The sequence below is a fragment of the Thalia democratica genome, chromosome 6, assembly GCF_965202585.1.
Source record: "Thalia democratica chromosome 6, ktThaDemo2.hap1.1, whole genome shotgun sequence".
Taxonomy (NCBI): Eukaryota; Metazoa; Chordata; class Thaliacea; order Salpida; family Salpidae; genus Thalia; species Thalia democratica.
The window spans coordinates 66,108,550-66,219,080 of NC_139170.1; the positions used below are offsets into that span (position 1 = coordinate 66,108,550).

The 110,531-nt window shown below is 23.5% G+C and overlaps 3 protein-coding genes and 1 pseudogene across 3 annotated transcripts; all 4 read left to right on the forward strand.

Annotated features, from left to right (window-relative positions):
• Positions 1-11,831: 11,831 nt before the first annotated feature.
• On the forward strand, positions 11,832-12,568 carry LOC145839364 (uncharacterized). The gene is made up of 2 exons (XM_082946942.1): positions 11,832-12,153; positions 12,336-12,568. The coding sequence occupies exons 1-2, from the start codon at positions 11,832-11,834 to the stop codon at positions 12,566-12,568; spliced, it is 555 nt and encodes a 184-aa protein (XP_082803068.1).
• Positions 12,569-25,954: 13,386 nt separating this feature from the next.
• Positions 25,955-45,089, forward strand: LOC145839365 (uncharacterized; annotated as a pseudogene).
• A 7,802-nt stretch (positions 45,090-52,891) lies between these two features.
• Positions 52,892-72,213, forward strand: LOC145839366 (uncharacterized). The gene is made up of 4 exons (XM_082946944.1): positions 52,892-53,544; positions 60,233-60,471; positions 60,682-60,876; positions 71,516-72,213. The coding sequence occupies exons 1-4, from the start codon at positions 52,892-52,894 to the stop codon at positions 72,211-72,213; spliced, it is 1,785 nt and encodes a 594-aa protein (XP_082803070.1).
• Positions 72,214-79,969: 7,756 nt separating this feature from the next.
• LOC145839367 (uncharacterized) lies at positions 79,970-96,644 on the forward strand. The gene is made up of 8 exons (XM_082946945.1): positions 79,970-80,007; positions 81,161-81,302; positions 82,143-82,730; positions 83,444-83,448; positions 88,759-89,186; positions 96,109-96,215; positions 96,407-96,564; positions 96,635-96,644. Exons 1-8 carry the CDS (start codon positions 79,970-79,972, stop codon positions 96,642-96,644), a joined length of 1,476 nt encoding a protein of 491 aa, XP_082803071.1.
• The last annotated feature ends 13,887 nt before the right edge of the window (positions 96,645-110,531 follow it).

Genomic DNA, 110,531 nt, shown 5'->3' on the forward strand with positions numbered 1-110,531 from the left:
CAAACTTAAGTGAAAAAATCAAAAAACAACTGTTTACGAGTATCTTTAAACAATATCTGAACACAAATCTAAATATCTATATTGTAAGCGGTTTGTTTTTCGTCTAATAAAATAATATTAGAAAACTTTGAATTTTTGTTAGTAACAAATAAAACTAAATGTTAGGTATTTTTAAAACACTAGTTACAATTTAATTTAAGAGAGTAATTCTTAACTAGTTTTTTAGTTTGTTAGGTTTTATAACTATAAGAACTTATAATACTAATAAAATAAAATATAAAATAAATAGAGATGTTTTAATAAAATTTAGCAAGGAAACTTTGCTTAAATTAAAATGTTTAAACACTTTATACTTTTATTCTTAATATTTTTTTAGTTTTAGAAAAAAAGTAAGTTATTAGTGAAGATCAATTATTTTTGCTTTCTGATATTGCGCAAAAAATTGTCCACTAAAATATTTTTTAACAAAATTCTAATAAATGTTTTTATATCTTTAATCAAACGTTTTAAAATGATGAAGCACTACTTTTTACAGTTTATTTATTAAAATATTTATAAAATGATGTCAATATATACTTATGTTCTTAAAAAATATTAACACCTATTTACCTTCTACATAATAGCTTACTAAAATACATACATTTCAAAACTTTACTCTTGAAAATCTTAGAGTAAGCAGTATATAAAAATTTTGTTTTTATACGGGATGATTTTTTTCTTTAATACTTATTAAGTTTATTAAGTTTATATTACTTTTTTTTGTATATCTGAAGTAGGAAAACTAATATTTGTACAAATTTGCTAAGGTATGAAATAATAAATTAGACAGAAGCATTTCTTAATTAATGACAACTTTTTTGTTTCACCTTAAGGGTGATTACAAGTCAATTTGTCAATTTGTGTTGAAACTAGATCAGTTGGCGTACTATGAATAATTGATAATGCTGTATTATCATTTATAAGAAAAGTAAAATTATACATTATTATATGATTTTTTAATTTAAATGTTTAACGATTTAGTTTTTTTTTTTCTGGCTGTCCTTTTTTATGATTTTTTTTTTAATATCGGAAAACCGAACGATAAGTTGTTTTAGCTTGTTTTGTAATATGTCGTATATATTACTTAATATTTATATTTTTTATTCTTGTTTTGTTTTTTGTGTTTTGAGTAGATTTTTTGAATATTAAATTTATTAAGCCTTTTTTATTTATATTATTGATTTTAATGAACTTTTAATTCTTATTTGATTATTATAGTCGAAATAGACATATACATTACAAACTTATCATAATATATATTTTGTGTATAAAATTATAAGGTACGTAGAATGTAAAGACAGTAGCTATCGAACTTTATGTATAAATCAATTATATATCTTTTAACTATATTTGTCGTTTAGTTGTCTTAGTTTGAACTAAACTACGTTTAAATTGCAAATTAAATTTTATATTTACGTTTTCTCAATAAAACAAAACTACTTTTGAGTTTTAGCCTGTGCTTGTTTTATTTTCATAAACAAATTTAACAGTTTATCAGACTGTCATTAACATGAAATGTATTAACTTGAGATTAAATTAAAATTAATTGAAAAATAATTTGTTTTAAAAAAGTATTTGTAATGTTAAAACTCAAAAATTAAATGTTTATTTTTTACCTAAACCATCAGTTTTCTACAAAGTTTCTCATTGTAACCTTTTGTGCAAAACCTAAACAAATAGAAGTAGATGAAATTATTGAATTAAATTTGTTTCAATAATAATATTTTAAGTTGATTTCAATAGTAAATTACTCAACAGTTTATTAAGGTAAAACTTTATACTACATTCGTGAACAACTAAATTGAACTTTAGTTAATACTATGCAAGCTTCAACTATATTACAAAAAGTTAAAATCAGCTTTTAGGACAGTAATGATCACTTTAAAACTCTTTTACCAAAAGAAATTTAGGTTTTTACTTAAACCTTAATAAATAAGTTAGTTTTATAAACAATTCGTTATCAATTAAAAACAACATTCTAAATTAAATTTAGCCCAAATGAAATTTATATCATACAAAAATCGCAGAATAACAGTTTATAATAACAAGAAGGGAAAACGTAACTTGATCTTAAAATCACTAAGTATAGTTTTAATTTTTAGCAATAGTTTCTGAGGCCTGATTAGCAATAAAATTAAGTATAGTTATAAATTGTTCAAAGTGTTGATATAATACACTGAGTAAAGTTGAAAATATATTATGTTAAGCTTTATTTTGGGTGTTGGCAGATATGTAAAAAGTTAATCTATGGCGTGCAAGAGAATTTTATTTATATTCAGAAAGTTACTGTGATTCATTTCGACAAAGTATTAGTTATACAAGAACATTTTTATTTGGTAGGAAGTTTTAATTTTTTTGTAAACATTACCTAATACTTTCTATCGCATTTATTTTAAATCACAAATTATTTATCAAATAGACTTTAAACTTTTAGCTTGGTTTAGCGGACCAATATTTGGTGAAAATTATTTAAAATAAAGCTAGCAAAAAACTTTATCAACGTTAAACTTAATATAAACTTCAACAGTGTATTTTGTTAAACACTCCAACTTATATGCACTTTATAAGTGTTTATATCATTGTTGTAAATAATTTGATTAGAAAAAAGTATATAAAAATAAGTTTTTGTTTTATTAGCCTTAAAAAAAAATTAGCAAGTTATCGTAGTAGTATTGTTTTTTTTATTCTTTTATTTCTAATTACATTAAATTAGTGAGAGATTTGTTAACTAAACGCGTCTACATTTGTGAATCCTTATCATAAAAGTACTTTATAGAAATGTTAATTAGGTTAGTAGAGAAATGAGAAGAAGTCTTTAAGGACTATATTTATACAAGATTTGTTTGGTTTTTATTTCTTTAATAAGTAGAAAAAAAATTAGAAATAAAAGGTCAAAAAACTATTAAAGTTGTAAGTAATATTAGAACGAAAATTTAAATATATTTATATTTAATTTAATTTATTATCATTATAAGAATCTTAACTTTTTGTTACAAAAATGTGGTTGATATTAGGCTTGTAAATAATAATTCAGTTGATAAAATGTGAAATATAAAACTTGTGGGAAAAATATTACCTTATAATCTAAAGATGCATAAAAGAATTCATTTAGATGTAAATCTAAAGTTATGCAAGTTTTACTCAAAAAGGCAGTTTAACAATACACATATTAATACATAATAGCAAATAGTAGCTTTAGTGTTTTGTTTAAAATTATTTGCACTAATATCTTACATTAAAAAACACATGGTTACTCATATGAAACATAAACAACTCCTGTGTGATATATTTGACAATAGTTTTTATAGAAAAAGTAGCGTTACAAAAAGTATGTTAGTTCATATTTAAAGAAAAATTTTCAATGAGTTTGTGAGATTAAGTCTGCACTAAGAGCTAATTTAAAAGCTTACACGTTTACTCATACAAGAGGAAAATCTCACCTATGTGATATTTGAAAATTATGTTCACTAGGAAAGGTCATTTAGTTCAGAACTTTCAAATTCACTTAAGAGAAAAGTCTCACGGATGTGCAGAATGTGAAAAACGGTTTACTGAAAGTTCTAAGCGAAATCTGCAAATACGTACATGTTATAAAAACTAAGTCTATAACAACAATCAGAACTGAAGTGTAAAATAAAAAGAATTATTGCTTACGATTACGATAAATTTTTTTCTGATTATTAAGTTTTAGGTAGATTAAATAAGCGTTTAATACTGGATAAAATGACTATCAAAAAATAAAAACAAAAAGCTTTAATCGTTTTTTACTCTAACTTGTTAACAGAAATAGATAAACCTCTATTATTAAGCATACTTGTTTATTTACTATCTAGTTTCTATGAAATTAAAGCTATCATTATAATAGATACTATCATTCGCAATTTAAATTAGTTACAACGGTTTCTTTTTTTTCAAGGTTTAATTTGTTTTATTTGTAGGTTGGTTCAAATCAACAAAAATTAAAATGGAAGCAAAAAATATTGTTTTCGATGTTTTTAATAAATCTTTAATAGTAAATACTATTTAAATGTTTACGACAGTATTCATACGGAAGAAAAGTCATACAAATGTGAGAGATGAAATAAAAAGTTTTTTAAGAGAAGTATATTGAAACGACACATGATGATACATAATGGTAATAAAGACTTTCAATGTAATATTTGTTTAAAATAATTTTCTCAGAAAGCTAACTTGACAACAAATTTAATAAGTCACACAAAAGAAAAACCATACAAATGTTATTTATGTGACAAACATTGCACACAAAAAAGTAATGTAAAAACACACATGTGTGACGTTCGTAAAGAAAATCTTGCATATAAACCTAGTTTGTAATATTATATATTCACGCAAACTAAAGTAAAAGATCATGAATTTGCATGAAAAAGTTTTCATTGAAAGGTAACGTAGTCAGACACTTTAGAATTCTCCTAGGTGAAAAACCATACGGGTGTGCAGAATGTGGAAAATGGTTTTTTCAAGCTTCTGGTCTAAATCAACACATACATACAGTTCATAAGGAACTAAGTAGGGAATAACAGTTAGAACTAAAGTAGAACATACAAAAAATTATTGTATATGACTATCTTCAGGCTATATTTGAATACAATTCTAATTATACTTTTTCTGAACACAATTTTAACTAGCTTCTACTTAATCTATTTATTTTTAAACTGAGTCAGTTGGCATAACATGAACAATTTATAATGCTGTATTATTATTTTTCAGAAAAATAAAATGATACATTTATATCAATTTTTTTATTATAAGTGTTTAATGATTTAGTTTTTCTTTATCAGAATTTTTCATTTAAAAAAACCGAACGATAAATTGTTTTCTGAGTTTGTAAAATGTCGTATATATTACACAATATATGTATATATATATATATAACTTATTTAAATGTCGATTTCAAAAAATGCTGGAACACATGTTTCATAAAGACAAAAAATATTGTCTCTAATACTCAGTCAGTTCAAGTTTAAAATAGAAAGCTTTCTATTTTAAATTTGAATTTCAATAACTTTAAACAATCATTAAATAAAAGTTAAATACAATTAAAGGAAAAGCATATTATTGTCTAATAAGAAAACTACATTTTTTTGTGATTTATAGTATTAATAATGTTATAAGTTTATGTTTTTTTTCAAGTTTATTAAAGAAGAAATTCAATCAGCTAAAATAGTGTTGTATTTTTTTATTGTTAATACTATCAAAACCTTAATTATTTCCTTGTTTAATAGTTAAATTATTTTGTAAGTTATTAATCAGGGCATTTTTTTTAAATTTTTTATATAATATGTAATATAAATAAAGTACATATTAAACTGACAGATCTTCTCGAATAATTCTTTGTACGAGGTTTTAGTAAACATAAGCAACAATTTTAAGCTTACAACTATTAGGTAGTGAATTATGGATTGGAATGCAAAATTGTTTACAAGATCAAGGCAATTTTAAAAACCACTTTGTTACTTAAGTATTTTTCTATAAAAATAATTTATTAGATAAATAAAACATTTACAAAAACACATTTACAAATTTTAACTTGTTTTAAAAGTATACTTGTATACATTATAAGTTTCCTTACTGAATATAAAAACTGTGTTTTTATAACTTTTATTCAGTCTATATTTCAGCAGTTACAGTTATAGTTTTAGTATACTTACAATAAATTTTCCTTTGATAACATGTTATTCGTTTCGAATAAGTTTATTTACTGAAGTGTTTTCATAAATTCTTAAAAAAAATAATTAGTTCAACTATTCACACTAAAATTGTCATTTAATAAGTAAATTTAAAAACACTCTCAGCTATTTTTCGTATTTATTTCTTTGTTACATAGTAAAAAGTTTTTGTGTGTTTCCTTAAGTTCTTTAAACGATTTATTATGTTATAAGCATTACATATACATAAGTTTAAATTTGAATTAGTATAACATACATTTTTAAAAACTTAAATTACTTATATTGTTTTTCTTGAGGCACTTGTGTCTTAACCTCAAATATCTTTAAACAATTCTAAAACTTTAAACAACTCAAAGAGCAAAAGCATATATTTTTTATAATTTAGCATTTACTTTTTAATTTTTTTACGTTAAGTTTTTCTAAAGTAAAAAATCATATCTTGTTTTGATATTTCATTAATCTCAGCTTTTTTTATACTTTTAAATAGTAAGAGTAACATTTCTAAATGTTGAAAGTTATGTTATTTTTCTAATTTTATAGGTAAAAATATTCAAAGTAAAAAATAGTGTGTAGCTCAATTTTTTGAACTTAATTTTGAGCTACATTTTCTTCATCGTTTTCCATATTTTTTAAATACTTATAAATATTCTTCACAAAAGTAGAATATTTTAAAACTTACTGTGCAAATTTAATGAGCTTGAAATTTTATTTTAAAATTTTTTGATTGTGATTTAGCCAAATAACGTTAAAAATAAAAATATGCTCAATCTTTGTTTTACTGTTTAGAACTTTTTTGACCCCAATTATACTAACTCTTGGTACTTACTGAATTATTAAACTAAATATTTTTAATTAAACGAAGTTTTATTAAACCTTTTAAAGAAGTTTTAACACCAGGTTTTTTTTTGACATTAAATCGTTAGACGAACTGTAGAAAAATAATTTTGCGTGACGAACAACTTAGCAATTAATAAAGTAAATAATTTAACTTTTTATATGGAAAGAACTAAAATCAATGTTAACAATACCTTTTAAGAAAATAAGTTATCTAGATTAGTCACTGAAATTAAAAACATGTTGATTAATAAAAATTTCATAGTTTTATAAAAATGCATAAAATTTGTTCTATGCAAGTTCTAATCTTAATTCATATTTAAAAGTAAAACGTAATTATTTTGTAGATAACCTATTCTTTTTATTTTCAATAAAAACTTATTGTCAACATTTTAAAACATATCCAATAAAAGACATTAAATTCTAATAAATTAATAAAGCTTTTAAAAGACTTTTTCTTTGAAGAAATCACTGAAAGAATAACATTAAACATAATAAGACCTAACTTCTATACAAAGACTCATCGAAAATGCACTTGCTAATACAAATAGATGTACTGTATAGTAATCATACTGTTAAGTATGTATTTTAAATTAACAAATAGCTGAACTGTATATTAATTTTACTATTATATATGCATTTTAAATTACAGAAGTGCGCACTGTAAAGGAACATTATAATGAACATAAAACTTTGTAATAAAATAATTTAAGTAGCAAAAATAACAAATCACAAACAATTTATTAAAAATACTATAATTTAAAATAGAAATTTTATATTTTAGTATTCAACAAAAGAAGATAGCGTAACTTTTATATGAAAGTTAATATAAGTTTTAAAGCTAATTACTGATAGCAGCTTTTAGTTTTTAAGTTGTTGTACATTGATTATAAAACAGTTCTAATTACTCATGTAATAAAATATATTTTTAACAATTAACCAACATTAAATAAATTGAATAAAGTATTTAACTTTTTAAATAATATAATTTTTGTTGTTGACTAACTTTAAAACGAATGCTTAGAAATTTATAACAAAGAAAAACCAATCCTGGTAATTTATACATGAAACGTGATAAGCTTAAGAAATTTTACCGCATCATGAAGTATACTTCTTGTTATTTATACTTTATTATTTTATGACATAAAATTAAGTTTTGAAAAACATTTCGCTTTAAAACAATAGGTTTTTCACAAATATTTATTTTTACTTTAAATATTTAAAAATATTTAATAACAAACAAATAATGAAACTAATTGTTAGCACTAACTATGTAAAACATAAACTGAACCAAAAATCATTGTTAATTAGTTGATATGTTCTGTACTCCACTAATGAGCTTAAAAATTTACAAAAATTAGTAGAATTTAGCAAAAAACAAGAATTCAATTATTTGAAAATTAAATATTAAAAAAAAGCCCTACTTACGTTAGATCCTAATCTATTATTAAAAATTTAGCATTTTCGTATTTAAGTAAATTACATAGATTGTTTGAAGTTAAAGTTGTATTTTTTAATTTTATACTTTATGTACAAAAATAAATAGCATTGTAAAGTTGTTTTTAAAATACAGATAAAAACTTGTTAGGTTTTAAAAAATAGTTTTATTACTTTATTTCTACAAAAAATTTATACCTTAATACGGACTGCTTAATAACTATTGTAATTATTCAACGACAAAGTTGTATAATACATAGTGTTTTTATATTTTACTTATCAACCTCAAAAAAAAATTTCTTTAGTTAGAATAAACAGCTTTGTTTACTCTTTTAAGCTAAACGTTTTAGTTTATGTACAATTAATTACAGTAAGGACATCGAAATGTAATCAACCTTAGGTGAAAAGTTTTCCTAAATAATATGCGTGCAATATACTTCGAAGTAACTTTTTATAATGTGACACTAAAAATCTAGTTTATTAAATAAAATATGACCTTTTCTATTAAATGTTTTAAAACTAAGAAAATTATTCAAACAAGAAATAAATTTGCATTAAATTGGTTGTTTTGTTTAAATTTAATATAACGTGTCAGTATTTTGAACTCATTAACTTTTGAGTAGTTTAATTTCAAAAACATTCAAACTAATTCATTTAAATAGAATGGTACTATTGTCTATAATACTAATTTTTTATGTAAAAATAAATTATAAAAAAGTATTCTCAAGAAAAGGTAAAAAAATTATACTTAACAACTATAAACTTCAAAACTTTTAAGAAAAATACAGTTTGTGTTTCGAATAGTTAAATTACAAAAAGTTACTAAAAATTACAAAACAAGCATTATGTTTATAAAACTTAACCTAAAATTTTTTATATTATATCTTTATAGTTTATTAAACCATAAATAGACGCTCAAAATTATAAGGTCCTAGGACATGGTGCACGAAGAAACCTTTTAGGTATCAAGTCTAGCAACACTTTGATACTTTTTAACGTCTCGTCTAGGAATGGCTCTCATTTTGTGTTTAAAAACAAACAAAAAGAGTAACAAATATGGAATTGAGAGTAAAGTTTTTTAGCATTTTACGATTTACCTAGATTATAAATACTTATATAAAGACTTTTATAAACTTTAAGTTATAGCTTTAAAGTATTACTTGATTAATAAATGCAAATGTTTGTACTGATCTATTGATCAATTGAAAGAAAGAAAAATATTAAAAGCCCTTTTTCTGTATAAAAAATTTACTAGTAAATATATTTTTACGACCTGAATTTGTTGGAATACTTTTGAGTAGAAGTCTTAAATTAATAAATTGTGATAATAATTTAAGAAACAAACTTCAAATTTAAAATTAGTCATTTGAAAATTGTACTTTTTTTATAAATCAATCTAACAGCACAGTAAAAAATATTTGAGGTAAAAACCTTAATTTTGTTTTTTGTAAGTAAGTTATTATAAATCATTTAAAAAGATGTTTAAAATAATAAAAATAAGTTTACGGTTGCGAGATTTCCTTCATACATGAATTAAAAAAAAAATTACTTAATTTAAATTTTCACACAACTGCAAGAAAATAAAAACAGTAGTATACTTTATAAACTTTTCAAAAATAACAAGGATCTACATATCAAAACTTTTATTTTTCTATTAAAATAAACTCACTAAAACAAACATTAAAAACACAGTTTTTTTTTTTGACATGAATTATAAAAAAAACTAAATTAAAAATAATATAAAAGTAAACTTCACAAAAAATGTGAAACTTGTAAGTAATAAAGTTAAAATTAGTACTATAAAAACTAATACTTTTGCTTTAAATATTTATTTATCAACACTTTCTACATACTTTAAAATAGTATATTGCTATAATAAAGCGTTGTGTTCAAACAATTATTTGAATAAATTTGATATTTCGTAAGATTTCAGGTTTAAATATATTTAAAAAGTAATAAAAATCATCGAAACTTGCCATTTAGATTCCTACTTAAAGCGGCTGTGATAAATAAAAAGAATTTGAATAAATTCTATTATATCAATATCATACAAATGTATGTAAAAAAAAAATAAAAATAAATTATAATTAATGAGTAATTTTAGTTTAACTTAAGCTTTTAGACTAGCTTTTCAAATTAAAATTTTTTAAATATAAAAAGTTATATTATTCTTTACTTGTTTCTTTAAAGTAGAGACATCTAATTGATTGTTTAACAATTAAACTTAGGGTAACAAAGTTATAAACAATGTCAAATCTTTAACCAAAACAATCACACTATTTTGGACTATAATAAACATTTATGACTAATTTTCAACTTGTTAAAAACTTCATGACAAAATTTTGAAATTTTAAAAATTAGTTACTTATATTTAACAATTATTGTCGATAGCTTAAACTAAAGGTTTTTTTTTTATATTATAAGTTTTATAAACACATTTTATATTAAGTATCGACAATAAAAAAAACATTTATAAAGAACACGACTTGACTTAAAATACAATTTAAAAAAAAGTTTGAGGTTTTAATTGTATGCGAAAAAATGTTTATTACGTAGAGTAACCTGCCAACTAGGTACACATATCCGGTATTTTACGCATATTTATGTATGATATTTGCAAGAAAAATCTCAAAAAAAGTCTTACCTGAAAATTCACAAAAAAGTTCATAGTGTTTATAGCCACACAAATGTACTGTTTGTTACAAAAGCATCTCTTAAAAAGATACTTTAACAACACACATGTCAGAATATAGTAGTGAAAACACTTTTAATATCCTAATTGCAAAAAAAATATTCAAAGCTGCGTTTAACTACTTACGTTAATATACTTTTTTAATGTGATATATGTGACAAATGCTTTGCTCAAAAAAATCATGTAAAAACACATATAATAGTTCATACCAGTGGTGTCGCGTGGTATTTTAGTAGGGGGTGAGCAAACTTTTATCTCAAAAATTTCCTTAACTTAAGACTTTTGCAATTACATATAACAAAGTAAAATAAATTGGAAGTTACTGTTTTTAAAAATACTTATATATTACAAAATTGAACAATGAAAAAAGATAGAAACTTCATTAGAATCACTTTTACTTGCACAAATGTAAACTTACTAAATAAAAATTGTTTTCACTACTAAGAGTAAACTTTAAATCTTTAAAAATAAATATAATCAAAATAACGAAAGTATCTGTTTTATTTACGAAAAATATATCAATCTCTTTAATATACAATACAACAGTGATAACAAACACCTCATTGCACACTATATATTAAACAAAAAATTTTTTTAGTAAAAGAATGTGAAATGTTATAAATAGGATAGATTGCTTGCTTATCTTATGTAAGTTAAGTTAAAGCAGGTTGAACTTAGCTTATTGTTTTTTTTTTTAATTTTAATAAAGTAAAAATTTAAAGTTGTCAAAAAAGAAACATTAAAAGAAAAATGTAGAACACAAGAAATAATGAAAACAAGTTTTGTTGCAAGTTTGAAACGTAAGACTTAATGACAGTAAAAGTTAGTTAAAAATTTTTAAACTTAATAACCTATTGTTATATATCACAAAAAACTTTATACAATTGTTTGATATTAATAAGTTTAATTAAACAGAATTTCTTAAACTTAAAGAACTTTATAAGTTATAAACATCATATAAAATTATGAACAATATAAAAAGATGAACATATGACTTGTTAAAAAGCTTATTATAGTTATATTTTATGTGATATACTTATACATGCTTCTTAAAAATTGATAACAAACTTGATAAACATTAGATTGTATTTATTTTTTAATTATTTTTAACAATAAGTAGCTATTGTGTAAGAAGTTTAACTATGGATACAAATGGATCTAAAAAAGATAGTCTAAATGATAAAAGTTTTGATTGTGATGTTTGTGAGAAAAGCTTTAAATATAGATCAAGTTTAATAAGGCACAAAAGAGTTCATTCAGAAGAATATCCGTACAAATGTGATGTTTGTTTAAAAAGTTTTACAACTGAATACAAGTTGATTGTTCACAAAACAGTTCATATAGGAGAAAAGCCATTTAAATGTGGGAGTTGTGACAAAAGTTTTGCAGCTAAACAAAGTTTCGTTGTTCACAAAAGAGTTCATACAGGAGAGAAGCCATTTAAATGTGGGAGTTGTGACGAAAGTTTTTTTCTAAAAGAAAGCTTAAAAAGACACATGCTGGTACACAGTGGCAAAAAAGACATTCAATGTTATGTTTGTCATAAGAATTTTAAACTTAAACATAACCTAAAGAACACATTGTTACTCACACTAAAGACAAACTTTTCAAATGTGATATATGTGACAAAAGTTTTACTCAAAAAGGTAGTGTAAAACAACATATGATAGTTCATACTAGTAAAAAAGAACATCAATGTCAAGTTTGTGAGAAGAAGTTTTCTCTGAAATATAGTTTGAAACAACATATGTTGACTCATACCAAAGTAAAAAATCATGAATGTGATATTTGCAAAATAAAATTCGGTCAGAAAAGTGATCTAGTCTCACACTTTAGAATTCACTTAGGAGGAAAGCCTTATGGTTGTGCAGAATGTTGAAAATGGTTTACTGCTAGTTCTACTCGATGTAAGCATATACGTACTTGCCATAAGGAACTAAGTAAGGAACAACAATCAGAACTGAAGTGTAAAATACAAAAAACTATTGTTTATGACTACCTTAAGACAATATCTGATTACAATTCTAAATAGGCTCTATTGATGGTGGTTAGTTATTTTACTTAAAGATTGTTAAAAAGGTACTTTTAACTCGTTTAAGCAGACTTTATTTATCTCACTTTTTTAATTTAATATTGTTATAACTTTGTTTATTTTATATTCTATGCGGTTTAATAGCTATTGATGAATTTAAGATTATAACCAACAGTTTTCCACTAACGCATGATGTTTTTTCATTGCTCTATAAGTTTTTGTTGTGAGGTGTTTTTTTTTGTTAAAACAGTTATTAAAAAACTAATAAAGAACGAAATTTTTGTAAATAGAATATTTTTAAACTATGTTTAAAAGCTATGCGAACTACAAACGAAGTATTTGCAAAATATTGTAAGGAAATCTTTCATATATTGGATTAATTTTAATGTGTTTGTTCTTCAAATACCAATAGCTTATTGTTTATCTAACTATTTTTTTATTTGAATGAAACTTTAAATATTTAAGTACAACTTAATGTTTTTGTTAAAAAAAAGTTGTTTGTAGATTCAGTTGATATGAAAAGTAGGGGATTTTTTTTTTACTTAGAGCGTCTTAGTAAAAAGTATCTCAGAAAAAAAATGCTACTTAAAAACTTTTACTTATTATGTCGTCATAATTAAAATTTTATTTAAAATCGTTTTCAGCTTGGCAAAAACGAGGATTTTCATTCACTGCAACTTATAGTCTATAAGTGTTATAAGTTCAACAATCATTATTCAAAGTTAGCAAAAAACAAAATGAAAGTCAATAAACAACGTTTTTAGTGATATACATAGAATCTTTTTTCTTATTTTTTCTTTTTATTCAAGGGGAGCACAGGAGACAGGAAACTAGTCAAAAAATACTTAAAAAATACTTAAAAAACTATTTATTTTAAATCTTATTTTTTAAATAGATTTAAACGTTAATGCTTTAGTGTAATCTAACCAATAGTTAAGTTAATTTTATAACAGTGATTTAATCATAACTACAGTTGATAAAACAAGGATATTATTATCTTTATGTTTACTACAACATTCATTGATAGGCTGACTTATTAGCTTCTGAATTTATTGCTTAATAGAAAATGATTTTTACGGTTTTTAGCATCAAACTTTAAACAACTCTGCCGAACAATTCAACAATAAAGAATTTAATAATTAAACCCCTAGTTTTTTAAATTTTTAGAAATCATTAAAATAAAGTATTTCACATGAACTAGCTGAACACAAGTTTTATAAGTCAACATAACTTTTGCATTAAATAAAATGTGTAAGTTATAGAACTAGTTATCTTAAAATATATTTTTTATCCAAAGATCGTAGTGAACTTAGTTACCAGGTATTTTTGTTTTAGCTGACTGCTGTTCCCTTACTTTCTTAGTTTCTTAATGAATATAACGATTTACTTATTATATTTTTTCAGTTATTATTTATATTTACATATATGTATACTGTATATTAAACGACAAAAATACGCTTAAAAATAGTCCATGGACCCCATGAAAGAAAGATCCTTTGGGTTATCGAGTTGTACAGAACATATTAAGAGTTTTCTTCGTTTTCTAAGTTTTAAACTCCAGTAGCTTAAATTTAGATAACATATTAACACCATACAGCAGTATAAGTTAAAAAAGTAATATAACAATTAGTGTAATGACCGCAAAACAAGCATGAACTTTTAACTATCTCGTGTACAAAATGTGTTTTAATCATCTGATAATACAGCACATACTTATATCAACTATCTACGGCTAAGAAAATATTTTTTCATAGCTTAAACTTATGAAGCTTAGAAAACATAACTGTATAGTTTAAACCCGCAAACGATCGCTTTAGTACTTTGTACTTAACCCGCTTAGTAAGAGCACAATATCGGTTTCTCGCAACTATGCCTACCTGGTGAGTCCTAATTAAGACTAAACCCGTCGTAGGTTGTCTCAGATTCCGTTGTTGTAAATCGTGCGGTAAAGATCATATTCATAGTTTATAGTAAGTAATCGTCTTATCTATAGGTTACATGGAATTTCAAGTTCCGACTAAAAATTTCTTTAAAAATACTTTAAGTACTATACTTCAAAAATTAATATAAACAAGAAAAAATACATATGAAAATTGTATTAAAACCTACATGCAACTTTTTCTTTTTTCGCAAAATATTAAGTATTTTTTAAGTTATTTTATAGTTACTAAATATAACTTTTTTTATACTTTATTTTAGCCATATCATAAACGATATTTAATTTTTAGCAAAAAGAAAAAAACAGCTTTTATATACTAATAGGACCTACATATATAATTTTTATAATTGACAAATATACATTATTTTTTTAGTTGTGACCCTTCCAATTTAAACATTCAGTGTTTGAATTATCCGATTTTAAATAGTCGTGCACCCGTATCAATATAACGCTACTACTTTCTACCTAAACTAAACATAAAGTTTACTATTAAAAAAAAATCGACTTTTCATTTTCAAGTAAGACACAAACAGATTTGCTTTTCTCACAAAGCTTTTATTTTTATTAAAAGATAAATAATAACTTACGACAACCATGAATTTAAGAACACCGCAAAACTACTAAAGTATCGACGTACAAAAGTATCTTAATCATCTAATCACATTCTTATATTATATAATATTAGCTTAATAATTAATAATAAGTAATCATCGTATCAATATAACACGACTAATTTTAACCTAAACAGTGCATAAAATTTACTATTAAAAAATAGATTTATGTTTTTTAATACGACACAAACTGTTTGCTTTCGTAAAAGCTTTTATTTGACATTTAAAATAAAATCATATATAAAATATTTTTAGTCATACAAGCAGATTAGGCTACAATTAAATAGAGGATTATTATTGTAAGATACATTAACCATACCTTTTTTTTACAAAATAACAAAAACACGAAGTTTCCTGAAAAGTATTCCAACTCAATTTTTTATCGAATGTTTTTAAAATAGTTTAGCTTTATTTGACTCTATCTGAATCTAAACTCCTCAATGTTTTGACTTAACGTCAAAATCTCTCAATTTAAACAAACTTTAATTTTGGTCAATCTAATAACGAAAATAAAAAGTTTTAATCATACTTCTTGTAATAAATTAAAAAATTGTAAGTAATTAAGAGTTGCTTTTCGTCGAGCTTATCATTTCATACCTTTAGCAAATTTGTACAAATATTAGTTTGTCAGATATACAAAGTTTTATTACGTCAAGTTTTTAGATGTATAAATCTTAGTGCAACTGATAAACATGAGGTAACTAAGTGCTAAATTTTTGATGAACAAAAGTATAATTGTTAAAATCGGTTTTAACGTTGTAAAATAAGTAGCTTTCAAACATGTTTATTTTTTTTTGTTTTTTAAAATTGAATATTCATCTTAGAATTTTAAAGTATAATAACTTTAGAAATGTAAACTTTGCTAATAATTGTTGCATCTGAAATAAAAATTACTGTACACAATTAATACATGCCTTTGTATATTTTAGTTTTTTAACTAATTTAGACCAAGTCAGGTAACTATAAGTCAACCGGTAATTTATAAGCTTGAAAAAAATTTTACAAAAAAAACAGTCTCGATACAATGTAATATAAGTTGTAATTTTATAAATATATAAAATATTGATTTAATACCATCTTTTAATAAATTACACCGTTTTTAGCCTTAATTTGTGAATTTTAACAAACTTAGATAAAAATTTCCTCAAAAAATATTTTTTTTTTTTTAAAGTATGTATTGATTGAAAGTTATCAATAAAAAACTAATTATTTTTAAATAAGTTTAATTATATCAACCTCTGTTTTGTTACACGTTGTTGAACATAACTTTTAGCACTTAAGTTTAAAATATGGATTATTCTGGTCACCACAAAAGTAATAAGGTTGTTAGAAGTGTTTCTTGTGATGTTTGCAAGAAAACTTTCAAAACTAAATCCTACTTGAAATTTCACAAAAGAGTACATACAGGAGAAAAACAATATAAATGTGATGTTTGTGACAAAAATTATATCTTTAAAGGCCTTTTAACAAGACATATGTCGGTACGCAGCGGTAAAAAAGAGTTTCAATGTTATATTTGTTAAAAGAAGTTTGCACTAAAACACAACCTAAAACAGCATACTGTTACTCACACAAAAAAAAAACTTTTCAAATGTGATATTTGCGACAAAAGTTTTTTTTCAAAAAGCGCATGAAAAAACACACATGTCAGTTCATACAGAAATAAAAGAACATCAGTGTGAAGTTTGCAAGAAGAAATTTTCAAGAAGTAGTAATTTGAAAATTCATATCTTGACTCATACTAAAGTAAAACATCATGAGTGTGATATTTGCAAGAAGAAGTTTACTCAGAAAAGTAATTTAGTTGATCACTTTAGAATTCATTTGGGAGAAAAACCATATGGATGTGTAGAATGTGAAAAATGGTTTATTAATAGTTCTACTCGATGTCAGCATATACGTACTTGTCATAAGGAACTAAGTATATAGCAACAATCAGAACTGAAGTGTAAAATACAAAAAACAATTGTTCATGACTATCTTAATACAATAGCTGAATACAATGCTAAGGAGACCTATTGTTAGCAGCTAGTTTGTTCTGAAACTTTGTTTAACTAAACATTATAAACAACATAATTTATAATATTACACTGAACTATGACAACCCAGTTTTGTTTTTAAAATAAAATTAGTTGTTTTAATTTTAACAAGTCTCCTTAAAAAATATTTTAAAAAAATTTTTAAATATTCAAATCTGTTGATTTTTATATGTAAACGTACATAAGCTAGGGAATTTAATTGTAATATATCATTTATTAATCTTTAATAAACAGTTATGAATTTTGAATTTGTTTCTTTGGTATACTATTATATAACTTTAAAGTTTAAGTATTGTCTGAGGATTGATAGATATAAAAAAAATAATTTAAATTTAAGAACTGATCTAAATACTACTGTTTATCATAACTAAATAATCTATTTTAAATTCTTATAAGTGCATAGGTTGATGACTTAATATTAACTTAAAAAACGAAAATAGTTTGAGGTTAAAAACTTTAGATTAGTAATTTTATAAAATATTATATCTTAAAAAAGTTGTTTGTCTTTATTAAAATCAAAAAATAATTATTTTTTGGTTTAATGGTTAGATTTTTCTGTCTACCCAATCAGTTTAAAAAAGATGTTTTGTAAAGATTATATTTTTTACTATCACTGACATCTTTGCTGTTAAATTGGTTTACAAAATAGAACTATGTTTTAGATTTTTTTTTAAAATGTTGCAACTGTTTATATGGTTCTTCCAAAAAAAAATAAGAAAATATTTTTAAAACTGATTTCTCTAGTACATATTTTAAACTTTCTAAGATGATAATTAGATTTTAAATCCGAAGAGCAATTTTACAAGTTTATGAGAACAAAATTAAAAATAAGTTGTCTAAAGAGGATTATGCATTTAAGAAACTAGTTTTTATTATTAAAAAAACTTATTTAGAAGAGCAGCAACACTACATTTAAATATTTATATACATTTTTATGTCATCAAAACTATTTGATGCAATAGTAGTTTATAAAATTAATTTTAGTATCAAGCTTTATGAATAAGCTTTCTCTTATATAACTCAAATTCGACGTAATTTAAAAAATATTTAAAGTAAAATGAAATTTTTAACATTTTTGGTTAACAGCTTTTTAAACTCGACAAAAATAACTGTTTAAAGTAAAACAAAGTTACAGAAAATAAAAAAGAAAACCTTTTGCTTCATGATTTTTCATTACAGCTTTTAACTATTTTTTAAAAACTATATTTTAATCTGATTATTAACTATAGTTAATTTTTGTAAAATTGAATTTATTTTAGTTATAGTTGATATAACAGCATATTTCTGATCATTATATATCTACTGCATTCATTGATAATTAAGTTTATAAGTTTTTTTAATGATTTTTATAATTTTAGTTTTAATAAGTATCTTCTGTAAATAAAGAACTTTCGATCATTAAATCATACTAGTACCAACTATCTAAGACTAAAATAAAATTTTCAACATTTGAAAATGGCTTCACTACTTTGTACTTAAACCCGCTTGGTTGGATCTCAATAGCGGTTTCTCGCAACTATGCCTGAATGATGGTCGTAGATTGTCTCGGATGCTGTTGTTGTTGATCGTTTGTCGAAGTTAACTCTTTATTAATATAAGTTTATTTTATGTTTACTTTAAGCAATCATCGTATTAATATAACGCTACTTCTTTTAACTTAAATTATACATAAAGTTTATTATTAAAAAAAATGTTTTTCACTTTTAAGTACGACACAAAACTATTTGCTTTTCTCACAAAAGCTTTTATTTAAAATTAAAGAAAAAAAAATTACTTATAAAATAATTTTAGTTCTACTTTTAACGCTAAATACGTTAAAAAACTGATTGAATTAGAGTACTTGATACAAAAGAGCTTAAATATTAAAACTTTGTTCAACGATTATTACTTTAGCTTGTTACTTAAAAATCTCTGATGATCTTTTTAGGAGAAACAGTGTTTAGCTAAATAAACAATCGTTGAATAATTTTTTAATACTTTTAACGTTGCTAAAAGCACATTAGACTACCTTTAAAATCTGGATAACTATTAAAAGATACACTTTAATCTATAAGAAACAAAAGTTTATTTTAAAGTATAGCAAAACTACAAAACTTTCGATAAATTATTGCAAATTAATATTAATAATTTTTTTTTATTTGTATATACTTAATGCATAAGTTAAATTAAGATAACTTATACCTAACAAAATGAAACATGTTTCACACAAAACTTGTAAGTGATGTTTCGTTATAAAAACTTTAACAAGTGAAAAGAGGAATCATATTGTATTTATTAAATAAATAATTCATAACATAAAATATGTGTCTTCTACAATAAAATATACTTTCATAGTCTAGTGTGTTGAGATAATTTTTCAGTAGTTTATTATGCCAATTATTTTTAATAATTGTAGATAACCGTTTGAGAATAATCTACGAGAATTTTTTTTTAGAATTGTTATATATTTACAAGTATGACAATCAAATTTTTGTTAAACTAATAGAATTTTATAGGTTAATAATTAAGCTGTTTTTTGACATAATATTTGTTATGTCTTGACTGAGGTATTAAGTTTTTTTTTACTATATTAAGGTGGTGTTTTATTCAGCTCTATACAAACCTAACATTTTTCAATGTCTTGAATAAACGAAAACAATCTCTCAAAGTAAATAAATTTGACATTTGATTATTTTTGCAATGAAGATAAAAAAGACATTTGTTTCCTTTTTAAGCTATTTTATTCTTTTAATCACACGTAAGGTGATTTAAATATTGCTTAGCTTAAGATTAAAAATAAAATTGAACATTTGTGTCTTAGTACAATTATAAACTAGAAGATAACTAAGTCCTGTAATTGTTAAAATCAGTTTTCTCTTTTAAGTTAAAACGTTTTCAAGTAAGTTTGAGAATTATAATTGTTTCTCTGCAACTAAATGTTCATTTTTAGTATTTAAAAAAAAATAACGATCAGAAATGTAAATTTTACTGTTAATTGCTTCTAACATAAAAATTAGTCTATTATTAATTTTAGTAGTATTTTACTAACAAAACAATGTTTCTCTCCTATATTTGCATATAGGATATCCTCAGTTGTTGTAAAAAATTTTATTCAAATAGAATTTTGTGTTATAAGATTTAAAAAAGATTCTTTAAACAACATCTGAGGATCTCCTGTATGCAAATATAGGAGTGAAATGTTGTTTTGTTAGTAATAAACTGTTAAAATAAACAATAGATATAATTCTCCTTAAAGATAAATAAGTCGAAAACTTTGAATTGTTTGATTTAAAACAAGTTATAATCTAAAATTTAAAGTCCACAACTTTTGTTATATATTATTGCTTGTTTTTAATATTAAGTTTTAGATATGATTTTGACTTAGTCATGTACCTTTTAGCCAACAGGTAATCTAAAAAATTAAAATAAATAAAAGTATTATAAAAATATAATCTTGATACGTTTTAAAATAAGTTGTTATTTAAAAAACATTTGAAATGTTCATTTAGTACCATCTTATAATAAAAAAACACAATTTTTAGCTTATAAACTTAAACAAACTTAGATGAAAATTTTCTAATAAATCATTTTTTTAATAAATAATTTCCGTTGATTAAAATTCATCATTAAAGCATTTAACTTTTATTTTCTCAAACAAAGTACATCAATCTGTGTTTATTATTTTAGTTATTAAACATAACTTTTATCACTTAAGTTTAAACTATGGTTGATTTCGGTCAAAACAAAAGAAATATGGTTGTTAAAAATGTTTCTTGTGATGTTTGCAAGAAGACTTTCAAAACTACATCCTACCTGAAATTTCACAAAAGAATACATACAGGAGAAAATCCATACAATGTGATATTTGTGACAAAAACATTATCATTAAAAGCCATTTAACAAGTTATATACTGGTACATAGTGGTAAAAACAGTTCGAGTGTTTTGTGTGTCATAAAGAGTTTGCTCGAAAAAGTGATATGAAACGTCACTTAGACAATAAAGACAAACTATTCAAATGTGGTGTTTGTGACAGAAGTTTCAGTCGACAAAGTAGTGTTAAAACATATATGGTAGTTCATATTGGAAAAAAAGAACATATGTGTGATATTTGTGAGAAAAAGTTTTCCCAGAAAGGTTATTTAAAAAGTCATATGCTAACGCATACTAAATTAAAAGCTCATGAATGTGATACTTGCAAGAAAAAAAATAGTCAGAAAGGTGATTTAGTCAAACACTTCAGAATTCACTTACTAGGTCTAAAGCAGGAGCACATGGATAGTCTGTCCACTTTATAATGGCTATTCCGAAATTTAAATTTTATCAATAAACTTCTTATGTATTAAACGTTCTAACTCAAACAGATTTCTAACTTATGTGTTAAATTAATTTTCTTTTTAGAAAAAAAGTATTTTTTTATTTTTATTGCGTAGCTAAACTTTAGTTAAGCTTGAATTTACTTTTTTGTTAATCTAAATTTAGTTTGAACGTGTCTTCAAGTAACGGGCCGAACTATACTAATTAGTACACAAAATAAGGTCAAATAAATTAACTTAAGAAATATAACCCATAGTTTATTAACTATATAAATAATACACTTCTTAATTGCAATAAAGTAGTATTTAGTTATCTTATTGACTTAAAATATATTTTTTTTTGCTTGACAGTCCACATTTAGCAGACGGAAAAAATTTTCCGTAGTTGTAAATCAAACTAAATCTTTAGATTTCGATGCACATAAAACTAAATAAAAATAAAATATGATAAATACCATTTAAGTTGTAGAAAAGTGACTTAACTACTCTACTTAAATTAAAAACTGTCTTAAAAAATTTTTATCTATTATGCTTTACTTCAACCAAAAGTTCGTTTTTAAAAAAACTAATATAACTTGTTTTGCACAGTAAGTTAACTGAAATGTAAAATTAAATTAACCATTGTTTATTACTAAATTTAGAAAACATTCGAATACTAATCGAATTTTTCAAAGCCTTGTTATTTAAAACAACACATAGCTAGTCGACTAAATAAAAGGAAATTCGAATTAGATTTATGTGACAAGCATTTTACTACCAAAAGTAATGTAAAGACGATTTTGTTTTATTTAAAAAAATCCTTTAAAAACTATAAATACTATTTGAAAATTTATACTTTTTTTGAGCTTATCTTGATTATGTTCGCTTTAAGTAAACGTTTTCTATAGCTTTAGTCGTACATAGTACAATGTTACAATGTATAAGTTATTTTTTTTAACTATTCGTAAGAAGTAGAATATTCAAAACGTTCAGTGTATAATTTAAAGATCTTAAAACATTATTTGTAATGGTTTGATCGGAATTCACTCAAATATTTTCTAAAAAAATTGAGTTTAAAAGATATAAAACACTTCTTTACGGTTTAAAACTTATTTGCCATTTTTATAACTATCAATAAAAGTTTAACTATTGAATAAGTATTTTTTATTTAAAATTTGTTTTGAAATTTTTTCAGTATTTGGTGTTTTTTTTTAATTCGATATTAATCTGCTAGACGAATTATACTTAAATAAATCCTTTTTTGTGTGACGAGTATTTTCGAAATTAATTAAAAAAAAAACTTTTTATACGCGAAAATTTGAATTCAATTTTCATATATACCTTCCGAGAAAAATAGGTTGTATATAAAAATCACTGAATTAAAAAAAAATATTAATAAAGTTTCTATGTATTTTAAAATTGAATATAATTTGTTCTGTGCAATTGATAAAATTCATTTTTATTTTTAAAACTTTTTAACACAAATTTTTTTCAGGTACCAATTTTTATTCATTTAGTATTACTTGTTGTCAATTTTTAAGACATTTCCAAAAAATAATTGAAATTCCAAAATTTTATAAAAGGTTTTAGTGGCCTTTTTAATATAAAAATCACTGAAAGAATAATATCAGATATAACATATTGTAATTTCTATACAAAGATGCTTCGAAAAAACATTTGCTAATACAAATAGTTGTACTGTATATTAATTTTACTATTATATATGCATTTTAAAATACAGAAGTGCGCACTCAAAAACAACATTCAAAAGGAACATTTTAATAAATATCAGTTTCTTGATAAAAATACTTTAAATAATATAGTAGCAAATAACAAATAATCTACTAAAAATGTTATACTCCTAATTAAAAGTTTAAGATTTTAATTTATAGCAAAAGATGTTAGAACAATTTTTAGTAGAAATATTAGTATAAGTTTTAACAACTAGTTACTAAAAGCAACTTTTTGTTTTTAAAGTTATAATACAAACATTAAGCTACATTATAAAACAGCAAAACAGTTCTAGTAACTAGTCTGATAAAATATTTTTTTAACAATAAAACAACATTTAATAACTTAATAAACTATTTAACTGAATAAATTAAATAACTTGATTGTTAATTAAATTTTTCAACAAAAAATTAAAAATATATGATAAGGAAAAACAAATCTTGGTAATTTAAACATCTAAAGTGATAAGTTTAACAATCTTAAAATTTACTTCTCATTAAATACACTTAACAGCATTTTTATTAATTTTATTTTTGAATTTTATGATATACTTTAAGTTTTGAAAAACTTTTCGCTTCAAAAAGTGGTTTTTTGACCAATAAATATTTTTTTTAAGTAAAATAAATCAAACTATTAAAAAACAAAGAGTTAAACTAACTAATTGTCTAAAGCATAATAATCTATACCAAAATATTATGTTAATTGATTGATATATTTATACTATATTAGTAAGCTAAAAAGTCTACTTAAAACAATAAAAAGTAAGCAAAAACTAAAAACTATACCAGTTGAAAACTAAGTTTGAAAAAAACCCTAGCTTAGTTTAGTTCCTAAATTGTTATATTAAACTTTCAATTTATGCATTGTATTTAAAAAATGATAGGTTTATGCAGTTAAACTTGTTTTTTTAACTTACTAAACTATATTCAAAAAATAGTATTGTGAAATTGTTTACAACAAAAAAAACATTGGTTAGGTTTATTTTTTAATAGTGTTTCTGATAAATTATGATATTTTAAATTATTTTTACTATTTTAATCCTACAAAACTTATATTGTAGTACGAAATGATTAATAATTATTCTAATTATTCAATGACAAAAGTGCATAATTTAAAAAGTATTTAAAGCTAGTATGAACTACAACTATTTTGTAAGATATTTTAATTTATCAATTAATTCTAAACTTCTATAAAACATTTGTTAATTAGACAGTTACAAATACTAACATAAATATACATATTTTTATAACTTGATAATATATTTTATTTTAATTAAAGGTTGAAGTCAAAGAAAGATTAAAAATATGTAATTTTTAAATTCTACTTTTATCTTTTAAGTTCTGAACTTGTTTTATTCCAGAATAGTTTTAAATTTTTTGTTATACAATATATATCATAAATTCCTACCGTATTTTTAAATAAAACTGTGTAAATAGATCAACAACTTTTTTTTTTACTAAAATGTGTCTTTTGTACTAATTTCCGGTTTTAGAACTACATAATATTCTTAAACTATGAACTTTTGTTTAAAATTTATAAACGCTTCAGAAATTTCAGAATTTTAGAAATAAATTAGTTTTGATTAACTGTTTTGTTTCTAACCAATATTTTATACTCTAAAATATTTAACTTACTTTATGACTATTTTTTTTTATTTTATTAGTTTTAAAATATATTTATTTAATTTATGTTTTAGTATGTAGGTTGAAAAAAAGCTAAATTTATTTGCACATATTTTTATACAAACTTAAAAGTACCATAACTTAAATCTAACGTTGTAAATATGTACTCATTTTACACGATACTTTTTTTGTGATATTTTGTTATAAAGCCATTAGCAAGTTGAAAAGGGAAGCCATATTGCATTTATTAAATAAACTAATCATAACACAACATTGGTGTATTTTATTATAAAATGTACTTTCATGGTTAAGTCTGTTGAGATAGTTTTCCGTAATTTATTTTGTCTATAGTTGTTTTGTCTATTATTTTATATAAAATATTTTGTCTATTGTTTTAAGTTAATAACAATTTGTGAATATATTACGAGCAACATTTATACAAAACTTTTATAATTACTAATTTAAATATCAAGAAATTTATAGGTTAATAATCATCATAAAGTATTAATGAACAAAGGACAAAAAAGTGGTTTAATAAAAATCTTTTAATAGTGTTATTTTGTGTGATATACTTATATGTGCCATTTATAATGGAAAGCAAATTTGATAAGTATTGTTTTTTATTTCTAAATATTTATTTTTATAATTAAATAGCTTCTGTCTAACAAGTATGACTATGGATAAGTATGGACATACCAGAGATAGTCTAAATGCTAAAAGTATTACCTGTGATTTTTGCGAGAAAAGCTTTAAATATAAATCAATTTTAATTAGACACAAAACAGTTCATTCCGAAGAAAAACCATACAAGTGTGATGTTTGTGATAAAAGTTTTACAGCTAAATATAATTTTATTGTTCACAAAAGAGTTCATTCAGGAGAAAAGCCATTCAAATGTGATGTTTGTGAAAAAAGTTTTGCTGGAAAAAGTCATTTAACAAAACACATGCTGGTGCACAGTGGTAAAAAGGAGTTTCAATGTTTTGTTTGTCATAAGAAATTTTCTCTAAAAGGTGATATGAAACGTCATTTAGTTACTCACACTAAAGACAAACTTTTCAAATGTGGTGTTTGTGACAAAAGTTTCACTCGACAAAATAGTGTTAAAACACATATGTTAGTTCATACTGGAATAAAAGAACATCAGTGTGAAGTTTGTGATAAGAAGTTTTCTCTAAAAGGTCATTTGAAACGACACATGTTGACTCACACCAAATTAAAAGCTCATGAATGTGATATTTGCAAGAAGAAGTTTTCACATAAAAGTAGTTTAGTAAGACATTTTAGAATTCACTTGGGAGAGAAACCATTTGGATGTGCAGAATGTGGAAAATAGTTTACTGCCTGTTCTAATCGAAATAATCATATATGTACTTATCATAAAGAACTAAGTAAAGAAAAGCAATCAGAACTGAAGTGTAAAATACAAAGAAGCATTGTTCATGAATATCTTAAGTCAATATCTGAATACAACTCTAAATATTGTTAGCAGTTTGTTATATAATTAAGAATGTCGGTAAACTTTAAATAACTCTTTATATATATATATATATATTATAAACTTTATTTTTTACACACAATTATTAATGCTCCGTTTTTGTTTGTAGTTTTATCTGATAGAGCTATTTGAATATTAAAAAAAATATATTCTTTAAAGCTATAAGTATATAAATATTTGTTATATATCTGTTCAAAAATATTTATGAAGTTATTTTTAAATAAACGTTAACTATATAGACTGTAATTTTGTATATGTTTTACGTATATAGTTTTTTTTATCAATTTAAATTTAATAAACTAGAAATATGTTTTGTGATACCGAAACTTAATATTAATATAGAAATTTTTCACTTTTCTGTAATGTTTTACAACGCAAAACTACTTATTGAATTTTCTTAAAATATTTATTATTGTGCTTAATTTAATAACCAACATATTGAAAACTTAAAAACCAGTTTTTAAACTGTTGTTTCATGATCGCAAATGACTAAAAAAAAGTTCTAATATTAAATATTTTTTGATCCCTTTTAAAATTAAGACATAAATATTTTCTGGTTTAATGTATAAACAATTTTTAATTATCTAATCAGCATTAAAAAAAAAGTAATAAGGGATTTAACTTTTACTTGTACTTTACTGCGTATGAGTTTTTTTTTTACATTTCTGGTATTACATTGGGCTATGAAGATTATAATTATTTGTTAAATTAGTTTATTAATTTACATAGCGCTAGTGTTCCAGTTACTGCAAAGTTTGAAATTTTTAATCTGATCGCATGGATTGTTGAGAGAGCGTATTAAATAATTAGCTTCTTTTTATAATAGTAAACAGACTCATGATGAATTTTTATGTAACAACGATTTTAAAAATAGTTTTTAAAGTGATAATTTCTAAAGAGTATTTTATCTTTAACAACTTAGTCTATTTCTTAGAATAAGCTTAGGCTTTAAACAACACTGTACCCTTATTCGGATATTGCTCAGTTATAACCCGTGCACAATTTTAACCTATATAATCTGAGAACTGCTAACCGACCAAGGTTAAGGGTTAGGAATGACATTGAGAGAAAAATATAAACAACATAAAAATATTTTAGTTAGAAAATCTCCAGGTTGAAATTGTGCATGGGTGGGGGTTGTAATAACCCATTTATTCGTAGTATAATAATTTTTTAAACTTGTAACTTAATGTTTTATAATGTACTTGTTTAGCCTGAAACTTGCATAGTGCATCTTAAAAAAGTTTTTAGTTGTTTTCACAGAATTAAGTTGTTGTTAAATAGTTTGATAAATTGTTATTTGAAGCTTTCTTCAACGATTGTTACTTTAGCTGACATTGTTTTTTAGTATTTTCAGAGCTTTTTAAGTAACAATAAAATAACACGAAGCACATATATATATGGAGCTAGATCAAGTAATGAGAAAGTAATTTATTAGTAATTAATTGGTCATTTTGACAATGCACTTAAGTAAATATAATGGAAGTTGATTAATAGAAAAATTAAAAATAAGAAAAAACACTCGTCAAAAGTCAAAATAATATTTACAAATAAACTGACAATAATTATAACAAATTAATAAAACTTAAGGTACTGTAATGAACATAAAACACTTTTAGAACAATAAATAAAAAAATAGAAATAGCTAGATCTAAGATGGGGGGACATGGACGTTAGGTTTTTTTTTTATTAAGTGATTTAACTTTATATGCTACAGCAACGGCCATTAAAAAATTCAAATTTTACTTTTTATATAGCTTGTTGCCATATATACCAAGTTTAATGCACGTTGAAAAAATTATGTTCGTTATGTAAAAACACATTTATACAGAGATACAACAATAACTAAATTCGGCTGCAATTTTTTAAGGTCGCTATGATTAGCTACTATTTTAAATATACATTTTTTGAATTATAAGTAAGAAAAATTTGTTTCGGTTTATTTTTCCTATATTTTGGTAAGGTTGTATAGGGATAAAGGTATAAATGTATGATATTCTATTGTATTATCAACTTACCTCTTTACTGTTTGCATAATGTTTTTTTTCATCTATTCAGAATACTTTAGTAGCGTTTGTCGTTGACTTGTACTATTTTCAGATTTTTCTTAAAACATATTAACACAAATTTAAGTAAAATTTGTTTTGATTATAGTTTTAAATATTTAAAAGTTTGTCAGATAAAGTTTTTTTTGAAACATTTGATTTTGTACCCTAAAACATTTTTGTTTTAATTGAGTATCAGATCTTCAATTTTATTTTTGACATTGGTTTTGAAACAAATATAATTCTACTATACTTTGACTTCAATAAAGTTTTTTTTTTCAAATACACGTTATACATCTTTATTGTATGATAGTTTTGAGACTACTTGGAACTCTTCAGGTCTGTATACCTTAGGTTTGTTAAGTTTATTATTGTGAAAAATTTGTTTTGACTTTCAAATTTAAAATATTTCTTTCAAAAACTCAGGAGTATAAATACTAATAAATTATTTTCGAAACCTAAAATAACATGACATGACTTAAATTTAGTACTTATTTTAAGGGAATTATTAAAATTAATAATGTATATTAATGTATGTATTTGAGAAGTTTAAATGAAATAGTTTTTTTTGTATAAGAGTCAATGCCACAGCGAATAAATAGAACAAATATTTAAAATAAAATAATATAGCAAAACAAAAAGCTAAAATTAAAAAAAAACATTATTCTCAAAACTTAAACAAATGTTTATTATAGAAATAGATTTTTTTTTTAATATAAATAATAGAACAACGTTTTAAATTAAGTAAAACAAAAGCTGCATTGTGTATTGTTTATTGAACGACAAAAATGTTCTAAAACATTTGATTCTGGGACCTGTTGTACAAAAGAACATTTCAGTCATCGAGTTGTACACCAAGTCGTATAGTTAAGAGCATATATTACTTAACATTTTTTTTTATAAACAGGTTTTTAATAAATATAAACTTTTAATACCATCAAAATCAAGTGCAAAGTTTTCAAAAATAACACAACCAAATCAATTAAAATAAGTGAGAATATATAATTAAACATAGTTTTTGTTTGATTTAGTTCTCCTAATATTTTACAGGAGTTGCATTAGAAACCAGCTTAAACGGTGTCCCTGTTTTTAATAAAAACGTATTTTTTTTAAATGATCAATGTAAATATCAATAATCAAAAAGTACCTAACAAGATTAAAAACATTTATAACAAGTGTTTATGTCTTATTCCAAAACTTCAACACAACACTATTAAGGTTTTAAAAACATCTATTATACAAGTAAATAACTAAGACACATGAGGGTTACTATTTACTAATTTGTAGTAGATTTAAAATGATTTGGTTATTTTTAGTTATATGATGATATACAGAAATTTTTCAGATTTATTTTGAACATTTTTTTTTATAGAAACATTTGCAAAAATTTTAAAGATACTTACTAAAGTATTCAATTTATTTTATTTTAATATGTGATGTCTAACAAACTTAGATGAAAATTTTCAAAACAAACAATTTTTTTTAATAGTTTTTATTAATGGTAAGTAATCATTCAAAAATTAAATATTTTTTAATTTAAATGAAGTACATCAATCTCAGTTATTTTACATTGATAAACATAACTTTTAGCATTTAAGATTAAACTATGTGAAATATTGATCAAAAAAAAAATTAATGAAATTGTTAAAGGTGTTTCTTATGATAATTGCAAGAAAACTTTTAAAACTAAATCTTGTCTGAGAGTTCACAAAAGAATTCATACTGGATAAAAACCATACAAATGTGAAATTTTTTATAAAAGTTTTAATCAAAAAAGTAATTTAACAAAACACATGCTGGTACATAGTGAAATAAAAGACTGAAAAATCTAACTTAAAAAGACACTTAGTTATTCACACTAAAGATAAGAATTTTTATAAAACTAAAAATTCGGTGATTTTTAAACACTAGTTAAAGTTTAGTTTAAGAGAGTTTTTCTAAACTAGTTTTATAGTTTGTTAGGTTTTATAACTATAAGAACTTATAAAACTAATAAAGTAAAATATTAGAGATGTTATAAATAAATGTAGCAAGGAAACTTTTTCATTTAAATTGAAATGTTCAAACTCTTTATACTTCTTTTCTTTAAAATTTTTATTCTTAGTTTTAGAAAAAAAGTAAGTTATTAAGGTAAATCAATTACGTTTGTTTTCGGTTATTATGCACAAAATTTACCAAGTAAGATATTTAAAAAAAAATCTATTAAATGTTTTCCTATTTTTAATCAAACGTTTTTAAATGGTGGAGCACTACTTTTTATAGTTTATTTAATAAAATATTTATTAAATGATGTTAATATTTACAATAATGCTTGATTATTATAAGTAAAAGTAGTTTTTATACAAATGTTATAAATAACCAATTAGTATAAATGTATAAAAAAAACATTCAGCTTTTTTCACTAGGAAATATTGTTAGTGTTAATTAAATTTAGCCAATAAATATAATTTGAAACTAAAACAAACAACTGTTTAAGTTATCGTTAGTAAATAGATACTATCTACCATATAATGAAAATAAAAATCTTTAATAATATTGAGTTTAAGTGATGTGCAAATAAGTAACAATTCATAATTTATTTTGTGAAATATTAATATATTCTATTACTTGTCGTCAGTAATTTATACTAGGAGCTAAACAAAACTATATAAACATTTTGCTTCAAAAACAAACGAGTAAAAAAACTAATTCATGTTAAATGAGAGTATGAATAAATATAAAGTAATCAATAATTAAATCTAAATTAAAATTAAAGGAAACAAAATAGTTGGTTAAACTAATTAGAGAACTTTAAATACAATTTTTTATTTTTGATAAACCTTCTAACTTGACAAGGTCAAATAATTATTGCAAAAAAAAATATTTTGAATCAAGGTATTATAAAATTTTTGCTTAATGATTATTATTTATTTAATTTTTCTGCTATTCAGAACTTTTTAGTTGCGATTGTCTTAACTTAAGGTTTCACTTTTTAAAATTTCAAAACACTTTAAGTAAAAAAATTATATCCTAGTTTTAAATTACTTGGAAGCTTGTCCGATATAGCTTTATTTATAGAAGCAGTTTAATTTGTTTATTATTTAAATTTTATTTAATTCTGGTATTAGGCCTTTTAACTGTACTTTTAATACTGATTTCAAAACAAATATAATTCTCAGAATTCTTCATTGTACGTTTACTTTGTTAAGAATTTTATTTTTTTCTCAAACACACGTGATATATCTGCAATACAGTAGTTTCAAATCTACCGTGAACTTCTCAGTCTATATACCTTAGTCTTGTTTAGGTCATTGCCATGTATAGTTTAATTTGATTATCAAAATTGGAATATTTATTTAAAAAAGTCATTAGTTTTAAAATTAATTACTAACAAATTAGATTTTAACCCTACAATAACATGAAACTATTTAGTTTTAATACCGATTTTTAGAAAATGTTTAAATATAATTAATTTTATTAAGTCCGTTATGAGTAGCTTAACTGATATGGTCAGTCTTTGTAAAATTAAAAATTCAAAGCCAAAAAGTTTAAACATAACAAATTTCTAAAATATGTGCTAGAATCTGTTTTAATGGAGCTCAATTTTTAATTATCAAAAAGTAATGTTTGTTATAGATGAAGTTTTTTCTTTTAATTAAAAAAAATAATGTTTTTAACTAAGTAATAACAATTAAAGCAACTATGTATAATCCAGATATAAAGCATAGATTTTTTAATAGTTACAAAATTTTTATGCCATCAAAATAAAATTTTAAATTTTTTAGCAAATGTTAGCGAAATACGTGATAATATCTTACTAATCATCGTTTTTTGTTGAAACTAATTTTATTAATATTTTACAAGGGTTGCTCGAGTCTAAACAGTTTCTTGTCTTACATATAAATGTATTTTTTTCCTAAACAAACAATTTTCTGCAAAAATTATACTCGGTTATCAACGTTCTGTTTAAACAGTTTGTTGCTTTGCTTTTAGCCAAAAAACTTAAAAATGTCATCCCTAGATTAATCAACCCTAGATTAATAGTAATAAAAAGAAGTGTCTATGTTTTTTTCCAAAATTAAACCACAAAATTAATAAAGTTTTTGAAACATCTTTATACAAGTTAATAACTAAAACACATGAGGGTTACTATTTACTAGTTTGTAGTGATTTAAAATAATTTGGTTATCTTTAGTTTTATGATGATATACATAACTTTTTAGCTTTCTTTTAAACAATAAATAACTTTAATTCGAGAATAAAATTTTAGCAAAGCTTCACACTGCTAACAGATTGGCTACTAAACTTGAATCTTGGAATTTGAGAAATCTAAAAGAAAGTTTAAAACCTGGAATTATGAGAAATATTACTAAAATACCTAAAATTTTATACTATTTTAGATCTTAAGTAATAGAATTTCAATTTAACACGATATATGTCTATAATATCGACAAAAACTTTTTATCTTTATCAAAACTTTTTATATCTAAAGGCATATTTAAAGTAACTTTACAGTATCTTTTAAATGTTGCGTTACCAATTAACACGGTCTTTTACTTTGAATTTAAAATTACACTAAAAGTAGACCTAATAACGTGTACTTTAAAAAACTTTAAATAAATTCTGAAATAAATTTATCAAAAACCGGTGGCCACCTTGGTTATATCAATGTATATTAAGTTTTAAAAAAATATATAAAGTTTATAATAAACCTTACTAAAATTAAACTTAAATTAGAATACTAAAAAAAACTTAGCCTATAGTTGACAAACAAATGATAGACAAAACTATATCCAGGTTTTTTATTTTTATTAAAATTCTTTGATTAAATAATGTTTTTGTTTAATTCATAACTATAATTAGTATTGAAAGGCACTTATAAAAATTTAACATAATTATTAACTTTTTGTTTAAAAAAATATTATTACATCTATGTTAGTTTAATTGTTTAAAAAATTTTATAAAGATTTTTATTAAGTCATTTTTGAAAAATAAGAGAACAAATTTTATTTTAATTACTTTACTTGTTATGTTTAGAAGCTATAAAATAAATTCATGATATAAAAAACAAGCAAACAGCAATATCTATAAAATATTTTCCATTACCCTATTGCTTCTAAAAAAACAACAGATATTAATTTATTACAAACTTTATATTTCACAATTTAAGTTTTAAGGTTAATTAATTTAACAAAAGTTCAGCTAGATTAGTTAAATCTATGGACAATTTTGGTCAACTGAATAGTAAAATAAAGGCTAAAAGTATCAATTGTGATATTTGCAAGAAATACTTCAAAAGTTAATACAATTTATATAGTCACAAAAGAACTCATAGTGAAGATATTCAATACAACTGTGATGTTTGTAATAAAACTTTAACTACAAAAGTAATTTTATAAGATACATGTTGGTACATAGTGATAAGAAAGAATTTAAATATATGGTTTGTTAGAAAGAATTTACATATAAGCAAGTATTAAAACAGCAAATTGTCACTAATGCTAAAGATAAAAACTTTAAATGTAACATTTTTTGACAGAAGTTTTACTCGAAAAGGATATGTTAAGACACATATGTTATATCATACTGGTAAAAAAAAACTCAAAGTGTAGTTTGTAAGAAGTTAATATAGTTATAGAATAAGTGATTTTAAAATTAGATAAATGACATGTTTACAAATCATCAAAAGATATTCATAAATCATAATTAGAGCAAAAAATATAAAACAGTTATAAAAGAATAAAACATCTTATTTTTTTAATGCTCAACTCTAAAAGGTTACAAAGTTAAAATGTAATTAGATTAATCTTTATGTTGACATTATCATATGTTATCAACTAAAAGTAAATATCAATAAATAAAAAAGAATATTTACCTTTAGTTCTTATAAGGATTTAATTACTAACTATGATTAATAATGGACCGTCTGGAAGTAACTTTAATGCTAAATGTTTCAGTTGTGATGTTTGCAAGAAAAATTTTAAATGTAAGTCAAAATTTACAGTTCACCAAAGAGTTCATACGGGAGAAAAGCCCTATAAGTGTGAAAAATGTGGGAAAAGTTTTGCTCAGAAAGGCAGTTTAACAAGACATATGCTGGTACATAGTGGTAGTAAAGAATTTCAATGTCATGTTTGTTTAAAAGAATTTGCACATAAACATCATTTGAAAAAGCACATGGTTACTCATACTAAAGAAAAAGCATTCAAATGTTATTTGTGTGACAAAAGTTTTATAGTAAGAAGTAGTGTAAAAACACACATGTTACTTCATACTGGAATAAAAGAACATCAGTGTGAAGTCTGTCAGAAGAAATTTTCAAAAAAAAGTAATTTGAATCGTCATATGTTGACCCATACTAAAGTAAAAGCTTATGAATGTGATATTTGCAAAAAAAAATTCAGTCAGAAAATTCATTTAGTTGAACACTTTAGAATTCACTTAGGAGAAAAACCTTATGGTTGTGCAGAATGTGGAAAATGGTTTACTTATCCTGCTAGTCGTAATCATCACATACGTACTCATCATAAGGAGTTAAGTAAAGAACAACAGTCAGAACTGAAGTGTAAAATACAAAAAAGTATTGTTCATGACTATCTAAACGCAATATTTGAATACAATTCTAAATACTATTGTTATTAGCATTTTGTACTCTTATAATGACTCCTTGTTCCTAAAAGCTAAATTGCGTTTTATAAAATCTTTAAATACAGTCTATAGTGTTATATACTGTTTACAGATTTGCATCATCCTACGTTGCACTAGCTTTTTTTATTCTTTTTTAATGTTTAATGAGTCAGTTATAAAAAAAGAAATCCATGAAAAAATATAAAAACTTTAAACTTTGTTTATATACACTTTTTTCATAACCTTTTTTGTTAAATAGAAGTATTCAAGTTAATACAAGCAATGAAGTCTCATAAATAGAAATTTTTTTTTTAATGTCTATATATTGTATGTGTTTTTGTGTTAAAGTTTGTTCCTTTTAGGTTAACAACTTTTTTGGTTTAACATATACGAACTAATCGTAAGGAGTTAAATAAAGAAACAGCAATAAAAACTCAAGCTCAAAACTCAAAGAACAATTGTTTATAAGTATCTTACAACAATATCTGAACACAATTCTAAATATATTTTTGAAAGCGGTTTTTTTTCATCTAATAATTTTATATAAAAAACTTAAAATTTTTGTTAAGTGATGTGTAAATAAGTATCAAAATATATATATATCATACTGATCTACAATGCTATACTTTTGTGTGTAAATTCATATGTTCCATGTTAGAGGTTCATATTCTAAAAAGAATCTTTGGAATCAATAAAAATTATTAATTTATATATTTGTTGTTATTTTTTAATTAAATTCAAAATGTACGTAAGCACTAGTGGCAGTAACTTTAACGTTTGTAAAATTTTTAGTTCTCGTTAATTATTGTTTGTTTAGTAATTTGAATTAATATACTTTTAATGTTTATAAAAAATTAATAAAACTAAAAATAAGGTAATTTTAAAACACTAGTTACAAAACTTACGAGAGTAATTCATAACTAGTTTTTTGTTTGACTATTGTAACTATAAGAACTTATAAATCTAATAAAGTAATAGTAAAAAATACATCGAGATTTTATAATTGAATATAGCAAGGATGCTTTTTGCTTAAATTAAAATGTATAAACAATTTATAGTTTGATATTTTATTTTCTTAGTTTTAGAAATTAAGTTAGTAATTAGTGTAACTTAATTATTTTGCTTTCGGTAACTGCGCAAAAAATTTTCCGACTAAAATAATTCTTAACTAAGTTAAACTAAATGTTTTCATATCTTTAATCAAACGTTTTAAAACGAAGGAGCACTACTTTTTATAATTATTTATTAAAATATTTATTAAATTAAGTAAGTATCTACGATAATGCTTGATTTTTATAAGGTAATAATTAACAAATTAGTATAAATGTAAAAAAAAACATTCAGCTATTTTAACTAGGAAATAATGTTAGTTTCAAATAGCTTTTAGCCAAAACGTATAGACAAAACATACAAGTTTGTAACAGGAACAAAAAACAATTTAAGTTATCGTTAATAAATAGATACTAAATTAAGAAAATAGAAACTTAAACAATATTGACTTTAAGTGATGTACAAATAAGTAACAAATCATAAATTTGTTTGTGAAATATTAATATATTATCTTACTTAGAGTCAATAATTTATACTAGAAGCTAAACAAAACATTATAAATATTTATTTTCCGAAACAAGAAATAAATAAACTTATTAAGTTATAAATGACAATAATAAAAAAATATAAAGTAAACAATAAATAAAATTGAAATAAAATTAAAGGAAACAAAATGGTTAGTTTAACTATAATAGAGAACTATGATATTTTTTTTTCAATTTTGATAAAGCTTTTAACTTGACAAGGTCAAAAAAAAATATTGTAAGAAGTATTAATTTTAAATCTAAATATTACTAATTATTTGCTTAATGTTTATTTTTTTATTATTTTAAAGCCATTCAGAATTTTAAAGAAGCGTTTGCCTTAATTTGAGGTTTCACTTTAAATAATTCGTAAAGAAAATTCGATCCCAGTTTTAAATTATTTGGAAGTTTGTCCGATACAGCTTCTTTTATAGAGGCGCTATTCTTTTTATAAATACAATGAATTCTTCATTGTACGTTGATCTCGTTAAGAATTTTATTTTTTTCTCAAACAAACGTGATATATCTGTAATAAAAGGTAGTTTCAAAATTACCGTGAACTTCTCAGGTCTATATACCTTAGTCTTGTTCAAGTTATTGCCATGTATAGTTTAATTTATTTACCAAACTTGAAATTTTTCATTGAAAAATTATTAGTCTTAAAATATATACTAACAAATTAGATTTAAAACTTTTAATACTGATTTGGAAACAAATATAATTCTCAGAATACTTCATTGTACGTTGATTTCGTTAAGAATTTATTTTCTCAAACACACGTGATATATCTGCAAAACTACCGTAAATCTTTCAGGTTTATATACCTTAGTCTTGTTTAAGTTATTGCCATGTATAATTAATTTGATTCTCAAGTTTGAAGTATTTCTTTGAAAAAACTATAGTTTTATGATTAATACGAACAAATTAGATTTTAAACCTAAAATAACATGAAAAATATTAAGTTTAGTACCAGTTTTAAGAAACTTTTTAAATATAATTATTTTCAAAAAGGTCGGTATGAGTATCTGAACTGACATGGTCAGTATTTGTAAAATTATAAATGCAAAAGCTGCAAAAATTAAAAATAACAAATATTTAAAAGAATGTGATTGCTAAAAGATGTGCTAGAATCTGTCTTATTAAAACTCAATTTTTAATGATCAAAACGTAATGTTTGATATGGTTAAAGTTTTGTTCTTTAAATAAATAAAAAACTAACAACGATTTTAATTAAGTAGTAAAAATTAAAGCAACAATGTGCAATCAGATATAAAACATAGATTACTTGGAAGTTTCTTTTAACAAACAGGCTCTTAATAGTTATAAACTTTTTGTGCCATCAAAATTAAGTGACAATATCTGAATAGTAATCGTTTTTGTTGATTTTTGTTTCTATATATTTTACAGGGGTCGCACTAGAAACCAGCCTAAGACGTCTTTTTTTTAATAAAAACATATTTTTTTCTCTAAATGATCAATTTTCTGCAAAACTAACACTCAGTTTTCAAAGTTGTGTTTAAACAGTTTGTTACTCTGCTATTAGCTAAAATACTTAAAAAAGAAGCCCCTAGATTAATAGTAATAAAAACAAGTGTCTATATTTTGTTTTACAATTATAAGACAACATTGTTAACGTTTTTTAACTATCTTAAAGTTAATAACTAAAACACACGAGGGTTACTACTAACTAGTTTTCAGTAGTTTTAAATAATTCGGTTATCTTTAGTTTTATGATGATATACAGAAATGTTTCAACTTTTTTTTTGAATATTTACATCTTTATTTTGAGAATAAAATTTAAGCAAGGCTTTAATTGCTAACAGAGTGGCTACTAAACCTGAATCTTGGAATTTGAGAAATCAAAAAAAAACTTTAAAATCTAAAATTTTGAAAAAAAATTACTTAACACCTCGAATTTTATACAGTTTTTGAATATTAAGTAGATATTTTCAATTAAAGAAAAATATTTATTATAAAGACAAGCTTTTTTTCGTCCTTTTTAAAAATTTACATACTAACTAAACACATTTAAAGTACCTTTACAGTATCTTTTTAATGTTGCTTTACCTATTAACACGGTTTTTTTACTTTACCTAGACTTTAAATTAAAACCACCTTAAAACTTGTACTTTCACAACCTTTGAAGAAATTCAAAAAACTTGTAAAACAAATGGCCATCTCGTTTATACCTGTTTATAATTTACCGTTTTCTTTGAACTACGTTTGCACAAATCTATATAACCATCTTACACAAATAAAAAGTATAAGTTAAAAAACATTATAACAACAAGTTTAATGACATAGTATAATATGAAATTTAGTTGTTTGTTTTCTTTCTTACAACTAGCCACTAAATAATTAAGCCAAACAAACAAGTCTTTTTATTTTAAATAACATTTAATACATAATTCTAATTTGTAAAGTTTTTTCATTAATTTTAAAATGATTTATTTTCTCTATAAAAAGTTTCTACATAATTAATACATACATTTAATATAGAAAGTCAATGTCAGTCAAATATTAAAAAAAAAATATTAAGCTACACTTAGTTTTGTTAGAGGAAAAGTACCAAACTACATTGTGTTTACCAAACATTTTCAAAACATCAATGTATGTACATTTAAATTAATTTATGACTTAACTATTTTGTATTTGTAGGTTTTTTTAACTTTGTCATCTATATTTATTTATTTTATAGCATTACAGCTCAAATATCATTATATTTTTTACTTTTCTGCAACCACTACATAGTATTTAGTTTATTAACATTTAAAAAAAGACTGTCACAATCTCAGGTTACTTTAGACTACTCAGGATTACTCACCCTAGTTAAAAAGTTGTGAAAGTCTCAGGCTAACTCAGCAGGTTGGCCATTCTACCTAGAAACATAAAATAATCTGAAAAAACTTGATGATTGATAATTTAGGAAAAAAAACTGGAATTTCTTATAAGTTCTAGTATAACATCCTTTACTTTGTCTTTCTGGATAAGTGCGTACTTAAGGCGTGATGCGTACCAAAAAAAGTCTGTACTTAAGCGGTAGTATACTGTATTAACAGTTGCATCTAAAATAAAATTTACTGTAAACAGTTTTTTTATTTATACATTTGTTTATTTACGATTTTTTTTAGGTGATTTTGACTAAGTCATGTAACCTTTAGTCAACAGGTAATCTAATTAATAATATCTTAAGAGTTATTATTACTAATAACCAGTGTTAATACATTAAACAATAAGCTATTATATAAAAAATTAAAGAATATTCATTTATTAATATTTTATTATAAAAATATTGTTGTTGACTACAGTTTGTGAAGTTTGTAAAAATTAGATGAAAATTTTTAAATTAAGCAAGTTTTTTATTAAAAAGTTTGCATTGATTGAAAGTTGTCATTAATAAAATAAGAAACTTTTTTATTAAAAAGCATTCAAAGATTGAAAGTCAAATTTTTTAAAAAATATTAGATAAATCAATCTTTTTCTGTTACACATCATAACTTTTAGCACTTAAGTTTAAACTATGGTTGATTCTGGTCAAAACAAATGTAATTTGGTTGTTAAAAGTATTACTTGTGATGTTTGTAAAAAAACTTTCAAATCTAAATCCTACCTGAAAATTCACAAAAGAATACGTACAGAAGAAAAACCATACAAGTGTGATATTTGTGACAAAAGATTCACAAAAAAAAGTAACTTAACAAGTCATATACTGGTGCATAGTGGTAAGAAAGAGTTTCAATGTCATGTTTGTCATGAGAAGTTTGCTCGAAAAAGTGATATGAAACATCACTTAGTTACTCACACTAAAGACAAGCTTTTCAAATGTGATGTTTGTAACAAAATTTTTACTCGACAGAGTAATGTGAAAACACATATGCTAGTTCATACTGGAATAAAAGAACATCAGTGTGAAGTTTGTGAAAATAAATTTTCTCTTAAAGGTAATTTGAAACAGCATATGTTGACCCATACTAAAGTAAAACTTCATGAGTGTGATATTTGCAAGAAGAAGTTTTCGCATAAAAGCAATTTAGTCAGACACTTTAGAATTTACTTAGGAGAAAAGCCTTACGGTTGTGCAAAATGTGGAAAATGGTTTACTCAAGCTTCAAATCAATACTATCATATCAATTCTCATCATAAGGAACTTAGTAAAGAAAAACAATCAGAACTGAAGTGTAAAATACAAAAAAGCATTGTACATGACTATCTTAAAACAATAGCTGAATACAATTCTAAGTATTGAAATCAAGTCGAAACAATTAAATAAATTAATTGATGTATAATTTGAAATAATATAATTTATTATGTCTTTTGTTTGCTTTACCATTTGATTTGATGCAGGTGTTTAACTATTTAAAAACTCTCTTTTTAACCTATAAAATATAAACTTTTAACACAAATTAATCTGTGTAAAAACCTTAAAGTGAATAAAAAGATTTCATATAAAAGTACGTAAGTTATATAATCTTTAGTTGTATATATTATAATAAACTCTAAAAACAGTTTAAATTGTTTTTTGTATGAATTAGCTGATTAAAGGTAATCTTTTGAAACAAGTAAAATAGATTCTATTTTAAGAAAAGTTAGTTTTATGAAATATATAAAAAAAAACAATTTTTAAAGAGTTAAGTTTTTGTTTAACTTAAAAAAGTTCTTTAATTATAATGAACTTGTAGAACAACACTTTAATAGATATTACAATTATTTTTAAATATAATGACTAATTGTTTTGTGTGATAATTGGTTATCTACAAGCTTCTACTGAGTGTGTTAATTTTTTAACTGTGATTGAAATGTTTACTTTTTATAAATGATTTTAAACATATATTTCACGCTATTGTCTTGTTAAATTTACTTAAGCTTTAACATTTTTTTCAAAATAAACTCCATCTTTGAGTAACGGATCGTACTTACCGAACAATTCTTATGCGGTAAATTTTCTGTAAAAAAATAAGCATAAGTTGGAACTAACAAAATAAACAACACATTATTGATACATTAAATTTAAAATTTGCGTCTTCTAACCTAAATATTTTAAAATAATGTTCAAAACAACAATTTTTTGCTAGATATTTTTCAAAGCACATTGCAGAACTTTTGCTTGACAAACTATATTTTGTTAGTGGAAAAAAATTTCTACAATTTTAAATTCCAACAAAATGTATAATATGTTTATAACAGTTAATAGATAGTAAAGAAGTTAAACTTATTAATAGTCTTGAGATAAATATTTCTTAGTTTGCAGAAGAGTGACTTAATTACTTTATTTTAATTTAAAAACTGTTCAAAAAAACCTTTACTTTTACTTAAGGTGCTTTACTTCAACTACAAGTTATCTTATAAAAAAAAAATAATAATTTATTTTTTACAGTAAATTAACTGAAGTGTAAAGTTCAAAAAAAAGTATAGTTTATGACTAACTTAATACAACATCCGAATACAAAATTTTTATATGATATGTTGTTGCAATTGAAAACAAAGTGTTAAGTTTGTTAGAATAACTTTTTTTTTTATAAATTGTAACTTGAGCGCCGTACACTAATGAAAGCCTACACAACTAAAGCATTTTACAAGTAATCCAATAGTATAATTTAATTATTTAAAACAATAGTTAAAATCCTACTAATGGGGATTTTTCAGCACTAAAAATAGTTTTTTTTTTCTCTAAATCTGAAGTACACGATCGTATGATGAAGTTAGTTCAAACCAGCAACAAATTTAAAACTGTTCAACTCGCAAGTAACTTTAAAATAATAGTTTTTTGACTTAGTTATTTTACAGTAGACTTTTCTAGTTGGTTGTAATAAAAATTAGATTCAAAGTAAATTATTTTTTAACAGTTTTCGTGTATTTAAAGAGAAATAAATATACTTAAGGTTAAGCGAAGTTTATAAATAAATTCAGTAGCTAATTAGAAAACTAACACTATTTAGTCAAAAATATCCCTCATTCAGATTGCTTAATGAGTGTTTTCACATTGTAATTTTATATTTACCAGAAAAGATAGTATTTAAGATAACATTTTTTAGAAACTACCATTTAATGTAATAATTACACAAATACAAGTTAGGTTTGTTCATTAGGGGTGAAAACTTATGTAGTTAGTCGGCCAAATTCACTCAAAATATCACTACTCGGGTATGTAGACAAAATTTTAAATAAGCCAATTAACAAAACAACAACACTAATCAACAACTACTTTAACAACTATAAGTAAAAATTAGAAACAGCTAAATCTAAAATGGGAGCCAGAGAATTTTATTTTGTTACATTAAGAGATTTAACTTTGTCCGCTTCGGCAATGGCAATTTAAAAATTCAATATTTTTAATATCTAAGCTTTTAAGTATTGAAGACTGTTACTTATCCAGCTTTCTATCTTAATTAACTTTGTAAATCATTTATTTATTTGTTTTAAAACATTTTCATTTAATTTTATTGCGTAGCTTAACTTTATTTAATCTCGAAGGTATTTTAAAATATTCTTAATAAAATCAGTTTGAATGCATCTTAAAGTAAAGGGCCAGACTAAAGTCAGCACTATGCAAAATAATGTTAAAAAAAAAACTTTAAAAACAAATGCAGAATTTATTAATAATACAAATAATTATTATTACTTCTAAATAGCGTTTAGTAACTCTTTTTGACTAACTTAAATTAGCTAAAAAGCTTATCGCTTGCAACGCAACTTTTTGCTGGTGGCAATAAGTTTTTAAAATTGTAAATCAAACAAATTATTTATATTTTCTATTTGAAAAATTCATAGATGTACAAAAGTTTAAAAAGTTATAAGATTAAGATAAATAAAAATCCTCAATTTCTTGATTAAAAAACAAAATCTCTCAAGTTTAATAACTTTAATTTAGTTCAAGATTTTGATGAAGATAAGATATTTTATTCTTTCTTCTGATAAAAAGTAAAAACAGATGTCAGCAATTAAGAAGTGCTTTCTGACTAGTTTATTACCTCATATCTTAAAACAAAAACCTGTATAAGTTACAGTTTGCCATTGTCAGATAAATGAAGTCTTTCAACTTAAATTGAACAAATATTTGACAACCAACATTTCATCCAGATGAAAATAAAATTTTATTTATTTATTTGATTTACATATACTAAAACAAGGTAATTATGGGCTAATTTTTTCATTAGAAAAAAGACAAATGTTAAAATCACTTTCAATGTAGTAAAATAAAAAGTTTTCAATTAAGTTCAAGAATTATTATTGTTTTACTTCAATTAGGTATTCTTTTTAAATTTGAAAGTTAAATAACCTTAGAAATGTAAGCTTTGTCAGTAGTTGTTGCATGTAAAAAAATATACTTTACTTACTTTTTAATACATAAATTTGTTTATTTTAAATTCTATACCTAATTTTGACTAGCTCATGTAATTTTTAGTCAATAGGTAATGTATTAATTAATTTAAAATATTCCAAAAAACCAGTCTTAATACGTTGTAAAAAAGTTGTTAGGTCATATAAAAACGTTGATTTTATACTTTCTTATAGTAAAACACGCTGTTTTCATCATCAACTTTTGAAGTTTAAGAACTTAAAAAAAAGTTTTCACTATAAGCAATTTTTTTTATCAAATAGTTTAGTTAAAATTATCATTAAAAAATAATTATTTATTCAATTAAATTAACTACATAACTCTCTGTTTTTTATATACTATTTAACATAACTTTTAGCACTTAAGTTTACACTATGGATGATTCTGGTCAAAATAAAAACAATATGGTTGTTAAAAGTGTTTCTTGTGATGTTTGCAAGAAGACTTTCAAAACTATATCCTACCTGAAAGTTCATAAAAGATTACATTCAGAAGAAAAATCATACAGATGTGATATTTGTGACAAAAAATTTGTCATAGAACGTTATTTAACAAATCACATGTTGGTACATAGTGGTAAAAAAGATTTTCAATGTCATGTTTGTCTTAAGAAGTATGCTCGAAAATTTCAAAAAAAACAACATATGGTTACTCACACCAAAGATAAATTTTTCAAATGTGATCTTTGTGACAAAAGTTTTACTGAAAAAGGTAGTGTCAAGAGACATATGTTAGTTCATACTGGTATAAAAGAGCATCAGTGTGAAGTTTGCAAGAAAAAGTTTTCTCGAAAATATAATTTGAAGCAACATATGTTGACTCACACTAAAGTAAAAGAACATGAATGTGATATCTGCAAGAAGAAGTTTTCACATAAAAGCAATTTAGTCAGACACTTTAGAATTCACTTGGGAGAAAAGCCTTATGGTTGTGCAAAATGTGGAAAATGGTATACTCAAGCTTCCAGTCATTATTATCATATTAATGCTCATCATAAGGAACTTAGTAAAGAAAAGCAATCATTACTAAAATGCAAAATACAAAGAAGCATTGTTCATGACTACCTTAAAACAATAGCTGAATACAATTCTTAGTATTGAAATTAAGACAAAACAATTAAATAAATCAATTGATGTATAATTAGAAATTATATATTTTATAATGTCTTTTGTTTGATAAACCATTTGATTTGATGGAGGTGTTTAACTATGTAAAAACTCTCTTTTAAAACTATAAAATATAAACTTATAACACTAATCAATCTGTGTATAAACTAAAAGTGAATAGAGAGATTTCATACAAAAGTACGTAAGTTATATAATCTTTAATTGTATCTAATATAATAAAGTTTAAAAATAGTGTAAATTGATCTTAATACTGAATTTGCTGATTAAATGTAATCTTTTGGAACAAGAAAATTAGATTTGATTTTAAGGAAAGTTAGTTTTATGAAACATATAAAAATAACAACTTATTAAAAACTTAAAAAAATTCTTTAAATATGATAAACTTAAAGAACAACACTTTAATAGATATTACAAAACTTTTAGAATATAGTGACTAAGTGTTTTGTGTGATAGCTGGTTATCGACAAGGTTCTACTGAGCGTATTAACTATTATCTGTTATTAGAGAAATTATAGTACTTTTTGTAATATTTATCCTATATTCTTACGCTATTGTCTGGTTAACTTTACTTAAGCTTTTGATAAAAAACCTTTTTTTCTAATTTTCTATAAAATTAAATCTTAAAGTAACGGGTCATACTTACTTAAAAAGTCATACGCCGTAAATAATCTAAAAACTTAAGTAAAAGTAAGAACTTACAAAAAAAATCACATATTAATTTTCAAAATAAAGATTAAATTTGCATCTTTTACTTTACTTAAGCTTTTAAGTCTTATCTTTTGTTTCAAAATAAACTGCACCTTTAAGTAACGGGTCATACTTACCGAATAATCCTTACGCGGTAAATATTCTAAAATAATATAAGTATTTGAAGGAATTGACAAAATAAACAATTTAATATTGATACAATAAATCTTAAATTTGCGTCTTCTAACCTGTTTATTTTAAAGTAAAATTTAAAACCATAATTTTTTGCTTGATATTTTTCAAAGCACATTGCAGAACCTTTGCTTGACAAGCTATGTTTTGTTAGTGGAAAAAATTTGCCAGATGTTTTAATTCCAACAAAATAATGCATTTTTACGTGTCTGATATTTACAAAAATTATTTGGAACACATGCTTATATTAAATATGGTTAGTCAAAAAATAATCATCAAAAGTTAAGCTTCTGAACCTTAAGAAAAAATAGTTGTTTAATTTTTAGTAAGTATCTAATACAAAGCTACTTTACATACTACTGTTTTTTAAAAAAACAATTTTTTATTTTTAAGTACGACACAAACTGATTCAAATTTCTCAAGAAAGCTCTTATTCCACATTCAACAAACGTGTATTCAATTTATAAAGTCTATAATTGTAATTTATTTTTTTCAAATTTACGTTGCTAAAAGCCGACTCGACAATTTTTAAAAATAGGATATTTATAAAAGATGCATTTTAACGTATGACAATCATATATTTAATTAAAATAATTACAAAACTACTAAATTTTAGATAAGTATTGAAACTCAATAGTTGTTAAATGTTTTTAGAATAGCTCAGCTGTCTTTTGACTTGATTTTCTAGCAAGCTTTTTTTAGTTACTGACTAAATTATTCAGTTTATTTAGGTTTAACTAGGTGGTGTTTTCTTCTGCCCTGTCTGAACCTTTTATTTAAAGTTTTACTTAACGTCTTAAATAAACGCTAACTACTTCTCTACTAAAATGATTTTAAACTTTTAGTTAAATTCTAATAATTTTAATTTTAACGAAAATAAAATCAAGATTTGTTTCCTTTCTAAACTACTTAGAACTTTTTATAACACTTAAGGTGTAACAAAAAAAAATGTTTGCAACTTGAAGTGCTTCCTGTCTAGTTTATTAGCTCATATCTTTGTTATTATATATTAGCGAATTCGCACAAATATTAGTTTGACTACGTACCATATACGAAAATTTTGAGAAAAAAAAACTCAATAAGTATTTGAAACTTTCATTCAAACTAAAACAAAAGTTTTATATATTGGCTTCTATAAGATTTTTAAAACATAAAGTTGTTAAATATATGTATCCTATTAAAATTATTAAAATAAGAAAAATAAGTGCTAAAAGTATTTAAGAACAAAATTAAACAAACAGTTTACTTATGTAAAATAAAGTGTTTTAAGTATGTTTTAGAACTATTATTGTTTCTCTGCATACCTATATTCATATTAGTGCTTAAAAATAAAATAAAGCTCAAAAATGTAAACTTCAATAATAGTAATTTCATGTAAAATAAAATTTATGGACACAACAATAGTTATTTATTATTACTTGTTTTTAATTTTTAATTTTATGATTGATTTTGACTAATTCATGTACTTTTTAGTCAACCGGCAATTAAATAAGTAGTATAAAAGTAATTATGACGAAAAAACTAGTCTTACTACATTGTAAAATGTTATTTGAAAAACAAATAAAATGTCAATTTAATACTGTCTTATAAAATAAATACTATGTTTTTAGCTTTAATTTATAAAGATAATAATGTTCAACTTAAATACTTTATTTACTACTAGGTTTCGGTGGCAAAAGAAGTTTAAACGTTTTTAAGTACAATAAATTAGTCTTTACATTTTAATAAATCAAGCAGTCAAATAGCTATGTAGCTTCAATTTATGAAATAAAGCAAACTCTCATAAAAATTTTCAAATTAAGCAATTTTTTTTTGTTTTTAGAATAGTTTCTGTTGATTAAAAGTTATCATTTATAGATTTATCTTTTTTATTATCTCATTTAAGTACACTAATGTTTGTTTTTTAACGCAGCTTTTTTTAATACGTACATAACTTTTAGAACTTTAGTTGAAATTATGGATAATTCTGGACAAAAAAAAAAGTAATAAAGTTGTTAAAAGTGTTTCTTGTGATGTTTGTAAAGAAAAATTTTAAAAGTAAATCCTACCTGTAATTTCACAAAAGAAACCATACAGAAAAAAAATTATACAAATGTGATATTTGTTACAATATATTTGTCATTAAAGGTAGGTTAACATAACACATGCTGGTACATAATAATAAAAAGAAGTTTTAATATTATGCTTGATATTATTATACATAATAATAAAAATTTTGCTCAAAAGTATATTTTAAAACAACATTTCGTTACTCATATCAAATATAAAGCTTTCAAATGTGATGTTTGTAACAAAAGTTTTAACAGAAAAATCTTGTAAAAACACATATGTTAGTTCATACTGGCAAAAAGGAACATCATTGTGAAGTTCGTGAAAATAAACTTACTCGAAAAAGTTATTTGAAACAACACATGTCGACTCATACCAAATTAAAACCTTATAAGTGTTATAAAATATTGAAGAAGAAATTTTCTCAGAGGGGTAGTTTAGTCAATCATTTTAGAATTCATTTAGGAAAAAAACCTTATGGTTAAGCAGAATGTGGAAAATGGTTTACTCAAAGCTCTGCTAGAACTAGGCATATACGAACTCATCATAAGGATTTGAGTAAAGAACAACAGTTAAAACTGAAGTGTAAAGTAGAAAGAAGTATTGTTCATGACTATTTTAAAACAATATCTGACTACAATTCTAAATAGCTTTACTCTTGGTAAACTGTATTTTATTTAACGAAATAACTTTGAGAAATTTAAATAACTTTTAGTGGTGTATATACTTTTGTTATACAAAATTTTAATTATACATATTCATTACTGATTTAAGATGATTTAGTTTGATTTATTATTTTATATGTTTTCTGTTTTTGCATATAGTATTAAAAAAATGTACTTTAAAGTTACTTTAAACTTTAGACATAAAACTTTTGAACCAAAAAGTACTTTTTAAATTTATCTTACTTGATTTATATCCAGATACGTAAACCATATAGGCGGTAAGTGTAATACATGATTATATATAAATTATTTATAAATTGTTTAATTTTTTTGCTATTTTCTGTTTAGTATATTGGCAGATTTATCTTAAACCGAGGAGCAGTTTACTTCGGATGAAACATTAATTTGTTTTACTGAATAAAATTATATATCTAACTGTACTTTTATTTGCTTTAGAAAATAAGAAGTTCTTAAATTTATATTAGGGTCTCTTGGTCTGAATAAATCGAAAACCAAAATTTTTATGAAATATTTTTTTTCGGAAAGCACTCTGTAGATATAAAGATTTGAATACAAAACTTAGACTAAAAATAACTGTAATACTTGGGACTTAAAACCTTTTTATTTAGATTAATGTTTTAGTTTTATTGAAGTTAATCAACTTTGATTATAAAACTTTTTTAAATTTTTGAAACTGTTTGACTTAACAATTTTTTTTTGTAACGCTTACCTGTAATATTTTAATTATTAGTTTTTTTAAACAGCAAACGCTTAGAGCATTTTGGTGCTGGAGGCCTGACCTACGTATCCCTAATCAATAGTTTAATTATTTTATGTCACGAAATACAAAATAGACAATTTGATTTCGAAACTTTTTTTTAAAATTTTAAACTAAGGTTAAAAGTTTGTAAATTCAAAACAACTAGTTTATAATGTAAAAGACAGTTTAATATTTTTGAAATACATCACTAAAATGAATAACTTCTTAAATTCAAATTCTAAAATGCAAAGTCTCAAGTTGAAACACATTAACAACTCTATAAACAATGTAAACTTAACAGCCAAATGACTAAATTGGCTAAAACTTAAATGTAAATTAATAACGTGGTCATTTGTTACACTTAAAGTTTAAAATAGTTAACAACAAAATATCAGCTAAATGTGTTTATAAAACTAAAATAGGAACTGTTTTAAACGCTTGTTTGATTATTGTTCAACTAAAATATTTCGTTATATTATTTATTGTAGTTTTTAATTAAACTTGTTTACCCAATTATTTAAGTACTAGCTAGTTTAAATTTTAATTTTATATTGTTTTTGAAGTAAATATTAATATTAAAATAATTTTTTAAAGTTTAATTGTTTTCTAGCATAAGTAAAAAGACATAAAATAGTAGAAACCTTTTGTTAGTTTAAACATGAATTTTAATATTTAATACCATTAAATTACTAATATTGCTAGAAACGATATGGTTGACTACTAATAAACTTAATGGTTTGTAATGACAGTGCAACATTCCTTGCATTGTCATTGTGTTAGAGAGTATATAGAGCTAGATACGGTTGAATGCACGAGCGAGACAACAAACGCCCAAATTTGTAAAATGACAAAATGTTTCAAACTAAATACTGGTGCAACAAAACATAAAGATATGACAGACATTGTCATATAGCAGTTAGTTAGTTAGTTTTGTGTGCAGCTGGAAGCAACAATTTCTTTTGAACTTATTTTGTGAATGTTAATTGTAAGTATTGCTTTGTTTTAAAAATCAATATTTAAACTGGTGTTTATTCGTTTAAATACTTGAGCCAGGTTTACATGCTTTATAGTTTATTAAGTCTTTTACAGTTTTAAAGTTTTGTTTAACTTTTAGTTTATTGTTTAATTTTTTTAAATAGATTGAAATAGCTATCAATTTATATTGAAAAAGTATTTATAAAGTTTATTTATAACTTTGTATATGCTAATATTTCTTGTTGTGTTTTATATAAAAAATTCATCACTTAAAACTGTCTTGTCTGATATAAAGTAGCTTAGATTAGCATTAAGTATTTTTTAGAAAGTTTCCAATAATATTTTACAAGATAGCATTTATAAGTAGTTTAAAATTATTAAGTCCAAATTAGACAGTATAAATGATAAATTGCCTGCTGCGGGTCCTGATCATAAGCCTGTTAGACCCCGCTTACAAGAAAACTCTAATCATAACGGTCAGGTTGATAATCTACCCATAGAGAGTCAACCTGCCCAACTTATGTTTTAGAATTTAGATGATGGCTCACCAACACCCCTAGTCCATAGTTTTAGAATATATTTGTGAAATGATATAAACATTTTTCTTAAAAAAACAGATAAGCTTGTAATTATATTTATTTATACGAAAATAGTTTAATTGACTACTGGACTTACTTTTACAACTAACTTAAAATACTACTTAACTTTTAGTTTAATATTGTTATTTAAATTTAAAAACTTAATCCTTAAAACTTCTAAAATCATATTTAAAACTTTATAAATTTGTTAGCAAAATGTTACAACATTTAATTTGATATAATCAAACAGCATACTATAACATACAAATGTTTTAGTTAAAAATTTTAAAATGTCAATGACAAAAATGACACGGTGCGTCAGTTTGGCACAGCGACAAAATGACACGGTGCGTCACCTTGACACGGAGGGTCACTTTGGCATGGCGACAAAATGACACGGTACGTCACTTAAGCACAGCTACAAAATGATACGGTGCGTCACTTTGGCACAGAGGGTCATTTTGGCACAGCGACAAAACGACACGGTGCGTCACTTTGGCACAGAGGGTCATTTTGGTACAGCGACAAAACGACTAGGTGGGTCACTTTGGAAAAGCGACAAAACGACACGGTGCGTCACTTTCACACGGAGGGTCACTTTGGCACAGCGACAAAATGACACGATACGTCACTTTGACACAGTGACAAAATGACACTATGGTTAATAAGGGAGTGAACGATTTGTTGTGAAACTTCAATCTTCATTGGTATGGACAACGATCTTACTTTTCTAGGAAACTCTTCCTCTTCGGTTTCCTGTCTTCTAACCGGTTTTGTAGAATTAGCAACAATCACAATGATTAACTTTAAAAACAAAGACTGCAGGGGTTTTTGATTGTGACTTCATAAAATAAAGTGAAATACGTATTGTTTATACCTTCTATTGTCCATCATCGTACTTATAAACAATATACTCGTTTTTAAGCTGTAGCAAGGTGTTAGGTGTGCCTAAAAGCTGTGCTTAATAAACGACAAATAATTATTTGTACCAAACAACGTTCACAAAGATGCAAACGCAGCAACTTTTTTAACAAAATACGACTGCCAAAATTAAAAGAAATTTATTTTTGATTTATTTCAAATGGAAAAACTTAAACACATTTTTATACTATAGCTTGAAACGAGTAAAGAAAATTAGAAAATGACTAGCCATTTTACGACTAAAAAAGGTAAAAACTCATATAAACATATTTTTAAAATTTCAGCAACGTTCTCATTTAAAAATACAATCTACATTTTAAATCAATCATTCAGCACATCAAAACAATAAACTAGTAGATGTAAACACAAAGAAAAATGTGTTTTATAAACTAAAACTCAGACGTAGTCGAAACTAAATAGACATTTACAAAAAAATTTTTGGTTACATAAGTCAGTTGATAACTTATACTTTAGTTAAAAATGATAAAAAAGACTTGTTTTTGAATAAATTTGATCGAATAGCTTAACACTATACAAAGCCACTTAAACTAATGTATAAAAGTTAAAATCTGTAATTTATTTGAATAAATAATATTAAGTAACTTTTACTCTAAAGTGTAGTTTAATAAGATGGATGTCTATACTTCACAAAATTTGAAAATCATGAAAACTATATTTTTTATTAAACATTTCTACAAAAACATTTTGTTAAATTGGTTTAGAACTAGTTTCTAAAATTTAAAGGTGATAATAATTATGTATCGAGCAAGACAATTTTTTCAATATAGTCTAAATATTTTTATTCATACTTAAACATTAGTCAATTTAAAATTTTAAAATAATAGTAAGAATATTGTATATTACGACATATGTTTTATGTTTTCAGTTCACGTGTATATGTTTAATAAAAAAATACAACAATTTAGGTTTATACAATTAAAAATGGATGAAACTTATTTTAATAAGTTTAAAAGAAGTTGCTTTGATTGTGATGTTTGCAACAAAATATTCAAGTGTAATTCACAATTGCTTGTTCACAAAAGAGTTCATACGGGAGAAAAGCCCTATAAATGTAAAAATTGTGGTAAAAGTTTTACTCAAAAAGGCAATTTAATAAAACATATGTTGGTCCATAGTGGTATAAAAGATTTCAAATGTCAAATTTGTCGTAAAAGTTTTACTCAAAAAATTAGTTTAACAAAACACATGTTGGTACATAGTGGTAGGAAAGAATTTCAATGTCATGTTTGTTTGACTGAATTTTCACATAAGTATGTTTTGAAACAGCACATGGTTACTCATACTAAAGAAAAAGCATTCAAATGTGAATTGTGTAGCAAATGTTTTACGCGGAAAAGTAATATAAAGATACACATGTTAGTTCATACTGGAAAGAAAGATTTCCAATGTGAAATATGTAAGAAAAAATTTTCTTGGATAAGTAGTTTGAAACGTCATATGTTGATTCACACCAAAGTAAAAGCTCATGAATGTGACATTTGCAAGAAGAAGTTTTCACAGAAAAGTCATTTAGTTGATCATTTTAGAATTCATTTAGGAGAAAAACCATTTGGTTGTGCAGAATGTGGAAAATGGTTTACACAAGCTACTGGTCGAAATAAACATATACGTGCTTATCATAAGGAATTAAGTAAGGAGCAACAATCGGAATTAAAGTGTAAAATACAAAAAAGTATTGTTTATGATTATCTCAAATCAATAGACGAATACAATTCGAATTATCCTTAATGGTAGCGGTGTGTTCTTTATGAATTGCATGGATATTAGAAAACTTGAAAATGTGTTAAATGATGTATAAATGTGTACTTAAAAACTATATCTGTATAATAATCTACAACGATTCGTTTTTATATATAATTATATATGTTTGATGTCGTAGTTGTACGTTTTAAAAAAATGTTAGAAATTTATAAAATTTATAAATGTTTATATTTGTTGTTAAACTTTTAATTAAAATCAATAGTACATAAGTACTATAGGCAGTAGTTATATCATAGAAGATTAATTAGTTTTTACTAAACATAAAACTAAAAAACAATAATTAAAAAAAACCTTAGTTACGTCTTTAATTAAAAAAGAATTGTAGCTAGTTTTGCCTTGTTAAGTTATTTTTACAATAATAATTGACGAACTTATTTGAGAATAATAAAAAATAAATTTAGATGTTGAAGATAAATAAAGCAAGGAAACTCCTTTATTTGTAGCACAAATTGAGTCTTTACTATTAAGCTAACTAGTATAAACTAAGATGAAAAATCAATTTAGTTTTATTATCATTTAATAAACTAAAACTATTGGTTTCAAAAACTATATATTTTTTAAATTTGTATCATTTTACATTTACTAAAATAATAATCTTATTTTGTTTGTTAAAACACTTTATATACCTCTAATGCAGGGGTTTACAACCAGGGGTGCGAGGCAGCATTCCATGGGGTGCGAGATAACTTTTCATTTTTGTAAAACAAATAAGGAGATTTTCACTCTCAGATAAAGTTTATAAAGTTAAAAAGTATATTTTGTTATAAAAAGAAGTTGTTGCTAATTTTCTGAATAAATTAGTTTTATTAATACGTTATAGAGCAAGAGCGCTTTTCTAGAAGTAAATTAATTTTACTAATTTCATTTAATAGCTGTTAGTTTAGAATTAACATTTCAGTAAAGCTTTTGTAGAGTTTTACACCTGTGAATTTTAACCATCTATTCTTTAGAAATTTTATTTCATTAAATGGCGATTAATTGTTTAAAACAGTTTATGAGCTAGCGTCTATTTTAATTGAAATACTTAAATAAAAATTAGTATCTTTAGCAGGTATTTTATTAGCTGTTAAGAACAGGTTCTGTTAAGTCTATAACATTTATAATGTAATCTTTTATTAAGCTTAGTTGTGCAGAAAGTGGTGCTTAAAGATTTAACATCAGTAAGTTGTAAAGTTCACAACAATTACTGTATGTTATACCATTTATAAAACCTTGTTTTCAGCTTAAGTGAAACAAATTTTTATAGATAAGCAAAAGTATCCAATGCATCAACTTTATTTCTATTCATTCCTTTTTTGAACTTAAACCGTTTACCTTTTTCAATCTACTTTTTTCTATTTATGTTGTAAGCCTACAAACTTTTTTTGTATTTTCTTTTATACATATCTTTTTGACAATTTAAGACTAAATATCTTTTAACTTTTCAAAATCTTAACTCAAAACTTTATAATTTTGAAACCTCCTAGCTGCTAATAGTTTTAAAAATAAAACATTACATAAGCTTAACTTAGAACAGCTTATTTTTATTTTCAAGTACATATATTCATAACAAAATGTATAAAAATTTTAGTTTTAAGTTGAAGCTTAAATATTTATTACTTTTCTAGTGCTTTTTCCTCACTTCTAATATTTTTTAAAATCTTATAAGATAAAATGAAAAAGTAATTGACTTTTTTTTATTTTTCTTAGAATACAGTTAATTTAATTAGTACTCAATCATGTCAAAGATAAGGAAGTGGAATGATAGTTATGTTCAGTTTGGATTTACTTGCACTGAAACAGTTAAATGCCTGCAAAAACCGCAATGCATGTTATGTGACATTGTATTTTCGAACTCAAATTTGAAGCCATCGAAGTTGCAAGAACATTTTAACAAACGACATGATGGAGCAGATATTTTAAGTCATGATTTTTAGTCATTGAAATCTAAAAGGATCCGCTATGAATCACGAGAAACACTTCCAAAGTTCGGTTTTGTAACTGCTGGCAAACCTCTTTTATTGGCTTCTTACCATGTGGCGTATAACGTAGATTAATCCAAAAATCCTCTACGATTGCTGAAGAGTTGATAAAGCCACGTGTGTTACAAATGACAGAAGATCTTCTGGGAAAAGAAGCTTCAAAAAACTTGAGTTGGTGCCGCTATCTAATAATATTATTCAAAGTCAAATTAAAAATTTAAGTTCATATGTTTTGGATCAAGTCATTGTTGAAATCAAAGCTAATTCTTTAAAAAAATCTCTCCGGTTGGACGAATCAACCTATGTTGAAAATTGAAGTCAATTGATTGTACTAGTGAGATATGTGCATGATGGTTCGATAAAAAAAAAATTTTTTATTTTGTGAACATCTGAATAGAACTACAAAAGCAAAAGATATCTTTCAACGTGTCAACTATCATAAAAATTAGATTACAAATTATTAAATAATGAAATTAATGGTTTTATAATCAAATTTTTAATAGATAACTTTAGCATATAGTGTTAGGGGTGCGAGATCAAATTAAGAGACTTAAGGGGTGCGGGGGATCAAAAAGGTTGGGAACCACTGCTCTAATGTATAGTAGTTTAAAAGCTACCAGAAACTTTTTAACTTTGCTTATTTACGTTATTAGAAGTGTTTTAATTGATTATCAAATTTAGAAAATATTTTATGAAAAACTCATAAATATCAGTATAATACTATGAAATTATTTTTGAAGGACTAAGAACTTGAAATAGCTTATATTTAGTGCTTGTTTAAAAAATTATTTAAATTTGATTATGTATAATAAACTTGTATTTGAGTAAATAAAATGAAATGGTCAGTTTTTTTTTAAATGTAAGAATGGTTAAAAAGATGTTGTAGAAGATGTGGTAGAGTTTGTTTAAATAGATATTAATTTTTACTATTAAAAAATTAAATTATTATTTGCTTTACATAATTTTATGTTATAATAAAAGAAAATTGAACATCTTATACCAAGTAAATAGAAATAAAGCTGCATTATAAAATTCTTAAATACAACAAATATTACTTAAAAGTGTTGTTTTAAAAACAGGTTCTCAACATGTTAAAACTTTTTATGATATCATTATTCGTACATAAAAGCTTAATTTAGTTTTATTTCATAAAAGTTTCATAAAAGTTTTCTTCATTTAGTTTATATGGGGTGGCCATTTGACATGGAGTTCCTGGAAATTGTCTAAAACAACTCGCAGTTTGAAAAATTTAGAAAAAAAAATATGGAATTTTCAACAATTTTTACATGTTAAGCAGCATTTTTATTTGAAAGGAAAAATTTATATAAAAATAAGCAGTTTTTTTCATTATCTAAAACTTTTTATATTAAAAAACACGTTAAAATTAGTTTACAGTATCTTTTCAGTGTTGTTGAGCCAATCAAGTCTGTTTTTTTATTAATTTTCACTCAGTTTTTAACTAAAAACATACCTAAAAACGTGTACTTTCAAAAAACTGGGAAATATTTCTCAAAAACCAGTGGCCATCCTGTAAACAACAACAATCTCTTAATTTATAACAGTTTTATTTTGTGATCAGATTTATAAAAACAACAAAACAAAGATTTGTTTTCTTTTTTAGTTTTTTGGCACTTTTTATCACAAATAAGTTTTAAAAAATGAAATTGTCAGCAATTAAGAAATGCTTTCTGTTTAGTTTTTTATCTCATATATTAGCAAACTTGTACATGTATAATTATGCCTACTTTAAATATACAAAAAAATTCTAAAAATAAAAAGTTAAAAAAATGTTTGAAAACCAAAGTTTTCATTTAGATGAAAGTAGTTTTTTAATATTTTACTTACTGTAAGATTAAAAAATATATGTATTTTAGTACAACTCTTAAAAAGAAGATAAATAAGTGTTTTTGTTAACTAAAATTTTAATAAAAAAAGTATAGTTGTTAAAAATAGTTTTACTCTTGTAAAAAAAAAAGTACTGGAGTAATTTTGAGACTTACATTTTTTCTTTGGAATTAGATAATAATTTTTTAATTAACAGGTATAATAACGTTATGAAATGTAAACTTTATTAATAGCATCTGAGTAAAATTTATAATAAAACAGTTCTACTCTTGTAAAATAAAATGTTTTCAAGTAAGTTTGAGAATTATAGTTGTTTCTCTACAACTTGGTATAAGTTTTGTATTTGAAAGTAAATAATCCTCAGATCAGAAATGTAAATTTTATTAATAATAACGGTAACTAAAATAAAATGTAGTCTACACAAATTATTTCTAAAACTATTGTTTATTTAAGTTTTAACTTATTTAATGACTTTGACCAAGTAATGTAATTTTTAATCAATAGGTAAAATAATAAGTATTATAAAAATATTCCAAAACCAGTATTAACACATTGTAAAATAAATTGTTACTTCAAAAATAAATAAAATATTGGTTTAGTTATACAATAACCTCTCGGCTCTCGCATCAATAATAAAATAAAAATTAAATATTATTAAAAACTTAAAACATTTTAAAATTAGTTATTAAATGAAAAATGTTCTTTTAGTACTATCTTATAATTATTACACTATTTGCATGAGGGCACAAAATTACACGATCAAACAAAATTGCACGAAAACAATTTTGCACGAATTACAGTACTGCACGAGATTAAAAAAAAAGAAAAAGAAATAAAAAAGCAAAAAAATGCTTAAGATAAATTAATAGAAAAAAAGAACTAGATATAAAAAAGTTACCGGCCGAAGGTAAGGGTTAAGGGTAACAGTGATAGTAAAAAGAAACTAGGTTACATAAAAATTTAATTAATTAAAAAAAAATCCAAAAAAAAACCATATAAAAGTGATTCTTCGTGCAATTTTATCCCATCGTGCAAACGTGTCTTCGTGCAAAAGTGTCTTTTTGCAAAAGTATCTTCGTGAATTCTTGAAAACTCGTGTAATTTTCTACACTCGAGCAAATTCGACAGCAACCCAATGTAATTATAAGTTTAGTTATCAAACACTATTTATTTCTAATATAATTTAGTGGATATATTTTTATATTTACCCAAACAACAATACAATAAAAAATTATAATGAATATGTTCTTCAGATTCCGTATAACTTTCGGTTTATACATTTATATTTTATTCTAACACCTTCTTAGTTAATTAAAGATTAAATTATAGTTATTCTTTATAATGTATATTAGTATAAATAAATCAAAATTTGATTTTTACGTTTAAAAACGACAGAATAATTGTTAATTTATCTTTTGTATTTATTTTAAACGATACAAAAAGGTTATTAAATTCCCTTTATCGTTTTTGTTTGTTTAAAAACCAAACTTCTAAATGAGTTAGACCAAAATATTTCGAGAGAAACATCCTCGAATTTATAGTAAAATAATGAAACTAAACGAACGTAAATACGGTCTTAATTTAATTGATAATCTTTTGATACATACCTTTTATCGTGAATTTGCACATTTTTAATCAACCAGCATCAACTAACTATTAATTGAATATTAATCGTAAGTTGAAACTTTTGAATGCAATATACTTAAACACTATATTAATAAATTTAGGTAATACTAAAGCTGCTCTCTAAAGTATTTGACAGTTTTATTCACACTTAAGTTTTAATAAGTGAAAAATGTTGTCAGCAGTTAAGAAGTGCTTTCTGATTAGTTTATTATCTCATAACGTAACATTTTATATTCAATGACGTAGCAAATTTATACAAATATGTTTAACCTAAAAAAATAAATAAACTAAGTATTCCAAAACCAAAGTTTTCATCCTGATTAAAATAAAATATTTATATACTACTTAGTTTAATATTTTTGAAACTAGATTTTTTTTAACAAATTTATCTTAGTACAACTATTTATTAGAAAGCAGCTTAGTGCTAATAAATTTTAAGAACAAAAGTAAAACTATCAAAATCAGTTTTACTGTAATAAATTAAAACGTTTCCAAGTGAGTTTGAAAATTATAATGGTTTCTCTGCAATTAGATAGATTTATATAGATAGATTCTCATACTAGAACTTAAAAATAAAATAATCTCAAAAATGTATACTTTATTAATAACACATGCATCTAAAATAAAATTTACTGTACATAATTTTAATAAAAATATATTTGTTTATTTTAATTTTTATAACTAGTTTTAACCTAATAGTTTACTTTTTAGTCAAAAGGTAATCTAATAAATTACATAAAAAAACATAAACCAATCTTGGTCCTTCGTATTGTAAGTTTTTATTTTAAAACAGTTAAAATAAACATTTATACAGGTTTTATATTTTTAAATTTTTATCTTTTATTTTTTTCTTAAAGTAAAGTACCGATTTTAGATTTAATTTGTTAAACTTAACAAAAGATAAAAATTTTTAAACAAAACATATTTTTTCAAAGTTTTTTATCATTTAATGAAAATTATTAATAAACAGTTATATATTTTTGGCTTAAATTAAGTACATCAATTTCCGTTTCTTTGCATACAAAAACATTACTTTTAGCAATTGGTTTTAACCTATGGGTGATTCTAGTCAAAAAAATAGTATAATGGTTGTTAAAAGTTATTCTTGTGATGTTTGCAAGAAAACTTTCAAAACTAAATATTACCTGAAAATTCACAAAAATATGCATACAGGAGAAAAACCATACAAATGTGATGTTTGTAACGAAAGATTTATCACTAAAGGTAGTTTAAAAAAACACATGTTGGTGCATAGTGGTAAAAAAGAGTTTCAATGTCATGTTTGTCATAAGAATTTTGCTCGAAAAGGTGATATGAAACGTCACTTAGTTATTCACACCAAAGATAAACTTTTTAAATGTGATATATGTGACAAAAGTTTTACTAAAAAAAGTAATGTAAAGACACATATGTTAGTTCATACTGAAATAAAAAAACATCAGTGTGAAGTTTGTGAAAAGAAATTTTCTCTTAAAGGTAATTTGAAACAGCATATGTTAATCCATACTAAATAAAAAGAACATGAATGTGATATTTGCAAGAAGAAGTTTTCACATAAAAGCAATTTAGTCAGACACTTTAGAATTCACTTGGGAGAAAAGCCTTATGGTTGTGCAAAATGTGGAAAATGGTTTACTCAAGCTTCAAGTCAATATTATCATATTGATACTCATCATAAGGAACTTAGTAAAGAAAAGCAATTAGAACTGAAATGTAAATTACAAAAAAGCATTGTACATGACTACCTTAAAACAATAGCTGAATACAATTCTAAGTATTGGAATCAAGTCGAAACAATTAAATAAATAAATTGATATATAATTTGAAATAATTTAATTTATTATGTCTTTTGTTTGTTTAACCATTTGATTTGATGGAGATGTTTAACTATGTAAAAACTATCTTTTCAAACTATAAAATATGAACTTTTAACACTAATCAATCTGTGTATAACCTAAAAATGAATAGATAGATTTCATATAAAAGTACGTAAGTTATATAATCTTTAATTGTATATATTATAATAAACTTTAAAAACAGTTTGAATTGTTTTTTATTTTGAACTTGCTGATTAAATGTAATCTTTTGAAATAAAAAAAAAGATTTTGTTTTAAGGAAAGTTATTTTTATGAAACATATAAAAATAACCACTTTTTCAAAAAAGTTAAGTTTTTGTTTAACTTGAATAAATTCTTTAAATGACATGAACTAGTAGAACAACACTTTAATAGATATTAAATTATTTTTAAATATAGTGACTAAATGTTTTGTGTGATAGCTAGTTATCGACAAGCTTCTACTGAGCGTATTAATTTATCTGTTTTCAGTTTCATTATAGTACTTTTTATAAATGATACTTATATACTGAGCGTATTAACTTTTATTATAAATAATTAATCAGTACTTTTTAATTTTTATCTTATATTTCAAGCTATTGTCTGGTCAACTTTACTGAAGCTAAATTTTTTTTTTTAATAAACTGCATCTTTAAGTAACGGGTCATACTTACGCGGTAAATAAGTTAATAGTTAATAAATAAAATATTGCTTTAGTACCATCTTTTAATAAATTACACCATTCTTAGACTCAATTTGGGAGTTTTAATAAACTTAGATGAAAACTTTCACGAAACTTTTTTTTTTTTCTAAAAAGTTTTTATTGATTGAAAGTTATCACTAAACAACTAATCATTTTAAAAATAAATTAAGTACATCAACCTTAGTTTTGTTACACACTATTAAACAAAACTTTTAGCACTAAAGTTTAAAACATGGATTATTCAGGTCAAAACAAAAGTATGGTTGTTAAATGTGTTTCTTGTGATGTATGCAAGAAGACTTTCAAAAATAAATCCTACCTAAAATTTCACAAAAGAATACATACAGGAGAAAGACCATACAAATGTGATGTTAGCGATAAAAGATTAAGAATTCAAGGCCATTTAACTAGTCATATGCTTGTACATAGTAGTAAAAAAGAGTTTTAATGTCATGTTTGTCATAAGTATTTTGCACGAAATTCTCACGTAAAACAACAAATGGTTACTTACACCAAAGATAAACTTTTAAATTGTGATATATGTAAAAATAGTTTTTTTGCGAAGAGTAGTGTGAAGACACATATGTTAGTTCGTATAGGAATAAAAGAACATCAATGTGATATTTGCGAGAAGAAATTTTCTCGAAAGGAAGTTTAGTCAAACACTTTAGAATTCACTTAGGAGAAAAACCTTATGATTGTGCAGAATGTGGAAAGTGGTTTACTCAAGCTTCTGGTCGAAATCATCATATACGTACCTGTCATAAGGAATATAGTAAAGAACAACAATCAAAACTGAAGTGTTAAATAGTACAAAGAAGTATTGTTCAGGACTATCTTAAAACGATAGCTGAAAACAATTCTAATCATTGAAATTAAGACGTATCAACTAAATAACTCTATTGATGAATAATTTTAAGTATTGTAAATTATAATGTTCTAGTTTGTTTTACTGTATGAGTTGATGTAGGTGTTTAACTATGTAAACAATTTCTTTTCAAACTATAAAATATAAACTTCTCACATTTTTAAATCTGTGTATAAGTTAATGTTTAATAGTTAGATTCCATATAATGTTACGTAAGTTATAAAGTCTGTAGTTGTATTAAGTATAATAAATTTTAAAAACAATGTAATTTTTTTATACAAAATTTTCAGATTAAATTTAATCTTCTGTAACTGGAAAATAAGATTTAATTTTAGGAAAAGTTAGTTTTTTAAAACGTTTAAAAATAACCACTGTTTAAAAAGTTATGTTTTTGTTGAATTTAAAAAATTTTTTTTTTTTTTAATCAATAAGGTTAATTACTTTTATAACGTTCATAATCGTTTGTTTGATAAATGTTAATTAATTGTAATGAGTATGATTATTTTTTTTTTTAATGTGTGTTGGATTTATTAAAATTAAAAAAAATGTTCTTGCTAAATTTATAGCTGACCATGCCTAACTAATCAATAAGTTTAAAGTTTCATTGCTTCAACTTTTTGAGTTTTATTTACATATTTGCTGTTATGTTTGGTTATGTATTTTCATACTAATATTTTAATGCGAAAAGTATTATATTTGTTAATTTATACATTTAAATATTTTAAAATTCACCTGGTCTAAACGTTCTTCTCTTTATTTAGTTTTTTGGCAAAACAAATAAATCACTTCATTTTTATCATCGAAGCAATTCCTTTAATGAGTTTTATTGTAAAAAAAAAACGTTGATAAACCTATTTTAGTTCTTGAATAGTTTTTAAGTTTTGATGTTTAAGATCATCAATAATTTCTTTAGCAATATTTTTTCATTAAAAGTTAATGTGTTTCTTTAATTACGTTGAGCTAATAGAATAACACTTTAAGAGATATTAATAAACTTTTAGAATATAGTGACTAAGTTTATTGTGTGATAGCTGGTTATCTACAAGCTTCTACTGAGTGTATTAATTTTTTATCTGTTATTAGTTTAATTATAGTACTTTTTATAAATGATTTAATCCTATATTTCACGCTACTGTCTGGTCAACTTTAAGTCCAAAATAAACTGCATCTTTAAGTAACGGGTCATACTTACGCGGTAAATATTCTAAGAAAAAATGAGTATAAGTTAAAAACTAACAAAATAAACAACACATTATTGGTACAATAAATTTTAAGTTTGCGTCTTCTAACCTATTTATTTTAAGATAATGTTTAAAACCACAATTTTTTACTTGTAATTTTTCAAAGCACATTGCAGAACTTTTACTGGAAAAGCTATATTTTGTTAGTGGAAAAAATTTGCAAAATGTTTAATTCCAACAAAACAGTATGTTTTTAACAGTTAATAAATAGTAAAATTATAATAGTCTTGAGATAAATATTTCTTAGTTTGCAGAAGAATGACTTGATTACTTTATTTTAATTAAAAAAATGTTCAAAAAAAGCCTTTACTTTTACTTCATGTGCTTTACTTTAATTACAAGTTATCTAATAAAAAAACTATAAAAAATTATTTTGTACAGTAAATTAACTGAAGTGAAAAATTAATAAAAAAGTATCGTCTATGACTAACTTAAGACAACTTCCAAGTACTAAGTTTGTATATGTTATGTTGTTGCAATTAAAAACAAAGTGAACAAGTTCTTTTTTATAAATTATAACTTGAGTGCCGTGAATTAATGAAAGCTTAAACAACCGAAAAACTTTACATTTAACCCGGCAGTATATTTTAAACTAAATGAAATAAGAGTTAAAATCCTACTACCAGGGATTTTTGATCTAAGTTTTTAGTACATGATTTAAAAATGAAGTTAGTTAAAAACCCAAGAAACAATTTTAAAACTATTTAACTTGCAAGTAACTTCAAAAATATTTTTTTGGAATTGATTATTTTGCAGTAGATTTTTCTACTTGGTCGAGAATTGAAATGTTGATTCCAAGTAAATAACTTTAATAACAATTATCAAGTATTTAAACAGAATTAAATATACAAGATATTAGGCGAGGTTTATAGACAAATTAAGTATTTAAATAAAACAACGAACATTATAAGGTTGAAAATATTCTTCATTTGTATTGGTTTATAAATGTTCTCACATTATAATTTTCTATTTATCAGAACAGAAAACATGAACAATGTGTAATATTTAATGTAATAATTAAACTAATAAAGGTTAGATTTGTTAAAACTAAAGGTAAAAACTTTTCTAGTTGGTGGGTAAAATTCACACAAAATAGCAATTCTCGGTTAGGTTAACGAAAAGATTTAATAAGCTAAATAATTAATAAAATATATATTAGAAAAGAGTTATCAAAATGAATTTTTTAGAAATAACTTTGTTAAAATAAAATATTTTATAACTATATTTTGTACTGAAAAAAATTTAAAAAGAAGTTTCAAAAATCTTAAAGTTAAATGCTGAGTATGTTTTTTTATTAAATAACTATTATTTTAAAAAAATTAGCTTATCTTGTAGAAAAATTTAAATAATTAAACGGCATATAGCTAGTTAAAGTTTGTTTAAAAAATTATTAAGATTGCTTTGAAAACAGCAAAAATGACTTTTCACGATTTGGAGAATTTGTTTTAAAGTATAATGCTTTTCTTTTCAGAGTCGGTCTAAAGTTTATTAGTTGTCTTTTTAGAGAAACACTTCGGACTGATGTATATAAGCTGTTTTTTCAGAAGTAAATTTTTGGTTTAAGGTGTGTTAGTTGTCTTTTGAGAGTAACATTTCGGACTGATGCATAGTAGTTGTCTTTTTAGAGTAACATTTTCGTTTTGGTGTTCATGAGTTTTCTTTTCAGAGTAAGATTTGTGGACTGACGTTCATTAGTTGTCTTTTCAGAGTAACATTTTTGGTCTGATGTTCACTAGTTGTCTGCTACCACGTCCCAATATCCATATTTTGCAAAAATCAGCCAAAGGAACTGTAATGACTTTTAAACATAATTTAATTTTTTAATTTTCTAATCTTGGACAGAATTACAAAATCCTTAAACATTATTTTTAACATAGTATTTATCATATATTAAAATTTATCATTTTTTACGATATTGATAGAACAAAAACAAAATGCAGGTATTCAAAACCATAAAATAGTTGCTTGTTTTTTTTTTTAAGTTGTCTAAATAGAAATAAGATAAAAAACAAATGTTTTAGTTCATCGTAATATTTTATTTAGAAGTTAACTCATCTTTTTTAAAAATCTTTTTAAAGTTAGATATTGTAATCAATACGCTTTAATCTAAAAAACATACTTAGACTTTGTTTATTTTTAGATACTTTATTACAAAAAAATTTTGAAATTTAGTTTTTTTTTTAGCCAGTATTTATTTCGGCCATCATCAACAAAGTTGAAATGTTTTATGCCATCGATAATAAACATTGAACTTCACCGCACGACCAGCAACAACGGTATCCGAGACAATCCTACGACCGGTTCTGTCTTTTTTAGGACTCATCGGGCAGGCATAATTGCGAGAAACCGCTTTGTGATCTAACCAATATAATATTTATTAAATTTAAAATTAAGTAATATATTCAAGTAAGTATTTCTTAGTTGTTGAATTTTTAAAGTGGTAGTAATGAATTTTTAAAACATCTATATTTTAAAAGATATAATTAATAATGTTGTGTTTTGTTTTAATATATTTATTATCTATAAAAAAAATGCTATAATTGAAATTTCTTAAGTATTGTATTTTATTCAAAGTTTACTCCAAAATTTTATTTTAATGTTTTTTTTATGTATTTTAATCGTTACGTTTATATTTCGTACTTGTTTTAATTTATATACTTTTTAGGGGAACGGGTCAAATTGCATGTAGACGAAATTGCACAAGGTTATTAAATTGCACGAGGAAACTAATACACACGAATACAGAATTGAAAGAGGGTACAACTATTTGCACCAAATATCACAAACAAAAATTGCACTAAAGGTCAATTTTGCACGAGTTACAAATTTTCAGGAACTTCATTTTTGGACGAGAGTAAAAAGGTCAAAAAAAAAAATCATAGAAAAACAAAAAAAAAGTTACTGACCGAGGATAAAGATAAGGGGTGACAGTGATAGTAAAAATAAATCAAAAAATAAGTAATAACAATTATTACAATAAAAAGAATAAATAAAAACAAATTAATTAAAATTAAAACAAAGCTACCGATCGAGTTTAAGGATTGGGGGTAACAGTGATAAAAAGAAAAAAATCTAAAATTAAATTAAATTACAACAAAAAATTTACCGACTAATGGTTAAGGTTACGGGTAACAGGGATAATTAGAAAAAAAATTCAAAAAAAAATTAACCCGTGCAAAATTGTCTGCTTGTTGTAAAATGTATTTGTGCAATTTTATTCCCTCATGCAATTTTGTCCCTTCGTGCAATTTAGTACGCTCGTGCAATTTTGACAGCTACCCTTTTTTTATATAGCTTGATGCTATACTTATCGAGTTTGATGCAAGTTAAAAAATATGCTTGTTATACAATAAAAAAACGTTTTTACTAAGATACAATACTAATTAAATAAGTTTTTATAACTGTAATACTGACATGCTAAATGTTTATTCGTTTTTAATTGCGTGTCTTTCGAGTTATTAAAATTTTGAAACTATGCTAACAAACAATTAAATAGTTTACATAAGGGTTGATAGTACTAGTTTGATCATCAGACCACAATCTTAAGTCTTTTGACTTGTTGTCGGATGATCGAATTGGAATGATCAACCCTTGTGTCAAACTTTAGCTTGTCTCACGGCGTTCGAAATTCCAGGCTTCTGCTTTTCTGACTTTCGTCGATGTTTATCTTGATTACCAGCTGTCTAGCTTAGTGGACAATGTATTGAACGTTGCACGGTAAAAAACAATGTTGACTTCACTAATCATTGTTAGCAAATAGTTGCTTCATGCTTGCATGTATAACTGTTTGTAGATTGAAGACTGCAAGTTTTTCGGTTGTGACTGACTGGTGAGTCCTAATCAGGACGAAACCGGTCTCAGTGTACGGAAAGCTTGTGGACTGGTTATTTAATCGGTATGATCAACACTTGTGTTAAACTTCAGCTTGTCTCACGTAATGCGAAAGTCCAGGCTTCTGCTCAACTGACTTTTGGCAATGTTTTTGTTTACATATTTGTAAGTTTAGCTATTTATGAAATCTAAATAAAAGTCTTAATCTACTCACTATTTAAATTTTAAATAGTGACTAAATTAATATATGTATATATAAATAAGTATTTTAAATTAAAAAAAAAATAAAAAAAATAATTTTTCTAACTTTACTTATGATATTTAACAGCTAAAAAAAAACTATTAATTCCATTAATTGAGTTGTCTAATAAACATTTTCCATTAGCTTAATGCTACTGGTAAAACGACACTTACTGAGTATTTATATACAAACTTTAATTTTCACGGTTTTCAATAGGTAGTAGATTTTAATATATAAGTTAAAAGTAGTATATATATATTAAATATACAAAATAAATAGTTAGATTATGGTCACTGCATTTGTATTTTTGTGACGTATAAGCAAAATATTTTTATTCATTTGTGTAGACAACAATTAAAAAAAACTAGCTAACTTAAAGTTAAACAAGTAAATAAAAAGGTTGAAGTATGCAATAGTTGGGAGTAAAAATTGTTTTTATGTCAAGTATATTGTTTATTTTTACAAATGATAATTGATTATAAGTAAACATGAAAAATACGATAAAAGCAAATTTTTATATTGAATTAAATTGATCGTACTTGACACATTGCTTGTTTTAAATTACTTTAATCACACAATATATATAAGTATTTAAACTTTGAATAGAAATATTTTTCGATTTATAGTTAGTTATATCTTCTTTATTTATACTTGTTATATTTTGTAGTTTGTTATTAAGTTAAAAATTAAACAAACTGTATTTATATATGCAAGGATTAGTCCTTGGGCACAACAGGTCTCGACAATTTTGGTTTTGGAGACAAAGTTATTTTTTAAATTTATTTATTTACAAAGGCAACAATGTTTCACCCCTCAGGGATCTTCAGGCCTGTAAAATAAAATAATATAAATATAAGACGATGGACAACTTAAAAAAATGCAATAATGCAAAAAATTATAATTGAATTTAAATTTAAAAAAAAAATGTATAGTGTTTTTACTAGATAATTAATTAACAAAATTAAAAATTTTATAATAATGAAAAAGACTATTTAAATTTTAAATATGATTTATATTTACAATAGATGATTTGTTCTATATAGATTTGGATTTGGCTTATAACAACACAAAACAAAATGGCGCTTAACAAATGAGGGTACAAGTAATAACAAAAATAGAATTAAGTGATAAAAGAATTAATACGCTAAGTTTTAAAATAATGAAAAAGACTTTTTAAATTTTGAATATGATTTATACTTACAATAGATGATTTGTTCTATATAGATTTGGATTTAGCTTATAACAACACAAAACAAAATGGCGCTTAACAAATGAGGGTACAAGTAATAACAAAAATATAATTAAGTGATAAAAGAATTAAATACGCTAAGTTTTAAAATAAAATTTACTAAAGTGCGGCAGGTGTAGAAGAGCTCTTGTGTTTTGTTTAAAATTCGTTTCTTATTAGCGAGTGCTATTTCTATTTTTTCTATTTCTAGAGAAATAAAGAATATAGGTAAAATCTGTAAGACTTGCAATTTGGAAAAAATAGAAATAGCACTCGCTAATAAGAAACGAATTTTAAACAAAAGACAAGAGCTCTTCTACACCTTTTTAATTTAATTTAAATTCAATTATAATTTTTTGCATTATTGTATTTTTTTAAGTTTTCCATCGTCTTATATTTATATTATTTTATTTTACAGACCTGAAGATCCCTGAGGGGTGAAACATTGTTGCCTTTGTAAATAAATAAATTTAAAAACAAACTTTATTTAAAAGAATTTTTAATGTTTTTTTGATGGCTTTAAGATCTGCTTGTTTTAGGTTTGTATGATAATAACAAGACAAAAACAGGTATTTTGCAAATATCTTATAAAAATTTTCTTCACGTTTTTCAATTTTTTTTTAGAACCTCAACAACAGTTAAACTTTTATCTAGTTACTTGTTTAGAGTTTTTATTATGTTATACGAGGGATGAAAAACCAAGTACACATACTTTTTAATTATCAATAAATTATTAATTTAAAGAGTCTAAATTTAAATCAACACTACTTGCACATGATTATGTCAAGGAACTTCTGTAAGTTATATAAGTTTTTTTATAACCTGTTTAATTTATTCAATAGCAAAAACTTGAAACTACATAGTAATACGGGAAAGTCTCCAGCAATTCTAAAACTACCTGATATTAGAGAAAAATCACGTGTATTTGAGAGCAAAGTAAAATACTTAACAAAACATCTTACAATCAAGTGCGTCCAAGAGTTATATTTCATTTAAAACCTTTTTCAAAAGTGTAGTTAAAGGACCTGATACCAGACCAAGACAAAAGTTGTATAGTGTACAAGTTTAATTGCTCTTGCGAAAAGACCTATATCGGTCAAACTTCAAGCCACTTAAAAACCAGGATAAAAGAACATCTACCTGCTTGTGTTTTGAAATTCATTTAAAAAAAACTTAAAGTTAAGACAACGGCGCAAAAAAGCAGCAAAAAGATCTTTAGTTGCAGAACATCTAATAAATAATAGAGATTGTGCTAGGAAATATAACATATCCAGATTTAGAATAATCCATCATTGCAACAGTGTATTTGATCTCGTGAATTTGGAGGCTATCTCCATATTTTTAGAGAAACCAGAACTGTGCAAACAAAAGGAACTCGATTAAAAAGTAACTTTATTTAGTTTAATTTCCTTTTTTTTTATCCGTTAGTAGTATTTGAGTTAAATTATTTATTACTTTATACTGATTATTTATATTGCTTATTACTTTGTTAGTTTTAACTTTTTGTGTTTTTGTTTAGAAGCTATTCATAAATTTAAACTTTTGTTAAGTTCTGACAAAAGTAGTTTAATACGTATAAAATATCACAGAAAAACTTGGGAGAAAGTTTTATGTATCTGTTATGCATTTAAATAATCTAATGGTGTTTGAGACTACATAATAGTCTAAGTAAAGTTAGTAATAGAATCAGAGCTATCAAAAAAGAGTTAAATATAAAATATGTTTAATTTATTTATACATTTTGCTTTAAATATAATTAATGAAAGCAAAACGAATTTTTATCAGTTAAATAAACTTATATAAAGCTTAGCTTTGTTACTACTTTATCTAAACGTGCACATTATGTAACATTTACAAAAAAAGTTCATCATTGTTACATTTACAAAAATACTTTTTTTTACATGAGTCAGTTGATAACACAATAATTTGTTCATAATAATAAAAATTGATTTTGTTTGAATAATTTTGTTCGAAAATACTTGAGACTACACATGACCATCAGAACTATAACAATTAAAATGTGTAATATGTTAGAAACTTTTTACTGAAAAATTTGATATAAATGATCACGTGTAATTACATCATAATATTCAAAAGTCATGAAAACTAAAAGTTGTTATTTTTTGTTCAACAGTTTCTAGAAAAACATATTTTTTAATTGGTTTAGAACTAATTTTTAAAATTTAAAGGTGATAATAAATATATGTGAAGCTTAACAATTTTTGAAATACACTTTCAACATGTTACTACATAAACAGTAATTAACTTAAATTTTTATAACAATAATAAGAAAATTGGTGTTCAACACAAACTTTTTCTGTGTTTTAAATTAACATGTATAAATTAAGAAATGTAAAAGTTTAGGTTTATACAATTAAAAATGGATAAACCTTATATTAAAAAAGTCATAAAAAGTTGCTTTGATTGTGATGTTTGCAAGAAAAATTTTAAGTGTCAGCCGCAACTACTTATTCACAAAAGAGTTCATACGGGAGAAAAGCCGTATAAGTGTGAAAAATGTGAGAAAAGTTTTACTCAAAAAGGCACTTTAACAAGACACATGTTGGTGCATAGTGGTAGAAAAGAATTTCAATGTTTTGTTTGTTTGAAAGATTTTGCATATAAACATAACTTGAATGAGCACATGGTTACCCACACTAAAGAAAAAGCTTTCAAATGTGATTTGTGTGACAAAAGGTTTACAAGTAGAAGTAATGTAAAAAAACACATTTTACTTCATACCGGAACAAAAGATTTTCAATGTGAAGTTTGTGAAAAGAGGTTTTCTCTGAAATGTACATTGACACGTCATATGTTGACTCACGCCAAAGTAAAAGCTCATGAATGTGACATTTGCAAGAAGATGTTTTCTCAGAGAGGATGTTTAGTTAGACATTTTAGAATTCATTTAGGAGAAAAACCGTTTGGATGTGCAGAATGTGGTAAATGGTTTACAGATAGTTCTAATCGAAATAGGCATATACGTACTCATCATAAGGAACTTAGTAAAGAAAATCAATCAAAACTGAAGTGCAAAAATCAAAGAACAATTGTTTATGACTACCTGAAAACAATATCTGAATACAACTCTAAATATGTTTAATGTTAGCGGTGTGTTTATTATTACATAAAATGGTATTTAAAAACTTTAAGAATTTGTTAAATGATGTATGAGAAAGTGTCAAAAAAATGACTTTATACTTTTTATAATGATTTTCTTTTGTATATAACATTATATGATCGATGTCCAAGTTGCATGTCCTTTAAAAAATCTATTAAATTTATAAAGATATTTATTTTTATATTTGTTAATTTTAATAATTAACCTTAAAAAGTACTTAAGGTAGAGAGATTAAATATAAAATTTTAACATAATTTTAATTTTGCTTTATTTTGTTATTGTTTGCTTACTTTATTCAGTATAATTTTCAGTGAAAAATATAACTTATATTAATATAACACATATTAGATAAGTTAAAACATACTTTAGTCTTTTTTTTTATGAATTTTGAAACGATATGTACGCTTTAATTTAAGTAAATAATTTATAATTAACTTATTGGTTTATTAAGCTATTGTAATTACAAATTAATTATAATGTTACATTTAAATAAAACAAGAAAACCTCTTCACTTATAATAAAATATTAAATTTGTAGTTTATACTTATTTTCAATATTATTTATTTAATTGGTCGGAAAAAAAGTATGTTGTTATTATACGTTATTTATTTTATCGTTTTTGAAAATTATGCATAAACACTACAACTAAAATTTTATCGATAAAACTTAACATAAATTCGTATTTTCAATCAGGCGTCTTAAAATGGTCTAGCTGTTTATAAAACATATTTTCTTAATAATGTGAGTACCAACGATTATATTTACTAATTATAATCAAAGGAAGCGTTTTATAAAACCTAACATTTTTCTATAATTATCTAAATATATTGTTTTAACTTTGTTACACAAATAGTTTTAACTTATAATTTAAAGAATATTTAGATCATTTTCTATTATCAATTTTTTTCATATTGATATAACTTCTAACTCAACATGATCAAAAACAGTGACTGGAAGATAAGTTACTTAAATCTATATTTTATTATAATTGTTTGCATAACTTCATTGTTTGTGAAGTCTTTTTATAAATTGAGATTGCTTTTGTGTTAATTCGAAATTTTAATTCTAAAAAATTAAACACATATTTAGGTATTTGTTTGATCCTTGTTTTAAAATGCATTGGAGCTTGTCCGATGCTTTTTCACAAAAACAGTTTATTTTGTATAGTATAAACATTTTGTTTAAATTGGTATTGGATCTTTCCACTGCACTTTTGATACTGATTTCATAACAAAATTTATTTTCGGATTTTCTTTATTTTACATCGACTTAGATAAAATTTTCATTTTTTTTAAACATGATATATATCTCTAATAGTAGTTCAAAATTACTAGGAAATTATGAGGTGTGTCTTCTTTAGGCCTGTTTAGGTTATTATCTTCCAGAATTTAGTTTGATTTACAAATTTGAAATATTTTTTTTAAAAACTCATAAGTTTTAATATCATAAATAACAAGTTATTCATTATAGCAAAAATAATATGAATGATATAATTAAGTGCCAATTTTACAATTTTTTTTTAAATATTTATGTATATTAGTGTCGTATTTGATTAATTGAATTGGCATGTTTAGTTTTTGTAAAATAAAAAAGTCAAAGCCGCAAAAATGAAACCAACAAATTTCTAAAATGATGTATTATATGCTAAAAAATATACCAGAATCTTTTTACATAGAACTTGAATATTAACTATCAAAAAGTAGATAAATGTTTGTTATAGATACTTTTTTTTACATATTAAAAAATTAATAATGATTCTAACTAAGTAATAAGAATTAAAGTTACAATGTATACTTCAGATATAAATCATATATTACTTCAAAGTTTAGTTTTGCAAACAAACAGACTCGTAATAGTTATAAAGTTTTGATGCCATCAAAATCAAGTTTAAAATTTTGTAAAGATTAAACAGCGAATTTACAAAATAAGTAAACTTACCTGTATAAACATTGATTTTTGTTAAAACTATTTTTTTTTAATATTTACAGGGGTTGTACTAGAAACCAGTCTAAAAAGTTTTCCTGTCTTAAATATAAACGTATTTTTTTCTAAAAAATCAATTTTAATATCAATAATCAAAAAGTCCCTAAAAAGATAAAAAATGATAATATAATAACATAAATATATCTTAATCAAAGAATATAACACGAAATTAATATAGTTTTATAAACATCTTTCAATTAAGTTAATAACTAAAACACATGGGGGTTACTATTTACTAATTTGTATTAATTTAAATTTATTGGAATATTTTTAGTTTACGATAATTTACAAAAAATTTTCAGCTTTATTTTGAACATTTTTTTGAGAAAAAAATATTTGCAAAAGTTTTGAAATTACTAAATTAGGTATTCAACTTATTTAGTTTAAATTTTTTATGTTTAAAAAGTTAGATAAAAATTTACAAAACAAGCATTTTTTTGTTAAACAATTTTCATTATTTGAAAGTAATCATTTATTACAATTAAACATTTTTAAATGTAAATGAAGTACATCAACCTAAGTTTTTTACATTGATAAACATAACTTTTAACATTTAAGTTTAAACTAAGTGTGAATCTGGTCAAAACAAAATTAATATGGTTGTTAAAGTGTTTCTTGTAATATTGATTATGAAAAAAAAATTATTAGAACTTTTTAAGTTCAAAATTTTATAAAAATACGATTCGTGTCGTGAATAGTTAAATTCTATTTGTAACTAGTAAACGATATAAAAGAAAAAAATCTGTAGCTTTGAAGTTCTGTTTTGTAGTTTTTATGTTCTGAACTCCAACAAAAACTTTAAGAAATTTGTTTTATAATATTAATCACTAGTCTCTACAGTATATATTAATTATAAATGCTTTATAACTAAATGGATTTTGATTGAGCAATTCACTTCTAAACAATATTTTAATAGTCTAAAATATGTAACCTACATAACGTTTTAAGTTATTTATTATTACTATTGTATCATATTTTAATTTGTTTTTTGTTCTAATAAATAGAATTAGACCACCAAATTTTTTGCCAATATTTTGATATATACCTAAAACTATTATAACTTAAATCTAACAGTGTGAATTAAAATTAACACAAAATTTTTCTTGATGTTTTATTATGAAAACTTTAACAAGATAAAAAAAAATTATATTGAACTTAATAAATAAACTATTCATGACATAAAATAATACTCATTTTGTAATAAAATTTTCTTTTCAAAATTACTTGTCAATAGAGATTATTTTTCCAGTAATTGTTTTGTGCCAATGTTTAAAGTTAACAACCGTTTGTGAAAAAATTAGAAGAAATTTAAATACAATTGTTTAATATTTACAAATTTATATATCAAGAATTCTATGAAAAAACCGAATTTTAGGCTTAATAATCATTATAAAGTACTTATGAACAGAAAACAAACAAAAAAGTAATATGGTTTATTAAAAAGTTTTTAATATTTGAAATTTGTTTGATATAATTACATGTGCTATTAGAATATAAATGACACCTGATAAACATTATTTCATATTCTTTTTTGTTTATTATTCACGTTATATAGACGTGAAAAGAATTTTTCACAAGGAGATTCTTTAAAAAGTTATATGTTGACTAACATTAAAGTGAAAGACCATGAATGTGATATTAGTAAGAAAAACTTTTCACAAAAAATAGTTTAGTGAGACACTACAGAATTCATTTAGGTGAAAAACCTTATGTGCAGAATGTGGAAAATGGTTTACTGCTAATTGTACTCGAACTAGGCATATACGTACTTGTCATAAGGAACTTAGTAAAAAAACAATCAGAACTGAAGTGTAAAATACAAAAAACTATTGTTTATGACTATCTTAAAACAATGTCAGAATATAATTATAATTATTTTTAGCAGTTTATTATAAATTTAAATTTGTTGGTAACCTTTAAATAACTCTTTTTCTATGTATAATATTTTTAAACGCTATTTATAAACACTAATTTAAGAGACTATATTTTATTAATTTTCTTATGTGATGGAGCAACTTGAATATTACAAAAAATAGCCTTTAAAAATATGAATATTTATATTATTATTGTTATATCTCTATTTATGAATTTTTAATTATAAACTTGATCTTAAATATACGTAAACTATACGTAAACAAAAGTAACATGGTTGTTAAAAGTTTGTCTTGTGATGTTTGCAAGAAATCTTTCAAAACTGAATCTTACTTGAAAATTCACAAAAGAATACATACAGGAAAAAAACCATATGAATGAGATATTTGTGACAACAAATTTCTCATTAAAGGCAATTTAACAAGACATATGCTGGTACATAGTGGTATAAGAGAGTTTCAATGTCATATTTGTCATAAAAGTTTTGCTCATAAATATAATTTAAAACAACATTTAGTTACTCACACCAAAGATAAATTTTTCAAATGTAATATATGTGACAAAAGTTTTACTCTAAAACATCATGTGAAAAAACATATGTTAGTTCATACTCGTATAAAAAACATCAGTGTGAAGTTTTTGTAAATAAATTTTCTCTAAAAGGTCATTTTAAACTACACATGATGACTCATACCAAAGTAAAAGCTCATGAATGTGATATTTGCAAGAAGACATTCAGTCAGAAATGTAATTTAGTCAGACACTTTAGAATTTATTTAGGAGAAAAACCTTATGGTTGTGCAGAATGTGGAGAGTGGTTTACTGCTAATGCTATTAGAAATAAGCATATACATACTCATCATAAAGATCTTGGTAGAGAACAACAATCAGAACTGAAGTGTAAAACTCAAAGAACCATTGTTCATCAGTATCTTAAAAGAATATCTCAATACAATTCTTTATATTGTTAGTAGTTTGTTATAAAAAAAAAGTTTTTGATAAACTTTACATAACTCTTTTTTTATATATAATTTTGATAAATACTATTTATAAACCTTATAATTTTTGAGACTCTATTTAGATTATTGTTTTATATGAACTAGCTACTTGATTATAGAAAATATCCTTTTAAGCCATGAATATAAAAAATTTTTGTTGCTATATCTCTGTTTATGAATTCATATTAATAAAGTATATCTTAAATATACGTAAACTATAAAGACTATAATTTTTATATATCGTACAACTATTTTTACTAACCATTTTAAGTTTGTTAACATATAACGATTGTGAAAAACAACTTTCTGTGACATTAAATAGATTATTAATCGTTTTTTGTAATATTTTCAAACAAAAACTACTTATTGAATTTTAAAAATATTAATTTAATGTGCATAAATAAATAACTTTTTGATTGTTAATTTATGTACCGTTTGTTAAATTGTTGTTTAAAAAAAGCTTTTGTTAAATAACTTAGAAAAAAATCTTATCAAACATTTTTGATTCTTTTGTAAAATTTTTAATAAATATTTTTGGTTTATTGGATGGTCCATTTTTAATTATCTAATCATCATTAAAAAAAATAATAGCAGACTTATCATTTACTTGGACTTTACTGTGTTTGAATTTTTATTTACATTTGTAGTTTTACAGTGGGCTATAAAAACTAATTATTTGTTAATTTAATGCAAAAAGAACTTTATTTATATAACACTAGCCTATCAGTTTAAACAAAATGTAACAGTTTTTAAAACTGTTCGTATGGACTAGTGAATGAGTGCACTAAATAATTTGCTTCGTTTAATAAAAGTAAACAAACTGGTAAAATAATTTCTAAGTTGATAAATCCTTATATGTATTTGTTTCAAGAACATAATCTGTTATTTAAAATAAGTTAGGTCTTCAGAATAGCACTTTTACTTTAAATCGGGTATTTCTCAGTTATAACCCGCGCACAATTCCCACCCTATTAAAACCTGAGAGCTCCTTTCTGACCATGGGTATGGTTATAAATGATATTGAGAGTAAAAAATAAACTGAATAAGTAAAAAACAAAAATATCAATAATAGATAAATAAAATATTATTTGAATGGGAACTGTGGGATATCCGTTTAATCTAAATTATAATAAAGAAAGTGTCAAAGTTTTTTTATGTTAAATTTAGATAGCCACAAACTTGTATTGAGCGTTTCTACAATTTTTTCAGTGAAACCTCAGAATGATTTTTTGTTAAATAGCTTGATAAACAGTTTGTGGATGTTATTAATATATATTTTTCTAGCATTACTATGTAGCTTAATTACTTAAAATTGAAGCAATTTTCTTTTTAATTATTTTAAAACTAGGTTAAACTTCATCTCTAAGTAACAAGCAGCTCTAAAGTGAGCCTTCGCAAAATTACATTAAAAATAAAATTAAAGTAAATGTTGGAAGCATGTTACAAAAAAAATTAAATAAAACATTATTAATTGCTACAGGAAAGCTTATACAAGTTTCTTATTTTATATTTTATAAAGTCTTATTGATTATAACTAAAAAGCTTGTTGCTTAGTAAACTACATTTTTTAGGCAACAAAAATTTGGCTTAAAAATTAAATTTAACAAAATGTTTAAGTTTTGTTAGTAACAGTTAATAGATAGTACAAAATTTTAAGTATTTAGTACAATTAAGATAATGCTGTTTAATTAGTTATTTATGCAATTATCGGAAAACTTAAATTATGAAAGCGTATAAGACTGATTTATTTACTTTATATTAATCAAGAAGCCATTCTAAACTATTAAAAATAAATTTACTTTTTTTATTATATTTTAATTTAACTACAAGTTTTTTATAAAAACAAACAAAATATGTTCTTTTGTATAGTGTATCATATTAAGACATATATAAAAGTTCGTAATAGAACAAAAGACTAAAATTTCATGATTGTGGAAAAATTTCTGCGCTAAAAGGTTTAAAAAAAAAAACATATAGTTACTCACTCTAAAGAGAAGCTTATCAAATGTGATTTTTGTGATAAAGTTATGAATACATTATGTATAATTCACATGTTAGTCAAAAACGGTAATAAAGAAATTTAAAATAATGAAATTCCAAACAGAAGTTTTCACTAAAACACTATAGAATTCTTTTAAGAGGAAAAACTTATGGTTATGCAAAATTTAGAAATGGTTTACTCAAGCTTCTAACGATGTTGTCAAATACATACGTGTCATATTAAACTAAGTAAGGAACAACATTCAGAACTAAATTGTTAAACTAAAAAAGTATTGTTTATGACTTTGTGCAAAATAATATTTAAACACAGAGTTATTAATTTACTAATTTATTTGGGTTTGTTTTCAGTTACTAAAACTGATATATAAGTTTGCAAAACACGATTAAAAGTTTTTTTTTGAAACTACAATGCGCTAGGTGTGTTGATTAAGTCTTATTTTAATGTTAGTTGTTAGTAACTGCATCAAAAATACAAAAAAACCTACAAAAACATATCAAAAAAAGCCGTTGGTTGTACTGTACTGTATGTAAAACATTTAATTGTTTTATTCATTTTTTGTTTTTTTAGTTGAAGTATACTTTTCGGACACTTTAATTGATTGTTTTGTTAATACTATATTAAAATGTTTTTCTATTTTTTCAAATCAATAAGCTAAATTTATTATTGGTTTTTTTACCACAAATAATCTATTCAAAGTTTAATAAATTGTTTAAACAAAAAACGTACATAATATCATATGTAGTTTTAAAATGTATAGAAGATTTTGAATGTTATGTTTGTGATAGAAACTTTGCTCAAATATTTACTTTTTTACTTACTTAGATAAATGAAAAGTTATTCAAATGTAGTTTGTGTGACAAAATTTTTACTTAAAGAAATAAAAATGTTAGTTCGTACTTGTATAAAGTACATCAGTGTGAAGTTTGTGAAAAGAAATTTACTATAAAAAAAAACAACAATTTTAAACGTCAAAAAATTTTAACAAAAAAAAATTAATTAAGAATTTAAAATTAAAATTATTTTTCAGAACAAAACATATTTTTTATATATTGATTACTTTAAGACTTTAAAAACGTAAAGTTTCTAATTATATGTATCTTACTACAACTATCAAATAAAAGGTAAATAAGTGCTAGAATTTTTTAAGAGCAAAAGTATAATTGTTAAAACGGGTAGCTGTCAAATTTGCATGAGCATAGAAAAATTGACAAGGATACAAAATTTCACGAATATACTTTTGTACAAAGACAATTTTGCACAAGGAAATAAAATTTCACGAAGACACTTTTGCACGAGCAAAGAATTTTGTACGAAAACATTTTTGTACGAGTTAATTTTTTTTAAACATTTTTGATATATTTTTTCTACAATCACTTATATCCCTAAACTTACCCTCGGTCGGTAAGTTATTTTTTATTTTTTTAGTTTTTATTTTTTTTACTACCACTATTAACCCTAACCCTTACCCTCAGTCGGTAGATTTTTTTAACTATAAAATAATTTTAGTCATACAAGCAGATTAGGCTATTATTAAATTCAGGATAGCTATTGAAAGATACATTATAACTTATGACAACCGTAAAATTATTTTTAAATATAAAAAATCTACAAAACTTTCATAAGGTTTTGTAACTTTATATGTTGTTAAATGTTTTTCAAATGGTTCAGCTTTTTTTGAATTGTATTCCAAGTAAATGTTTAAAGTTACTGACTAATTGTTTATTTTATTTAGCTCGAGCTTTATTCGGCTTTATTTGAATCTAAATGCCTCAATTTCTTGACTAAACGCCAAAAATATCTATCGATTATCCTAAAAGTATTACTTTACTTATAACGTTTTCAACAAAAGCTTTGTAATAAAATTTTACATAAACTTTAGTTTTATTTTTATGCTTTTGAAATTACTCACTAACGTTTTTTTCTAAATACTAGTTGATTGCTTAGTTTGTACTATATAAAAAATTTTAGAAAAGAACACAATTTTTATAATTATCGTGTTAATCAACCTGTTTGATATTTATCACAGAAGTTTTTAAATATGTTTTTTTAGATATGAAAAGTAGTAAAGTATTAGTTGTAATACTTGTAAGAAAATCTTTAAAAGAGAATCTTACTTAAATGTTCACAAAAGAATACATTCAGGAGTAAAACCAAACAAGTGTGAAGATTGTGATAAAAGTTTCATCAGTATAAACAATTTAAATCGACACATGGAAGTACATAGTCTTATAAAAAATATAATAATACTAAAAAACTTTAGTTTGATTTAATAGTACTTGCAATATTTTTTAGAACTGTCTGTCTTAATAACATAAACAATTCAATTGTATAAGCTGTGTATTATTGAACTTATTTTTAACTACAAACCGAAACTAAGTTAAATTGTATATAAGTTAAATAGTCTACTAAAAGCATATATTTAAAAAAAATCTATTACGAGGTTATCAAATACTGTCATAAATATAAAACATTTTATAGACATATAATTACTATTGATTTTGATATATAATACAAATAACAATTTAAGTAGATAAATCATCAAACTTTAAAAACAATTAAGTCTACATATTACTGTTTAAGTTTATTAGTGTTAAGATAGTAAATATAGGTTCATAATAGTTTGAAGAACTTTACTAATTATAACAAAAAAATGAAGGCTTCTAAAATAGTACATACTTACATAGTCTACTAGTATGTTAAAATTGTTTTTTATAGTAACTTTCCGTGCAAAGTTTCAAAAAAATTAATTATTGTTTGTAAAAATTTACGAGAAATTTTATATAATCGTTTTATTTAAACAATTTTGAATACTAAGATTTGCTTAAAAAAATGTAATTTCTTAGATTAGTTATCATCTAAAATTATTTATGAACAATAAAAAGAAAATAATAAAGTATGGTTCATTAAAATGCTTATTATAGTTATACTTTGTGTGATGTACTTATAAATATACTTATATGGTATTTTAAATGGATAACCAACTTTATAAACATTGTGTAAAATTTTGTTTTATTACATAAAATAGTTTTTGTCTAAGAAGTTTAACTATGGACAAGTATAGACCTACCGGAGATAGTCTAAATAGCAAAAGTTTTGATTGTGATTTATGTGAGAAAAGCTTTAAATGTAAATCAAGTTTAATCAGACATAAAAGAGTTCATTCCAAAGAAAATCCATACAAATGTGATGTTTGTTTTAAAAGTTTTACAACAAAATATAAATTGATTGTTCACAAAAGAGTTCATACAGGCGAAAAGCCATTCAAATGTGAACTTTGTGATAAATATTTTGATTACAAATGCAGTTTAACCAGACACATGCTGGTACATAGTGGAAAAAAGGAATTTCAATGTCATGTTTGTCATAAGAATTTTAAACTTAAACACCACGTAAAGCTGCACCTTGTTACTCACACTAAAGATAAACTTTTTAAGTGTGATGTTTGTGACAAAAGTTTTACTCAAAAAGGTAGTGTAAAACAACATATGGTGGTTCATACTGGAATAAAAGAGTTTCAATGTCCAGTTTGTGAGAAGAAGTTTTCTCAGAAAAGTAGTTTGAAACGTCATATGTTGACTCACACCAAAGCAAAAACTTATAAATGTGATATTTGCAAGAAGAAATTCTCTGAGAAAGGTCATTTAGTAACCCACTTTAGAATTCACTTAGGAGAGAAACCATATGGCTGTGCAGAATGTGGAAACTGGTTTACTGCTGCTTCTAATAGAAATAAACATATACGATATCATCATAAGGAACTAAGTAAAGAACAACGATCTGAACTTAAATGCAAAATACAAAGAAGTATTGTTTTTGACTATCTGAAGACAATATCTGATTACAATTCTAAATAGCTCACTATTGGTGGTGGTTCGTTATTTTACTGAAAGATTATTAAAAAGGTAGTAATAACCCGATTGAGCAGATTTTATTTATTAAAACTCTCTTCTTAGTAGCAATACTGTTATAAGTTTGTTTATTTTATATTATATGCGGTTTTAAAGCTACTGATGATTTTATTATTATAACCAAAAGTTTTCCACTAACTCATGATGTTTTCTCATTGCTCTATAAGTTTTTGGTGTGAAGTGTTTTTTTTTTGTTAAAACTGTTGTTTAAAAACTAATTAAGAACGAAACGTTTGTAAATAGATTATTTTTTTTAACTATGTTTAAAAGGTATGCGTACTATAAATGAAGCATTTGCAAGAAATTGTAAGGAAATCTTTTATATATTGGATTAATTTTATATTTTTGTTGTTAGAATGCTATTAAATTTTTGTTAATCTGACTTACATAATTTCTTTCTTTTAAACTAAACTTTAATTATAAAACGACAATTTAATGCTTTTGGTTAGAAAAAGTGGTTTGTAGATTCAAATTAATATGACTATTAAAGAAAACATCTTAGTAAAAAATTCCAAGAAAAAAATGCCACTTTAAAACTTTTACCTATCATGACGTGATATTTTATTCATATAAAATCTATTTGAGTTAGGAATTTTTCTTACACTGCAATTTATAATCTATCAGTATTATAAACTCAATATTAAATATTCAAAGTTACAATAACCAAATCAAAGTCAATAAACAAAGTGATATTCTTGGAATCGTTTTCTTCATTTTTCTTTTTTTTTCAGGGAGTTAACAGGAAATAGGTAATTAGTCAAAACATGCCCCTACTATATATATTTAAAATCTTATTTATTAATAGATTTAAACGTTAGTACTTTGTTGTAATCTAAGCAATAACTATAATTAATTCAGTAAAAGTTGTTTAATATTAACTACAGTAGATAAAACAAGAATATTATTATTATTTTAATGTTTTATACTACATTCATTGATAGACTGATTTATTAGCTTTTTAGTTTATTAGTTGAAAAAAATGATTTTATATATTTTGGTTTTAAATTTTATACAACTCTGCGGAACAATTTAACAATATAGTAATTAATAACTAAATTTATACTTTTATAAACTCATTCAAATAAAGTAATTTACATAAACTAGCTGAATACAAGTTTCCTAAGTCAATTTAACTTGTGCTTAGATAAAATGTGTAACTTATAGAACTAGTTATCTTAAAATGTATTTTTTATCCAAAGATCGTAGTGAACTAAGTTACCAGATATTTTTGTTTGAGCTGACTGCTGTCCCTTACTTTTCTAGTTTATTACTTAGTATAACGATTTACTTTTTATTTATATCTTTGTTATTATTTGTGTACTTTTTGTCATTATTTATACTTAAATATATGTATACTGTTTATTAAACGACAAAAAAACGCTTAAAAAATAGTACATAGACCTCGTGTAAAAAAGATCCTTCGGGTTATCGAGTTGTACAGAACGTATTAAGATTTTTTTCTTTTTTTTATTAATTTTAAACTCCAGTAGCTTAAATTTAGATAACATACCTACACCATACAGAAGTATAAGTTAAAAAAAGTATTAAAACAATTAGTGTGATGATCGAGCAGGAACTTTAATCTATCTCGTGTACAAAAAAAAAATAATAATCTGAAAATACAACACACACTTATATAAACTATCTACGGCTAAGAAATTAATTTTTGGTAGCTTGAATTTCTGAAGCTTAAACAAAACATAGCTGTATAGTTTATACTCACAAACGGTCGCTTTAGTACTTTGTACTTAACCCCGCTCGGTAAAAGCACAATATCGGTTTCACGCAACTTTGCCTGCCTGCTAAGCCTATAAAATCTCTCGTAGGTTGTCTCAGATTCTGTTGTTGTTTATCGTGCGGTAAAGTTCATTATTTATTACTTATAGTTTATAGCAAGTAATCATCGTATCTATAGCTTAGATGACATTTCAATTTCGGACAATTAAAGATCTTTAAAATTACTTTAAGTACAATATCTTAAAAAATTATATAAACAAGGAAAAATATATATGAAAGATTTATTAAAATCTTCACGAAACTTTTACTTTTTTTGCAAAATATAAGGTACTTTTTAAGTTATTTTATAGTTATTAAATACAACTATATTTTTTATTTTACTTTAGCCATATCTCAAACGATATTTAATGTTTAGAAAAAAGAAAAAAAGTTTTAGTTATTAATAGGACCTACATTTATAATTTCAATATTTGACAAATATACATTACTTTTTAAGTTGTGACCTTTTCTTTTCTTTTTAAGAACTTGAATTGTCCGACTTTAAATAGTCGTGCACCCGTATCAATATAACGCTATTACTTTCTACCTAAACTAAACAAAGTTAATTATTGAAAAATATCGACTTTTCATTTTCAATTAAGACACAAACTGATTTGCTCTCATATAGCTTTTGTTTGACATTTAAAATAAAAATCATATATAAGATAATTTTAGGCGTACGAGCATATTAGGCTACAATTAAAAATAGGATTACTATTGTAATATACGTTATAATTTAAGACAACAATAAATTTATTTTTCAAAATAACAAAAATACAAAACTCCTGAAAAGTATTGCAACTTAATATGTTATCAAATATTTTTAAAATAGTTTAGATTTACTTGACCTAAAAACCTAAAACTGAAGCCTGAACCTAAAACCCCTCATTGTCTTGACTAAACGGCAAAATCTCTTACGTTAAATAATCTTTAATTTGATCAAATTTTAATGAAATTAAAAACTTTTAATCACACTTCTGGTAACAAATGAGGAGAATTGTCAGCAATTTTAATAAGTATCATCTGTAAAAAGAGAAATTCCTTACATAAAATAATACTAATATCAATTATCTATGACTAAAAAAATTGTTATTAACATTTGAAACTTCTGAACCTTGATATAAAATAATTGTATAGTTCATACAACTTTAACCTACAAACGACAGCTTTGTACTTAACCCAGCTTGGTTAGATCTCAATAGCAGTTTCATGCAACTATGCCTGAATGATGGTCGTATATTGTCTCGGATACTCATGTTGTTGATCGTTCGGTTTATTGTTTTATGTTTATCTTAAAGAATCATCATATTAATATAACGCTACTGTTTTTAATCTAAACTATAAATAAGATTTATTATAAAAAATATGGTTTTTCATTTTTAAGTACGGCTTATTTGAAACCTTATTTGCTTTTCTGAAAAAGCTTTTTTTCATATTAAAGAAAAAAATGTTCGCTTAAAATTTAATTTTATTTATACTTTTAACGCTGAATAAAATAGAAAACTGTATGAATTAGAGTGTTTAATACAAAAGAGCATTATAATAATTATAAAAAAAAAGTTTTAATTTTTAAGTACGACACAAACTAATTTGCTTTCCTTTCAAAAGCTTTTATTTGACGTTGAAAAAATCACTCATAAAATAGTTTTAGTTTTACTTTTAACGCTGAATAAGTTAAAAAACTGTATGAATAAGAGTTCTCAATACAAAAAAGTTTAATTATCAAAACTTTGTTCAACGATTGTTACTTTTGCTGTTACTTAAAAAGCTCTGAAAATTCTTTTAGGAGAAACAGTGTCAGCTAAATTATTAAACAAAATTTTAATACTTTTGACGTTGCTAAAAGCAGATCAGACTATCATTGAAAACATGATAACCAATGAAAGATATACTTTAACCTATGAGAAGTATAGGTTTATTTTACAGTTTAGCAAAACTACGAAACTTTCAAAAAAGTATTGCAACTTAATATTAACAAATTTTATTTATTTGTAAATATGTAATACATACTTTAAATTATTATAACTTATATCTAACGTTGTGAAAAATATTTTACACAAAACTTGATGTTTTATTATAAAAACTTAAGCAAGGTGAAAAGAGGAATCATATTGCATTTATTAAATAAATTAATCATAACTTAAAAAGGTATATTCTATAATAAAATATAATTTCATTGTCTAGTGTGTTGAGATAATTTTCCAGTAGCTTATTATGCCAATTTTTTTAAATAATTGAAGTTAACCGTTTGAGAATAATCTACTTCGTTTTAAATAAAAAAGTCTTTTTTATTTTACTAAGTTTTAATATAATTGCCTACTAAAGACAAATTTTTTTGAAAGTACTTTAGGCAATGTAACGATTGCTTATAACTTTGTAGATTTGTTTGTAAAATAAAAAAATACTTTTTACTTAAAACGATTTTGATAAAGACAAAAAAATCACGAAGAACAACACACAACCAAAGGAATATTTAAGATACTTAAAGGTATAATATTCTTACTGAAAATAATCTACGAGAGTTTTTTTTACAATTGTAATGTATTTACAAATATAGCAATCAAAAGTTACTTAAGAAAATATAATTTTATAGGTAAATAATTTAGCTGTTATTTTACATATTATTTTTTGTGTCTTGACTGAGGTATTAAGTTTATTTGACTATGTTTAGGTGGCGTTCTAATTCTGCCCCATTTAATCCTAATGTTTTTCAATGTCTTTAATAAACGACAACAATCTCTAAAAGTAAATAAATTTGACTTATGGTTATTTTTGTAATGAAGGTAAAAAACAGATTTGTTTGCTTTCAAAGTTATTTGGTTCTTTTAACCACACTTAAATTGATATATATATATATATTGCTTAGTTTAAGATTTAAAATAAAAATCAAACATTTGTGTCTTAGTACTATTATTAAATAGAAGATAACTAAGTGCTGTAATTGTTAAAAACAGTTTTTTCTAAAATATAAATTCAAATAAGTTTAAGAATTATAATTCTTTCTTTGCAGTTAATTTTTTATTTTTAGCATTAAAAAATAAAACAACGATCAGAAATGTAAACTTTATTAATGTTTATAGATTCTGAAATAAACGTTAGTCTATAATTTATTTAATAGTTTATTACTGACTATGCAATTTTTTACTCCTATATTTGCACATAGGATATCCTCAGTTATTGTAAACAAACCTTATTCAAATAGAATTTTTTGTTAAAAGATTTGAATAAAATTTGTTTACAACAACTGAGGATATTCTATATGCAAATAAAGGAGTGAAGCATTGTTTTGTTAGTAATAAACTGTTAAAATAAAAAATATATAAAATCTTCTTAAAGATATTTAAGTCGAAAATTTTGAATTGTTTGATTTAAAACAAGCTACAATATAAAATTTAATGTCCAGAATTTTGTTATGTATTATTGCTTGTTTTAAATATTAAGTTTCATAATATATATTGACATATTCATATAACTTTTATTCAACAGGTAACCTAAAGTATGAGAAAAAAAAAATAGTACAAAAAAATAATCTTAGTACGTTTTAAAATAAGTAGTTATTTCAAAATCATTTAAAATAATCATTTAGTACCATCTCATAATAAAATACACCGTTTATAGCTTCAATTTGTTAAGTTTAACAAATTTAGATGAAAATTTACAAATCAAGCAATTTATTTATTAAATAGTTTATATTGATTGAAAGTTATCATTAAACAATTTATTACTTATTAGTTTAAACTAACTACAAAAATATTTGTTTTTTTTTTCGCACTATATAAATAACTTTCAGCACTTAAGTTTAAACTATGGGTGATTCTGGTGTAAGAAAAAGTAATATGATGGTTAAAAGTGTTTCTTGTGATGTTTGCGAAAAGACTTTCAAAACTAAATCCTTCCTGAAATATCACAAAAGAATTCATAATGAACAAAAACCATACAAATGTGATATTTGTGAGAAAAGATTTATTATTAAAAGTAACTTAACAAGTCATATGCTAGTGCATAGTGGCAAAAAAGATTTTCAGTGTCATGTTTGTCATAAGAAGTTTGCTCAAAAAGGTAATATGAAACGTCACTTAGTTACTCACACTAAAGAGAAACTTTTTAAATGTAATGTATGTGACAAAAAATTTACTAGAAAAAGTAATGTAAAGACACACATGTTAGTTCATACTGAAATAAAAAAACATAAGTGTGAAGTTTGTGAAAAGAAATTTTGTCGTAAAGGTAATTTGAAACATCATATGTTAACTCATACCAAATTAAAAGCTCATGAGTGTGATATTTGCAAGAAGAAGTTTTCTCGAAATACCAACTTAATTGATCATTTCAGAATCCATTTAGGAGAAAAACCATATGGTTGTGCAGAATGTGGAAAGTGGTTTACCCAAGCTTGTACAAGAACTAGACATATTCGTAATTGTCATAATAAACTAAGTAAAGAGCAACAATCAGAACTGAAGTGTAAAATACAAAGAACTATTGTTCATGACTATCTTAAATCAATATCTGAATACAATTCTAATTATTCTTAATTGTTCTTAGCAGTTAGTTTGCGGTGTATAAAATCTTTAAATACAGTTTATAGTGTTGTTGTTTTGTATATTAATGTTTACAGATTTGCATCAGCCTAATTGTACTAGCTTTGTTTATTTTTTAATTTTTTAATTAACAATTAAGTGTATTTAAACAATTCCATGTAAAAATATAGAAACTTTAAAAATATCTTATATATACTTTTTTGATAAAATTTTTTGTTAAATAAAAGTACTTAAATTTACAAAGCTATGAAGTTTCCTAAATAGAATTTTTTTTACTTATAATTTTTTTTGCTGTTGAAGTTTATTCCTTTTAAGTTGTTAATACTATTTTGTAAATTTTGTTAATTTTGTTAACATATTTTGTGTGTCATATACGAACTCATCATAAAGAGTTAAAAAAAACAGCAATCGATACTTAAATGCAAAATTTAAAAAACAATTGTTAAACTATGTTAAAAAAACACCTAAGCTCAAAACTAAATATCTTTAATGCAAGCGGTTTGTTTCTAGTTTAATGAAATAAGATTAGAAAACTTAATTGATGTATAAATTAGTATCAAAAATATATATTATTATACTTAACTACGATGATATACTTTTAATGTGTAAATTTATATGTTCCATGTCGTAGTTTTATTTTCTAAAAACAATCTTTTGAATAGATAAAATTTATTAATTTATATATTTGTTGTTTTTTTATAATTAAACTTGAAAAGTATGTAAGCACTAGTGACAGTAATTTTAACGTTTATAAAACATTTTAACTCTTATTAATTATTGTTTGTTTATTTATTTAAATTTATATGCTTTTAATGTTTATAAAAATTACTAAGAAGTTTGGTTTCTTTTTTATTATAACAAAATAAAACTAAAAATAAAGTAACTTTAAAACACTAGTTACAAAATTTACGAAAGTAGTTCAAAACTAGTTTTTTGTTTTATTATTGTAACTAGTAGTCTAATGAAGTAATAATAATAAAAATATCGAGATGTTGTAATTGAATGTAGTAAGGATGCTCTTTGCTTAAATTGAAATGTTTAAACACTTTATACTGTCTTTTTTTTTAATTTTCTTTCTTAGTTTTAGAAAATAAATAAGTTATCAGTGTAGATCAATTATTTTTGCTTTCGGTTATTGCGCACAAAATTTTTCAAATAAAATATTTTTTAACAAAATTCTACTAAATGTTTTCATATCTTTAATAAAACATGTTAAAACGATAAAGGACTACTTTTTATAATTCATTTATTAAAATATTTATTAAATGAGTTAAGTATCTACGATAATGCTTGATTATTATAAGTTAGAGTAGTTTTTATAAAAATATTATAATTGTCCAGTTAGTATAGATGTATAAAAAAAATATATTCAGCTATTTTAGCTAGGAAATATTGTTAGTATTAATTAATTTTTAGCCAAACCTTATTGACAAAACATATAACTTTGAAACAAGAGCAAAAATATTTAAGTTATCGTTAGTAAATAGATTCTAGATAGAGTCAATATATTATACTAGAAGCTAAACAAAACTGTATAAACATTTTTCTTCAAAAACAAACGATTTAATAAAATAATTAAGTGATAAATGTAGATATGAATAAATATAAAGTATTCGACAAATTAATCTAAATTTAAATTAAAGGAAACAAAATATTTAATTTAACAAAATAGAGAACTAAAAATACAATTTTTTTAATTTGATATGGTTTCTAACTTTACAAGGTCAAAAAAATATTGCAAGAAATAATTGTTTTAAATAGAAATATTATTAATTTTTTGCTTAATATTTATTATTTATTTATTTTTCAGTTATTCAGAATTTTTAATTATTGTTTGTCTTAACTTGAGGTTTTACTTTTAAAAATTTTAACACACTTTAAGTAAAAAAATCGATCCTAGCTTTAAATTATTTGGAAGTTTGTCCGATACAGCTTCTTTTATAGAACCAGTTTTACTTGTACACTGTACAACTTTTATTTAATTATGGTATTAGGCCTTTTTAATGCACTTTTAATACTGATTTCAAAACAAATATAATTCTCAGAATTCTTCATTGTACGTTGATTTCGTTAATAATTTTATTTTCTATCAAACACACGTGGTATATCTGCAATATATGGTAGTTTAAAAAATACCGTGAACTTTTCAGGTTTGTATACCTTATCCTTGTTTAGGTTATTATAATGTAAAGTTTAATTTGATCATCAAATTTGAAATTATTCTATAAAAAACTCATTAGTTTTAGTTTTAATACTTACAAGCTATATTTGAAAACTAGTATAACATGAAATTGTTATACTATAGTATGCTCATAAATATAAATTTGTTTAAAAAAATGTTTAGTTCATATTCTTTAGAAAATTTGTTAGAACTTAATTATTTTTAGGTAAAACTTGAATATACGACTGAAATCACTATAAGTGTAAAAATATATTCAATACAGTTTTTGTTATTGTTATAAAATTAATTAAAAACTATGAATGAAAACTCAAAAAACATCGAATTTTTAATGGGTACAAAATAGTTACAATTTTAAATTTTTTAGTGAAAAATTAATATATTTAACTATATTTGTCAGTACTTTATATTAGAAGCTAAACATTAAATTATAAAAAGTTTTTAACTAAAAAAAGAAAAAAGAAACTAATTAAGTCATCAATGAGAGTAATAAGCAATGTAAATAAACCATTTAATAAACTTTTAATACAGTTAAAAAAAAACAGAAGCAATTTAATTGTACACTACACAACTTTTGTTTTAATTTTGTATTCGATATTTAACTGAATTTTAACTACTGATTTTGAACCAAATATAATTTTCAGATTTCTTCATTGCACGTTTATTTCGTTAATAATTTTATTTCGTTCTCAATCACGCGTAATATACCTGAAATATATGGTAAATTTAGAACTACCGTGAACTTCTCAGGTCTATATACCTTAGTCTTGTTTAGGTTATTTCAATGTATAATTAAATTTTATTATCAAGTTTAAGATATTTCTTTGAAAAAACATTAGTTTTATAATTAAAACTAACAAATTAGATTTTAAGCCTAGAACAACATGAAATGATTTAAGTTTAGTACCATTTTTAAGAAAATGTTCAAATATAATTAATTTATTAATTTCGTAATAAGTAGCTGAACTGTCATTGTCCGTCTTTGTAAAATAAAAAAATCAAAGCCGCAAAGATTAAAAACAATAAATATTTAAAAAACTGTGATATACTAAAAAATGTGCCAGAATTTGTTTTAATTGAAATCAATTTTTGATTATCAAAAATAATGTTTGTTTTTTTAATTAAAAGATATTAATAACGATTTTAATTAAGTAATAAAAAATTAAGCTACAATGTAAAGTTCAGGAATAAAGCATAGATTACTTAAAACTTTTAATTAACAAACAGGTTGTTAATTGTTACAAACTTTTTATGCCATAAAGTTTATTAGCAATTTTAAGAAAATGATTGAATATTAATAAAATATTATAATTAAATTTATAGTTAAAGTTAAACACATGTTTTTATCGACTTCTTTTTTAAATATTAAAAATAGTATAACGTATTTAACTAAGTATTAAGAATTAAAGCTGCATTGTATATTATTGTATATTTTTATTGTATGAAGAAAGACCTGGAAACGTTTACTTATAAAAACTAGGATTATATTCAAAAAAACTGTTAGAAATTTCTCAAAAAACAGTGACCACCCTGTTTTTATCAATTCTCACTGTTTTTATCAATATAAACTAAGTATCTAAAAATTTATGGTTGTTTTCTTTAAACTACGTTAGCACAAGCTTATATAAACAATCTACCCAATACAGAAGGTTAAAAAGCAAACACAAAGTTTAATGACCATAAAACAGGCTAACAATTTTTTTTAAGTATTTGGTGTACAAAAATATCTTAATCATCGAATCATACAACACAAGCTTGTATCGACTATCTATAGCCATAAAAGAAATTTTTATATTAAATTAGAACTTAGATTTGTCCACCTTATAAAAATAATTGTATAGTTTATATTAAGTAATCATCGTCTATCACAACGCTACTATTTTAGTCAAAACTATACAAAAAAATTATTATTAAAATATATAGATTTTTTATTTCAAGTACAACACAAACTGATTTGCTTTCATAAAAGTTTTTATTTTAGATTAAAGAAAAAATAAGTTTATTTATAAAATTATTTTAGTCATAAAAGCAGATTAAGCTATCTTTAAAAACAGAATTACTATTGCAAGATACATTATAACTTACGACAACCAAAAATTTATTTTAAAATAAAAACAAAACTAAAAAAAATTTCCAAAAGTATTGCAACTTAATATGATATCAAGGTTTTAAATTACCCAGCAATTTTTTGACATCTTTTACTTGTTAAATTTTTTTAAAGTTTTCGATTTGGTTGTTCAGTTTATTTACCAATATTTAGGTGGTTATTTTTTTCTGCCCTACCCTAACTTTTTTATCCAAATTTCTACTTAATGTTTTGACTAAGCGACAACAATATCTTAAGTTATGAAATTTTAGTTTTAATCAAATTTATAATAAATATAAATAAAGATTTGTTTTCTTTCTAAGGTATTTGGCACTTTTAATCACAGTTAGGTTTTAATAAAAAAGAGTTATCAGCAATTAAGAAATGCTTTCTGTATAGTTTTTTTATTTTATATCTTTTTAAATTTGTTATAAATATTGGTGTTATTATTAGTTTGCCTCATCAGATATATCAAAAAATTAATTCTAAGTATAAAAAGTTAAATAAATGTTTAAAAACTAAAATATTTATTCAGATGAACTGTTAAAAAGACCAGTAAATAAGTTTAAAGATTTTTACTAAAAAAAGTATAATTGTTAAAAACAGTTTTACTGTTGTAAATAGAAAACTATTGAATAGTTTTGAGAATCACAATTATTTCTTTATAATTAGATATTAATTTTTTTATTAAGAATTAAAATAACGCTCAGAAATGTGAATTTTTTTAATAGCATCTGAAATTAAATTTAAAATAAAACAGTTCTACTGTTGTAATTAAAATCGTTTTTAAGTAAGTTTGAGAATTACAATTATTTATCTACCATTTAATATAAGTTTAGTATTTAAAAATAGATAATGCTCAGAAATGTAAATTTTATTAGTAATAACGGCATCTAAAATAAAATTTAGTGTACACAACTTTTATTAAAAATTATTGGTGATTTAAGTTTTTTTTTACTTTTTTAACAATTTTGACCACTAAGTATTGTAATTTTTAATCAATAGATAATTTAATAAGTAAGATAAAAAAAAAGTTCTAAAATTAGTAATAATATATTGTAAAACATGTTGCTACTTAAAAAGTAAATAAAATATTGATTTAGTATTACAGTAACCTCTCGGCTCTTGAATCTTTAACAAAATAAAAATTTAATGTTACTAAAAACTTAATACATTTTAAAATTAGTTGTCATTTCAAAAATGTTCCTTTACGTTAAGTTTTTGACTTTGTTGTTCAGTTTATTTAGAAATATTTAGGTGGTTTTTTCTTCTGCCCTATCTTAACCTTTTTATTCAAATTTCTATTTAATGTTTCGACTAAACGACAACATTATCTTAAGTTGTAAAAATTTAAATTTTATTCAAATTTAAAATAAGATTTTTTTTTCTTTCTAAGCTATTTGGCGCAGTCACAGTTAGGTTTTAATAAAAAAGAGTAATCAGCAATTAAGAAATGCTTTCTGTATAGTATTTTTATTTTATATCCTTTTAAATTTGTTAACAATATTGGTGTTATTATTAGTTTGCCTACGTCAGATATACCAAAGAATTAATTCTAAATATAAAACGTTAAATAAATGTTTTAAAACTAAAAATTTTATTCAGATGAACTGTTAAAAAGACCAGTAAATAAGTTTAAAGATTTTTACTAAAAAAAGTATAATTGTTAAAAACGTTTAACTGTTGTAAAAGGAAAACTATTGAATAGTTTTGAGAATTACAACTTTTTCTTCGTAATTAGATATTAATTTTTTTATTAACAAGTAAAATAACGCTAAGAAATGTAAATTTTAATAATAGCATCTGAAATAAAATTTGAAATAAAACAGTTCTACTGTTGTAATTAAAATCGTTTTTGAGGAATTTGGAGCATTATAATTGTTTATGTACAACCTAACAACTTTTGTACACAACTTTTATTAAAAATGATTGGTGGTTTAATTTTTTTACTTTTTAAACATTTTTGACCAAGTCATGTAACTTTTAATCAATAGATAATTTAATAAGGAATATAAAAAACATTTAAAAATCAGTATTAATACATTGTAAAAAAGTTTTTACTTCTAAAATAAATAAAATATTGATTTTTTATTACAGTAACCTCTTGGCTCTCGAATCTTTAATAATATAAAAATTTAATGTTACTTAAAACTTTATATATTTTAAAATTAGTTGTCATTTCAAAAATGTTCCTTTTCTGCTATCTTATGATAAAATACATTGTTTTTACCTTTAGTTTACGAAGTTTAAAATTTTATATGAAAATGTTAACAACAAGCAATTATTCTATCAAGTAATTTTTGTTGATTAAAATTTATTATCAAATTGTTAATTATATATAAATTTAATTTGAATACTTAAATCTCAGTTTTTTTTACACGCTATTGAACATATTTCTTAGCACTTAAGTTTAAATTATGGTTGATTCTGGTCAAAACAAAAGTGTAGTTGTTAAAAGTGTATCTTCGGATGTTTGCAAGAAAACTTTCATAACTGAATCATACTTGAAAGTTCACAAAAAAATACATACAGGAGAAAAACAATATAAATGTGATATATGTGACAAAAGATTTGTCATTAAAGGTAGCTTAACAAGACATATGGTGGTACAAAGTGGTAAAAAAGATTCCCAATGTTACGTTTGTCATACGAATTTTGCTCAAAAATCCAATTTAAAACGAAATTAAATTACTCACACTAAAGATAAACATTTCAAATGTGATATATGTGACAAAAGTTTTTCTCAAAAAAATCATGTAAAAACGCATATGTTAGTTCATACTGGAATAAAAGACATCAATGTGAAGTTTGTGAAAAGAGTTTTTCACAGAAAAGTATTTTGGAACGCCATATGTTGACCCATACCAAAGTAAAATCTTATAAGTGTGATATTTGCAAGAAGAAATTTCTTCTGAAAGCTCACTTAGTCACACACTTCAGAATTCACTTAGGAGAGAAGCCTTATGGTTGTGCGGAATGTGGAAAATGGTTTAATCAAAGTTCTAGTCGAAATACGCATATAAGAACTTGTCATAAAGAATTAAGTAAACACCAACAGTCAGAACTGAAGTGTAAAATACAAAGCAGTATTGTTCATGACTATTTTAAAACAATATCTGAATACAACTCTAAGTATTAAAATCGAGTCGAAACAATTAAATACCTCTATTGATGTATAATTTTAAAAAATATAATTTATAATATTACACTAATTTATAATCCTCTAGTTTATTTTACTATTTGATTTAATGGAGGTGTTTAACTAAGTAAAAAAAAGTTTAAAAAAAAGTCTTTTAATATTTTATAATAAAATTTTAACATTTATAAATCTGTGTATAAATTAATGTTGAATAGATAGATTCAATATCGTTAATAAGGTACGTACGTTGTAGAATCTGTAGTTGTATATTGTATAATAAACATTAAAAACAGTATAAGTTTCAATGTAAATATATTTTATATTGAATTGGTTAATTAAATGTAATCTTCTGCAACTATAAACTTAAATTTGATTTTTAGGAAAGTTAGTTTTATGAAACATTAAAATATACCAGTTTTTAAAAAGTTATGTTTTTTTCTACTCAGAAAATTACTTTTTTAATTAATTAGCTTAACGACTTTTGTAATGTACATATTCCTTTGTTTGATAAATGTTGATTAAAAGTAATGATTGTATTTTCATACTAATATTTTGATGCAAAAAATATTATATTTGTTTATATAGCCATTTAAACATATTAAAATTTACCAGGTCTAAAAATAAATCTTTTTAATTAGATTTTTGGCTTAGCAAACGAATTAAAAAATTTTAAGCTAATCCTTTTGTGAGTTTTATAGTAAGAATAATAATGTCGATAAATATATTTTAATTCTTGAAAAGTTTTTAAGTTTTGATATTTAAGATCATCAATAATTATTTTAGCAATATTTTATCATCCAAAATAAACATTTTTCTTTAAATATGACGAATTTGTAGAACAACTTTTTTATAGATATTACAAAACCTTTTAAATATAGTGACTAAGTGTTATGTCTGATAGCTGGTTATATGGATAAAGTATCTTTTTTATAAAATACAAGCTATAAACTTAACTCTAGAAAATGTTTATTGCTAACTAAAGTTGGTTCATAACTAAAGTGCTAAAAAAGTTTCAGATATATTTGAAAACTATAAAAATGGCTTTTAACGATTTGGAGAATTTAATTTAAAGTATAGTGCTTGTCTTTTTAGATTCGGTCTGATGTTCATTTGTTGTCTTTTCAGAGTTTAATTTTCTGACTCATGTTCATTAGTTGTCTTTTCAGAGAAAACATTTTGGGTCTGATACTAATTAGTTGTGCTTTCAGAGTAAAATTTTCTGTCTGATGTTCATTAGTTGTCTTTTCAGGGTAACTTTTTCGGTCTGATGTTCATAAGTTATCTGCTACAACGTCCATTTTTAACAAAAATTAGCCAAAGTAGCTGTAATGACTTTTCAAATTAATTTTATTTTTTAAATTTTCAATCTTGAACAGGATTACAAAAACTTTAAACATTAGTTTTAACATAGTATTAATCAAAATTTGAAGTATATTATTTCTTACGATATTGATTAAACAAAACCTAAATGAGGTATTAAATTAAATAGAAAATCATAAAATAGTTGCTTGTTTTTTATTTTAAGTTGTCTAAATAGAAATCAGTTAAAAAACAACTTTTTTAATTCATCGTAATATTTCAAAGATAAGTCATCGATTTTAAAAATATTTTAAAGTTACATATTGTACTCAAAACGCTTTAATCTTAAAAACATACTTAGACTTTGTTTATTTTCAACTATTTTATTTCAAAAAAACTTTGAAATTAAAAAAAAATATTAGCCAGTGTTTGTTTCGGCCATCATCAACAAAGTTGAGATGTTTTATGCCATCGATAATAAACAATGAACTTCACCGCTCGATCAACAACAACAGCATCTAAGATAGTCTTAATACCGGTTTTGTCCTAATTAGGACCCATCAGGCAGGAATAGTCGCGAGAAACCGCTGTTGTAATCTAACCAAAATAATATTTATCAAATTTAAAATTTGAAATTAGTAAAATATTAAAGAAAGTATTTCTTCGTTGTTTAATTTTTAAAGTGTTGTTAATGAATTTTTAAAGCATATATATTTTATAATATATAGTTAATAATGTTATTTTTTGTTTTAATTTTTTTTATTTCTATTTAAAAAATATTATAATTGAAATTTCATAATTGTTGTATTCTATTTAAAATTTACACCAAAATTTTATTTTATTTTTGTGTATTTTAATTGTTACGTTTATATTTCGTACTTGTTTTAATTTATATAATTTTTAGGGGAACGGGCCAAAATTGCATGTAGACAAAATTGCACAAGGTTACTAAATTGCACGAAGGGACTAACATGCCCATATACAAAATTGATAGAGGGCACAATTATTTGCGCCAAAAATCACAACAAAATTTGCACCAATAGATAATTTTGCAAAAATTACAAATTTTCACGGAACATTATTTTTGCACGAGAGTAAAAAAAATCAAAAATATAAAAATTGATAGAAAAACAAAAAAAAAAGTTACTGACCGAGGATAAAGGTTAAGGGTGACAGTGATAGTAATAATAAGTCAAAAAATAAGTAATAATAATTATTACAATAAAAAGAATAAATAAAAACAAATTAATTGAAAATAAAACAAAGCTACCGACCGAGTTTAAGGATTGGGGGTAACAGTTATAAAAAAAAATAATCTAAATTTAAAAAAAATTACAACAAAAAAGTTACCAACTAATGGTTAAGGTTAGGGGTAACAGGGATAATTACACAAACAAAATCAAAAAAAAATTAACCCGTGCAAAATTATCTGCTTGTTGTAAAGGTTTTTGTGCAATTTTATCTCGATGAAATTTTATTCCCTCATGCAAAAGAGCCCTCATGCAGTTTTGTCCTTTCGTGCAATTTTGTACGCTTGTGCAATTTTGACAGCTACCCATTTATTATATAGCTTGATACCGTATTTATCGAGTTTAATGCAAGTTAAAAAATTATATACGTTTACTACAAAAGTTCTAATACTCCGCCTGCTATAAAAAAATCAGTCTTACTTATTACTAATTTCAGGTTTGTTTTTAAGATATCTTTGTTTAAACATCGTATACGTTATGTTTTATGCAAAACCTTGTTATAAATAAACAAAAGAATCTTAGTTTATTAACACATTTTAAATATTGAAAATAAAAATAAAAATTCTACTTAATATTTTAATTTATACAATTACTTCGTAACATCATCAAAAAAAGAGTTTCAATTTATAAATAGATCTTTATTAGATGATAGTTTCTATATTTTATTGTTTTAATTTTTTGTTTATTATACCGTCTTAAGTTTTATTTGTTTATTAATTTTTATATTACTAGCAGTTTGTTTCAGGTATTCATTTATACTTATTTTTGTTTTATTTTAAGAATGTTTTTGCTTAGTTTTATTTTAACAATTAATTAAATATTTTCCCTTGTATTTGCTCAAGCGTGTAATTACTAATTGATTAATAACTAATTACTTTCTCATTACCTAATCTCATTGTATATATTTTTGTGCTTCATTTTATTTTATTGTCAATTTGAAATAGCTCTAAAGAACTTTTTAGGTGAAACGGCGTTATCTTAAATCAACAATTGTTAAACAAATTATACTAAATATTAGACAATAAAGAATTACTTTTTATTGTAAGTTTAATAAATCATATTATTAATATTTAAAAATACAAATAGTATATAAGTTAGTTTAGAATTAATTATGATTTAAATAAGTTATTTTAGATACTTTAATTTGAACTATCTAAATACTGAGCATTTTCAAAAATGATAAAAAAAAAACCTTAATTATAGATAGCTTTATATTTAAACTTTTCTTGTTAGTTGGTTTATTATATAAAATTGTAAAAAATAAAAGAAAAATGTATATTGTTTAGTTTAAGATGTGATGATAAATTTATTTAATGAGTATAACTAAAATGTAAACACTTCTAATTATATTTTTAGTATTCTTTTAACATTTATTAACAAGATTTCATTGAACTATAGTGTATTAAACGATAAAAAAAGATGCACTAAATGTTTGGTCCTAGAACCTTGTGCGCTAAATATCTCATGGTTATCAAATTGCAAACCATTGATACCTTTTAATGTCTTGTCCAGTACCTTAATAATATTTTAAATTTTAATAGTTAAACATATTTTTGCTTAATCATTATAAATATATAAGCAGGAATATATAACATGTTTTTCGTTAAGCTTTTACTAACTAAGATTTTATACAAGTACATAGGTTTGTATCATTTGAAAATGGATGAGGAAAAAATTAACAAAGATATAAAAAGTTCTAACTCATTTGCTTGTGTTGTTTGTAAAAAAATCTTTAAGTATAAGTTGCAATTTACTATTCACAAAAGGACTCATACAGGAGAAAAGCCATACAAATGTGAATGTTGCGATATAGGTTTTAATCAGATAAGTAATTTAACAAGACATATGTTGGTACATAGTGATAAGAAAGATTTTCAATGTCATGTTTGTTTGAAAGAATTTGCACATAACCATGTTTTAAAACAACACATGGTTACTCATACTAAGAGAAACCATTTAAATCTACACGTGTAATAAAAATTTTGCTCGAAAACATGATGTGAAGATACATATGTTAGTTCATACTGGTAAGAAAGAATTTCAATGTAAAGTTTGTGAGAAACAATTTGCTCAAAAATTTAATTTTAAACGTCATATGTTGACTCACACAAAAGTAAAAAATCATGAATGTGATATTTGCAAGAAAAAAATTCAGTCTGAATAGTGATTTAGTAAAAACTCTTGAGAATTCACTTAGGAGATAAACCTTATGGTTGTGGAAAATGGTTTACGAATGCCTCTAATCGGAAAAGGCATATACATACCTGTCATAAGGGGCTTAGTAAAAGAAAGCAATCAGAACTCAAATGTAAAATACAAAGAACAATTGTTCATGACTATTTTAAGACAATATCTGAATACAATTCTAAATATTTTTAAAGTTAGATGTAGGTTTTTTAATAACCTAATTAAATTAGAAAACGTTAAATATAGTATTTGTTAAATGATTTACAAATGTGTAACGAAAAAAACCTCATACTATCCTAAATTTTACTTTTGTGTATAGTTTAAAAGTTTTGTGTACAATATGGAAGTTCTACAAAACAAAATTCCACTATAAATTATATCTATCATAAATATTTAAGTTATTATTTTTATGATTAAACTTAAAAGGTATGTAGGCTTCAGAATCAGTAATTATATCGTTTTTAAAACATTTTATTTTATTTTATTTTTGTTAATTCTTATTATCTACTTTAGTTTATTAATTTATATTTTATGTTAAAACAATCTTTATAAGTATTTTGGGTTATTTTTGGTCTAAAGTATAAGAATATTGAAAACACTAATTACGCCTTTAGTTTAAGAGAATAATTCTTAACTAGTATCTTAATTTGTTAAACTGAAGCTAGTAAACTTTTTTTCCAATCTGAAGTGTTTTGTGACTACAAGTATATATTTTTTTATAATCACTTATTTGTCTTAGCATTGAAAAAAGTTAGCTATTTGTAAAGATCAATTTTTTTGGAATTTACGCACAAATACTTCTAATTACAATAATTTCCGATTAAATTCTACTTTTTTTTTTGAATCTTTAATCAGGCGTTTAAAAATAGTGTACCACTAATTTTTAATTATCTTAAACAAATTGTTTTTAAAATATGTAAATATCTACGATAATGTTAAATATTATAAGTAAAAGGAGTGATTAAAAAATTGTTATAATAAGCTAATTAGTATAGTTATATTAAAAGAACTAAGTTCTTTTAGTTAGCAATTGTTATGTTGTGTATTAAATTTTAGCTAAAGCTTTCATTTAAAACAGATTATACTTTCTGACTAACGAATTACTTCGTTGTACTAAGTACTTGTCATAAAAATAATATTTGTAAGCTTTTTATTTTGTGTGACTTAATAAGACCTCTGAGAAAATGATTTCAAACAAACATGACATTTAAATACTTTTTTATCGCTATGTACCAGGGACGTAGCTAGCTCAAAAAAGTTACGAATCTGCAAAAAAAAAATTATGAATAACGTGTGATGACGTCATAACGGGAATAGAGTAGTTTTAACTACCTTTAATTTTATATGAAAGTGTGCAGTTTTCTTAAAAATTTAAAAATCAATTGAATGTTGAAGTATAATGAGTAACTGAATACAAGGCAATTTGTACTGCTTTCTTTATGTGTTGAGACTTTTATGAACCTATAAAACCTTTAACTTAAAAAAATAATATTAATTAAGAATTTAACTTTATTAGTATTATTAATAGTCCTAAAATATAAAAACTTGAAAACAGTTTCCCCAATTCAGAAATCATTTGCAAAAATTGTAGCTTTTATTAGAAAAGTTTTATAAATATTAATTTGCCTACGTAGGATATAAGAAACATTTAACAGCAAAAAATTATATAAGTATTAAATCAATCCAGAATAAAAGTAAATTATTATATATGCTAACTTAAACTTTTTTGAAATTTAAAGTTTTTAGACGTATGTACTCTAGTACAATTATTAGATAAAAGTAAATGATTGCTAAACTTTTTTGAGAACAAATATATAACTTTAAAACAGCTTTACTGCTGTAAAATAAAATGATTTCAAGTAATTTTGGGATTACTGTTACTCTGCAATTCAATATCCAATTAAGAATTTAGAAGTTAAATAACCTCAGAAATGTAAATTTTTGTTTTTAATTTTTGCATATAAAATAAAAACTATTGTGCACAATTATAAATACACATCTTTGTTTATTTTAATTTCTGTAACTAATTTGGACCAATCATGTAATTTTTAGCCAAGTAGTAATCTAATAAGTACTAACAAAAATATTCCAAAAAACCAATCTTAATACATTGTGAAATAAGTTTTTTTTTTTAAATAAATAAAATATTGATTTAGTACCATGTAATAATAAAATACACTGTTTCTATCTTTAATTGTGAAGATTAAAAACTCAGATGAAAATTTTCACAAAAAACATTTTTTAATATAAAATAGTTTTTATCGATTGAAAGTTATCATTAAAAAATTAATTATATTTTAGTTTAAGTTAAGTACATCATTCAACTTTTTTTTACACTATTGACGAAATTTTCAGTACTTTAGTTTATGATTCTGACCAAAAAAAAAGTAATATAATTGTTAAAAGTGTTTCTTGTGGGATTTGTAAGAAATCTTTCAAAACTAAATCTTATCTGAAATTTCACAAAAGAATACATACAGGAGAAAAGCCATACAAATGTGATATTTGTGACAAAAGATTCACAATTAAAAGTAGCTTAACAAGTCATAAGTTGGTACATAGTGGTATAAAAGAGTTTCAATGTCATGTTTGTCATAAGAATTTCGCTCATATATCTAATTTGACGAAACATTTAGTAACTCACACCAAAGATAAACTTTTCAAATGTTATATATGTGACAAAAGTTTTACTAAGAAAAAGTACTGTAAAAACACACATGTTAGTTCATAATGGAATAAAAGAACATCAGTGTGAAATTTGTGAAAAGAACTTTTCTCTAAAATCAAGTTTGAAACGACACATGTTGACTCATACTAAAGTAAAAGCTCATGAATGTGATATTTGCATGACAAAATTCAGTCATAAGAGTGATTTAGTCAGACACTTTAAAATTCACTTTGGAGAAAAACCTTATAGCTGTGCAGAATGTGGAAAATGGTTTACTCAAGTTTCTGGTCGAAATCAGCACATACATGTTCATCATAAGGAACTTAGTAAATAATAGAAAAGCAATTAGAGCTGAAGTGTAAATTACAAAGAAGCATTGTTCATGACTATCTTAATACAATATTTGAATATAATTCTATTTATTCTTAACTCTTTCTAGCAGCTAGTTTGCGGTTTATGAAATCTTTAAATACAGTTTATAGTGTATTGTTATGTATATTACTGTTTTCAGGTTTGCATTAGCCTACTTTGCATTAGCTTTGTTTATTTTTTAAGTGTTTAATAAACTAGTTGTATTTAAACAATTCCATATAAAAAAAATAAAATTATTAAAGGTTTGTTATATATACTTTTTTGATAATATTTTTTGTTGAATAGAAGCACTTAAATTTACAATGCTATGAAGTGTCCTAATTAGGAAATTTTTAAGTATTTTATTTTTTTGTTTGTGTTGAATGTTTTTCCTTATAAATTTATAATTTTTTTGTGTAAATTTCGGTTAAATTTTTTTTTGGTGTAATGTATACGAACTCATCATAAGGAGTTAAATAAAAAAACAGCAATCGATACTGAAAAAGTTCTAACAACAATTGTTTATGACTACCTTACAAAAATATTTAAAAACAAATCTTAATATATCTAATATTAGCGGTTTGTCTTGGGTGGAAATTGTTAGTATACCCGTTAACTCATAATATTGTGGGCTAATGATGTTGGTGGCCTAACCTCTAAAACCTCGGTTGGGTCAGGTTTAGTTTCTGTGGGCAGATTGTCAACCTGACTTTTTTGTTCATACTTTTCCTGCAAGCGGGGTGACCTTCTAACAGGCTTATTTTTAGGACCCGCTGCAGGCAACTTATCATTAATATTATCTAAGTTGGACATAGTACTATAACTAACTTATAAAAGCTTATTTGTAATTATTAGTGGACAATATATATAATACACTTAATGCTATTCTAGGCTACTTTATATAAATCAGACAGACAGTTTTAAGTGATGAATCTTTTATACAAAACACAACAAGAAATACTAGCATATACAAAACTATAAATTACTATGAAAAACTTTAGAAACTACAAGCTGTTTAAATCTATTTAAAAGACTTTAAACAATAAACTAAAAACTAAATAAAACTTCTAGTAAAGAAGAAACTGAAAAAGAATAAACGATAAACTATAAACCTGGCTTAAATATTTAAACAATTAAATACCAGTTGAAATATTCACTTTTAAAACAATACTAACAATAACATTGACAAACCAGTTCAAGATAGTTGTTGCTTCCAGCTGCACACCAAACTGACTAACTGCTTACATATCAACTGCCTGTCATGTTCTGATGTTTAGTTGCATCAGAATTAGTTTGAAACACGTCAGAAGATTCTCATTGGCTAGTGCAATGAAGCGTATCTAACTCAAAATATTCTCTGACCTCGCTTTGAATAATGAATAATGCACGTATTCCATACAATATAAGTATATTTAGAGCTAGTGACTAAATTCTTAATATCATTTTCGGTTAATGAGGAACTTGCATTAAGCGTCTTAATAAAGTTTTTGTTAGTTTGTAATAAAGGTTAAATTCACAGATTTTTTTATGTTTTGAAATATTTTGGTAAACTATCTATCAAATTTTATTCAACGAAAGTTACTTTAGCTTACACTAGTTCTCCTAAAAGGACCTTTCGAGAATTTTTAGTAACAATAAAAAAACAAGAAGTACACAAATATATTGAGTAAGATCAAGTAATGAGAAAGTAACTAATTAGTAATTCATTGGTCATTGTAACTATGTACTTAGGTAAATATGAGGGATTATTAATTAACTAGAAAATAAAAACAACGCAAAAACACTCGTCAAAATATTACTTATAAAAAAACTTACAATAAAAATAATAAAACTTAAACAAAACTTAGGGTGGTGTAATAACACAAAACACGTTTACAACTATAAGTAAATACTTGAAACAACTAGATCTAAAAAGGGGGGCCAGAGAAAATATTCTTTTATATTTAGAGATTTAACTTTGTCGGCTTTGGTAATGGCCATTTACAAATTCAAATTTTTTAATAATTTAGCTCTTATATATTGAACACTCTTATTTACACAGCTTTCGAACTTATGTTATGAATTATTTATTTATTTTGGAAAAAGCATAATAATTTAATGTTATTGCGTAGCTTAACTTTACTTAAGCTCGAAGGTATTTTATAATATTCTTATTAAAATCAGTTTGAATGCATCTTAAAGTAACGGGCCACACTAAATTAAGCACTATGCAAAATAATGTTAAAAAAAATAACTTTAAAAACAAAAGAAGAACTTATTACCAATACAAATAATACACTTTTTTATTACTACTTAATAGCGTCTAGAAACTTTTTTTGACTAACTTTAATTAACTAAAAACCTTATTACTTACAACGCAACTTTTTTGCTGGAGGCAATAAGTTTTTAAAATTGTAAATCAAACAGATTATTTATATTTTTTATTTAAAAAGTTCATAGATGTACAAAATTTCAAAAAATTATAAGATTAAGATAAATACCAATCCTCAATTTCTTGATTAAAAAACAAAATCTCTCAAGTTTAATAACTTTAATTTAGTTCAAGTTTTTAATGAAGACGAAATATTTTAATCTTTCTTCTGGTAAAAAGTAAAAACAATTGTCAGCAATTAAGTAGTGCTTTCTGACTTGTTTATTACCTAATATCTTAAAACAAAAACCTGTATAAGTTACAGTTTGCCATTGTCAGATATACGAAATCTTTTAACTTAGATTGAACAAATATTTGACAACCAACATTTTATCCAGATGAAAATAAAATTTTATTTATTTGTTTGATTTCCTTGTACTAAAAAAAGATAATTATGGGCTAATTTTTTTAACAACAAAAGTACAAATGTTAAAAGATCTTTTAATTTAGTAAAATTAAAAGTTTTCAATTAAATTCAAGAATTATTATTGTTTTACTTTAATTAAGTATTCATTTTAAGTTTAAAAGTTAAATAACCTTAGAAATGTAAGCTTTGTCAGTAGTTGTTGCATGTAAAAAAATGTTTTTTACTTACTTAATACATAAATTTGTTTATTTTAAATTCTATACCTAATTTTGACTAGCTCATGTAACTTTTAGTCAACAGGTAATGTATTAATTAATTTAAAATATTCCAAAAAACCAGTCTTAATTCGTTGTAAAAAAGTTGTTAGGTCATATAAAAACGTTGATTTTATACTTTCTTATAGTAAAACACGCTGTTTTCATCATCAACTTTTGAAGTTTAAGAACTTAAAAAATAGTTTTCACTATAAGCAATTTTTTTTTATTAAATAGTTTAGTTAAAATTATAATTAAAAAATAATTATTTGTTCAATTAAATTAACTACATAAGTCTCTGTTTTTTATATACTATTTAACATAACTTTTAGCAATTAAGTTTACACTATGGATGATTCTGGTCAAAATAAAAACAAGATGGTTGTTGAAAGTGTTTCTTGTGATGTTTGCAAGAAGACTTTCAAAACTATATCCTACCTGAAAGTTCATAAAACATTACATTCAGAAGAAAAACCATACAGATGTGATATTTGTGACAAAAAATTTGTCATAGAACGTTATTTAACAAATCACATGTTGGTACATAATGGTAAAAAAAAGTTTCAATGTTATGTTTGTCATAAGAAGTATGCTCGAAAATTTCAAGTAAAACAACACATGGTTACTCACACAAAAGATAAATTTTTCAAATGTGATCTTTGTGACAAAAGTTTTACTGAAAAAGGTAGTGTCAAGAGACATATGTTAGTTCATACTGGTATAAAGGAGCATCAGTGTGAAGTTTGCAAGAAAAAGTTTTCTCGAAAATATAATTTGAAGCAACATATGTTGACTCACACTAAAGTAAAAGAACATGAATGTGATATCTGCAAGAAGAAGTTTTCACATAAAAGCAATTTAGTCAGACACTTTAGAATTCACTTGGGAGAAAAGCCTTATGGTTGTGCAAAATGTGGAAAATGGTATACTCAAGCTTCCAGTCAATATTATCATATTAATACTCATCATAAGGAACTTAGTAAAGAAAAGCAATTAGAACTGAAATGTAAAATACAAAAAAGCATTGTTTATGACTACCTTAAAACAATAGCTGAATACAATTCAAAGTATTGAAATTAAGACAAAACAATTAAATAAATCAATTGATGTTTAATTTGAAATTATATAATTTATAATGTCTTTTGTTTGGTAAACCATTTGATTTGATGGAGGTGTTTAACTATGTAAAAACTCTCTTTTAAAACTATAAAATATAAACTTATAACACTAATCAATCTGTGTATAAACTAAAAGTGAATAGACAGATTTCATACAAAAGTACGTAAGTTATATAATCTTTAGTTGTATATATTATAATAAAGTTTAAAAATAGTGTAAATTGATCTTTATATTGAATTTGCTGATTAAATGTAATATTTTGAAACAAGAAAATTAGATTTGATTTTAAGAAAAGTTAGTTTTTTAAAACATATAAAAATAACAACTTATTAAAAAGTTAAGTTTTGTTTAACTTAGAAGAATTCTTTAAATATGATAAACTTAAAGAACAACACTTTAATAGATATTACAAAACTTTTAGAATATGGTGACTAAGTGTTTTGTGTGATAGCTTGTTATCGACAAGGTTCTACTGAGCGTATTAACTTTTTATCTGTTATTAGAGAAATTATAGTACTTTTTGTAGTATTTATCCTATATTCTTACGCTATTGTCTGGTTAACTTTACTTAAGCTTTTGATTAAAAACTTTTTTTTCTAATTTCCTATAAAATTAAAACTTAAAGTAACGGGTCATACTTACTGAACAAGTCATACGCGGTAAATTATCTAAAATAAAAAATTAAGTAAAAGTAAGAACTTACAAAATACATAACATATTAGTTTTTAAAATTTAGATTAAATTAGCATCTCTAACTTTACTTATAACTTTACTTAAGCTTTTAAGTCTTATCTTTTGTTTAAAAATGACCACTTTTTAAAAAGTTATGATTTTGTTTAACTATAATCGTTCGTTTGATAAACTTAATTAAAAGTAATGAATTTTATTGAATTATAATTTAATGATTAATGTTTTTTTTTTTTTAATGTGTGTTAGACATATTGAAATCAATAAGTTTTTGCTAGTTTTATTACTGATCTTGCCTAACTAATTAATAAGTTTAAAGTTTTATTGCTTTAACTTTTTAAATTTTGTTTACATCTTTGCTGTTTTGTTAATTTATATATTATATTACTAATATTTTGATGCAAAAATTAAATTGGTAAATATACCAATTTAAATATTTTAGAATTTACCAGGTTTAAAAGTTAATCTCGTTAATTAAATTTTTGGCACAACAAATGCATTGCTACATTCAAAACATAGTAAGCAAATCCTTTTGTGAGTTTTATAGTAAAAATAATAATGGTAATGTTGATAAATATATTTTAATTCTTAAAAAGTGTTTTAGTTTTGATATTTAAGATCATCAAAAGTTTTAATTGCAATATTTTATAATTAAAACAAATGTGTTTCTTTAATTATGGTGAACTTGTAGAAAAACACTTTAATAGATATTTTAAAACTTTTCAAATATAGTGACAATGTTTTGTGTAATAGCTGGTTATCTACAAGCTTCTTCTGAGCGTATTAATGTTTTACCTGTTATTAGTTTAATTATAGTACTTTTTGTAAATGATTTTAATCCTATATTTCAGGCTATTGTCTGGTCAACTTTAGTTAAGCTTTATCTTTTTTTTTTTCAAAATAAATGCATGTTTAAGTAACGGGTCATACTTACGCGGTAAATATTCTATAAAAAAATAAGTATAAGTTGGAACTAACAAAACAAACAACACATAACTGATACAATAAATTTCAAATTTGCGTCTTCTAACCTATTTATTTTAAAATAATGTTTAAAACTACAATTTCTTGCTCGATATTATTCAAAGCACATTGCAGAACCTTTTCTTGACAAGCTATATTTTGTTAGTGGAAAAAAATTATCAGATGTTTCAATTCCAACAAAATGCTACATATGTTTTTAACAGTTAATAAATAGTAAAAAAGTTTAACTATTTATAAGAA

What these genes read in the sequence shown, in the direction of transcription:
- LOC145839367 (XM_082946945.1), top strand. Translation starts at nt 79,970, where the DNA reads ATGTTAGTTCGTACTTGTATAAAGTACATCAGTGTGAA. An exon ending in ATTTAAATCGACACATGGAA is followed by an intron (nt 81,303 to 82,142) that starts GTACATAGTCTT and finishes ACTATGGACAAG; the next exon opens with TATAGACCTACCGGAGATAG. An exon ending in AAAAAGATTCCCAATGTTAC is followed by an intron (nt 96,216 to 96,406) that starts GTTTGTCATACG and finishes AGTTTTTCACAG; the next exon opens with AAAAGTATTTTGGAACGCCA.
- LOC145839366 (XM_082946944.1), top strand. Translation starts at nt 52,892, where the DNA reads ATGGATGAAACTTATTTTAATAAGTTTAAAAGAAGTTGCTTTGATTGT. An exon ending in TGTGCAGAATGTGGAAAATG is followed by an intron (nt 53,545 to 60,232) that starts GTTTACACAAGC and finishes GGGTGATTCTAG; the next exon opens with TCAAAAAAATAGTATAATGG. An exon ending in TAAGAATTTTGCTCGAAAAG is followed by an intron (nt 60,472 to 60,681) that starts GTGATATGAAAC and finishes CTAAATAAAAAG; the next exon opens with AACATGAATGTGATATTTGC.
- LOC145839364 (XM_082946942.1), top strand. Translation starts at nt 11,832, where the DNA reads ATGGATACAAATGGATCTAAAAAAGATAGTCTAAATGATAAAAGTTTT. An exon ending in ATGTGGGAGTTGTGACGAAA is followed by an intron (nt 12,154 to 12,335) that starts GTTTTTTTCTAA and finishes TTACTCAAAAAG; the next exon opens with GTAGTGTAAAACAACATATG.